Here is a 144,179-nt window from a genome sequence, read left to right as displayed (position 1 = left end):
TCCACTGTACAAAAATTTTTGTACAAGTGTCGAACCTTTCCTTAAATAACTTATTGTGTTCTTTAGAAGTTAAATTAGGAATCGCAGACGAAACTTAACATCATTGATTCCAAATTTAACTTATCTGTTCTTATTGGTTTAGATTTGAATCGCAAGCGGAACTTAACACTATTGATTCAAATCCACCTATGTTATTAATTCCATTAAATATTAATTTTCAAAATTGGCTTCCAGGACTGCATGGCGAGGCACATGGCTTTCTTGAATATGGGAGCAACCACCAGCGCCTAGACAAAGCCTTTTAAGGAAAGCTGATATTTAATTTCCTTAAATAACTCTAGGTTAACCAAAAAGAACAATCGAATCACAAATTTGAAAAACAAAGAAAACACAAACTCGAGGATAAACAGATTCTTTCTAAACTTAGTAAAGACAATTTCTGAAAATCCATATTTTATTTCTATCTGAGGATAAACATGTCACACTGTAACAGCTGCTACTTTTGCAGTAGTGCCCATGTAGACGATGTTTTCCTTTTCATATAGCTGTCGGGTTTCCTGGAACCCTGCAATGAATTGCAGACATGATTAGTGACATTTGTATCTACACTCCAGGTACTGGTAGATAACACCACTAAACATGTTTCAACAACTAATGAATTAAATACACCTATATTGTTCTCAGTTCTAAGAAGACAGTCTACCTTAATGTCCAAGTCCTATTTCCAATCATTATAATTGAGATTACTAAATCTATTCTATAGTATAACAACTAGGGAATTACTAAACATCCTAAGAATCACAAAAATATTTGATCAAGACCAACACCTTAAAATCTCCATAAATTTTGTATGCCACGATAGTGTGGACGTATACAAAATCAAAGAGGAGATTTTATCCATTTTATTATCTCATCAACATAACTTTATGACGAATAAAATTAATAGTTGGTCTATCTTTGATCAAATATTTAGTCAAAACTTTTGAATTTAAAATAACATTGATTCCTCAAACAATATTATTTAAATTCACCAACACCTCAAACACCAGGAATTTTGCATGCCACGATAGTGTGGATGTATACAAATTCGAACATTTGTAAGAGGAGGGTTTTACCCATTAATTATCTTGCCAATAAATCTTTATGACAAATAAAATTACCTCAAACACCGTGAATTTTGTATGCCACGATAGTGTGGACGTATACAAAACCAAACATTTGTAAGAGGAGTTTTTCCCATTAATTTTATTTTCATGTCAACCTAACAAATAAAATTACCTCATACATCGTGAATTTTGTATGCCACGATAGTGTGGACGTATACAAAAACTCGACATTTATAAGAGGGGGTTTTAATTTTATTATCTTGTCAACTTATCTTTTTGACAAATTAATAGTTGGTTTTCCTTTGGTCACACAAATAATAGCAGTGACTCCGATGGGGAGGATAATATTAGACGAGCCTAAGTGTATACCATTACTTGACACTAAGTCCATTAATAAGATTGTACCCCTTCTAATGGGGAAGATCACACGCTCTTAATTAATTTCCTATAGTCATCCTAAATGGAAGTTTGATCTAGTGATCCGCAAACAAATTCATCCGATATGGAGGAAGGCACTCAGAGCCAACGCGCAAGTTTGTTTGCATCACTTACAAACCAGTAATGGAGACCGTGGAATTTATTAAAATAAATCCCTCTTCCACTTAGTTATTTAAAGTGAGGAATTTTAAACTATCCTAGCATACATCACATGCATACATACACATCACAGTAAATAAAAATAATAAATATGGAAATTATTTTTCCAACTATTATGACATTTTCCATCACTGTCCTCCGTGTGCTCCAACCCTAGCTACTGCCATCTTTAGCCACCGCCATCGGATCTAGTCGTCGCATCCATCTTGCTTCTTATTCCGCTGTGCCTCTGGTGCTCCAAAAGTACCATGTCTCGCAAGCATCCGATCCGCGACAAAAATAGAATTTTACATATATCGATCCTATATTCCTCGAGGGAATGTACATGTAATCTAGATCAAAAATAAAATTCTAAAATCCTAGGGATAATACAGCTCCTGCTGTATAAGTTACATACAATCATGCACACACAAAATAATGCCCTTGACATGTCCAAGGGTCCAATCACACACAACATCTATAAGCCATAATAGTTGGAGACTGCAACTAAAGAGTTAGCACATCCTACTATTATCCTGCCTAAATTATGTATGACATGTGCATAACCTATTTGAATTCTAAACACACAGAGGCAAACCCTAGCTCCGATACCAATTGTTGGTTAGTCCTAGAAAAATCGTACCGATTCTGTAGGTGTAGCGGAGGCCGGCAAGAGGGGGGGTGAATTGCTGATAACAAAAATAAAACTACCCTCCTTGGATTTCAACTCAGAAAAGCAATAGTAAAATTAAAACAAGCAAGGAAATAGAAATTAAGTAGTAGACAGGATTTAACCTGGTTACAACCAAGGAGGTTGTTAATTCAGGGCAGTAGAAAAAGCTCAGTAGAAAAATCTCCTTTGCTGAAGGCGGAGAAGCTTTTTACACTTTGGAAGCTTAGAACTATTGCTAGGAATGGCTACACAATGATTGCTTGAGTTGTTATTCAATTCCTAGCTCCAGGGGCCTTTAAATAACCTCTGGAAATCTGATCTCGAAGCTCCAAGGCGCCTCTAAGCGAGTGATCGGATAGAACTCTATCCGAAGGCAAACGGTCGGATTGACTGGGTTGAAGGCGCCTTCAACCTGGCTGAAGGCGCCTTCAAGCTGGAGGTGCCTTCAACCTGGCTGAAGGCGCCTTCAAGCTGGAGGCACCTTCAACCTGGCTGAAGGCGCCTTCAAGCTGGCAGCTCAGCTTCTTGACTTTATTTCCAGCTTGCTTTGACTTACAACGCTCATATCTTTTGGGTGATTGCGGCCAACCGGAATAGGGCTCACCCGAACCCAATTCTCGGCCTTCTCCTCGAGCAGCCTTCCGTCCCGGCTTAACGTCCCTCGAACGCCGCGCACGCTCTTCACGCCCACCGGAGTACTCTTCCGCAGCTCTCTCGTCCTTCGGACGCACCGAGCCCGTCGACTCCCTTCCCGTGTCGTCCTTCTTGCTAGCTGCGTCTTCCGCTCGACTTCCTATGCTCCTACACACTCAGACACATGGATCAAACACAAAGCAGGATCTAACCAACTTGGTTGATCACATCAAAACACCCACGAGGACCAACAGGTTCCACTATACAAAAATTTTTGTACAAGTGTCGAACCTTTCCTTAAATAACCTATTGTGTTCTTTAGAAGTTAAATTAGGAATCGTAGACGGAACTTAACATCATTGATTCCAAATTTAACTTATCTGTTCTTATTGGTTTCAATTTGAATTGCAAGCGGAACTTAACACTATTGATTCAAATCCACCTATGTTATTAATTCCATTAAATATTAATTTCCAAAATTGGCTTCCAGAACTGCATGGCGAGGCACATGACCTTCTTGGATATGGGAGCAACCACCACCGCCTAGACAAAGCCTTTTAAGGAAAGCTGATATTTAATTTCCTTAAATAACTCTAGGTTAACCAAAAAGAACAATCGAATCACAAATTCGAAAAACAAAGAAAATATAAACTCGAAAAATAAATTCGAAAAACTAGATCTAATGTCTCTTGTGTTTGGAATTCATACAAAGAAAAATAAACTAGCATGATGCAGAAAATAAATACTAGTAATACCTTTCTTTGTGAACTTTAATGACCTCTTAATCTTCTACTGTATTCCTCTTCTAACCTCGGATGTTGTGTGGGCAACGATCTTCCGAGATGAGAACCACCAAGCACCTTCTTCTTCCTTCTAGGTTTCGGCCACCAAGAGTCCTTCTTGATGGATAGGTTTAGCCACCACCAATGCCCAAGGGATGATAGAGACTAGGCTTCCTTTCTCTCCTTCTTTTCCTTGCTTGATTCGGCCACCAAAGCAACTACACCAATGAAGAGGTTTCGGCCACAAGAAAAGGAAGAGAGAAAGAGGAGGGGCCGGCCATACCCAAGGAGAAAAAGAGAGGAGAAAAATAGAATAGAAGTTATCACCCATGAAGGCACCTCTTCCCCTTCTTTTATATTCCTTGGTCTTGAAAAATAAGGACATTTTAATAAAAACTTCCTTAATTCCTTTGCCATGAAAAAGAAAATTTAATTGATTTAAAAATTAATTTCCTTTTCTCAAACTATATGGCCGACCACTATTCTAATCTCAATCAAGGAAAATTTAATTCACGCAAGAATTAAAACTTCCTAATTTGTTTCCGGAAATTTATAAAAAATTTCTCCAATAATTTTTCCCTTCATGGTGGTTTGTAAAAAGGAAATTTTATAAATTAAAATCTTTCTTTTAAACATCTGGATGATTTCCAAAAAGGAAAGTTATCTCTAAAAATTAAAATCTCCTTTTAATCTACAAATAAGGAAAGATATCAAATCTTTTCTTAATCTTTTGTACAAACTAATAAAAGAGAATATTTAATTTTTAAACTCTCTTTTAAATCATGAACATGGTTAAAAAGAGAAAGTTTTCTCAAAATTAAAATCTACCTTTCAATCTACAAATAAGAAAATATTTCAAATCTTTTCTTAATCTTTTGTAGAAAGATATAAAAGGAAGGATTTAAATTTTTAAACTCTCTTTTAAAACCATGGAATTCACATAAGAAAAATTTTTAAAAATAAAATTACTTTTTATTTTAATAGGGTCGACCACCTAAGCTTGGGTTCAAGCTAGGGTCGGCCACCTCATGAACCCATGAACCATGCCTTTGGCCGGCCCTAACTTGGACTCCAAGCTAGCTTGGTCGGCCTCTATAGGATGGGTAAGAAGGTGGGTATAGGTGGGTATAATACTCTATAATTAAGAGGCCACGATAGGGACCGAGAGGAGGAATTGGTTTTGATCTCTCAATGAAATTAAGCATCCCGTGTTTGCCCTGAACACATAACTTAATTTCATCAATAATAATTCATTCCGCTAAAGAACTATTATTGAACTACCGCACCAATCCCAAATTACATTTTTGGCTCATTCTTATTATGAGTGTGTTAGTCTCCCTGTGTTTAAGATATCAAATGTCCATTAATTCAAATGAGTTACTGACAACTCACTTAATTAATATCTAGTTCCAAGAGTAGTACAACTCAACTTTATCGTCATGACGGACTAAGTCCACCTGCAGGGTTTAACATGACAATCCTTATGAGCTCCTCTTGGGGACATCATCAACCTAACTCTCTAGGACACAGTTTCCTTCTATAATCAACAACACACACTATAAGTAATATTATTTCCCAATTTATCAGGCCTATTGATTTATCGAACTAAATCTCACCCATTGATAAATTAAAGAAATAAATATTAAATATATGTGCTTGTTATTATATTAGGATTAAGAACACACACTTCCATAATAACTAAGGTCTAGTTCTTTTACTAAGTCAGTACAAAATTTTTTTTACCTAAATGGTCCTACTCAATACACTTGGAGTGTATCAGTGTAATTTATTAGTTAAGATAAACTAATACTTAATTACACTACGACTACTTCAACAGTTTGTTCCTTTCCATCTTAATCGCAAGCAATTGTTTATAATTTATAAAGAACCGACAACATGATCTTTTGTGTGTGACACCACACACCATGTTGTCTACTATATAAATTAATTGAACAAATTACATTTAACAAATAAATGTAGATATTGACCACTGTGATTCTTTATTTCTAAATAAATGTTTATACAAAAGCTAGGCTTTTACTATACACTCTAACAGTGTATGGATCCTTGGATTAGTCACCTCTTCTTAAGGTGCATACCAAGTAAATCCTAGGTGTTAGCATTGTGAGTGTTTGTCTTCGAGTATTCCACTGCACAATAATAAGACGAAGCAAACCGACGCAAGCGCGACGAAACGCTATTCACCCCCCTCTAGCGGGCACATCGGTCCCAACATTACGTTGCCAAGACTACATGCTTGGACTTACACCGCCAAGACTCATCCTTAGACTTTCCTCCTTTGCCAAGATCACCCTTGGACTTTCCTTGTTGTACCTGTATCCTGCACACTCACAATGCATATCAAATGCAACAATAAATCTAACTTAAACCTTTGCCCAAACATCAAAACCTAGGGTACCCAGATTGCTCCAACAAGGAGCACATTGTATGTTTCTTGTGTAGCCAAAAGGGGCATTACTGGAGTCAATACCCATGGGGGAGAAAATACTAAGGTCAAAAGGAGAAGCTCAACTCAAGGGGGAGCTCCTAAGAGTAAATCCAATGTATCATTTGTTGAAGTGATTCCTTTAAATCATGATAAAAAGTATGCTAAATCAAATTTATATCATTTTAATATTATTTATCATGAAAATAGAAAGCATGATAGGATTAAGGAAAAACATATAACGTATCATGCTAGGACTATCTTACCTAAGGATAGAAAGGTAGAGGATAATTTAGGCAAGAACTCTAAGGGTCTTAGATATAGGCCTAGAAATATAAATACCTAAGGAAATCTAGAAAAATCCACATCCAAGGATTTAAGAATAGAAAAATAAACCTTGAGGTCAAGGCTTGATAAATTAAAAAATGTTCTAAAAAGAATGGAAAATATTTTTAAAGGGTCTAAGAACAAAAACCTAGAAATAGATAAGGAAGAGTCATTTAATGGCTATAGAAGTTTGAGATACAAACCTAAAACCAAGAAGAATGTACATTCATATCATAGAGTTCCATATAGTTATGGAACTAACTCAAAGTCTAGGAATTAAGTCAAGGTAACAAGGGAGACCATCCCTAGAGTTAATATTGAAAAGACCAATGTGACTAAGGCTTTCAAGAAGCCTAAGAAAGTCACTAAGAATGTTACAAGGGAAGTTATCCCTAGAGTTGACCTAGAGGAGTCTAGTATGATCAAGGCTTCTAAGAAGTTTAGAAAAGTCATTAAGAAGGTATCAAGGGAAGTCATCCCTAGTGAATAACTAGAACACACAAGGAGCACCAATCAATTTTGGGTTCTTAGGAGTGTATTCTCTACACCCTAGATGAGTTTAGCGAGTGTCAACTTTAATTGGAAGGGTAGTTAACCTAACCTTGAAGAACTTGACACTTGGAGGACATTTTCAAGATAGTTATATTCCTTAAAAATGAGAAGATCTAATTGTTTACACTTTGAAAGAGTAAAATGTGTCAAAATTTAAAGATTTGAGCTTAATTAAATTAACATAATAAGGATAAAGGCAAAACAAATGTCAAGTTGAGATTTTGACATTTTTTTGGGTGATGAGGGCAACCTAGGATTAGGTTTAACTTAGCAAAAATAGATTAAGGACAAAACTTAGATGCAAATCTAGGTATTTTGTTTATATTAAATTGTCATAATTGTTTGTCCATCATATGTTATGACATCATACTTTACATTCATATCATTATGAAAAATATTATGTGATGTCATACATATATCATATAGCTATAATATGTCTTATTTTGAAATATACTCACTTTGATGTATGCTATAAATCATGTATTATTTTAATTTCTTGTAAAGTAAGGACAATGACATTAATCAACAAGTGACATCATATATGGATGATCAATTTTAAAATGCCTAGATAGAAATGCATGATCCCTTAGTTTAGAACAACATCAAAATTTACATCTCACAAAGACTAAGTTGGCTTGTATGTGTTTTAATGCACATTAAATATAAGTGAGATGTCAGGAGGATGAATATAACTCAAAATGTTAATTTAGTATATCTTTTTTAATTTTAATTTCATCAAAACACATACATTATATGTTATTTAATTATGGGGAAAGCAAATGTATAAGTCATGTGCATTTAGCCCAAAGATCATTGTTGAAAATTTAGTTTTGAAAATGATTTCAAAAATATTTTGAAAAATCTTGGTGAAGACTATTTGTTGATAGTAATCACTATTGGAAAGTTAAACACAAACTTGAAAGAAACATTAAAGTTTTCAAGAGTTTCCAACTTTGTGCCAATCTTTAAAAATAAGATATATTTTTTTAGAAAACTATTTTTTCATTATAGCATACGACATAAATAATATCTACATGAATTTTCATGATTTTAAAATTTTTGTAAAGTTACTTATTTATTTCTGAACTTCAGTTGAAATCGATTTCAGAAATTCAGGTATGGGAATTGATTAGGGCAATCGATTAACACACCTTAATCGATTAGGTTAATCAATTAAGGTGAATTCCCGTAAGCACAATAGCTCACAGAATCGATCAATGTGATCGATTAAGGAGTCTAATCGATTATATCAATCGATTAACACTCAATAATCAATTAAATCTCAACTTTAATCAATTAAGAGAGACTGTAATCGACTAGTAGCTGATACCAATCGATTAAGATTGTTGATTTTGGTTAAATAGTCTGATTTTAGTCCATTAAACTATGTTTAATCGTGATAACTATTCCTAACCCTAGGAAGTGCTTAGATAAGCATTTAAGAGTAGTTTTCTTGTTGAAACAAGAAAGGAATGGAATGGTTAAAAAGGACTAAGTTGGAGTTTAGGATGAGGTTTAGTTTTAAAGTTAAATTTTGAATATCAAAACATTAAATTTTGAGTTTTTTAAAGGTTTAGAAACTCAAAGTTATTGTTGATACAATGGCAGAAGGTTGGAGCAGGTTTTGAGGGGAAGCTACTCCTTAAAGACACGCCATAGATTTTTTTTCAACTAAATAATTGAAGGTTTGAAACCTTCATGGTTACGAATGCTCTAGGATGAGCATATGATTAATGCTCAAGGGTGAGCATTGGGCACAATGAAGGGTATAAGACTTTCATTGTGGTGTTGTAAACAACAAGTGAGGTTGTAAATAACATGAGATAACTCTTTAAGGAGAAGAGTTTTCTATGTGTGCCAAAAGGAAGAATGTAGGGTTTAAGTTAGGAAATTCTCCATATTCGTAGGGGGAGATTGTGAAACTCTTATGTTAAGGGGGAGGCATTCATGCTTTGGCATGAAGAAGTTGGGGCTCGTGGATGAGACTAACTTAAATATATTGTCAAACATCAAAAAATGGAAGATTGTTGGTGTAATTTTCCTAGGTCAAGGTTGATTAGTTTGACTAAGCTTGAGTTGCCTCAAGTTTGAATCTTGATATTTGAGTTTTGATGTTTGACAATATATGGAGATTGCAAGTGCAATTGTCCGTTTGGAGAGATTGTTGATGTAATTCCCTTCTAGTCAAAGTTTGACCAATTTGATGTGAAGAAGAGTCAAGTAGGTCAAGGTTGACCGGAGACTTGACTAGGAAGTCCTAACTGGAGGTTAGGTAAGGGCAAGACCAACAGAAAGGTTGACAGAAGAAGAAAATCTAAGTAGATCGATATTAACCAGACACTTGGTGTGAAAGTCCTGGTGAGTGAAGTCAGACGGTTGAAAAGTCCTAGTAAATGAAGCTAGCCAAATGAAAAATCTTGATGAGTGAAACCAGGTGAAAACCCCTAGTGAGTGAAGCTGAGCAGATAAAAAATCTTAGTAAGTGAAGCCATGTGAAAAGTCTTAGTGAGTAAGCTAGGCAGATAGAAAATCATGGTGAGTGAAGCCAGATGAAAAGTTATAGTAAGTGAAGCTAGACATATGGAAATCCTAGTGAGTAAAGTTAGGTAATAAAAAGTCCTGGTGAGTGAAGTTGGATGAAAAGCCCTAGTGAGTGAAACTAAGCAGTGAGGAAGTTCTGGTGAGTGAAACCAGACAATTGAAAATCTAGGTGGGTCAAAGGTTGAATGGACACCTAATGATTGGAAATTCAAGTGGGTCAAGGCTAATCGGACACTTGGCACGAGATGATAAGTCCAAGTGGGTCAAGGTTGACCTTACACTTGGCACCAAGAGAAAAGTCCAAGTGGATCAAAAGATTGACCGGACACTTGGTGAAGAAGTCCTAGGAGATCATGTTTGACCAGAAGTTAGGCAATGAGGAGTCCCAACAAGTCACGGTTGATCGAATGTTAGGCAAGGAACTCTAGGACTCAAGTTCAGGAACTAGGGTTGTTGAATCGCTTAGGGTAAGAGATTCAGAAGGCCTTAAGCGATCAAGGTGATTGCTTAAGGACCTCTTTGCAAGAAAACAGAAAGGGTCGTAATCGATTACATATGTTTAATCGATTACAGTAATCGATTAAGTCAGTGTTCATGAGTGTACAGAGAGGTGCCTAATCGATCATCCTAATCGATTAGACACATCTTAAGCGATTAGGACAATCGATTAAGAAGTTTTCTGTTTGAAACATAAGTTGCGATAAGTGATTAAGCAGTGAAACTTAATCACTTACGCCCCTCTCATGATCGAACAGAAGGGTTCTTAATTGATTTGGCTAATCGATTAAGAACACTTAAGCGATTAGAGTAATCACTTAAGCTTGAAAATATAGTCGTTTGAAGCAGGTTGCTAACGTGGTAAGCGATTAAGAAGAGGCTTAATCGATTAAGATGCCAACGGTAATCTTAGAAAAGGGTTTACTCGACACTATTTCAAACAAGTTCTTGCTCAAAATTTACATGACTTCACACCAGTTCTTGGAGGCTTAAAGTAAAGTGTTGCTGCACTTTCAAGTTCATCAAAAGGTATTTACAAGAAAGAAGAAAAAAACTAGGATTTCATTTTCTATAAATCTTGTAAGATTTTTTTTATTGTATTAGCTTCTTCTTGTTCTTATTCTAGTATTTCTGTGTGTGAGCTTGTACGAGGCTTCTCTGCCTCCGGATTATTTCCGAGGAGCTCTTACATAGTGGGTGTGTGGGAGAGGGGTGGATTCTTGAATTAGTCACCTTATTTAAGGTAGATACTAAGTAAATCCTATTTGTTATCATTGGAGGAGCTTAGCTTTGAGTATTCCGCGCAAATCATCATCATCGAAGAGAAGCGAGCTATCCCCCCCCCCCCCCCCCCTCTAACTTCGAAGTGCCCCAACAAAAAGGATATCGTTGTCTTGACCCACTCATAAAATGTAGTTATACCTGTGCTGATGTTACATTTTTTGAGTCTCAACCATACTTTTCTCCCCGTCTGGATTAGATACATGATACATTAACATCTCTTCCATTACCTATCTCATTATCCATGCCTCCCATTATAGAGGCTCCATCTACTAGACCATTGCTTGTCTACACACGACGTGCTCGACCAAAATCAGATTCATGTCTCTCACCTCCTCTTCTTACAACTCCTGATGCTCCTCGCTCCTCCGATATTGATCTGCCTATTGTTCTTTGTAAAGTTATTCAGTCTTGCACTACCCATCTTTTGTCTAATCATATCTCGTTTGATTATCTTGGTCTTATGTTCCATGCTTTTGATGTTTCTCTATCATTTACAGAAGTTTCAACTTCCTACTCTAAAGCCTATCAACACTCGGCTTGGCGAACTGCAATAGAGGAGGAAATGTCAGCCCTTATCTCTCATAGTGTGTAGGAGCTGGTAGTTGCACCATCTTCTGTTGAGATTGTTGTCTGTTATTAGATGTTTACTTTGAAATTTAAAGCTAACGGTACTATTGATCGATACAAAGTTCGTCTGGTGGCCAAAGGATTTACACAAACTTATGGAGTTGACTATTTTGAGATATCCTCTCTTACTGCTCGCCTAAATTCTATTAGAGTCCTGTTCTCCTTGGCTGTCAATCAATCTTGGCCAATATATTAGCTAGATGTGAAGAATGTCTTCCTTTATGACGATTTGCACGAGACTATTTTTATAAAGTAACCTCCAAGGTATGTTGCTCAGGGGGAGAATATTACTATTGGTCTATAAACTTAAAAAAGCTATTTATGGTCTTAAATAAAGGCTCAAAGTCTCGTTTGATAAATTCAATAATATAATCGAAGTTGTTGGCTTCAAACAGTACAAATCTGACCATTCTGTATTTGTATGACAAAGCATGAATGAGATTATTATTCTTATTGTATATGTTGATGACATCCTAATATCCGGGAGTGATGTACGTGGGATAGACGAAACTAAGAAATATTTATAGCAACACTTTGTGATGAGGGATATATGACGTCAATTTATTGGGAATTGAAATTGCTCACAACAAACCTAGAGTTTTATTATGCCAACTGAAGTATGCTATAGATTTACTAAAAAAAAATGGATTGCTTGGAATGAAGCTGGTTGATACACCTATGAATATCAATTCAAGTGTTTGGAATGATATTGGAGAGTTATTTAAGGATAAGGTAAAATATAAATGGCTTGTTGGGAAACTCATCTACTTAACAATAACAATACCCGACATCTCTTTTGCAGTTGGAATAGTCAGTCATTTTATGGATAGATCAAAGTAAGTTAATTGAGATATTGCTATCAGAATTCTTAAATATATTAAGAAATCTCCCAGAAAAGGGTTGCCATTTAAGAGAAATAGGCACCTAAAGATCAAAGTTTATTCTGATGCCGACTATGTTTAATCTAAGACCGACAGACAATCTACTTCTGGGTATTGTATTTATCTAGTAACATGACGAAGTAAGAAACAAATTGTTGTTGTTAGGTCAACTGTCGAACCTGAGTACAAAACCATGGCTTACATTGTAACCGAAATGTTATGGCTAAAAAATTTACTTAAAAAATTAGGATTCATCTACAATGAACCACCAATGTATTGTGATAATCAAGTAACTATTCATATTACAGGTAACTCAATTTTCTATGAGAGAACTAAAGCATATCAACTGTCACTTTATTCGTGAGTATATAATGAGCTAAAAAATTACTACTTCATTTACATCATCATCCAACTAAGTCGCTGATATCTTTACTAAAGCATTAGACGGAAAATGATTCTCAAAACTTTATAACAAGCTAGATTGACATATATATGTTCCAATTTGAGGAGTGTTGAATATTTCTAAAGATTCATTTAATTATAGAGATTATGATTAATTTTAATTTTCTTAATGGTAGGAATTGAGATTGACTTTAGTTATATTTTCTTGATGATAGGGATTAAGATTTTTTTTTTTCCTTCATATCATATGCATATAAATACCTATGTATGAACGATGAATACAGATTTTTTTTTTCCTTGTCTTATGCGCAAACATCAAGTCAAATAGGTCTAATGCTTTTGAATAGAGTCGTTGAGCTCCACAGACTCAACCGCAGTTACGTATTAGGTGATTGATTGACTAAAGAGAACATTCTTGAGGAGATCTGATCACACCACGGGTGTCAGAAGAGGCTTGTTCATCACGTGTGCCTCCAGGTTTTGCAGGACCAAATCTGCCATTGCATCCCGAGTCTCGTTGGTGGCACTCCCGATATGAGGCACCAGCACCACGTTATCCATGCCAAAGAGCTCCTCTGGCACATGCGGCTCGTGCTCATACACGTCAAGGGCAGCCCCACCAAGGCGACCCTCACGCAGTGCTGCCACCAGCTCCGGCTCATCTACATGTGGACCTCGCCCGATGTTCACAAGCACGCCTTTGGGTCCTAGCGCATCAAGGACATCACGGTTGACGATGTGGCGTGTCTCATCGGTCAGTGGGCAAGCCACAATGAGGACATGACAATTGGAAGCTAAATCAAGAAGGTTAGAGTAGTATTTGTATCCTGTGTTTGGCTTCTCTGACCTTGAGTAGTAGCTTATAGGACAGCCAAAGGCTTCTGCTCTCTTGGCAACAGACATGCCAATCCTGCCAAGTCCAATGATACCGATTGTTTTGCCATTGAACTGCATACAGACGATTATTCTTGATCTCAATAACAGAAACTTTTCACATAAACAAATGCTTATTAGAGAATGTAAATATTATAGGTGATGGATGAACAGATTCAGACCAATATTTCTGTAGGTAAACATATTTGAAATAAATGAAGACATCAAGGAACCTACAGTACAAATTCTTTCAACTGGAATTCACCCAAGTAGTTTGTAATTGAAATTCAACACTGTGATAGGCCATAACTGCCATAGGCAGATCATTAATCGATAACAATCATAATATATGAGGATGTTTTCTGCAGGGTACTTAGACAAGTAATTCTGATGTGATAATACGACCATAAAGAGCACAATATAGGAAGAAAGCCTTTTCACGAGCATTCATATCCATACTATAAATTGACTAGTTCAAGAGTACACATATGCAGAATGACATCGTATCAAAGTTTCCTAAGATGTCCTATGACATAAAAAGAAGAAAAAAAATACAATGTTCAAGTAATCTGGCCTATGACCGATAGAAACGATGAATAACTCAAGAGAGCTAAGAAAATCTGCTTGACATATATAAAGCTATCATAATCCATGGCCAATGTTCAGGTGGGCATGCAACTCATCATCTCATTATTACAAATTCTAACAAACTCAGACGTTGAACCATGGTGGTGGAAAGGTACAACAAATCATACAATTTAAATCATATTACACAAGAGCAGATGTTAAATTCCAGTAAACCATGAACACAATTGTTTTGTATTTTGCAAGTAATCATAATGAAAAACTATTACGGTCATGAATTAGAGAAGGAGCAGATATCTCCCAAATGATTACTCCATCAGTAGCTTTGACAAATGCAAACAGAAAAAGCAGAAAGATTGATCATTGACGAAAGTTCCAAAAGGGAGTTGCTCAAGGCATAAGCGTAACAGTTTATAACTGCTGAGTATGAAACCTTGAAGTTCAATCATCAATTACATCCAACAATAGCACATACAAATACCCATATGTGAGATCTAGCTGTCTCATCACCTAGCAAGTACCAACAACCAACATTCTTAAAGACACTAGGTGTCAATAGGCAGCAAAAGTTGGAAGGCATGAGCGCAATGCAAGCATGAGCTAGGGCAAATTTAATATTGCCATATAACATACAAAACTGTACTACATAAATATCAACCATGCCAGCAAAGTTTCAAATACTATTATTCCCTGCCAATAAAACATCATATAATATAATTACTTCAAAAGCATCAGTAGCAACATGATTAATTATATGAAACCAGAAATTTGAACTATTAAGAGGATGTATCACATTTCCTTCTTTTCCAACTAGTAGTAGTATATCTTGCTATGTGATTTCTCGCATTAATAAAACTGCATGTCCTTATTATGAGACTTCACCTTGGAGGTTGATGTGCATCTCTAGTACACCTTTTTTCGAGTTACCGCTCTTGCCACTAAACCTAGTGGGGTTTCCAGTCTACTTTCCATGCTCACCTTAATCAACACAAAATTGGCATGCTCCAAATCGAATACATAATCAAATCATTGTCATATGACAAGTTTAGTGGTGTAACGGAGAAGAGGTAGATCAAACTTTGGGTACCCTACGATTGAGATACCAATCTTTAAGGGCAGCGAGCAGAGATTTGCTTTGGTTATTTATCTGTTAGGAACCCAAAGTGCCACTAATCTGTCCAATTTAGGCAGCAGAGAAATAACAATGTCAAACACAAAAAACACATAAAAGATATACAAATGCACAAAGACTTGCGTTGAGCAAATATGATGCATCTAATGGGGGAAACCAGAAACCTAAAACACTAAAGGTTACTTCATCAAACAGCAGGTGCTATGAGAGCCACTCACATGCCTTAGCAGGTGTTTACACTTCTAACCTGATCTGAGAAAGGCCAACCAGGGGCTCTGTGATTTTTCCCTTCAATTATTTTGTTAACTTAATATGGCCAACCCCTGAGCACTGGCAACATAGTAGACCGCCTCGATCATTGTTTCCTTCAAAAATAAAATTGCTGGTCCAAACTCAACATGAGCTATTAAGGGATGATACATAAAAATTTGCCCGAGCATATGTTCAACATACACTTCAACACCCTAAAACACTCATGGTGTCTTTATGGATAGACATGCCTAGTGAGATGTGATATCATTGGTTGAACAATGTCTAGGGATACAATCTTTAGATTATTGTATAATGTAATTGGATCGTAAGGCTCTTACCATAGAAATTGTAGCATGTTAAGCAACACAAATCATTAGAGACTCTGTAGAAAGATCATCCATAATGGTACTCTAACATCTAATCAAGCCACACACTGAATAAAATCGGCTGTCATGAACTATTACCAAGAATTCCTAAGATTCTAACTCCAACTGTAATGTTTTGGATTCAAGTGGGAAACAAATTTAATTGGATGTTAATTCATTATATTTGGAATCACTTGCTATGAATGTAATTGGTATTATATTATAGCGTTATTTGGTCTCATGATTCATGAATCCTCGAAAGATAACAAACACAAATCGGGATAACTTTAATTGGATTTCCAAATCCCAAATTTTCGAGATAACATAATTTCTTTTGACAACCAAGCACCTAAATGTATGATTCCAAACAAGATATTAACATAGTGAAATCAGAACACAAGCAAAGGTGAAGAGGAGCAGATGAATCTCACCCTAGTGGTTAGTCTGTAGTCCCCTTGGGTCGCCCAGGCTCCGCTGCGGACAAAGCGGTCCGTCACGCAGATGCGACGCAGCAAGGCGATAGTAAGGCCGATGGCAAGATCGGCTACGTCCTCGGTGAGTACATCGGGAGTATTTGTGACCCGGATACCCCGCTCCCGGCACTTGTCGAGGTCGACCTTGTCGAGGCCGACGCTAAAGGAGGAGACGATCTCGAGCTTGGGGAGTGCGTCTATGGTGTCAGCGTCGGCACCAGCATGGCTGTTTCCTACGATCGCCCGGATAGCCGCAGCGTTGGAGCGGATAAATTCCTGGCGGCGCTCGGGCGGAGTCTCCCACAGGCGAAAGAGCTTGCAGCGGCGTGCGAGCTCAGATTCGAGGTACGCGTTCATGGGGAAGGTGAGGAGGACGCCAAGGGACTCCATCGCCGACGCCTATGAGCCGATCGACTGACGAGAGGCGACGGAGAGGACAAGGACTCTACCCCAGATGACGACAAGAGTAGCAGGTTCCGAAAATGCCAGAATTGTAGAGAGAGATTTATATAGAAATGCATTTTTTTTTTATTTTGCTCCACTAATTTATCCACTTTTAATTATACCCCTAAATGTTCGATATATTTTATTTCCCTAAAATTTCCATATCACTCAACTGATTTACTCAGATTTAGATATCCAATAATATTTAATAATTAATATAAAAATAATTGGAAAATTTTAAAAAGATATTATCTTAAATTAAAAAATATATATGATCCTGTCCGAATCGCTGAACCAACGGATGCTGGGCACGTGGCGCTCTCCTAGTCGATGACGTAGGCCTCCGTCTGGTCGTACGAATCTCCGGCGAGCCTGCATAAAAGTCGGGCCGAGAATGGGTTCCCGGCGACGACCCTCCAACGCTCAAGTCAGGCAAGCAAGCAGTGAAAAAGTGGCTCCCAAAAATATTAGAACGTGTACCTCCGGCGAAGGATGAGGGCCTTTATATATGGCAGCGGAGAAGCGAGTGTACACATACCGAGGTGTACACGTGTCCGTGGCCCATACCCCCGTAAGGGCTTGTCAGTGAGCTTACCTGACCCATACTGCTACAGTCCAAGCATGTCCTCGATGGGACAGCGGAACCTCCTGTCATAAGATTTGGAGTATGGCCTACATGTGGAACATACCCGCTGTCAGAAAAAGATGTCACTTGTCCTTTTGCCCTTACTCCCTGGAGGGCGTCCGGCCGGCCAGCTTCCGCGACATCCGGCCAGACGTATACGGTGGTTTACTTAGGGAGATTCTCAATCACATGCTTTGTGGAGACTATTAGCAGTATGCTACCTGATGGCTTTGGCCGAGCGTGCAGTCCGATCGGCCCTGCGATCTTGTCCGCTGAGCGCCAGAACCCTGACTTTCGACAAGGCGCCTTTAACCATCAACTAGACACCGGCCGGCCGCCCGGCCGGTCAAACCCACCCCTCTCCAGCCGGCCACCTGCCACTTTGACTTCCACGTGGCGTTGACTCCACCGGACGGGGACCCCCTGTTCTTACAACCGGATCACTTGCCTCCCCTTCAAGTCTAGTCGAAGGAGGCGATTAGTCCGACTGACTGGACTGTTAGCCTAGCCGGGTGGCGCCTTCAGGCACACCTAATCCGCTCGGCTTTTCACAGGGATGGCCTTAAGGTTAGTCAACAGCAACCTTCCTCGGATCTCCTCGTAACTCGTGCCAATCTTCGACATTAAGGCTGAGCATGCGCTCATTAAATGCATCGAATGACCGAACGCCACGTGGCGAACTGTCGTCATCATACGGCGGCGGCGGTGTGGTGCTTTGATGGGATCGAGGCGGTTCGAAATGGACGGTGCGATGTGCACTTTGATTCCCGTGACCTGGATCCAACGGCGGAGGCCGCCCGACCCCCGCTATATAAAATCTTCGCTCTCTCCTATTCCCCTCACTTGCTTTCGCGATTTCTACCTTTGTCTCTGGTGTTTCGGTGCTCCGGCGATTCCATTCCTGCTTTCCGACGCTCTCCGGCGCCTTTTCCTTGATCCTTTTTCCTCGCAGTAAGGCTCTATACCTTTTCTTTCTTGTTTCCGGTGTTTACTCCGTATTTCTCTCCCCAGTTTCAATCCTTGAAACCTCTTTTCGCTTGCTGTTGTTCTTCTCCTGCCTTTTTGCCTTTTTGATTTCTTCCGATCGGCCCATGGCTAGCTCTTCCCATCCCGAAGACCAGTCCCTTGGCCCTTGGTACACTACCATGCAGTCACGATTTGATCAACGTGACTTTAACACTCTAACCGATAATTTTGAAATCCCCGAAGATTTTGAACTTCTTTTAGCCGGTCCTTCCGCCCGACCACACAGGCCGCCGCACGGAGCTTTCTGTGTCTTCCGCAACCAGTTTACCGCCGGTCTGCGTTTCCCTGTACATCCTTTCATCATAGATGTTTGTAATTTTTTCGGTGTTCCGCTCGGCAGTCTGGTACCCAACACCTTTCGTCTCCTCTGTGGTGTTGTTGTTTTGTTCAAGATTCACAACATCCCCCTCCGACCGGAGGTCTTTTTTTATTTCTATTATCCCAAGCAAGCCGAGCTGGGCACCTTCATGTTCCAAGCTCGGCCCGGCTTAGTCTTCTTCAACAAACTACCTTCTTCCAATAAACATTGGAAGGATTATTTTTTCTACATCCGTATGCCCGATCAGGCCAATTTCCCGACCAAGTGGCAGGTCAACCTACCCCCCACTCCCGAGCTGAAGAAATTCAAGACCCGACCGGACTACCTCTATGCTGCAAATATGCTAGCCGGTCTGCGACTTGACATCAATAAGCTTCTTCACGAAAGAGTGATGTACATCTTCGGCCTGAGTCCCATACGGACTCCTCTTCCGACCGGCTTCGGTAAGAATTTTACTTGGGCATTTGCTTTGATTGCTAACTGATTTCTTTTCTTTCCTTTGCAGTGGACATCGTCATGGATTCGGTGATGGCTGACGTTTTGAAGAGAAAGGCGGCAGCGCTAGAAGCCGCGGCGGCCAAAGAAATGGAAGCGCTGGATATCCAGCCGGTCGAATCCCATGAAGGAGAAAGCGGGACTCAGGCTGAGTCAACCGCTCCGGCTTCTCAACAGAACGTGGCCAGCGGAGCCACCCCCACCGGAGAACCAACTGCCCCCGAGGAAGGTTCCGGTCGGGAAGAGGAGCAACCTCTACAAAAGAGGCGCCGAGTGGAGACTCCCCTTCGATCGGCTACCTCCGCGGTCCAACCATCCGAGCGGGTCACTGCGACTGCTCGGGGCAAGGCGCCAGAGGTCGAAGCCATTTCGTCCGACCGGACGCCTTCTGAATGGGACGAGCCGGCTGCTCCAATTGAGGCTACTCCGGTCAACACCCTTCCGCCCGCTCGTCACTCAGTCCAGCGCTCAACCATTCATTCCCAGTTTTCTGCACCGGCTTCTGATCCCCTTCCGACCGCCGGTCGGATGACCCCCGGTCATGGCCGCACGATTCGAGTCACTCTTCATCTCCCGACTGAAGAGCTACTGTCAGAGGCCGATCGATCAACCGCGCCCGAGCACACCATTACCTTGAAAGGGCCCCTAGCTGAGATGTGGGCCGATGCTCGGGCGCGCATCGCGCTGATCCCCCTCTGAAACTTGGCCAATAGCCACATGCAGGAGGCCACGGGGGTAAGTTCGCTTTCTCCGAAGTTTTGTATGCATTCTTTCCGATCGGCCACTAACAACTCTAATTTTCTTTTGCTAGAGATGGGTGGAGGAGATTGCAGTCTCCAACCGCCTAGCCATGGTGGATGAAGAACTGAGACAACTAAAGGCGGCAGTCGGTCCGTCCGGCTCTCAAGGCCCTTCATATTCTGAGCTGCAAAAGGAGCTGAAGAAAGCTCAAGATCTGCTGGCGGCCGAGCAGAAAAAGGCGGCCGACCAGGCTCACGCCCTGGCTGAGTCCGAGCGACAAGTCAAGTCGCTTGACACCAAATTAACCCTGGCCACCACTCGAAAAAATACGGCCATCTCCGATCTGGAGAAAAAGAACGTGGAGGCTTGGGGCCTGGAGCTGAAGGTAAAGGAGCTGATGGAGCAGCTCGACAGGGAGAAGGCGGGCCGCTCGGCCGACGCGGAGAAGCTTCAGAATCTGAATGAGGCCCTTACTGGCTCCCAGGCGGCTTTCAAAGAATATCAAGATGCCGAGCCGAGTCGAGTCGCTGCCTTAAGACAGAGCTACATCCGCTCGCCTGAATTCTCGGAGAAAATCTGCGAGCGGATGTACACAACCTTCGACTTGGCTATGACCGCCACCACCACTTATCTGAAGTCTAAGGGTCTTCTTCCGGAGTCCACTACCATTCCGGCCGGCGATCAAGTGGCGCTCCTGGACAACATCCCCAAGGACCTTTATGATTATATTGAGTAACTTTTGTAATTCGGCCACTCGGCTAGATATGATCCTTTTTGTACTTAGGCCGCCTGACCTAAAGTTTTAATTTTAATGCAGTGTTTTCCTTTTGCGCACTTTGTCATTTTGCTAGTTAATATGTGTGTTGTCCACTCGCCTATTATCACCCTTCTGGCATTCGAAAGGGAGTTTTGCGAAGTACTTGGTGTTGCCCTTCCGCTCGGCTAATTATTTCGAATGCGTAACATTCCGCTTTGATAGCAGAGATCGCTCACTAAAAGCCGACAAGTGCCTTTGGGCTCTGAGCCGAGCAGGATGTAGAGTCGGTCGAACGATATTGATGGCGAGTTTCTCGGACATGTGCAATCCTTTTTTATTTCCTTCTTCCGCTCGGCGGATTTATAGACGCCGGCTCGTCTCTCGATATTTAACGTCGGAGCTCGACGGTCTTCCGCTCGGAGGGTTTATAGACGCCGGCTCGTCTCTCGATATTTAACGTCGGAGCTCAACGGCCTTCCTCTCGGAGGGTTTATAGACGTCGGCTCGTCTCTCGATATTTAACGTCGGAGCTCGACGGTCCTCCGCTCGGAGGGTTTATAGACGCCGGCTCGTCTCTCGATATTTAACGTTGGAGCTCGACGGTCTTCCGCTCGGAGGGTTTATAGACGCCGGCTCGTCTCTCGATATTTAACGTCGGAGCTCGACGGCCTTTCGCTCGGAGGGTTTATAGATGCCGGCTCGTCTCTCGATATTTAACGTCGGAGCTCGACGACCTTCCGCTCGGAGGGTTTATAGACGCCGGCTCGTCTCTCGATATTTAACGTCGGAGCTCGACGGCCTTAAAGGCTAATATTTAACACAGCCGCTCGGCGGACATATTAGCCATCCTTTAAATCATTTTTGCTTCCTGCATTACAAGGACATGGGCGACTAGAATATACACAAAAATGAGTTACATCAGTGCGCCTTTCACCCAGCTCGATAAGGCTGGAGATGATTCGCGCTCCAAGGTCGGTCCAGCTGCCACCCGTCTTCGTCCTCCAAATAGTAAGCGCCCGAGCGGAGCTTTTCGATGATTTTGAAGGGGCCTGCCCAAGGAGCTTCTAGCTTGCCGACGTCGCCGACCGGCTTCACTTTCTTCCAGACAAGATCGCCAACCTGGAATGATCTGGGAATTACGCGCCGGTTGTAATTCTGCTTCATTCTTTGACGATACGCCATCAGCCGGACGGACGCCTTGGCTCTTTCTTCTTCGACCAAATCTAGCTCCATGTTCCTCCGCTCGGTGTTGTCCTCATCATAATTTTGGATCCGAGCGGACTCAACTCCAACTTCGACAGGGATAACCGCTTCGCCATCATACACCAAATGGAAGGGCGTGACGCCAGTTCCTTCCTTCGGGGTCGTTCGGATGGCCCATAAGACGCCGGACACCTCATCCACCCAGCTTCCTCCCATATGGTCGAGCCGAGCACGCAAAATACGAAGAATTTCCCGATTGGCTACTTCGGCTTGACCATTGCTTTGGGGATATGCCACGGACGTGAAATGTTGCTCGATGTCATAGCTTTTGCACCAATCTTTGAGCAACTTTCCTGTGAATTGCCGCCCATTATCAGAGATAAGTCGACGGGGGATGCCGAACCAACAGATGATGTTCTGCCAAATAAATTTCTTGACCATCTGCTCGGTGATCTTGGCTAGCGGCTCGGCCTCCACCCACTTGGAAAAATAATCAACCACCACCAATAAAAATTTCCGCTGTCCGGTCGCCATGGGAAACGGACCCACAATATCCATTCCCCATTGGTCGAACGGACAAGACACAGTAGCGGCCTTCATTTCTTCTGCCGGTCGGTGGGAGAAATTATGATACCTTTGACAAGAAAGGCATGTCGCGACGGTCCGAGCGGCGTCTACTTGTAAAGTTGGCCAGAAGTATCCGGCCAGCAGTATCTTTTTAGCTAGTGATCGCCCGCCCGGATGTCCCCCGCATGACCCTTGATGCACTTCTTGGAGGATGTATGCTGCATCTTCTGAACTCACGCATTTTAGAAGCGGGCGGGAGAAAGCCTTCTTGTATAGTTGATCTCCAATGAGCGTGAACCGACCGACTCTTCTCCTTAGTAGCTGGGCCTCATCTCGATCGGCCGACCCCTCACCCGAGCGGAGAAACTCCATGATGGGTGTCCTCCAGTCGCTTGGAAACGTGAGACCCTCCATACGATCGACGTGCGCCACCAACAATACTTGTTCAATCGGCTGCTGAATGACGACCGGCATTATTGAGCTCGCGAGTTTAGCTAACTCATCGGCCGCTTGATTTTCCGCTCTGGGTATCTTCTGGACAATGACTTCTCTAAAATTGGCTTTAAGCTTCTCAAAGGCTTCAGCGTAGAGCTTAAGCCGAGCACTGTTGATTTCAAAGGTCCCAGAGAGCTGCTGAGCGGCCAACTGCGAATCCGAATGAAGCGTTACCCGACCGGCTCCCACATGCCGTGCTGCCTGCAAGCCGGCTATGAGGGCCTCATACTCTGCTTCATTGTTTGTAGCTTTATAATCCAGCCGGACGGATAAGTGCATCTTTTCTTCTTGAGGGGAGAGCAACAGTATTCCAATCCCGCTTCCGAGCCGAGTGGATGATCCGTCCACAAATATTTTCCACATAGCTTCTGGCTCTGAATTCTGCACCTCAGTCACGAAATCTGCCAAGGACTGCGCTTTGATTGCCGAGCGGGGCTGGTATTGGATGTCGAATTCACTTAACTCCATCGTCCATTTGATGAGCCGGCCGGACGCTTCTAGATTCAGTAATACTCGCCCGAGCGGGCTATTGGTTTTGACAATGATGGTATGCGCCAGGAAGTATGGACGAAGGCGCCAAGCGGCGAGGACCAGAGCGAAGGCCAGCTTCTCGAGCCCAGTGTAGCGAGATTCAGCATCTTTTAAAATATGACTAAGAAAATACACAGGCTCTTCTCCGCTCACCCTCACTAGCGCCGAGCCGATTGCTTGCTCGGTTGAAGACAAGTAGATACAAAGTCGCTCACCCGTAGTCGGCTTGACTAATACCGGGAGAGAGTTCAGATATGCCTTCAGATCTTCGAACGCCCGATCGCATTCTTCGTCCCAGTGAAACTTAGTGGCCTTGCACAAGATTTTGAAAAAAGGAAGGCTCCGGTCGGCAATTTTGGAGATGAACCTGGACAGAGCAATTATCCGACCGATCAAACGCTGCACTTCCCTCATATTTCTTGGAGGCGGCATGTCTTGTAGGGCCTTCACCTTACTGGGATTTGCTTCGATACCCCGCTCGGTCACTATGTAACCTAAGAAACGTCCTCCTTTTGCTCCAAACAGACACTTCTGGGGATTTAGCTTGACTCCATATTTCCGTAGCGTTCGGAAGGTTTCCTCCATGTCTTTGAAGAGATCGGCCGCTCGGACAGACTTGATAAGAATGTCGTCCACATAAACTTCCAGATTCCGCCCGATCTGCTCCTTAAACACTTTGTTCATTAAGCATTGATAAGTGGCTCCCGCATTCTTCAATCCGAACGACATCACATTATAGCAGTAGGTGTCGTCGGCCGTCACGAAGCTAACTTTTTCTTGATCTTGCCGGGCGAGCGGCACTTGATGATATCCTTGATAGGCGTCGAGCATGCATATCAACTCGCAGCCGGCCGTAGAATCCACCAGTTGATCGATTCGGGGCAAGGGGTAAAAGTCCTTTGGGCACGCCTTGTTAAGGTCCTAGAAATCGATGCACACTCTCCACTTGTTGTCGGGCTTGGAAACTAGCACCACATTCGCCAGCCAGCTCGGGAACTGAACCTTGCGTATATGGCCGGCCTCCAAGAGTTTCTCAACTTCCGCCCTGATGATGACATTCTGCTCGGCGCTGAAGTCCCTTTTTCTTTGCTTTACTGGCCGAGCGTCCGGACGGACATGGAGCTCATGCTGCGCTATACTTGGTGAAATCCCGGGCAGCTCATGCGTCGACCATACGAAGACATCATGATTTCTTCGGAGGCATTGGATCACTTCCTCCTTCTGACTCGCTTCCAGATCGGACGCGACGAATGTCGTGGCCTCCGATCGAGTCGGGTGTATCTGCACTTCCTCTTTTTCTTCATAAACTAAAGAGGGAGGCTTTTCGGTTATAGCATTCACCTCGATCCGTGGCGACTTCTGAGCGGAATTTGCTTCTGCTCGGACCATCTCGACGTAGCATCGCCGAGCTGCCAGTTGATCTCCCCGTACTTCTCCCACTTTGTCTTCAACGGGGAACTTGATCTTCTGGTGGAAGGTAGAGACGGCCGCCCGGAACTCGCTGAGCGCCGGTCGTCCCAAAATGACGTTGTATGATGAGGGAGAGTCGACCACCACGAAGTTTGCTGTCCGCGTCCTCCTGAGCGGCTCTTCTCCCAGTGAGATAGCCAGCCGTATTTGTCGACCGGCAGGACTTCATTGCACGTGAACCCGTAGAGGGGGGTTGTCATGGGCAGCAGCTCGGCGCGGTCAATTTGTAGTTGATCGAAGGCCTTTTTGAATATTATATTGACCGAGCTTCCTGTGTCAATAAAAACGCGGTGAATAGTGTAGTTGGCTATTACCGCTTTGATGAGGAGAGCATCGTCGTGAGGAACTTCAATTCCTGCTAAGTCCCTGGGTCCGAAGCTGATGTCGGGTCCGCTCGCCTGCTCTTGGCTACAGCCGACTGCATGGATCTGAAGCTGCCGGACGCTCGCCTTTCTTGCTCGATTGGAGTCTCCTTCGGTCGGGCCACCAGCTATGATGTTGATCTCGCCCCGGGAAGTGTTGTTTCTATTCTCTTCCTCCCGGGCGGACGGTCTAGGCCGCTCCCTAGACATCCGGCGATTCTCCCGCCTCGGAGAGCGATGCCGCTCGGGAGTTTGTTGTCGTCGTCTGTTGGCTACCGTCCGCTCGGCTACACTAGGCTTCTGTCGTCTGTCGGCTGATGGCGAACGACGACCGCCACCTCTGGGAACGGGGTGGGCGATTAGTGGAAGACTACGGCAATCCTTGGTGTTATGTGTGTCCGTCCGGTGGAAGGAGCAGAACATCGGGGTCCATCTCTTCTTTGGTCTGGGCCGCGCGGTAGCTACCTCTTGCACGTGGGACCTAGCATGGGGGGAGCGGATTGCTTCGGCCCTTGGTCCTCTGGGTGGCTGATGAGCAGCGTGCGGCTTTCGGTCGGCAGGAGGAGCCCGCTCGGCTGGAGCTTCTTTTTTCTGGGCCGCTTGCGCTTCTTCCAGGTTGATGTATTCGTTGGCCGGTGCAGCATGTGGTCGTAGTCTCGGGCCGGCTTCCGAATGAGTGACTGGAAAAAATCCCCATCCACGAGGCCTTGTGTAAAGGCATTCATCATGGTCTCCGAGGTGGCCGTTGGAATGTCCATGGCCACTTTGTTGAACCGCTGGATATAAGCTCGGAGCGATTCGCGGGCTTCCTGTTTGATGGCAAACAGACTAACGCTGGTTTTTTGATAGCGCCGACTGCTTGCAAAATGATGGAGGAAGGCCGTTCGGAAGTCCTTGAAGCTTGTGATGGATCCGTCCGGCAGCCTCCGAAACCATCGTTGAGCCGACCCAGAGAGGGTGGTGAGGAAAACCCGACACTTCACCCCATCTGTGTATTGATGCAGAGTTGCCGTGTTATCGAATTTACCTAAATGATCATCCGGGTCGCTGGTTCCATTGTACTCGCCGATCGTCGGAGGCACATAGTGCTTGGGCAGAGGGTCTCTTAGAATAGCCTCTGAAAATTGGCGGTTGATCCGCTCAGGCGATGCGTCCGCTCGGGGGGCTTTTCCTTTTCTGTCGTCTCGTCTAGGTATTTCATCCGAAGAATATCCCCGATCTCTATTAGTTGCTGCGGCTTCGGGGGTGCGGAATAGGGCCCGATGAAATGCAACGGTGGCCTGTGGTGTTTCCGCTCGGCCACCAGACGCTGACGTTGCCTGCTGCTCCGGTCGCTCGGCTGTTGCTTTCTGTTTTTGCTCCACAAGCTTGGCGGCCCTCAACTCGATCAGAGCGTCGAGTTCCTCCGTGGAAAGCGTCACCGTGTGTTGTCGTCCAGCCTCGTCCATTGTTTCCGTTCGGATGCAGGAGCGTTCCCACAGACGGCGCCAAATTGATCCTGTCCGAATCGCTGAACCAACGGACGCTGGGCACGTGGCGCTCTCCTAGTCGATGGCGTAGGCCTCCGTCTGGTCGCACGAATCTCCGGCGAACCTGCATAAAAGTCGGGCCGGGAAGGGGTTCCCGGGGACGACCCTCCAACACTCAAGTCAGGCAAGCAAGCAGTGAAAAAGTGGCTCCCAAAGATATTAGAACACGTACCTCCGGCGAAGGATGAGGGCCTTTATATATGGCAGCGGAGAAGCGAGTGTACACATACCGAGGTGTACACGTGTCCGTGGCCCATACCCCCGTAAGGGCTTGTCAGTGAGCTTATCTGACCCATACTGCTACAGTCCAAGCATGTCCTCGATGGGACAGCGGAACCCCCTGTCATAAGATTTGGAGTATGGCCTACATGTGGAACATACCCGCTGTCAGAAAAAGATGTCACTTGTCCTTTTGCCCTTACTCCCTGGAGGGCGTCCGGCCGGCCAACTTCCGCGACATCCGGCCAGACGTATACGATGGTTTACTTAGGGAGATTCTCAATCACATGCTTTGTGGAGACTATTAGCAGTATGCTACCTGATGGCTTTGGCCGAGCGTGCAGTCCGATCGGCCCTGCGATCTTGTCCACTGAGTGCCGGAACCCTGACTTTCGACAGGGCGCCTTTAACCATCAACTAGACACCGGCCGGCTGTCCGGCCGGTCGAACCCACCCCTCTCTGGCCGACCACCTGCCACTTTGACTTCCACGTGGCGTTGACTCCACCGGACGGGGGGCCCCTGTTCTTACAACCGGATCAATATATATCAAAAAAATCTCTCATCTTAATGTTTCCTTCAAAATTACTTAAATATAGTTTTAATTAAATTTAGTATAATATGAATCTAAGTAATTGCGATTAAGAATACTTTAATATTAATTAAAATTATTTTATATCATAGTAGTTTTCATTAAGATTAGTCTAATAATGTTAGAGTAGTTTTAATTGATTTTGAAGTAATTTTGATTAATATAATAATAATAATAGTTAAAATTAATATTTTAAAATGAAAAATTAGATTGAAATATTTTTTAATATGAAATATTTTTTTAATGCTGCTGCTGCTGCTAATAAGAGGTACAATTTAAAGTTTTTTCTAAAAACAATTTGCTCAAAATAATCAACTCTCAATTCTATAATATTATCGTGGAATAGGCATATTAAACAATTCTAAGTGAATGTTATTTTCACTTGATTAAAGTTGATACAGTTAGGAAGAGGGCCCTCAGAGATAGGTCAAGATAAAAAGGTAAAAAAGAGCAATTAATATAAAAGTCAAAGTTAAGAAAGGTAAAGAACACTGGCCACAGGTCAGTCGAACGATTCAGTTATGGTTGGACAAACAACATGTCTAAACGGGCAAATAAGATTAAGCAGATAGCATAAAGTTAAGAGACAAATGGACATTACCTCTCCAGGTCGCCTCTCGGTCGAGTGAGTGGTGTGTCCGTTCGAGAGAAAGACAGCCCTCCGACTACGAAAAAGATAAGCGAAGGAAGATTGTACTGCTCAGCACAACCAAGTGGAGATGTCCCGATCAATTGGACACCGGTCTACCTATAGCGATATCCACCCACATATCTCCTTATACTCTTTTGTAGGTTTGTGTTACTAACAACATAACATGATTCACAGACAATTGTACGATGAAAACTTTTAGTTTGTCACATCATAAATTTGTATACTTGCTTAAAGAAATATGTCAGAGATACTTTTTTACTTGTCTTTTCCTGAGACACTTTTGAAAACGTGTGCGCACCTTGAGATATGTGCACAGATATTACAGTGACACTATAAAAGAGATTCTCACCTATAGGCATAGGTATGCGCAAATTCGTTATTTTACATGCTCTTAGCTACAATTTTTCATTATTCTCTACTTGTCGGGAATTGACTTGAGTGTCAGAGGGCCAATGTCAGGAACCTCATCCCAGCCCAGCACTAATGTCTTTCGTGTTGTAGGACTACATGGAGTCTTCACCTCATCAATCTTCTAATCACATTCCCAACTTACCATCGTTTCTACTTTTAAACAAGATCAAACGTATATTTATTTATTTATTTTGTCATCTCCCGTCTCCCGTCTCCCGTCAAAAAAAAAAAAAAAAAAACTCCTAAATGATTAAAGCTTGCTCCACCTTACTTTTTAATACCCTTCAATCCTTCAATTCTCATTGTTATTTTTTACCTGCATATTCCATCTTAATCTCCCACATAAATTTTGAATAGGTCGGGCTCATTGTAATAACTATAAATATTAGGTAAGTAAATCAATCTATTTTCGAGTAGTTATAAAACCATATTTATTATACTATAATAATTATAAATTTCATACTTATTACAACATGACTGATAGATAAATATGATTAAATTTGAATTGTAGTAATTATAAAATTAGATTCGATCATAGTTCAGAAATATTGATTCACAGTTCAGAATCGTCAATTCACAGTTCATCATAATTTATCACTATTCAATATTATTATATTAAAATAATTAAAATTATAAATTCATAAAATTATTCATCCGATACTATTGGGCCATAATTATCAAAAATAATTATATAATAAAAAATATTAATTAATTATTAAATAATTAAGTAACATATGAAATAATTAGTAAATGATTATAAATTAACAAGTAAATAAGTCTCTCTCACCTTTTTTCCCCTTTTTCCATTATTAATAATAATAATATAATAAAAAAATTATTAAATAATTAATTAATACGGGAGAATATAATAATTATAATTTAGTTTGCTGGAATATTTGGTTCTTATTGGAAGACTTGGAGTCAGTACCGCACTAATAAATTTATTTTTAAACGATTAATCATTTGCTGACAAATAATCCTCCCGTACTCTTCTTCCAATTATTAATAATACCGATAATATATAATAATAATAAAAATTATTGATTAGCTGCCGGTTCTGAAATTCGTACCCCATGAACTGAATATACATATGCTCATCTTCATCTATTATTAAAAACAAAGTCATTTAAAATATTAGTAAAAGGTCCGTACAGATCTAGTGCACTGTCTTTTTCGATCGACAGGATCAAGATCTCCTAATGCTTTTTTCTGAGAAATCAAGATTCCAGCCCCGTACTAATAAAATTTTGTTTTTTAAACGATTAAACAGTGACAAAGGGTGTTCTTGTAATTATAATTACAACAACAACAATCAATTTTTTTCACATATGAAATCGACTGCATAAATCATTTTACGCCATTAAACTCTATCTCCTATTATATCATCATTTATATTTAAATAAATTTTATCTTATTTTATTATTACTAATCAAGTCTTTTTTGGTCTTCCTTTTCTTATTTGATATGCATGTTTATCATGGTTTCACATCGCCTAACTGGAACATTTATTAGTCGTCTAAATACATGTCCATACCATCTTAAACTTGTCTCTCGGAGTTTTTCCTCAATAGATGCAACTCCGACTTTCTCTCTAATGCTCTCATTTCTTATTTTGTCCATCTTTGTATGTCCACATATCCATCTTAACATCCTTATCTCTGCAACTCTCATCTTCTGCTCATGTGCTCAAGTCATAGCCCAACATTCAACTCCATATAATATAGTAGGTCTAACTGCGATTTTATAGAACTTATCTTTAAGTTTAAGAAGTATTTTACGGTTACATAAAACACTCGACGCTCCCCTCCATTTCACTCATCCTGCTTGTATTCTATGTAAGACATCTCTCTCAATCTCTCCATCATTTTTGTAAAAATGATCCTAAATATTTAAATCTCTTGGTTCTGGACAACTCGTTCTCTCCTATCTTAACAATTGTGTCATTACTTCTAATATTGTTAAACTTAAATTTCATATATTTTGTCTTTGATTTACTAAGCTTAAAACTTTTCCCTTCTAATGTTTACCTCCAAGATTCTAGCTTAGCATTTACTCTTTCACGTATCTCATCTACCAAAATAATATCATCTGTAAACAACATGCATCACGGTACTGTGTCTTGAATGTGCGCAGTGAGTTCGTCCATAATTAGTGTAAAAAGATAGGGACTTAGAGCTGATCCTTGATGTAACCCTATCTTTATTGGAAATGCTTCAGTTACTCCGTCTGAAGTCTTTACTCTAGTCGTTACATCCTCATACATATCCTTAATTAGTTCAATATATGTTATGCTAACACCTCTTTTTTCTAAAATTCTCCATATAATTTCTCTTGGGACTCTATCATAAGCTTTTTCTAAGTCAATGAATACCATGTGTAGATCTTGTTTTTGCTCCCGATATTTTTCAATTAATTGTCTAAGAAGATGTATAGCTTCTATTGTCGACCTTCTAAGCATGAACTCAAATTGATTTTTCTGTCACTGTAGTCTCCTTCCTTAATCTTTTTTTTCTATTACTTTTTTCTAAAGTTTCATAATATAACTCATTAGTTTAATACCCCTATAGTTTGTACAATTTTGTATGTCTCCCTTATTTTTATATAAAAGAACTAGAGTACTTATCGTCCATTAATCAGACATTTTTTTTCATTTTCAATGTCATATTAAATAATTTTGTAAGTCATTCAATACCTTGTTTCCCTAAGCACTTCCATACCTCTATCGGAATATCATCTGGTCCAACGGTTTTTCAATTGTGCATCTCATTTAAAGTTTGTTTTACTTCTGAAGTTTGAATTCTAAGATAAAAATTAAAATTTCTATGCTCATTTGACCTAATTAAATTACATAAGTTAAGTTGGTCACCTAAACCTTCATTAAAAAGTTGATGAAAATACCTCTTCCACCATTCTTTTATTTATCCATCGTTTACTAATACCCTATTACATTTATCTTTAATATATTTTATTTGGCTAAGATCTCTTGTTTTTCTTTCTCTTACTTTAGCTATTCTATAAATATCTCTTTCCCCTCTTTTATATCCAATTTTTGATATAACCGTTCAAAAGTTTCATTTTTTTGCTTCATTCACTACTTTCTTAGCTTCTTTATTGGCTATTGTATATTTTTTTTTTAAGTTTTCCTCGTTCTTACAAATATATAATTCCTTATAAACTATTCGTTTTTCCTTCACTTTCTCTTGTACTTTCTCATTCCACCACAAAGATTCTTTACTTAGTGGTGCATGTCTCTTTGACTCATCGAGTACACTTTTAGCTACTATTTTTAACTTTGATACCATTTTATCCTATGTTGTATTAGAGTAATCGTATATTTCACCTAATGTTTGTACTTCTACCTTCTCCTTAAATATATATTGCTTCCCATCCTTTAGATCTACCACTTAATTCTAGCAATTGTATATATTTTCTTTCTATTGATACTATGTTTGAGGCATATATCCTTACTATATTCTTGTAATTGTAATTAAAGAAAAAAAATACTTTAAACCCCTCTATTTTCTATCCAATTATATTTTACCCTTTATATTTAAAAATAAAATTAACTCCTTTGACTAAGGTCATCCGTAAAAAATTTTATAAAAAATAATTATGTTCTTATTTGTGATATATTTTTTTTTTTTTGATAATATTAAGAAAAAATGAATTGATGTGGAAAATAGTTATATATATTTTTTTAAGGTCGGCTCTTGGAGTATTGAGTAGTTGGATTGATAATGTATATAGGGGAAAAATATATATAAAAGGATAAAAAAAATTATAGAAGCATCCAGTCATGTAGCTTTTCATCACTTGCTCAGATATGTGGTTAATGTCAGTTTATCGACGTATCTGCTCTCGGTGTCTTACAAAACAAAGCTTGTTAGTTGAGGGTTAACATTGTTGGTGTTACCCTCTTTGACGGTCAAGTTAATGATGAACTGAAATGTGAGGCTCCCGTGCATGTATGAGAAAGCAAAAGAGCTCGAAGAAGACAAAGAAAATTTACCTTCATGTAAGAAAAAATATATACCTTCACCTATTTTGGAACCTTATATAATCGTAGTGACGGATCTAAAATTTTAAATTTATAGAGAAGTAAAGAAAATAATTAATTATTATATATTATATTAGAAGTTTGTGCAACTGGGAAGACAAAAAAAAATAATTTTAAACTACTTAATTTTATTTTATTCATATAATAAATATTAATCTTTATATATTGTTAGAGATTAAATTAATTTTAATTAGTAAATTATTAACCATGCACATGTTGAAAATATCAATTAGAAATTTTGAATTATCTAAAATTAATTTAGATATCAATTGATCTGGTGGTAAGAATCGGGGACCCACAGAGGAAGGGGTCAATGACACGGGAGAGTCAAAGGTCCGGCCGAACAGGGAGGGAGTCTCCTAGCCGACCGGCCTGAGTAGACCCCAGGCCGGCACGAAGACAGCTCGACCTCGGGTTGAGCTTCCGACGCTCACAAACTCCTTTATAGAGAAACCGCTATGCCGAGTAGCTGAGCTGCTCGGCCGAACTGCAGAATAACTAGTCAATGTCCCACCCGAGTATGTGACCGAGCGGCAGTCTCGCCTGGTCCGAGGTGCGTGTATACTCGGGAGCCCGGGAAGCCAAGCGAGCAGCCCGACTGACCCAATTAGAGACAAGGGGATTAGAAGAGGACAAAAGGGGCAGCTAGTGATATCATTCTCGAGACGTCTACCGCTGACAAGCAGCATAGTCAGTGGTCGGGCCGTACCAAGGATCGTACGGAGGAAGCTTCCGCTGCCATGACAAAAATATGTTTGGACAATTGCGGTATGGTGTCAGGCATGCTTTTCTGACACAGTCATTCCAAGGTATGCCTTGAGGAACGTGCACGCCTTGGGAAGCATGCACGCACCTCTCTGGGGTCCTATATAAAGATCCCTGGACTTCGACGGAAGTATGATTTTGTCTCCTTATCTACTGTAGCCACAGTGACTATTCTGCCTCTATCTCTTCTTGCCACCGCCTGACTTGAGCGTCGGAGGGTCGTCGCTGGGAACCCATTCCCAGCCCGACTTCGTTGCAGGTTCATCGGAGGCTACGTCATTGCGAAGATCACCAGGGAGCAGCAGAGAGCGCCACGTCCCCAGTTTCCATCGACTCAGTGCGCGGACATGATCAAATTGGCGTCGTCTGTGGGAACACACCTGAATCCGAGCCGAGAAGATGGAAGAAGCTGGACTCCAACTCATGGTAACGCTCTCTCCCGAGGAGCTAGAGGCACTCATTCAGGCACGAGCCGCAAAGATGGTGGAGCAACAGCAGAAGGCCCAAGTTGAGAGGATAACGCAGCAGGCTGCCTCGGTTTCTGGAGGCCAAGCGGTAATGGAGGACCGACCGGAACAATATTCTACCTGGGCTCAGAACAAGGGGCAGACCGGCACACCGGGAGATGCGTCGACCACCCCTATTCTATTCCATCGGGCACTGTTCTAGACTCCGTCGGACCTGGCCCTAGCCAACTAGGGATTGTGCGATGAAGCACCCGTGCGGGACGCCAGAAAGGGGAAAGCACCGCACGCAGAATCATCCCTCGAGCGGGTTAATTGCCAGTTCTCTGAGGCGATCTTGCAAGACCCTCTCCCAAAGCATTATGCTCCAATATCGATCGGGGGAGTATAGTGGTGTAACCGATCCGGACGACCATCTCGGTAAGTTCGATAACGCTGCCACTCTTCACCAATACACCGACGGAGTCAAATGCAAGGTCTTTCTTACTACATTGTCCGGTTCGGCTCAATGCTGGTTCTGGAGGTTGTCGGACGGATCAATTAAAAGCTTCAGAGATTTCCGAACGGCATTCCTCCATCACTTCGCCAGCAGCCGACGCTATCAGAAGACTAGTGTCAGTCTCTTTTCCATGAAGCAAGGGCTAAGAGAAACTCTCCGAGCCTACATCCAGCGCTTCAACTAAGCAGCAATGGACATCCCTTCGGTCTCGTCTGAGACCATGATGCATGCCTTTACACAAAGCTTAGTCGATGGGGACTTTTTTCGCTCGCTCATCAGGAAGCCGCCTCGCGACTACGACCACATGCTGAAAAAGACAAGTGAGTATATTAATGTGGAGGAAGCGCAAGCAGCCCGAAAGAAAGAAGCGTCGGGCGAGCCGCCAGCCCAAACCGAACGGAGAGCACACATTAACTGTGTCGAGGGGGTGAGGGGGTGAGGCCACCTCAAGATCCCAGGTCGCCGGTCCTTCAGCACATTGCGGCCGAGCGGCCTTGGCAAAAAGGCAAGGTATGGACGCCCATGTTTTACAAAATCCATCAATCAACCACCCATAACACTCGAGACTGTCGAAGTCTCCCCCCGATCAGCCAACCTGAGCCGAGGATCTACCGTCGCCGGTCACCTTCACCGGACAGGCGAACTCATCATCTGCACGCCGAGCGGCGAATAATTCGACGTTCACCCGAGCGACACCATCATCAACAGCAACAGCGCCAGCCAAGGGCCAGCCCCCGAGTCATCCACGAGCAAGCCAGATCGTCTGCTCGGGAGGAAGAAAATAGAAGTAATTCCGTGCGGGGGAAAATCAATATCATCGTCGGTGGGCCAACAAGTGGGGACTCCAACCGAGCCCGCAAGTCGTACACCCGACGATTGGAAATACATGCTGTGGGATGCAGTCAAGAGAAGGCAAGCGGGCCGGCGATCAGCTTTGTTCCTGGCGACCTTGAGGGAGTCGAAGTGCCGCTTGATGACACCCTCATCATTCGAGCGGTAATAGCAAACTACACTATTCACCGCATCTTTATTGACAGAGGGAGTTTGGTCAACATAATCTTCAAGAAGGCGTTCGACTAGCTCCAAATCGACAGGGCGGAGCTACCACCGATGACCACGCCCTTGTTCAGATTCACGAGGAACGAGGTTCAGCTAGTTGGTCAGATTAAGTTGGCCATTTCGCTCAGGGAAGAGCCACTCAGAAGGACGCGGACTGCTAACTTCATCGTTGTGGACGCTCCCTCAACGTACAACGTCATTTTGGGTCGACCGGCCCTCAACGAGTTTCGGACAGTCGTCTCAAATTTCCACCAGAAGATCAAATTCCTCGTGGAAGCCCGAGTAGGAGAAGTTAAAGGCAATCAGTTGGCAGCGCGGCGTTGCTATGTGGAGATGGTATGAGCAGAGGCGAGATCGGCTCGGAAGGCCCCCCGCATCGAGGTAAATACTATAACTGAGAAGCTGCCTACTTTTGTTGATGAAGAAAAGGAGGAGGTACAGATTAATCTGGCTCGATCAGAGGCCATGACGTTCATAGCCTCCGACTTGGAGGCAAGCCATAAGGAGGAGCTGATCAGATGTCTCCAACAAAACCACAATGTCTTTATGTGGTCGACACACGAGCTGCCAGGAATCTCGCCGAATGTCGCGCAGCACGAGCTACATGTCCAGCCGGACGCTCGACCTGTCAAGCAGAGGAAGCGGGATTATAGTGTCGAGCAGAACCTCATAATACGGGCGAAAGTTGAGAAGCTTCTAGAAGCGGGCCACATACGCGAGGTGCAGTTCCCGAGATGGATCGCAAATGTGGTGCTAGTCTCCAAGACCGGCAACAAATGGAGAGTCTGCATCGACTTCCGTGACCTGAACAGGGCGTGTCCGAAGGATTTTTACCCACTGCCCCGGATCGACCAAATGGTGGATTCAACCACCGGGTGCGAACTGATATGCATGCTGGATGCATATCAGGGTTATCACCAGGTGCCACTCGCCCGAGGGATCAAGAGAAGGTCAGTTTCATCACGGCGGACGGCACTTATTGCTACAACGTCATGGCGTTCAGACTGAAGAACGCAGGGGCTACTTACCAGCGACTCATGAACAGGGTGTTCTGGAAGCAGATCGGGCGAAATCTAGAGGTATATGTTGATGATATACTCATTAAATCATTCCGAGCGTCCGACTTCTATGTAGATATAGAGGAAACTTTCCAGACATTACGAGCGTATGTGATCAAGTTGAACCCGCAGAAGTGCATGTTCGGAGCAAAAAGTGGTTGTTTCCTAGGCTATATAGTCATCGAGCGGGGTATTGAGGCCAACCCTATCAAGGTCAAAGCGCTACAGGATATGTCGCCGCCCAGAAACTTGAAGGAAGTCCAGCGCCTTACGGGCCGCATAACAGCGCTATCCCGGTTCATCTCCCGAACGACCGATCGAAGCATGCCCTTCTTCAAGATCCTGCGCTGGGCAGCCAAATTCCAATGGGACAAGGAGTGTGATCGAGCGTTTGAAGAATTGAAGACCTACCTAAACTCATTACCTGTATTAGCTAAGCCATCTGTCGGCGAGCCTCTCCGCATTTATTTGTCTTCAATCGAGCACGCTGTTGGCTTAGCGCTGGTCTGGTAGAACGACGAAGAACAGACGGTGTATTTCCTTAGTCACATTCTAAAGGATGCTGAGTCCTGCTACACTGGTCTTGAGAAGCTTGCCTTCGTACTTGTTCTAGCCGCTCGAAGGCTCCGACCCTATTTCCTGGGGCATACAATCATTGTCATGATGAATAGCCCCTTAAGCCCAGTTCTACTGAACCCTGAGGCGTCCGGGCGACTGATCAAATGGACCACAGAACTTAGCGAGTTTGACATACAGTATCAGCCCCAGACGGCAATCAAGGCATAGTCGTTGGCAGAATTTATCACTGAGGTACAAAATCCCGAGCCCGAGGCCACTTGGAAGGTGTATGTAGATGGATCGTCCACTCGGCAGGGAAGTAGAGTAGGCGTGCTGCCGGTCTCCCCTCACGGAGAACTGATGCATCTATCCGTGCGGCTAGACTACAAAGCAACCAACAATGAAGCGGAGTATGAGGCGCTTAGAGCAGGTCTGCAAGCTGCTCGGCATGTGGGAGCTAGCAATGTTTTAATTCATTCGGACTCACAGTTGGCCACTCAGCAATTTTCGGGAGCATTTGAGATAAGCAACATTAGGCTAAAGCTTTATGCGGAAGCCTTCGCCAAACTAAGGGTCGATTTCCGAGAGGTGGTGGTACAGAAGATCCCTCTCTCGGTCAATCAAGCTGCAGATGAACTGGCCAAGCTGGCCAGTTCGATATCACCAATCGTCATTGAACAACCAGTCGAGCAAGTGTCCTTGGTAGCCCACATCGATAAAATAGAGGGACTCACATTCCCAAATGACTGGCGAACGGCTATAACTGAGCTTCTGAAGTCCGGAACAATGTCGTCCGATCGGTCGGAGGCACATCTGCTCAGAAGAAGAGCTGGTCATTTCGTCCTCATTGGCGTCCAGCTCTACAAAAAGGCATTCTCTAGGCCTCTGCTTAAATGCGTCGGCCCGGAGGATGTAGACTACATTTTGCAAGAAGTACACCAAGGTTCATGCGGCGGGCATCCGGGCGGTCGTTCATTGGCAAGGAAGATTCTTTTGGTCGGCTACTTTTGGCCGACTTTATAGGAGGACGCCGCCCGGACAGTCTCCACATGCTTATCTTGCCAACGATACCACAGTTTCTCACATCGTCCTGCGGAAGAATTAAAAACTTCCACGGTGTCCTGCCCGTTCGATCAATGGGGCATGGACATTGTGGGGTCATTTCCAATGGCGACCGGACAGTGAAAGTTCTTGCTAGTAGCAGTGGACTATTTTTTCAAGTGGATTGAAGCCGAGCCACTAGCTAAGATAACCGAGGAAATGGTCAAGAAATTTATATGGTAGCATATCATTTGTCAGTTCGGCATCCCTCGGTGGCTCATCTCCGATAATGGGAGGCAGTTCTTTGGTCAGCAGCTCAAAGAATGGTGCGAGGGGTACGACATTCAGCAAGCCTTCACCTCTGTAGCATATCCCCAAAGTAACAGGCAAGCCGAAGTCGCCAATCGGGAGATCTTACGAGTTCTCCGGGCTCGGCTCGACCATGAAGGTGGCAGTTGGGTAGACGAGCTGCCCAGGGTATTATGGGCGCTCCGAATGACGCCCAAGGAGGGAACAGGAGCGACCCCCTTTCACCTGGTGTACGGTGGAGAAGCCATCGTCCCAGTAGAAGTCGGGATAGAATCCGACCGGATCAAAGTCTACGATGAGAATAATGCTAAGCGGAGGCATTTGGAGCTGGACTTGGCGAACGAGACGAGAGCTAAAGTCGCCGTTCGGCTGATGGTGTATCGGCAAAGGATGAAGCAAAACTACAACAGACGGGTAATTCTCAGATCTTTTCAGGTCCGCGATCTCATCTGGAAGAAAGTTAAGCCGGTCGGCGACGTGACCAAGCTGGGAGCTCCTTGGGCCGGGCCATTCAAGATTGTAGAAAAGCTCCGTTTGGGCGCCTATTACCTCGAGGATGAAGATGGACGGAAGCTAGAGCGACCGTGGAGCGCAAATCACCTCCAGCCGTATCGAGCTGGGTGAAATGTGTGCCATTGTAACTCATAATGTTCAATCCTGTTGTATCTTTTGACCGTAGGAGTAAAGTCAAAGGAACAATTAATACCGAATGAAGACCGTTGAGCGGCGACGTTAAATCCCTGAGTCGGGCCGACGACTATAAAAACCCCGGCTTGAAGACCGTCGAGCGACGACGTTAAATCCCAGAGTCGGACCGACGACTATAAAAACTCCGGCTTGAAGACCGTCGAGCGGCGACGTTAAATCCCTGAGTCGGACCGGCGACTATAAAAACCCCGGCTTGAAGACCGTCGAGCGGCGACATTAAATCCCTGAGTCGGACCAGCGACTATAAAGACCCCGACTTGAAGACCGTCGAACGGCGATGTTAAATCCCAGAGTTGGGCCGGTGACTATAAATCCCCCGACCTGAAGACCGTCGAGCGGCGACGTTAAATTCCAGAGTCGGACCGGCAACTATAAAAACCCCGGCTTGAAGACCGTCGAGCGGCGACGTTAAATCCCTAAGTCGGACCGGTGACTATAAAAACCCTGGCTTGAAGACCGTCGAGCGGCGACATTAAATCCTAGAGTCGGACCGGCGACTATAAACCCCCCGGCCCGAAGACCGTCGAGCGGTGACGTTAAATCCCTGAGTCGGACCGGCGACTATAAAAACCCCGGGCTGAAGACCGTCGAGCGGCGACGTTAAATCCCAGAGTCGGACCGGTGACTATAAACCCCCCGGCCTGAAGATCGTCGAGCGGCGACGTTAAATCCCAGAGTCGGACCAGCAACTATAAATCCCCCGGCCCGAAGACCGTCAAGCGGTCACGTTAAATCCCAGAGTCGGACCGGCGACTATAAAACCCCCGCCCGAAGACCGTCAAGTGGCGACGTTAAATCCCATAGTCGGACCGACGACTATAAACCCCCCGGCCCAAAAACCGTCGAGTGGCGACGTTAAATCCCAAAGTCGGTCCGGCGACTATAAACCCCCCGGCCCGAAGACCGTCGAGCGGCGACGTTAAATCCCTGAGTCGGACCGGCGACTATAAATCCCCCGGCCCGAAGACCGTCGAGCGGCGACGTTAAATCCCAGAGTCGGACCGACGACTATAAACCCCCCGGTCCGAAGATTAAGGAATGTCACTCTGGTAGAATGCAGGCGAAGAAGTACCATTAGTAGAGTCGGAATTTTATATTGACTCGTATAAAAATAACACAGTCAAGTAGGCTGAAAGACATATTAAAGCGGATAATTTTAAATTGCCAAACGGCAAGCATACAGATGAAACTTCAAAAACATAGAAACAAAGACAAGCTAAAAATGCTCCTCACTCCAGGATATCAAAGATGGGCTCGGGGATGGTTTCTAGCAGTCCGACCAAGTCTTTGGGAGGGATAGAGGCCGTCTCCGGAAGTTGGCCCTTAGCCTTCAGATAAACAGTTGTCGTCCAGATGGCCTCCTCAAAGGCCAAGACTAGCCGATCGCTAAACTTCTCGCCAAATTCATCCGAGCGGAAATAATTCTGCTTCATCACCACGAAGCGGCCTGATTCACCCTCTTGATATTCCTTTAGTGCATCTCGGGAAGCATCAAGAGTGTCTTAGAGATCCTTCTTATCTCCTTGAAGTTTAGCTTCAGCAGTCGATTGGCTTTCTCGCTCGGCGAATAGCAGGTCAGCCAATTCTTTGACGCGTTGCTCCAGCGCTCGCGCCCGCACATTCTTTGCTTCTAAATCGGCGACGACCCTATTCTTTCTGTTAGTGGCCAGCTTGATCTCCTGGTCGTGGGATTTAACCTGGGCTTCGAGCCCAGCTACCCTGGTTTCCAAGCCAGAGGACTTGTGCCGCTCGGCCGCAAGCAGTTTCTCTGCTTTGGTCAGCTCGGACCGAAGCGTGGCATACAAAGGCCCTTGAGCCGGCGCCCCTCCAGAAATTTGGAGCTTCTTCAACTCTTCCTCCAGCGCGGCCAGGCGGTTGTTGACCGCGATGTTCTCTACCCAGTTCTGCGCTCAGATGAAATAATATCAAGAACCAAGGTAAATAGTCATGTAGTGTGTTAAGAAGCATACCCCGGTAGCTTGTTGCAAATGGCTGTCTCCGAGTTGACCAGGAGTCATCAGGGCAACGCGGGCCCTCGCGTTCTCCCATATCCTGGTGAGCGGTCCGCGGATAGTGATCTGATGCTCCGGAGCAACTGGCCTATCAGCCGCTAGAAGAAATTCTTCTGTTGGGAGATGGATGATGGCTTTAACCACTCGCGCTCAGATGAATCGCCGAGCGGGGTAGAGATTATACCAGAGCGCCTAAGCCGAAGATGAGCGCGTGGCTGGGAACTGGCGGGCTGCGCTCGAAGGGAAACTACAAGCAGGTCCAGCTGGGAGGGAGTGTGGTCCAAAGATATGGCCTCGACTAAAGCGGGGGTCGGGGTGATTGCGGCAGAGGGGGCGCCGGCCTGCTCAGTCACCGGTTCCACAGATGTAGCTGATTGGGTGTGGAGATCCGTCCGGCGCCGTTTGCGTATTATCAATGGTGAGTCTTTGGCCGAGTGCCCCGCTTCTTCCGACGCTGGTTGTCCGGCAGACAAGATAGCATCACCGACCGGTGCAGTTGCGGGGATCCGAACGGCCGACTCTCCGACCGCAGGTGGGGCTTCTCCGCTGTCACCTTCGTGTGAGTCGACCGATTCGATGCCCAGATCGGCCATCTCCTTAGCGGCCGGCGCCTCCACCTCGGCAACTTTCAACCTCATCCGATCAGTAGCCTTGGCACGCCACATGATATCGGCTGCATAAAAGAAGAATAAATCAGTTAGATCAAAAGGAAGGGGGACGAGGAAAACGCTTACCCATGCTGCTCGGAAGCTTTGTTCGGATCGGGCTCAATCTGAATATGTACAACACCCCCTCATAGAGTAGCTTGTGAATGTTGAATCTTTGCCCGGTAAGCAGATTGGCTGCGTGGAGGTAATCTGGCTGGCTCTTGTATTTACCAAGGTCCGGCGGGCTCGGCACAATGGTCTGCCATTTAGTGCGGAAAGATGGCCGCTTGGGAAAGCGAAAGTAGAAGTAGTTTTCCTTCCAATGTTTGTTCGAGGTCGGCATCTTGTCGAAGAAAACAAGACCGATTCGCGACTGGAAGAGAAAAGTGCCTCACTCGGACTGTTTGGGATAGTAAAAATAGTGGAAAGTCCTGGGGACTAAGGGAATGCCGTGCAACCTAAAGAGGACAACTACCCCGGACAACAACCTAAAGGAGTTAGGGACGAGTTGGCCGAGCGGGAGACGGAAGTAGTTGCACACCTCAAGGATGAACGGATGAATAGGAAAGCATAGACCAGCCACAAACTAGTCTCGAAAAAAGCAAACAGTGCCGGTCGGAGGGTCGTGTGGCCGATCGGAGGGTGTGGCTAGTATTAGTTTGTGGTCAGATGGAAGTTCGAAGGTTCGGGTGAGGCTCAGCGCATCACTCTCATCGAACTAGCTCTCTGTGGTGGTATACCAGAGGTCGGAGGCGAGGTCGGACTGGCGAGAGGAATTGACCATTAGTGATAAGGGTCGAAGCAAGAGATGACAAAGGTTAAGGAGAAGAATGGCCGGAACAGTGTCTAAGGGGGGCACGAATGCGGCAAAAGCGCAAAGAAAAACACAAAAGAACCAGAAGGAGAGGGGCGAGGGAGCCTTACAGAAGATATGACCAAAGGAGGAAGCGAGGGATCACCGGAGCGCCGAGAAACGAGTTCGTCAAAGCACTGAACGAGAGTAAGCGAAAGCCCTTGGATGTGCACACACGATAACACGAAGCGGCTGGGGAAGAGGAGATGCCCTTATAAACGTTGGGCTCGATCGACCGGAGCCGTCTGATCCAGGTCACAAGATTCGAGGAGCGAATCCGACCGTCGAATTTGAAAAGCCAAAGGTCACATCAGCCCTGACAACTCGAGCGAGCGGTGACGGCTGCACGACCATGTGGCGCCTGCTCACATGTCGCATTTAATGAGCACCATTATGTGGGCATGGTCGCGTGCTCAGCCTTAATGGCGTGGATTTGCACAAATCTTGAGGAGTTTCTAGGGATACTAGCATTGACCACCACCGAAACGACATGACAACCACTGGCAAACAAAATTGGCCAAGTGCTAACCGATGACGTGTCGATCGGCATCACCCATTCACGTAGTCCTCGATCGGATAGACAATAACATCGACAGCTGTGTGGCAGAGACACCACCAAGCCAACGGTCCAGTCAGTCGGACTTGCCGCCTCCTTCGACTAGACTTGAAGGGAAGGCATGTGATCCGGTGGTAAGAATCGAGGACCCACAGAGGAAGGGATCAATGACATGGGAGAGTCAAAGGTCCGGCCGAGCAGGGAGGGAGTCTCCTGGCCAACTGGCCTGAGTAGACCCCGGGCCGGCACGAAGACAGCTCGACCTTGGGTTGAGCTTCCAACGCTCACAAGCTCTTTTATAGAGAAACCGCTATGCCGAGTAGCTGAGCTACTCGGCCGAACTGCAAATAACTAGTCGATGTCCCACCCGAGTATGTGACCGAGCGACAGTCTCGCCTGGTCCGAGGTGCGTGTATACCCGGGAGCCCGGGAAGCCAAGCGAGCAGCCCGACTGGCCCAATTAGAGACAAGGGGCTTAGAAGAAGACAAAAGGGGCAGCTAGTGATATCATTCTCGAGACGTCTGCCGCCGACAAGCAGCATGGTCAGTGGCCGGTGTTAGTTAGAGCCCTAGAGCCAATCATTTGATGATTGTATTATGGACTTATTGTATCATATTCTTATATAAATAAAGACATTTGTTTTTGGTTATTATACTTACTTGTATTGGTGCCAAATAAACTAAGTATAATAGCGTCCTTGAGTAGAAGGTTCTTACATATATCAATCGGTTAGTTGAACCGATAGTGAGATGATATAGGGAACACTACTCTTAATCATTCCTAATCGAGTGTTAACATTCAGGGACAATGTTAATGCAATAAGACTAGCATGTAGGTCAACTCGATGACTTGATCTCACAAGTCATGGATATAGAGATATCAAGTTGACACATGGGTATGCATTGGAGAATGTATACTGAATGACCCGCCATGAGAAAGTATCATGGATCGTTATATGAGTGTCATATACTTTCTCATGTGGCTATTAGTATGACTACTAGTCCTTAGACCTGAAGTCACCATGGTTCCCTACATAAGGAGTTATGTACTTTGGTTTCGTCAAACGTCACCCGTAACTGGGTGGACTATTAAAGCGATTACTGAGTATGTAATGAATTATGCAGAGAGATGTGAGTGATGTAGATGGGATCTATCCCTCCTATATGACGGGAGCGACATCGATATTCTTGATAGAGTGAGACCACGAAGTGCATGACCATGCCCAAATGAGTCAATATGAGATATTGAGCCATTTGATTTAGTGAGTCTACTTGGAGTTCAAGATTTAGATTGATTAGAGGATGACACGGTCCATGCCTCACATTGATCAATCTAGATGTCTTGGATAGAAGGACACTTGTCATATATTGTGAGGAGTCATAATTAGTAGTCACAAGGTGATGTTGGATCTCAACATTCTTGTAACTTGGGTAGTAATGATGTGTTGCTAGATACCGCTCATTACTTATGCTCCTAAATGGGTTTAGGGGCATTGCCAACGTTACAAGAACCTATAGGATCACACACTAAGGACAATTAGATGGAGATTAGGTTCATATGATGAACCAAGAGGATTAGATTCATTTGATGAATCAAATTGGATTAAGAGTAATCCTAATTGGGCTAATTGAGTTGGACTCAAGTTGATTCATGTGTTCAATGAGTCTAATTTAGATTATGACTCATTGAATCAATTTAATTAAATGAATTAGATTCATTATATTAAATTGGCTTGAATTAAATGGTTGGATTAGATCAACCATGGAGAGATTAAATCAAGTTTGACTTGACTTGAGAGGAAGATAAAGAGTCAAGTTTGACTTGACTTTATGCTACCTCATTGGTGAGTTGGCATTGAGTGGGTCAATGATGATGCTCCACATCATCATGGTTGCTTAAGTGGGATGCCACCTCATGGGAGTTACCAAAAGTTGTGACTCTTGGCATTCCATGGAGGTTACTACATCTCTTAATGTGGCCGGCCACATCAATGGATGAATGAATTTCATTTTGTGAGTAATTCTCATTGATTCCTTCATCTTCTTCCTTGCTCCAATTCTTCTCTCCCTCTCCTCCTTTCTTGGCCGAACACTCTAGGTGCTAGCACACCTTTGTTTGGCTTCTCCACCTATTGTGTTCGTGTGGATACGCATAGAGAGTTGTCTACCTTGACAACTTGAGATTCGACACCTTGGACGAGCGGGATTCGCGAAAGGCATGCATCAAGGTAAAAATCTCTTAACATATAGTTCTACTGTAGATCTATAGGTTGGTAAACTCGTACTCATAATTTTGTTTTTGAAAGTTTTTACTTCGCACGGATCCGTGGCTGGGGGTTTCGGGGTTTCCGCGACACGAAAAGCGATTTTCGCGGCCCGAAAAACCCAACAGTGGTATCAGAGCCACGTGCGAAGACTTGTACGAGTTTAGTTTGATTTTTTATGAAAAATATAGCTTCTGTGATTTTCTGTAAATTTAAGTTTTTTATGGTTTTTATGAGTAATTTTCTCGTAGAAGCGAAGCACAAGTGTTTATACACTTGTAGGCTTCGACTACTGAGAAGATTTTTCCGAAACGACAATGTTTCGCCCCAAAATTTTTTGGGACAGTGGGCTAAGGCGTTGTAGGATCGCTTAGGGATACTCGCGATGGTTAGATCGCGGGTAGGGGCGCTGCCCCTGGCCCCGCAAGGGGATTCGTTCCGCGATTGCGCCTGAAAATCGCTAAACGGGACCGCCGAAAAATTTTACTCGTAAAAATTATAAAAATTAGTATTAAAATTATAAAAAATTTTGGAAATTACATAATTTAGAATTATGTATAATTTGTGATAGTCATGGTCCAAAAAGACCCAATCTGATTGGATTTGTGTTGTAATTCATATTACGGCCTGTGCGCCGTCATTTGTGTTGTACATTTGATTCGCGACTTGCGCGTCGTGCCTTTCTCTATTTTATATTCTTGTTGTAAATTAGTTTATCACTACAAGAAAAAGCCTCATAGACATCGGTGGAACAACAACAGTTTTAAGCAAAAACCGATGTCTTTGAGTATTTTACACCGGTTTTTCCAAAAACCGGTGTCTATAAGCGCAGATTTTCGCTCATAGACATCGGTTTTTTAGCCGATGTCTATGAGCGCCTTTTTTTTTGTTAATAGACATCGGTTTTAACAGCGGTTTTTAAAACCCGATGTTAATGAACCAAAAAAAAATAATTTAATTTTTCCACCAGCCAAAATTTATAACACTTCACAAAGTTCCCTCCAAACCTAAACCAATATCGCGCCCCTTCTCTCAGCCTAAACCTAAACCTAAACCTCCGACCATCTCTCTCAGCCTCATCTCCCTCTTCCCTTTCCTGGATCTCTTCCCCTTCCTGGATCGACGCCCCTTAGGATCAAAACCACCTGCTTCGATCCTAAGCAAAATCACAGTATAAATCGTTCCATTCTGCCTCCTCGTCCGATCCTCTCTTCCTCCTCCGCCTCCTTCCTCTCTTCGCTCTTCCCGGCTAAGGTAGGGGCCGACAAGATCCGAACAGCTAAGGACGCCCACGGCCACCATGGCACGGTTGGTCGGCAACATGAGGGAATCCGAAGGAAGAGAGAACAACACCGAGATCTCTGATCTTGTGTAAAGGGGTCTCCTTCTTCTGAAGCAGAGAGATCGAGTGCAGTACAAGAATAACGAAGTATGTTTGCCTGTTAAACCCCTAAAATTGCAGGCATAAAGGCTCTCCGTGCTTCATTTTCTCCTTCTCGGCCTCTTCGCTCACTGGGTACACGGTCAAAACCTCTCGTTTCCTCTTTTCATTCTTCTTAATCGTCTGATTGCTAAAGGTTGAGGATGGGGTTTGGGGTTAACCTCTCTATAAAGCGCCGAAGCCTTTTCTTTTCCCCCGACTTTCTCCTTCTCGCGACTTCGGACTTCACGCGACCGAGACCGGCGATTTCTTCTTCTCTCGGTGGCACCGGCGAAGAGCGGACCTTGGAGCGTTGAGAGGAAGAGAGGTTAGTTAAAGCCGAACCTTCTTTCTCCCCGATCCCTTCCTCCCTTCTCTGATCTCGGTGAACAACGGCGACGGATCTCGATCGGTGGATTTCGCCGGCTGTCGGGAGGGAACCAAGTGCATCGGCGTTGGATCAGGCCAGCATCGATTGTTTGGAGGAGGTAACAACCATTGTTCCTTCCCGATCTCTGTCCCTGTTCGTCGACAAGAACAAGTCGTTGCCCTAACTTCGATCTTGGAGGTAAGGGTTTGGTTTTGGTTGTGAATTCGAACCTTGATCCTTTCTAGTGTTGATTCAGGTGGTTCTTTCTGGGAAGCAGAGACTGGTATTTTGGTCCCGGCCACCACAGCTCTGTTGGATCGATCTCTTCTTCGTATCAGTGATCATCTCCGGTGATTGAAGGGTGCAGAGGTAATGAGGTCGATCTGTTGTTGTTGTTAACAGGTTGTTTTGATGACTTCTTGTTATTCTTTCTTCTTGATCCGGCTAGTGAAGATGCACTATGTAATGTTCTGTTTGTAGGGGATTGAGGTACGGTTTAGTTCTTGTTCCTTACCCTTGTGCGATCATTAGTTGCAATAGATGTTACCTAATGAATCCTGTGTGTTTTGAGCTGGATCCACGGCAGAGTCAATAAGAATTTGTTTGTTCTGGTGTTGGAGGTTAAGGGTATGATGTGTTACTAGTTAACAAGGATAAGAGTTGTTATATTGGGTAATTGAATGTTGTAAATAAAGATTAACCTGAATCTGAAATGGTTTCAGTGACATTTAGGTTTCATGTTAGGTGATTATGGAAGATTGTAACCTTGAAGATCTAATGGGAATTTAGATATTGGATGGTTTAGGTTAGAATATAAATTTAATATGGTTATGTTAAAAGAAGGGAGCCGTACCTATGGTTAGCGTTTCTTTTGTATGTTCATTTCCTCCAGGTTTTTGTAATTTAATTTCCACCCTCTAGGGTTTTTTTTTAATTCAGTTTTCGATGCCTAATTCCACCCTGCTTCTTTCTGACATACATTTACACATTGTTTCAGAGGATGCGATGTGCTTATTTTAGATACTGGATTGGGAAGTGCAGAGAATCAAGCAAGGGTCAAGGAGTTGCTTCATGTGGAGGAATCAAAACTAGAGGAGGATGAGGGTAAGTGTTTTTACTCATAATATTATTTTAGTTTATGTTCAGATCAGTTGGCACTCGATTCTGTGCTTTAGGAAATACCACTCCAGCAGTGAGATGGGTTCGAGATGATAAATATGATTGCATCCGATTAAAGCATTGCAAGGTGAGCTATATTCATTGTGTATCCCCCCTTCAGAGTACATATGTATCTGTATAGTAATTAATTTCAATATAGGCACATCAAATTACCTTAATTGTTTCTAGACATAGACTTAATCCTTTGGATTACTTTATTTTAATTGGTAGAGTATTTGCCACTACCTTTCTATTATTCATTCTTTTGCTTTGCAGGTTGTGACAAAAATTGATTGGCATCGGAAAGGAGACTATTTCACTACTGTCGTTCCTAGTGATATCCTAATTATGAATTTTAGTTGTACTTATTTTTAGTCATTCCTAGTGCCTATTTTATATCTCAGTTTTGTTTCTTTCTTTTTTCTAATACACACTGACAAATTGGAAATATATAAAAATCATGACATTATACCTAGTTACCTAACCTTTGAGGCTGGAATCAGGATGAAACCTAAAGTGCCCTGAAAAGTTTAGGCATACCAAATTCTCTCAGTTTAATGACAGAGGTCAGTTGTGTTGCAAACTTTGTTGTTTTCCTTGTTTTTCATTTACCGCGTCTAGATTAAGAAACTATGGCTTTCTAACTCAAATAAAAATTGCAATTCCTGCCTATCTTAGACCTAACATTAACTTATTAATTGAACAGGTGTTTTAGATTGTAAATTTCATCCGAGGCAGCCATGGCTATTCACAGCTGGAGCAGATTCTGTCATTAAACTGTATTGCCACTAATGATAGATTCTCCAGGAAACTTTGAAGAATCTCCTCGAGTCAAGATACGTGAGTACTTGCTGATCCTACATGAATACGGTAGCAAGTTCATGTTCTTTGCTTGATAATTTATTCTTTTTTGACCAATTCATTTCCGCAAACCCCTTACCTGTAAGCACCAACTAGTATCCTTATTGTCAAGAATTAATTTTATCAACGACTTATAAGTTTGGTATGCATATTTCTTATGATGTTGAACCTTGACTTTGAGACACATGATGGCTTTGTTTTATTTTTTTTGTTGAATTTTCTATCCTGTAAGTTTCAACTCCACTAGTATCATGTTTCCATAGATGATGCTGTCTTAGATGTTGGAGTCGTGACTCATTCTTTATACTGATGTTTCTGTGTGGAATTTTCCCAGTTGTCCTGTTCATTGTTTGATGTTTCTGTGTGTGTTGTAGCTGAATTTGGTTGTAGCTTCTGCAAGCTTTCTTCACTTTCTTCCCTCCACTATCTGTTAACAAGTTTGATCTTTACAATTCAGTTATAAGAACAAACAATATGACCAAAGGTTGACAGCTTTGCTTCATCCTTTTTACATTTCAGTATGTGGATGAAAGCAAATATGTACTGATGTACCTAAATGGATTTACAAAAATATCTTTGAAATGTTTTGTCATACAGATATGGCATCTAGTATAATTTTTTCCAACTTGATTGTTGCATTATCATATAATGAGATTAGGTGCACAGCTTGCAGTCAGTTTATTGTTTTTGCTAAAGATCATTGCTAGTAGGCCGACAAAAGACAGGTCTAAAATGAAGCCTAAGAAAACATGCTTAAGATGATATTTTAAGATTTTCTAAACATTGGATCATTGCGGAAGGTTGTGATTGGCACGACAAGTGTTCTTAAATGAAGCCAAAGAAAATGGGGGAGAAAATAAGGTTCGGCTTGAGGAATTTATGCAATAAAGCAGTTTTATATTTGATTCCTTCTTTAATTATATTGCGTGTGTTCCTAAGCTGCAACCTATTAATAATTTTAGTTTTATAATATTCTTTGCCACTACCTTTCTATTATTCATTCTTTTGCTTTGCAGGTTGTGACAAAAATTGATTGGCATCGGAAAGGAGACTATTTCACTACTGTCGTTCCTAGTGATATCCTAATTATGAATTTTAGTTGTACTTATTTTTAGTCATTCCTAGTGCCTATTTTATTCCTAGTCACCTTATTTCAATGACAAGAACAAGGGTTCTCATGGCCAATATGTGTCTATTAATGGGATTTTCAATGTCTTGCTTACCACACTAATCCTACTTCTGATTGGATTTGCAGCTTCAAGATATCAAACTCTACACCTTTTATATGGAGCTAGATTTGCAAAAGCCATATCTAACTCGAGGAAGTGACTTATTGACATGGGAGGTAGGTGTACCTCTTTAGTTCCGCTTTTAACCAAATATCCATATAAAGATTCATTTGTGTGCTCTTAACATATATATTCCTACAACGTTGTTATCTAGGATTAGCATTTATTTTGTTAAATGTGATTTATGCACCTATAATTATTCTGGTGAAGTTAGCATTCTATTAAACTAGATTATGACCTTTGCAGAGAACTTATTGGTAACCAAGGACTTTGTGAAGATAGCAAATTTTGGCCTTGCTCGTGAAGTTCATTCGAAGCCACCATTCACAGAATAGGTTTCAACACGCTGGTAAGCATGTTTATGACAAGCACTTGTGATCTTATATTTTTTATTTGATACATGTACACATTTGTTTTAGTTATTTGACATATGGTGGATTTATGTGTTTTTACAGTTTACAAATCTCAAGTACTCCAGAGTTGAAATTGATGAGTGGGCTGAATGCATGCCAGATTACATTTGAAGTGCGGTTCTACCTTGATGTGTTAAAAGAATGTTCTACCTTGATTTTGATATCTATTAGCTAGCTTTTGATGTAAAAAGAATGTTTGGGTATTTTATGGATATTGTTATAAGAAGATTATTTATATAATTTGTGAATATTTGTGTATTTTATGGATATTATTGAATGAAGAATATTTGTACAATTTGTGAATATTTGTGTATTTTTTTTGTTATTATCGGTTTTAAAATCAAATCTGTGCTGTTAAAAAATATACATATTACATCGGTTTTCCACCTATGTAAAACCGGTGTTATAAAGTAATATTACATCGGTCATTTACCGCTGCCAAAACTGGTGTTATTAACATACAATATTACATCGGTTTTACACCATTGATTAAACGGTGTCGTTAAGTGATACTACACCGGTTAATAATCGATTCGAAAACCGGTGTCGTTAAGTGATACTACACCGGTTTTAACCCGATGTCTAAAATGGCAGACTTTTAACATCGGCTTCATAGACATCGGTCGAAAATCAAATAGACACCGGTGGAAAACCGATGTCTATGAAGGTTTTTGTTGTAGTGTATACTCGAATGTAACTCGAGTTTCAAAATTGTAATGTACAAAATTGGAGTCGTGGAAGGTCCACTCGAGACGGAGTTATGAGGAAGGCGCGAGCAACACAAGGTGGTCAAAGGAAGGAGCTTGAGAAGTTGTTGACCTTAGGTTGACCATCCGATCTTCTCATTGGCTTGAGAAGATCGTAGTAGGGTCATGACTAATCATAAATAAATTTAATTAATTACTTGTGTATATGTGATGCATGATTAAGTAATTAATTAGTGCCTAACGATTAGATTAGATTTAAGTCGTGCACATGATGCACCCTTTCGATTAGATTAGATCTATCGAGTATATGATACGCATCATCGTTTAGATTAGATCTAAATCACGTCAACTCTAATGTCTACCGTGCCGTGATACCTATCACTACTTCGATCACATGTGTTGTTGAATCTGCCAAAGCAGAGCAATACATATTATCTTGGTAGGGTACGGAGGGACAATCTTGGTCCCGCTTATCAACGCATGGGCGAATACAAACTCAATTAGATTGAGTATTCCTAGTTAACTTGGTTGGATCGAGTACAACTATAGGCATTCTTCCAATGGTTGGAAAGATAGGACATAAATCACATTTATATTAATTCTTGGGCGTATTAGCCAAAGCTAACTCAAGTTTTAATATAACTGCGGATAATGATCCTATAAACAAGAGTTGCATAGAGATGTAATTGGTAAATCGTTACCTACCAATCATACTAAATCTTGGGCGTATTAGTCAAAGCTAACTCAAGGGTTAGTATGATGTGGATCTTGTCCCACATGAATTATAGAATTCAGTGGGAGCATCATTTAGTTAAAGGCGTAATTAAGTGATTTAAAAGAATATGATATTTATTTTCTACATTTTTCTGTTGTAGATAACCATGACATCGAATACGAACTCCTCCCTGCGTTCAGTCCTTGAGAAGGACAAGCTCAACGGAGCAAATTTCCTGGACTGGTACAGGAACTTGAGAATAGTTCTCACCCAGGAACGTAAACTGTACGTTCTGGAGCAGCCCATTCTGGAGGCTCCTCCTGCCAATGCCACGCGAGCAGATAAAGATGCTTACAAGAAGCATCAAGATGACGCATTAGATGTGTCCTGTCTAATGCTCGCGACCATGAACTCTGAGCTTCAGAAACAACACGAGTTAATGGGCGCTTACGATATGGTTGAACATCTTCGTCAACTGTATCAAGGACAAGCGAGGCATGAGAGATTTGAGATCTCAAGGGCATTGTTTCAGTGCAAGATGTCAGATGGGGCTCCCGTAGGACCATATGTACTCAAAATGATTGGGTACATAGAAAACCTACAGAGGTTGGGATTCCTGCTTGGCCAAGGCCGCAACGACCGATCTTGCAATCCTTGCGGATAGCTATAGTCGATTCGTTCTAAACTACAATATGAGCGAAATTGACAAGTCACTACCGAGCTGCTTAGCATGTTATAAGCCGAACCTTAAGAAGGCAAAGCCCCACTGCTTCGATGGTTCAAACACAAGGGCAGGGCAAGCCCAAAGGCAAAGGAAAGTCCCAAGCCAAGGGCAAAGGCAAGGCTCTGCCTAAAGGAGGGGTCGCCAGGATGCTACCTGCTTCCGCGGTCGGCCGGGCATTGGAAGAGGAACTGCAAGGTGTACGGAAGATCTTAAGAAGAAGCAAAGTGAGACTTCCACTTCAGGTATATATTATAGAAGTCAATCTATCTATTTCTTCATCATGGGTATTAGATACCTGGGATGTGCATCTCACATTTGTACTAATGTGCGGGCATTGAGCAGGGCATTGGCGAAGGCGAGGTGGACCTACTGTAGGCAATAGAGCACGGGCTGTCACGGGGACTTATTTTCTATCTACGCCCTCCGGCTTGTATTAGAGTTGGATGATTCTTGTTATGTGCCTGCATTAACTAAGAACATAATTTCTGTTTCTTGTTTGGACAAGAAAGGTTTCTCTTTTATAATTAAGGACAAATGTTGTTTTGTTTATTTAAAAGATATGTTCTATTGTAGTGCACATCTGATGAACGGACTCTACATTCTAGACCTAGAAAGCCCAATCTATAACATAAATACCAAGAGGTTCAAGTCAAATGACCTGAACCAAACCTATCTCTGGCACTGTCGCTTAGGTCATATAAATGACAAGCGCTTATCCTAGCTCCATAAGGATGGTTTGCTGGACTCATTTGATTTTGAATCTTATGAGACGTGCGAGTCATGCCTACTAGGCAAGATGACCAAGACTCCCTTTAGTGGGCACAGTGAGAGAGCGACTGACTTGTTAGGTCTTATACATAGTAATGTATGTAGCCCTTTCAATGTCGCTGCTAGAGGCGGTTATAGGTATTTCATCACATTTACTGATGACTTCAGTAGATATGGTTATGTGTACTTGATGACACATAAGTCTGAATCCTTTGAAAAGTTCAAAGAATTCAAGAATGAAGTACAGAACCAGCTTGGCAAGAGTATTAAGATACTTTGATCAGATCGAGGTGGAGAATACCTTAGCCATGAGTTTCATGACTATTTAGCTGAGTGTGGGATTCTATCCCAACTCACTCCTCCTGGAACACCACAGTGGATGGTGTATCCGAAAGGAGGAATCGTACCATATTAGATATGGTACGATCTATGATGAGTTACACAGATCTTCCGACATTCCTTTGGGGCTATGCTCTAGATACGACAACTTTTATACTCAACCGAGTTACATCCAAGGCCGTGATAAAGACACCATATAGGATATAGACTGGGAGAGATGCCCAGGTGTCTTTCATGAGGATTTGGGGTTGTGAGGCTTACGTTAGACGTCAAGTCTCAGACAAACTAGGACCCAAATCCGACAAGTGCTACTTTATTGGATATCCCAAGGAAACTAAGGGATATTACTTCTACATTCCCAGTCAGCACAAGGTAGTTGTGGCAAAGACTGGAGTCTTTCTAGAAAGGGACTTTGTTTCTAGAAAGACTAGTGGGAGTACGTTCGATCTTGAAGAAGTTCAAGATGCGGACCATAACACTGAAGCCTCGATGGAAGTTGAACTGGAACCATAAAGTTTTGTGGATGATGTTGTTCCACAAAGAGTTGAGGAACAACAACCAGTTCAAGTAGACATACCTCTTCGCAGGTCTGATAGGGTACGTCGTTAGCCGGAGAGATATTCATTTCTCTTGTCTGACCATGATGACGTTGTGCTTATAGAGGATGAGCCTACCACCTATCAGGAAGCTGTGATGAGACCAGATTCCGAGAAATGGCTAGAGGCCATGAGATCCGAGATGGAATCCATGTACACCAACCAAGTTTGGACTTTGGTTGATCCACCTGAAGGGGTAAAACCCATTGGGTGTAAGTGGGTCTTTAAGAGAAAGACTGACATGGATGTACTTGTCTATAAGGGTCGCTTGGTAGCTAAAGGTTTCAAGCAGATTCATGGTATTGACTATGATGAAACCTTTTCTCCAGTAATGATGTTTAAGTCCATTCGAATCATGCTTGCTATTGTAGCATATCATGACTATAAGATATGGCAGATGGATGTCAAAACCGTGTTTCTGAATGGAAACCTACTCGAGGATATGTACATGACACAACCTGAGGGTTTTGTAGATCCACAGCATACTAGCAGAGTATGCAAGCTGCATAGGTCCATTTATGGACTAAAGCAAGCTTCTCGGAGCTGGAATCTTCGATTCGATGATGCAATCAAACAGTTTGGTTTCATCAAGAACGATGATGAGCCTTGTGTCTACAAGAAGATTGTAGGGGATATAGTTGTCTTCCTCATATTGTATGTGGATGACATACTACTCATTGGGAATGACATCCCTTTGCTTCAATCTGTCAAGACCTGGCTAGGGAGTTGCTTCTCAATGAAGGACTTAGGTGAGGCATCCCGCATTCTAGGGATACAGATCTATAGAGATAGATCTAAGAGATTGCTTGGCCTAAGTCAGAGTACATATATTGACAAGGTACTCATTCGGTTTGCCATGCAGAACTTCAAGAAGGGATTTCTGCCGATGTCACATAGCGTGAGTCTTTCGAAGACTCAAGGTCCCTCTTCTAGAGAAGAGAGAGACCGCATGGATCAGATCCCTTATGCCTCATCCATAGCATCTATCATGTACGCCATGCTATGTACTCGACCTGATGTCTCGTATGCTTTGAGCATGACGAGTAGATACAAGTCAGATCCAGGTGAAAGTCACTGGATAGCGGTCAAGAATATTCTTAAGTACTTAAGAAGGACTAAAGAATATTTCTTGATATATGGAGGCAATGATGAGCTAGCTGTAAAGGGTTACAGTGATGCTAGCTTCCAGACCGACCAGGATGATTATCGATCACAGTCAGGGTTCGTATTTTGCATTAATGGTGGTGCGGTGAGCTGGAAGAGTTCGAAGCAGGACACAGTAGCTGATTCTACGACAAAGGCCGAGTACATTGCTGCATCAGAGGTAGCAAAGGAGGCAGTTTGGATCTGCAAGTTCATCACTGAACTTGGGGAGGTTCCCAGTATCGCTGACCCTATTGAGCTCTATTGTGACAACAATAGAGCTATAGCACAGGCGAAGGAACCTCGCTCACACCAGCGGACCAAACACATACTAAGGCGCTTCCATCTCATTCGAGAGATTATCGAGAGAGGAGATGTGAAGATATGCAGAATACCTACGGAGGCTAACATCACAAATCCCTTGACCAAGGCTTTGGCACAGAGGAACCATGATGGTCACACTAGGTCATTGGGGCTTAGAGTCTACACTGATTGGCACTAGTGCTATTGGGAGATTGTTAGTTAGAGCCCTAGAGCCAATCATTTGATGATTGTATTATGGACTTATTGTATCATATTCTTATATAAATAAAGGCACACTACAACAAAATTGTTAAAAGACAACACCATAAAGACAACGGTTTTAAAAGAAACTGTTGTTAATTTGGTTAAAGACAACGGTTTTTGATAAAACCGTTGTCTTTGAGCACCTGAAAAAAATAAAAGACAATAGTTTGTAAAAACCGTTGTTGTTGAGCGATTTTTTGTAAAATCAACAACACCTTTTACAACAGTTTTCTAAAACTGTTGTCTTTAAGCGCTTTTTTAGGGGTCAAAGACAACAGTTTTAATAAACCGTTGTCTTTGACTTTATTCTTTCGCCGTTTTTCTCCTTCGTTGTTTTTGTTGTAGCAGTGATTTGCTTCCCTCTCTCAGAAAATTTTTTGGCGCTCTATTTTCCCCCCTTAACCTACTCGAACCCTAAACCTCTCCCCTCATACGATCTTTCTCCTCATACGGCTGCGCGACATGGCGCTGAAACCAAACCTTGATCCCTTCGGGGACTTCATCAACAATCTGCGACTCCTTTCGCCGCCATCTGCTTCCCTCGATCAACCCCCTCCCCTACTCCGTTGCCGGCGTCATCAAGGACCAGCTTCGTGAGTCTCCTTCTTCTTTCCCTCTTGTAGATCTGAGGTTTTAGGTATGGATGGCGGTAAAACTCAGATCTGAAAGAAAGATCTAGTTTTCCCTTTTTGATCGAGTTGCCCCTCGCTCATGAAGATTGACGCCCTTCTCTCTCTTGGCTACGTTCTCAGCTCCGTGACCAATTAGGAGCCCCCTCGATCGCCGAGATGGACCGTGGATCGGCAGCCCAAAACTCCCGCCTGGTGGAGGAGGTGTTCCGCGACATCAAGGGTCGGCGAGCCGCCATCATCAGGGCGCTCACCACCAGTAACTCCACTCTGCTTCTTTCTTCTTTTCCTTTCTCAACGATGTTATCGTCATTGACCTTCTGTTGTTTCCTGGTTATTCGCCTGTGCAGATTTCGAGGACTTCTATCAACAATGCGATCCCGGTTAGTAATTCCACAATCTTAGCTGCTGGTAGTCAACTTGGTTTTTGAATTTCAAGTACTTGGGAGTTTTATCTCAAATGGGGTACGGTGTGTTGGGAGGTGCTTATGGTGCTCTAGCTTCAAGGTTTCAGCAGGTATAAAGTACAACATGCTTCTTTAAGGAAAATGCGAAAGGCTCATTGTTTTACTGCATTATTTGTCTTACCTTTTGTTTCTCATATTTCTGTTCAGAGGGTTTTGCATATCTCATTTCGCCTACTTTGCAGTCTATGGCTTATGGAAGGGGACAGATCCCTACTGGCATGACAATGGTGCCCATGGTCTTACCCGATGGACGACTTGGATATGTGTTGTAAGTGAGCTAACAATTGTTTCAACAGATAAACATTCTCGTGGTGTAACAAAAGCTCTTTGTTTTTTGTCTTCCATATGTTTTTTTGTCTTGTTTTGCAACTAAGATTGTTAAATCATCAATACATTCTCCATTTATCTTAGGCAACAGCCTGAAGCACCTGTCTCAAGACCGCAACATGGGGGAAAATATGGTGGCAGCTCAAGTGGAGGTCGGAACAATGACAGTGGACATGGACGCAGATATAAGCCATACTAAGTCATTTTGGTTCTCTCTTCTAATTCCTGGATTTCAAGCTGTATTGATTGGATCCCTATGAGTTCAACGTTAATTTAAGTAGCTTACTTTTGTTACCTACTGTGTTTTCACGTTTTGAGTCAGTTTCGCCTACACAGTTGGAAGAGCATGGTTTTGAAAGCACGACTATCCGGGATGTTCTTACAGCTAAGGGGAAGAATGTTGATGGTTCCTAGCTGTGGTGCACAACTGATGACACTGTTTATGATGCTATCAAATCTGTAAATGGCCATTGTGTCAATCTTGTTTGGGATTACCATCCAGCTTTAAATAGTTTTAACTGATGGCTTATGCTCTACTATTTCTAGATGACACAACACAATGTTGGAGCTTTAGTGGTGGTGAGACCCGGAGAAGAGAAGACAATTACTGGAATTGTTACTGAGAGAGGTAATTGGTTGTCCATGTTTGTTTTTGTTGGTTGTGAAATGGTATTAAATGTGCTCATGGGTGCACGGATAAAGCTAAACATTTATGTGAAATCATAAGATATTTTCCAATTAGTTGGTAAATTTCTCAATTCTATGGCAGCTCCAGTAGATTCAACTGGGTAGATGATTTTCAGATGTTCTTCGGCAGCTTCAATTTTTATGGCAATCTTTTTACAACTGAGTGTATGCCAATGTGAAGTTTTAAATTTCAATTAAGTTAAAAATTATCTAATTATCCTGAAAGTTATTTTCATGACATTTTGATAATCACATTGTCTCAAACACAATCATTTACTTGATGCAAATCAATTGTGTGATGGTCCAATGTGTGTGCCAGTTCTCTCTAAGCAGCAGATTTGTTCTTCACCTCTTCAAGACATTAGGGAAATAAGTTTAAGACAATTTTAACATCCTACAAGAGCAGTTGATTAGCAGATAAATTTGGTCTTCACCTCTGTTCAATATCTTTTTTGAAAACTAAGAACCAGTTTTGATAATGGTTCTTTTATGCAATTATACTTGTCGTGCACATTATTTGTGTTCTTAACGATTCCTTCTTCTTCAGATTATCTCTGGAAAATGATTGTACAGGGAAGATCTTCCAAGTCAACTAAAGTTGGTGACATCATGACTGAAGAGGTAAATTTCAATCTCAAGTTGTACAGACAATGTCTGAAAATTTTGAATTGAGTAGAAGTATTATTTCAAGATTTTGTTATTTTTCTTCCAATCTGATGTCGATTCTTTTCCTATATCCAGAATAAATTAATCACAGTGACTCCAGATACCAAGGTTCTGTAGGCAATGCAACTGATGATAGGTCTCTTTAGCAAGATTTTGTCGACAGATTGTCTAAATCAATTCAACTAGTTAATCTCTCAACATGTATTAAACTGCTGGTTTCATGCGTTTCAGTACAACTTTGTTGGCTGTTTACTAGGACCACGTGGGAACTCCTTAAAAAGAGTTGAAGCTTCAACTCAATGCAGGGTTTATATATGAGGTCGAGGTTCAGTGAAGGATTCTATAATGGTATGTGGATATCATGTAATATTTATCTTAATGAAAAATAAGTATATTCCAATCTCCCAAACCTTGATGTATTATCCTCACTATTAACTTTTTAAGGCCTACCTACATAAAAAATAGATCTTTGTCTTTATGTTTGAAGGTAAAATAATCCATGTTTTTGAATGTGATATGGGTTTCTCTTCTCTTGTTTCTGCTAGAGTATGCTGTTCTTTGTACAAGTTACATCGACATTAAGTTAACCGTGCATTTTAGAACTTATGTAATTTTCGATATTAGCATCGTATAATATGTCCTAATTAATGGATTGTTATTATCAACTCAAAAGCTAAGGTGCATTATTTCTTGTCTTAATACTCAAGTTTTCTCTCCTTTTTTTGAACAGGAAGAAAGCTTATGGGATAAATCTGGATATGAACACTTAAACGAACCACTGCACATACTATTGGAGGCAGAATTTACACCAGACATAATTGATGCTCGCTTAAACTAAGCTGTTGCCACCCTTGAAGATCTTCTGAAACTTGTGGCAACAAAAACTTTCACCTAGGTTGCATCCTCCTCATTGTTCTACAAGATGTCGACGCGAATGTTATTATCGAAACATAGTCACAATTCAAACTCCAAATCTTGCAGGACGAGTCAATGGACTACTATAAGAAGCAACAGCTCAGGGAGTTGGCCATACTCAACGACACGTTGAGGGAAGAGAGTCCACAAATGAGCCCACAAACGTTCAGGGAGTTGCCCCACAGGAAGCAGTTGTAGATGGAGTTTATTTGTTTATTTGTATTGGGATAAATTTTATTTGAATATGAGACATGGTTCTTCTTTTATGATTATAATTCTTGTATAAGTAACATTTTGAATGACATTGATATGGGGAATATTCTTTCTTTTGTGATTATAAGCTTTTATTATATATTTATATTGAAATATGATATATTGGTATTAAAAGACAATAGTTTAAAAGACAACGATTTAAAATTGTTATTATTGTTGTCTATCACCCTAAAAGACAACGGTTAAAAACCGTTGTCGTAGCCCCAAAAACTGTTGTAATTGATAGCAGCGTTATTAAAAGTGCTCTAAACAACAACGGTTTTAAACCGTTGCAAAACTGTTGTCGTTTCATTCTACGACAACGGTTTAAAATCGTTGTCGTAACCCCCACTTTTAACAACACTGCCAGTTACAACGGTTTTAAAAGGCCTACGACAACGGTTTTTAACCGTTGTCTTTTAATGTTTTTGTTGTAGTGGCATTTGTTTTTGGTTATTATACTTTACTTGTATTGGTGCCAAATAAACTAAGTATAATAGCGTCCTTGAGTAGAAGGTTCTTACCTATATCAATCGGTTAGTTGAACCGATAGTGAGATGATATAGGGAACACTACTCTTAATCATTCCTAGTCGAGTGTTAACATTCAGGGACAATGTTAATGCAATAAAACTAGCATGTAGGTCAACTCGATGACTTGATCTCACAAGTCATGGATATAGAGATATCAAGTTGACACATGGGTATGCATTAGAGAATGTATACTGAATAACCCGCCATGAGAAAGTATCATGGATCGTTATATGAGTGTCATATACTTTCTCATGTGGCTATTAGTATGACTACTAGTCCTTAGACCTGAAGACACCATGGTTCCCTACATAAGGAGTTATGTACTTTGGTTTCGTCAAACGTCACCCGTAATTGGGTGGACTATAAAGGCGATTACTAGGTATGTAACGAATTATGCAGAGGGATGTGAGTGATGTAAATGAGACTATCCCTCCTATATGACGGGAGCGACATCGATATTCTTGATAGAGTGAGACCATGAAGTGCATGACCATGCCCAAATGAGTCAATATGAGATATTGAGCTCATTTGATTTAGTGAGTCTACTTGGAGTTCAAGATTTAGATTGATTAGAGGATGACACGGTCTATGCCTCACATTGATCAATCTAGATGTCTTGGATAGAAGGACACTTGTCATATATTGTGAGGAGTCACAATTAGTAGTCACAAGGTGATGTTGGATCTCAACATTAGTAATGATGTGTTGCTAAATACCGCTCATTACTTATGCTCCTAAATGGGTTTAGGGGCATTGCCAATGTTACAAGAACCTATAGGGTCACACACTAAGGACAATTAGATGGAGATTAGGTTCATATGATGAACTAAGAGGATTAGATTCATTTGATGAATCAAATTGGATTAAGATTAATCCTAATTGGGCTAATTGAGTTGGACTCAAGTTGATTCATGTGTTCAATGAGTCTAATTTAGATTATGACTCATTAAATCAATTTAATTAAATGAATTAGATTCATTATATTAAATTGGCTTGAATTAAATGATTGGATTAGATCAACCATGAGAGAGATTAAGTCAAGTTTGACTTGACTTGAGAGGAAGATAAAGAGTCAAGTTTGACTTGACTTTATGCCACCTCATTGGTGAGTTGGCATTGAGTGGGCCAATGATGATGCTCCACATCATCATGGTTGCTTAAGTGGGATGCCACCTCATGGGGGTTACCAAGAGTTGTGACTCTTGGCATTCCATGGAGGTTACTACATCTCTTAATGTGGCCGGCCACATCAATGGATGAATGAATTTCATTTTGTGAGTAATTCTCATTGATTCCTTCATCTTCTTCCTTGCTCCAATTCTTCTCTCCCTCTCCTCCTTTCTTGGCCGAACACTCTAGGTGCTAGCACACCTTTGTTTGGCTTCTCCACCTATTGTGTTCATGTGGATACGCATAGAGAGTTGTCTACCTTGACAACTTGAGATCCGACACCTTGGACGAGCGGGATTCGCGAAAGGCACGCATCAAGGGTAAAAATCTCTTAACATATAGTTCTAGTGTAGATCTATAGGTTGGTAAACTCTACTCGTAATTTTGTTTTCGAAAGTTTTACTTTGCACGGATCCCGAAAAACCCAACAGTCGGGCCGTACCAAGGATCGTACGGAGGAAGCTTCCGCTGCCAAGACAGAGATATGTTCGGACAATTGTGGTATGGTGTCAGACATGCTTTTCTGACACAGTCATTCCAAGGTATGCTTTGAGGAATGTGCACGCCTTGAGAAGCATGCACGTGCCTCTCCGGGGTCCTATATAAGACCCCCGGACTTCGACGGAGGTATGTGTTGATTGCTACTCGGAAAAACCTAATAGTTCCACTGTACAAAAATTTTGTACAATGGTCTGAACCTTTTTCCTAGCTACCATGTGTTCTTTTAAATTAAACTTGGATCGCCTGCGGAACTTAACATGTTTGATCCAAAGTTTAATTTATTTGTTCTTTTAGGTTTAGACTTGGATCTCCTGCGGAACTTAACACTTTCGATCCAAATCACTTAGGTTATTAATTCTATTAAATATTAATTTCCAAAATTAGCTTCCAGTACTGACGTGGTGAGGCACATGACCTTCTTGGATATGGGAGCAACCACCACCGACTAGACAAAGCCTTTTAAGGAAAACTAATATTTAATTTCCTTAAATAACTTTAGGTCAACCGAAAAGAACAATCAAATCACAAGGAAAAAGAAAAATAAAAGAACACAACATCAAAAATAAATTCTAAATACTAGAATCGCATGCCTCTTGTATTTGGTATTATTTCCAAAAATAACTAGTATGATGCGTAAAGGAAAAATGATAGAACCTTGAGTATGGCTAGAGGGGGTGAATAGCCTTTCTTGATTTTTCACCTACAATTTGTTAGCGGAAGCACAAAACGAACATGCAAATGAAAAACAATAAGAGAACACGGCTAACTCTTCGATTTACTTGGTCTCCACCTCCTTGAGGTGACTAATCCAAGGCACACACACACCCAAGCAAGCTCCACAAAAATCTTCTCCTTTTCAATCCAAGAGTGATGGTGGAGAAACCTTTACAAGATGATCTCCTCCTTTTACAAGGTTTTTGATGAGCTTAGGGAGGAGAGAATTGTAACGCCCGCCCTCCCTGCTACCCTAAGGGACGGGGCTACGATACTCTACGTATAAATTTTTCTTTTTAAAACAGCGGAAGACTTAAAATAATTTTCATAGTTTTAATAAAACTTTTCTTTTAAATTTCTTTTGAACTATACTATCACATGGCATCAAAAATCATAACATCAAATCCAGTGGAACCATAATGTCAAGCCACACATGTTTAGGTATCACAAGTCATAAAATACCAATGCATAGTTCTTTAAAGAAACTTTAAGCAGGTTCTTATTTATTTGGTTGCCTAGCCACCGCCACACACATCTTCGTTGCCCCTCCTGCTGCTCCTCTAACTCATCCAGCTTTTTCCTTTATCTGTGGTACAAGGAAAGTAAGCTATGAGCACTCATGGCTCAGTAAGTTCCTTTCCTACTCACTAAAACTAACAATCAGTACATGATCAAGAATGTATCAACAAGTCATAATCTAAACTAATCATGGCATAACATAGCATTCTATTCAAGCATATCATGCATCATAATATAATCTCAACTAGTCATAGCATATCAAGCATCACCATGGCCGAAACATATACATAGTGCATTGCATAAAACATAGCTAGACATGGCATAACAACAAGTATCATGGTATATCAAAGCATGGCCGAAACATGTATATCAAAGCATCATACTATGGCCGAACATGTACATCAAGGCATCATCATATCCATGGCCGAAATCTATATATCAAGCATCAACAACTCAATGGCCGAAACATGTCTATAAGGTATAGCATGAACATAACGTAATCATACCTTATCATGGCATATCATAATCAAGAGCATAACATGAAACATAGCATAATCATAAGGTGTATGCAATATGATTTTGGAAAACATGTATCCGCAAAACATATGTATGTCTCATGATCCTTTAAACCATTTTCTTTTACATATATACTTGAAAATAATATCAACATATTTAGGGCCCCGGCTTGTACCATACATACATAACATAGATGCGCGCGTCCTAAGTATATCCAAGGTAGCAAGTCTTGAATCATACTAGGAACTAGGTCAAGATCACAAAGCATGGCCTAGGGGCGTATTTAAAGAGTCCATCCCTTATTAGCCCAGATCACAAAGCAAGGCTTAGCCTAGATCACACAGCAAGGCTTAGGGGTGTACTAAGGAGTCCATCCCTTATTAGCCCAGATCACAAAGCAAGGCTTGGCCTATATCACAAAGCAAGGCCTAGGGACTGATTAGGAGTCCACCCTTGGTACAAGCCACTCACATATAAAGTAAAATACATGTCATACATATCATGTATCATAAAAGCATGCATCACTTAGGCACACATCATATCATAAAAGTATGCATCACTTAGGCATACATCATGTCATAAAAGTATGCATCACTTAGGCATACATCATATCATAAAGGTATGCATCACTTAGGCATACATCATGTCATAAAGGTATGCATCACTTAGGCATACATCATATCATAAAGGTATGCATCACTTAGGCATACATCATGTCATATCAATATGCATCACTTAGGCATAGATCATAAAAGCATGCATGTCTTAAGCATAAAGCATATCATCAAGCATGCATGATTTAACCACATATCATATCATGAAAGCATGCATATTTTAAGCACTAAACATAGCATCAAGCATGCATAATTTAACCACATATCATAACATAAGCATGCATAATTTAAGCACAAAGCATATCATATCATAAAAGCATGCATATCATATCATAAGTCATAAATCACAAGCATACATATTAAGCATAAGGGTGTATCTTGTGATTATCCTATCATAGGAAACATGGTATCATATTTATCTTGGTTTTAAGCTTCCTAAACCCTTGTGGCCGAAACCCTTTAAAGCTCAATTTAGGTTAAACACAACATCCAAGCATGTGGCACCTAAATTATCATCATAGCATTTTCATAGGAAGCATTATAAACATGATTAACTTAGTTTCTAAGTTCCTCAAGTCCCTAATTTCATATGGCTGAAACCTTAAGGTGTGGAACAAGGTTCCATATGACATAAAAGCATGGACAACTTTAAATCATATTTATAACATTTTTACCAAGGAACAAGGTAAACACATTTGACACATTTGAATTAGTTCCTAAGTTCTTTAAGCCCTTAACATATGTCATGGCCGAAATTTAACAAGTTCTCATTAGGGCTACCAACAAGCATACAAGCATGTGAACTTGGACTAACATTATGTATAAATTCATACAAGGCATTATCCAATAGTTATGGCCGAAACAATCCCTAGCATCATTTTAGGTCATAAAACAACATATAGCATTTGAACATTGGCTTTCTACTTATCATATTTCATGTAAAGTGACATGAGCATATTTAATTTAGGTCCTAGGGTTTCTAGGGCATCTAAATCTTCATGGCCGAGACTTACAATGGTCCATTTAGGTCATGGAAAAATCATACAAGCATGTGACACAATCAATAGGTTATCATATTTTCATAAGAAGTATTTTAACACCTTTGGTTTAAATTCTAGGGCCTCTAGGTCATTTAAATCCTTTTTGGCAGAAACTCATCAGTGTTTAAACTTGCTTCAAGTAACATAAAAACATATGAAGTCATACAAGTTTCATAGCATGTGTAAAGACAAACATAATGAGCATACATATGAATTGTGTCTTAGGCTTTCTAGGTTTCTTTTTCTCTTTTTCTTTTATTTTTTTCTCATGGCCGAAACCTACCATTCTTTAGCTAGGTTTTTAAGTGGCCTAAAGCATGAAAAACCTAAGTAAATTTCATGGTAAAATTTACTAAGAAACATATATATATATTTGGTTCATGAACAAACTTGGACTCTTGTGATCATACATGTCATATGTCATATAACCAATTTTTCTACACCCTAATCAAGCATGAGGGCATTAGACAAATTTCATATCTAAACATCACAGAGGTATTGAGCATATTAAAGTTTTGTTTAAGTTTTTCTAAGCTATTCATCTCATCATGGCCGAAAACCCTAAGAAAGAGTTCATGAAGTTCTAGCAATATTCAAACCTACAACTCTTTTAAGATATTTGTATTCTATCACATGAGCATGTTTATTTAAATTTAAGGGTCTTCCTAACCCTAAACCCTTTCTTGGCCGAAACATATGAGTGAGTTTTCTTTTAGTTCAAATATCTTCTAAGCAAGAAAACTAATACATGATCCTTAATATTTCATAGGAAGAACCTTGTACTAGTTGGGTAAAACAATAAATTTCCCTAGCCTCTTAAAAATATTTTTGGCCGAAATTCTAGGGTTAAGTACTTCTCTGATCAAGCATCATATAGGTATAAAAACATGAAGAAGAACCCTTTTCCATGGCATAGAAAATCTATCATGTAGTGAAGACTAGTTAAACATCACTAGATTTTTTGAAAGCTCTTCTTAGCCGAATTTTCTCAAACTTGTTTCTAGGTTTTAAAATCTTCATAAAATCCGAAAAACACATAAAAGTCTTGTACCACAGGTGAGGGGAATCTTACATCCTTTTTCGCTTGTGGACCTAAGGTATGGTGAAGAAGAAGTAGCCTCTTCTTCTAGTTCCTTTCCCTTGATTCCCTTGCTAAGTCCTCCTTGTATCTTAGGTTTTCTTAGGAGAAAACCTTGGCTTGGGGCCGAAAATGGAGGAGAGGGGAACTGAGGTTTCGGTGAGGGAGAGGAGAGAATGAGAAAAATGAGAGAAAATAGAATTTTCCCTTTACATATTCTCTTTTATGTTAAGGGGGAAGAGGTAGCAAACTTAGTTTTTGCTTTCCTTCTCCCTTAGCCTTTTTTTTCTATTTTATTTTTATTTTTATTTATTTATTTATCCCCATCATTCATGGTGAAATAAGGGGGAATGAATCCCCTTAATGGTCTCTTTTATTTTCGGCAAGAGAAGAGAGAAAGAGGGAGAGGAAGGGAGGAAGGCAAATTGTCTTTCTCTTGTTCTTTACTTGTTTTCTTTTGGCTATCTTTTATTCTCACCTTTATCATGAGTTTCCCTCCTTTGCTATCAATATCTTCTCTCTATCCCAACTGGTTATTACCCATTAACTCTATGAAATATAATATAAGAGGTTCAAGGTTCAATCCTTGACCATTACTTCTTTTTATTTCATTTTATTTCTTTTTACTTCAACTCACTTCTTATTATTTTTCTAAGGCAAAATTCATCATTCTCATATTTATTCTTAAAAGCTTAGTGGGTGTTACAAGAATAAGAGTAGTAAGACTGAGAGAGCACTTGGAAAGCTTAAACAGTAATTTCAATCAGTTAAGTTTTTCTTTCCAAGCTCTCAACTTTATATACAGTGTGCTGGAATTCCCGACATCAGTCGACTGATGAAACATGCAGTCGACTGGTATCACACAACGGCTACTGTTTCAATCAAATCTGCGGAGATCCTGTGCGTCATCATCCCAACGGCATTCTACCAGTCGACTGCTGAAACATGCAGTCGACTGCACCAGTCGACTGCATGTTTCATCAGTCGACTGGTGACTGTGGACCGAGTGAACAGAATGTCTCTGTTCGCTCACAGTCGACTACATCAGTCGACTGGTGTCCGGAGTTGCTCTTGAAGTCTTTCTCCTCAGCATTTGTCCCTCAGATGCACTCAAGACTGCAGCTAATCTTCGTGTCATCCTTCACATTGCCTTGAGATTCACTTCCCTTCACTCCGTTTGCTTTTTGTCCGTAGTCCATCGGATGCACCATCCTTCACCAATCTTCAAGAACATGAGCCATGAAACTTTCCAAGCTTGTGCAGTCTACCAAGTCCTGCACAATCTTAAGTACATATTAGAACCAATGCAAAGTCTAACTTAAACCCTTTGACACACACATCAAAAACAAAGATCACCTATTTAATTCCTAGGTCGATTGTATCAACAATCTCCCCCTTTTTTGATGTGTGATAATATGTTTAAGTTAGACATAAAACCAACTTTGAAAGTTACAATCATAATATAGACATGAAACATAACTTTGATATTTGTTTTTATGAAACATAAACTCATGAAGAATATAAACTCATATCTTTGAAGATTGTAAGCATGATTTAAATCATGAACCATAAGGCATAACGAGATCCACACACACTCCCCCTTAACATATACTATATTAAAACATTATAATCTAAAACTCCCCCTTAACATATGCTCTATCAAGAGTATTTTTAACTTAAACTTGTGGTATCCTCCCCCTTTGACATACATCAAAAAAATAAGAAGAAACAACAATTTCATCAAACCATGACAATAGTAAACCGAAGCATATGTGTACATGAATAGTGACAAAATAAAAACACACACTCAGAAATTAATAATAATACGAGAAATTAATAATAATACCAAAAACATAACTAGCATTCATAGATAGAAAAATAAAAGTTCTCAAGCAACATAGGAAAGAGAGTGAATAATATCCAACAACATCAGCATCAATAGTGTTCGCGGTGAGAAAAGATAGGTACTACAAAGCCAAAAAGTCACCCGACACCATAGCAACACAACAAACTCCTATGCCGACGCATCATCATGGGAAGGTGGAGGAGGAGGGGGGCCCTGGTAGGCAAGATCCCAGCGCCGCATCATATCAAACATCACTGTCTGCTGCTGGCGAACGCTCCGAAACTCCTCCCGAGCAAATTCCTCCAAGTGGTAGACACGCTCCCGCAGTGAGGCACGTGCTGGCTCTACAGCAGGAACAGGTACATCCTCTGCATCCTCATCAGAATCAGAATCATCCGGGCCAGGGCGACGACGCCACACCATAACACCGTCATGTGGCTCAATCTGGGCTAAAGACATCTGGCGAGGTCCTAACTGATCAAAGTCCTTAGACAACTGATGCGAGGCACCCCTAGTGACATCTATCCCTTTATGCACGAAAAATGATGTTAAGACATGGCAGAAAGGCATGTATAGCTTCCCCTGGACTGGTCTAGAAAAGTGGATGATAGACTCATAGACCTGAAGAGCAATATCAATGTCAAGACGCTGCTCTAGGGCATACATCAGAACTAGATGAGGAAGACGGATTTTGGCTTGCCCTTTGATCACGATGGGCAGGAGACATGCAATGACAACCTTATATAGAACGTAACTGGGGGCTGACATGCGGGTGGCATCAAAAATACATTTAAGTGGAGGCCTAGGAACATGGAAATAATGCTGATGAATCAGATCAACAGAGACATGAGAGAGTGTATCAGATAGAGGCTCCTTAACCTGAGGAAAGCATGTAAAGGTACTAGTAGACCGCCTACATCCTAAGAATGACCTCAATATTTCATGGGTGAAGCTAATGGATGTCCCGCTTACCATAGTGACATATGCATGACCCTCAATACAAGATGGACTCAGATTATTATAGAATTCCTTACATAGGTCTAAATTGACAGTAGTTGTGCAATGAAATAACTTTTCTAAACCATAATGCACATTGATGTCAATGATTTCAGGGGCAAGTCTAGTGAAATATGGACGATTGAGATAGCGACAACTCATCATTTTGAAGTCAGTGTTCTCAAAACGAGTACGGCAAGCCGCAGAGGGAAACTGCCCTCCAGAAGACGCCGGAGGGGGCTGCCGAGAGGTACCCGCTTCACTTGGACGCTTTTGCCTAACTCTAAACCATGCATATGTAATAACCATGCCAAGTACCAGTCAATCGTGAAGGGAAACAACAAGGAAAGAATACATAGAAGACTTTAGGTAAGAATCAACCCTAAAATACCAAAACAAATAAGGAAGAAAGTATTACCGATGCTCCATTGTGTCGGGGAATCGTCAAACGACAGAGAAATGACAGGAACCGCAACCAAACCTCGAAGGGGTGGCTAAACCTTGTTCCAAGCGGCAAATGAGAGAAGGAACGGGAGGGAGAGCGGATCCGAAGGTTTGGAAGAGTTTGTGGAGCCACAAACCGGCGGAAGACGTCGGGAAGAAGGTGTAGGAGTCGAGAAATAGCAGGCGGCGGCGAAAAGCTAGGGTTTCTGCCGCCGCCCAAATCTGGCGGCTTATATAAAATCGAGGGCATCAGTCGACTACTAAAATATGCAGTCGACTGATGCAGTCGACTGCATGTTTTATCAGTCGACTGCTCCCCAGAATAAAAACATACAGAACCATTCTGTATGGTCGAATAGTGCTACCAGTCGACTGCATCAGTCGATTGACCCAGTCGACTGATGCAATGATAGGGGACTGACACGCAGATGGAAGAATCAGGAAGTGAGTTTTGAAAAATCACTAGATATTCTCTAGACCTTTAAAAATGCCCAAAATTTGTGGAGTGATCTGTTATGTGAATATTTACTTGGGAAAAATAGATATCCAATTGGATACAAGCCACCCTACAAAATAGATACAAACTTGATAACCATTAAGATTACAAAGATAGAACCTTGAGCCAAAGTACTAGTTTGAGTTTTTCCTTAGAAGTATTTACCTAGCCAAATCTGAGTACATTTCAAGAAGTCATTTATATGATAATTTTGTAACGAATTTATAAATTGATGTCCTCATGGCCATATTTGTTTCAAGAATTTCCAATCATATTCTAGGAGCAAAGAGCACATTGATTGTGCACAAGCCTTCCCAATGATTGGTCCAATGAAGGATTGATATCTCTAGATGTCATGTTGGCTCACAATGATGCATCATAACTAACATGAGGAGCCAAATGCATCTTCCTAATATCTCACATCATGTTTAAATACATTCAAGTCATCCTAGGTCGTTGTGAGATGCATTCAAGTATGTATTTAGCTTTTGAATTTATGTAATCATGAAAAGCTAAATCTATTATTCTACAAGGCACAAACCAAGCTCTCTTCTAATAGAGATAAATTCCGCTTCGGGTAATGGTTTGGTAAAAATATCAGCAAGATTAGATTTGGATTCAACATAAAGTAGTTCAATGTCTCCTCTTGCCACATGATCTCTAATGAAGTGGTGTTTTACCTCAATGTGCTTTGTTCTAGAGTGATGTACCGGATTTTTGGTTAAATTAATGGTACTCACATTATCACATAAGACCTTGACTTTGGAATAATGGAGCTCATAATCCTCTAAGGTATGTATCATCCAAAGCAATTGAGCTACACAACCACTCATTGCCACATACTCGGCCTCGGTTGTGGACAATGCCACACAAGGTTGTTTTCGACTACTCCAACTTACAAGAGAAGGTCCAAGAAATTGACATCCACCGCTAGTACTCTTTCTATCCAATTTGCAACCCGCATAATCAGAATCGGTATACCCAATTAAGTCAAAATTTCTAGTTCTAGGGTACTAAAGTCCCACATTAAGAGTGTTCTTGATGTATCTCAAAATTCTTTTTACCGCTACTAAATGTGACTCTTTAGCACATGATTGATATCTTGCACACATTCCTACTGCGAATAATATATCCGGTATACTAGCGGTTAAATATAGCAAACTACCAATCATGCTCCTATATTGCTTTGGATCCACTAACTTTCCTTCTTGATCACTATCTATCTTGGTGTTTGTCCCCATAGGGATAGTTGCTCCTTTCGCATTTTCCAATCCAAATTTCTTGATAAGTTCTTTAGCAAACTTGGATTGGTACACATAGGTTCCCTCATTAGTTTGTTTTACTTGTAACCCCAAAAAGAAACTTAATTCTCCAACTAGACTCATTTCAAACTCGCTTTCCATGTGTTGAATAAAATCATGAAGAAGATCATTATTTGTTGAGCCAAAGATGATGTCATCAACATAGACTTGGGCAATGAAAATGTCTCCATCTTTAGACTTTAAAAACAATTTTGGATCAATTGTTCCCCTCCTAAAGCCCTTAGAGATTAAAAAAGATGAAAGTCTCTCATACCAAGCCCGGGGAGCTTGTTTTAAACCATATAATGCCTTTTTAAGTTTATAAACATGGTTCAGATAATCCATATTCTCAAATCCTGGTGGTTGTTCTACATAAACTTCTTCCTTAATGAACCCATTTAGAAAAGCCGATTTTACATCCATTTGGTGAAATTTGAACCCCATATAGGCGGCATATCCTAATAGTATCTGAATGGATTCTAATCGTGCTACCGGAGCATATGTTTCATCATAATCAAGTCCTTCTACTTGATTAAAACCCCTAGCTACCAACCTAGCCTTATTCTTAGTGACTCTCCCTTGATCATCCAACTTGTTTCTAAAGACCCATTTAGTTGTGACAATTGTACTATCATTTGGTCTTGGAACCAACTCCCATACATCACTTCTTTCAAATTGATTCAACTCTTCTTGCATTGCTAGAATCCAATCCGTATCAAGCAAAGCGTCATCAATTGTTTTTGGTTCAAGTTGTGATATTAGAGCAATTTGACTAGTGTGATCCCTAAAGTATGACCTAGTCCTTGCTCCTTGTGCAACATCTCCAACTACTTGATTAATAGGATGATCTTGATGATGCCTTAAGATCCTTGAGGTTATAGAATCATCATTTTTTGAAGGATCATTGTTTACATTGTTTCGTTCATCATCCGAACCATCTCTTCCTCCCCCTTGATCAATACCACCTAAATGTAGATTTTGCAATCCTCGAGTAACGTCTTGATTTGGTTCACTTATATCCTTATCAATAGGGGATTTCCTAGGGTAAGTACTAGTGGATTCATCAAACTCAACATTGGATGATTCCTCAATTGTTTGAGTCCTTTTGTTGTATACTCTATATCCTCGACTAGTAGATGAGTACCCAACTAAAATTCCCTCATTGGACATGGCCTCAAATTTTCCTAAGTCATCTTTAGTATTAAGAATATAAACCTTACAACCAAAGACTTTAAAATAGTGAATTGTAGGGATTTTTCCATTCTATAATTCAAAAGGTGTTTTACCTAAAAACTTATGAATCAAGACACGATTTTGAATATAACATGCAGTATTAACCGCTTTGGCCCACAAGTAACTAGGTAAGGAGTATGCATTAAGCATGGTCCTAGCCGCCTCTTGTAAGGCCCTATTTTTCCTCTCCACTACACCATTTTGTTGAGGTGTTCTTGGACAAGAAAGTTCGTGCTTATAGCCATTTTCCGAGCAAAATTTAGAAAAGTTCAAGTTTTCAAATTCTCCACCATGATCACTTCGAATTCTATCAATCTTGAGATTCTTTTCGTTTTCTACCCTCTTGGTAAACCCGATAATTGTTTCTAAAGTTTCCCCCTTTTGTTTCAAGAAATAAACCCAAGTATATCTAGAATAATCATCTACTATCACCAAACAATATTTGTTACCTACCAAAGAGGGTGTTCTATGACAATCAAAAAGATCCAAATGTAATAACTCTAATGGCAATGAAGTGCTAGTTAAAGTTTTACCTTTGTGTGATGACCTTGATTACTTACCCTCTTGACATGCATCACACAATTTGTCCTTGATGTACTTGATCTTTGGTAGTCTCTTTACTAGCTCCATCTTGGCTACCTTGGCTATGTTTCTCATGTTGATATGTCCAAGTCTTCTATGTCATAACCATCTTTCCTCTTCTTTTGATATTAAACACTTAATAGGAGGATTAGAAGCATATGAAATATCAATATAATAAAGATTTGCTTTTCTAAATCCGTGTAGCACAACATTCTCAAAATTTTTGTGCTTAACTAAACATTTATCGGGATGAAACTCAACATTATATCCGGCATCACATAATTGGCTAACACTAAGCAAATTAAACTCCATACTTTTAACCAATAGGACTTTATGAATAGTAATTTTAGATGATACCTCAATTGTACCTTTACCTATAATCTTGAGCTTTCCACTATTCCCAAATGATACCGTTCCCTTCTTTATATAATTTATTGTGGAGAACTTGCTCACATCACCGGTCATATGTCTTGAGCAACCGCTATCCACAATCCACATACTTGCATCCTTCTTCTCTACCTAAGAAACATAAAACACACAACTCTTTGGTACCCATGCACTAGATTCAGAAATATCATTCAAATATTTCTTAGGCACCCAAGCTTGTTTTACCTTTCCTTTAAGATTTTTCGTAACTTTGTTCCTAAGTGCATCATTCCTAGTACCATTGATTAGAGACATATAAGCAACTTCCTTTTCCTTAGGTCTATATCCTATTCCGGCTTTGTTATAAACGGCTCTTTGATCTCTAATGATCATATCTAGATACTTGGATCCATTTGTGAATTTTTCTAAACACGCTCTTAATTCAATCACATCATTCTTCAATTTCTCATTTTCTTCCTTGAGCATATTTGACTCACTAGACATGCATGCATCAACTTTAATGGTCCTAAGTTTTCCCTTCAAGGTTTTTACCTTAGATTGTGATTTAACAAAAACATTTTTTAGATGAGCAATAGTTTTATAGAGAAATTCTACTTTGGGAGATTCTTTTACCTCATCATCAGCACTTGATGAAGATTCCTCACTTGATGACTCTCCATTTGATGAATCATCTTCACTTGACACTTCTTCTTGACTTGACTCTTCTTTATCATCTTCACAAGCCATAAATGCCATATGTCGAGTAACATGGCATAGCTCATCTTCATCCGATGAGTCAATGCTTGGTGTATCCCATGTAGCTTGAGCCACCATGGCTTCCTTCTTCTTTTTCTCCTTTTTCTTCTTCTCCTTTTCTTCTTTCTTCTTTAGTTCCGGGCAATTTGGCTTAATGTGTCCTTTCTTGTTACATCCATAACAAGTCACATTAGTGTTAAAACTTGAACTTTGACTACTTTTACCTTTTGAGGGTTGAAACATTTTCTTCACATCCTTTCTTGTGAATTTTCTTGATCTTCCTATCATCTTTTTGACATAGTGAGCCACTTCACTCGCCGACATTTCATCATCACTATCCGATGATTCTTGTTCGGATTCGAATGATGAGGATTCTATCTTCTTTTCTTTCTTCTTTTTCTTTTCCTTCTTTTCTACAATAAGAGTCATACCTTTCTCTTTTGAAACCATATTAGCTTGTTCATGAAGTTCAAATTCACAAAATAATTCATCAAGCTTAACTAAGGAAAGATCTCTAGAAACCTTATACACATCAACCATTGATGCTCATAAGGTAGTTCTAGGAAAGGATTGTAAAACATACCTTACTAAATCTCGATTGTCAATTTTCTCACCTATTACATGAAGACCATTCACTATCTCCTTGAATCTACCATGCATTTGACTCACGGTCTTATTTGTCTTCATAGTGAAAGTTTGAAGTTGTCCCAACAAGAGATCTCTCTTGGCTCTCCTTGATTCGCTTGATCCTTCATTCAACTCAATGAGTTTTTCCCAAAGCTCTTTGGCGGAGTTGAATGGTCTTACTTTGCTTAGTTGCTCCTTTGAGAGTCCACATTGTAGGGTTGTCGTAGCCTTTGCATTTGCTTGAGCCTTCTTTGCCATCTCTTTTGTCCAATCCTTGGTTGAAAGAGGAGCTCCCGACCCATCCTTTGGCATCTCGAATCCATTTACAACACTAAACCAATTTTCAATGTCATTCATTAAATAATACTCCATCCTACCTTTCCAATATGCAAAGACGTTCCCATCGAAGAAGGGTGGCCTTGTGGTGCTATATCCCTCTTGAAATTCCATTTTGATGCTTCGGTTGACGGTGAGGTCTTCCGATGCGAACCTTGCTCTGATACCAATTGATAGAACCTTGAGTATGGCTAGAGAATAGCCTTTCTTGATTTTTCACCTACAATTTATTAGCGGAAGCACAAAACGAACATGCAAATGAAAAACAATAAGAGAACACGGCTAACTCTTCGATTTACTTGGTCTCCACCTCCTTGAGGTGACTAATCCAAGGCACACACGCACCCAAGCAAGCTCCACTAAGATCTTCTCCTTTTCAATCCAAGAGTGATGATGGAGAAACCTTTACAAGATGATCTCCTCCTTTTACAAGGTTTTTGATGAGCTTAGGGAGGAGAGAATAAGAGTAGTAAGACTAAGAGAGCACTTGGAAAGCTTAAACAGTAATTTCAATCAGTTAAGTTTTTCTTTCCAAGCTCTCAACTTTATATACAGTGTGCTGGAATTTTCGACATCAGTCAACTGATGAAACATGCAGTCGACTGGTATCACACAACGGCTACTGTTTCAATCAAATCTGCGGAGATCCTGTGCGTCATCATCCCAACGGCATTCTACCAGTCGACTGCTGAAACATGCAGTCGACTGCACCAGTCGACTGCATGTTTCATCAGTCGACTGGTGACTGTGGACCGAGTGAACAGAATGTCTCTGTTCGCTCACAGTCGACTGCATCAGTCGACTGGTGTCCGGAGTTGCTCTTGAAGTCTTTCTCCTCATCCTTTGTCCCTCAGATGCACTCAAGCCTGCAACTAATCTTCGTGCCATCCTTCACATTGCCTTGAGATTCACTTCCCTTCACTCCGTTTGCTTTTTGTCCGTGGTCCATCGGATGCACCATCCTTCACCAATCTTCAAGAACATGAGCCATGAAACTTTCCAAGCTTGTGCAGTCTACCAAGTCCTGCACAATCTTAAGTACATATTAGAACCAATGCAAAGTCTAACTTAAACCCCTTGACACATACATCAAAAACAAAGATCACCTATTTAATTCCTAGGTCGATTGTATCAACAAAAAATACTAGTTATACCTTTTAGAAAGACCTCTTGATCTTCTACAGTATTCCTCTTCTAGCCTAGGATGTTGTGTGGGCAACGATCTTCCGAGATGAGAACCACCTTTCCACCTTCCTTCTTTCTTCTAGATTTTGGCCACAATAAATTTCTTCAAGGATGAAGAATTTCGACCACCACCAATGCTCCAAGGGATACTAGAGACGAGACTTGTTTTCTCTTCTTCTTCTCTTTCCTTGATCCGGCCACAAACAAGAGCTCTACCAAGAAGATAGGTTTCGGCCAACAAGAGGAGAGGAGAGAAATAGGATCAGCCACCAAAACCAAGGAAGAGAGGGAGGAAAAGAATAGAGGTTGTTCACCCATGAAGGCTCTTCCACCTCCTCTTTTATAATCCTTGGTCTTAGCAAATAAAGAAATTTTAATAAAAAGTTCCTTAATTCTTTTGCCATAAAAAGAAAATTTTATTTAATTAAAAATAATTTTTTTTCTCATTATTATAATGGCCGGCCAAACCAAATCTCCAAGCAAATAAAAATTTAAACACAAATTAAAATTTCCTTATTTGCTTCCGGAAATTTTATAAAAAAATTCTCCAATAATTTTAATCCATTCATGATTGGTTAAAAGGAAATTTTATAAATTAAATCTTTCTTTAAATATGTGGATAATTTCCGGAAAGTTATCTAAAAATTAAAATCTCCTTTCAATCTACAAATAAGAAAAGATATCAAATCTTTTCTTAATCTTTTGTAGAAACTAATAAAAGAGAATTATTAATTTTTTAAACTTTTAAATCATGAACATGGTTAAAAGGAAAGTTTTCACCAAAATTAAAATCAACCTTTTAATCTACAAATAAGGAAAGAGATTTAGCTCTTCTCTTAATCTTTTGTAGAATCTTATAAAAGGAAAGATTTAAAATTTTAAACTCTCTTTTAAATCATGTTATCCACATAAGAAAATTTTAAAAATAAAAATCCTTTTATTTTAATTTGGGCCGGCCACACTAAGCTTGAACCCAAGCTATGGCCGGCCACCTTGAAGCACCCATGAACCAAACTTTGGCCGACCCTAGCTTGGTCTCCAAACTAGCTTGGCCGGCCCCTATGGGATGGGTAAGAAGGTGGGTATAGGTGGGTATAGTACTCTATAATTAAGAGGCTACGATAGGGACCGAGAGGAGGAATTGGTTTTGGTCTCCCGATAAAATTAAGCATCCCGTGTTCGCCCCGAACACACAACTTAATTTTATCAATAATAATTCATTCCACTAGAGAACTATTATTGAACTAACGCACCAATCCCAAATTATATTTTGGGCTCCTTCTTATTATGAGTGTGTTAGTCTCCCTGTGTTTAAGATAACAAATGCCCACTAATTAAGTTACTGATAACTCACTTAATTAATATCTAGCTCCAAGAGTAGTACCACTCAACTTCATCGTCATGTCGGACTAAGTCCACCTGCAGGGTTTAACATGACAATCCTTATGAGCTCCTCTTGGGGACATTCTCAACCTAGATCACTAGGACACAGTTTCCTTCTATAATCAACAACACACACTATAAATGATATCATTTCCCAACTTATCGGACTTATTGATTTATCGAACTAAATCTCGTCCATTGATAAATTAAAGAAATAAATATCAAATATATGTGCTTGTTATTATATTAGGATTAAGAGCACACACTTCCATAATAATTGAGATCTTTGTTCCTTTATAAAGTTAGTATAAAAGAAACGACCTCAAATTGTCCTACTCAATACACTCTAAGTGTACTAGTGTAATTATATAGTTAAGATAAACTAATACCTAATTACACTACGACCTTCCAATGGTTTATTCCTTTCCATCTTGGTCGTGAGCTATTGTTTATAATTTATAAGGAACCGATAACATGATCTTCTGTGTGTGACACCACACACCATGTTATCTACAATATAAATTAATTGAACAATTACATTTATCATAAATGTAGATATTTGACCAATGTGATTCTTATTTCTAGATAAATGTTTATACCAAAAGCTAGGCTTTTAGTATACATCCTAACAATCTCCCACTTATACTAAAAGACTAAGCTGCTATATCTGCTGCCATACATCTGATTCCCAACTCTTCAACATGCTCATCAAAAGCTCTTGCCTTAAAGGCCTTAGTGAAAAGATCTATAGGTCATCATCTAATGTAATCTAGGCAGCAACAACTTCTCCTTGTTTATACGATTTCTCGTATTGGGTGGTACTTGCGCTCTATTGTGTTTACCTGCCTTATAGACTTATGGTTTCTTCGAGTTTGTTACTGCACCAATATCATTACAATAAATTGTAATAATCTTTGGACAAACCAGAAATCATATCTAAGTCTATCTTGAGGTTATTGAGTCATTCAGCTTTTATGGCTGCCTCAGAGGCTTGCCATATACTAAACTTCTATGGTAGAGTCCAGAAAAACACCTATGCTTATCACTCTTCCATAGTTATGACTTTACCTCCTAAAGTAAACACAAAACCCCGAGGTTGACTTACTATTGTCCCTTTCCGATTGGATGTTAAAATCCATGCAACCCACAGGGAACAAATTATCTGCCTTATAAGCTAGCATATAATCTCTAGTGCCTCTAAGGTACTTCAATATATGCTTTATCGCAGATCAATGTCCTTGTCCAGAGTTGCTTTGATATCTACTAACTATGCCCACGGCAAAATAGATATCCAGTCTCGTACACAGCATTGCATACATTAGGCTTCCCACGGCCGAAGCATAAGGAACTGCCTTCATGTCCTTTATCTCCTTTGATGTCTACGGAGACATTTCTTTAGATAAAGTTACTCCATGCTAAAAAGGTAAGAAACCTTTCTTGGAGTTTTGCATGCTTAAAACGAGCAAGGATTTTTTTTTCGATATATGAAGCTTGGGATAATTAAAATATTCTTTTCTTACGATCCCTTATTACTTTGATCCCAAGAATATATTCATTCTCCCAAGTCCTTCATATCGAATTGTTTGGACAACCATACCCTTACTTCTGACAACATTTTAATATTGTTTCCAACTACCAAAAATGTTATCTACGTATAGTACAAGAAATATCACCACGTTTCCATCACACCTTTTGTATACACAAGACTTATCCGGTTACTAAATAAATCCATAGGTCTGGATTCCTTTGATAAACCGGATGTTCCAAGACCTTGAAGCTTTGCCTCAGTCCATAGATTGATTGAGCTTGCACACCAAATGCTTTTTGCCCTTTGCAATGAACCCTTCTGGTTGCTTTGTATGGATGTTTTTTTCAAGACTTCCATTAAGGAATGCTGTCTTGACATCCACTTGCTAAATAGATAAAAGAATCCAGATAGACTTAAGCATGACTACCAGTGAAAAAGTTTCTTTTTCATCAAGCCTTGCTTTGAAAATTTTCACCTTCCTGTCTATCCATCTTTTCCTATTGTAGACATATTTTCACCCAATGGCTTTTACACCATCTGGTGGTTCTACAAGCTTCCAGATTTGATTAGAATACATATATTCTAATTCTGTATTCATTGCTCTTTGCCAAGATGCTGCATCTTTATTTTGGAGTGTTTCATCATATTTCCGGGATCAGACTCATGTTCATTTGGGATCAAGTCCAAAAACTCTCCCAAAACATGAATCCTTTTGGTTGTTTGACAACCCTCCCACTACGATGATGTACTGTCTATAATTGTGTATCAATTATGATACGTGTTGCAGTTTCTTGTGATATTTCATCTTGTACAGTTGGTACTAGATTAGACATGTCCTTTATAATTTCTTTAAGAACAAATTTACTTATGGGCTTGTGGTTTATTACATAGTCCTTTTCTAAAAATCGATCATTGATGCTAATAATGACCTTCTGATTTTTAAGACTATAAACCTACTTTCATTTCTCTAGGATAACTTACAAACAAGTGAATTTATGTTCAACTTATCATTATCTCTCTTCAGTATATGTGCTGGACTACCCGAATCCGAATATGCTTCAAAATAGGCTTATGCCTATTTAGCAATTCTATATGAGTAGAGAGTTCTGACTTTGGAAAGTACTATGTTCACTTCCGTTTCCAAAGTATATCCTTAAAATGAATTTGGTAATTTTCCAAATAACTCATCACCAATCTACTTATTTCCATAAGAGTCCTATACCTTCCTTTTTCTACACCATTCTGTAGGGATGTACCAGGTGCAATGAGTTGGGATTGAATCCCTACTTTTGATAAGTGAGTCCTAAATTCTCCCAAGAGGTACTTGCCACTACGATCTCACCGTAGTGTCTTGATACTTGTACTTTGACGTTTCTCCGTAACAGCCTTGTACTCTTTGAACTAATCAAAGCACTTAGTCTTGCGGCACATTAAGTAAATGTATTTGTATCTTGAATAGTTGTCTATAAAATAGATGAAATATTCGATACTACCTCTTGTCTGGATAGTCATAGGATCACACAAATCAGAATGAAACAATTCCAACATATCTTTGGCTCCATACCCCTTAGACTTAAAAGCTTCTTGGTTATTTTTCCTTCCAAGTAAGACTCGCAGGTTGGAAAGATTTCCACTACCAATGAACCCAAAAGTTCATCAGCTACCAATGAATCCTACTCAAGTTAATATAACCTAGCCTTAGATGCCAAAGATATAATTGGTTCATTTCCGAAGGTTACTTTCTCTTAAAGTTAGAAGATGTGTTATAATTTCCATTTATTGCATCGTGGGAGTTATTGGATTATAAATTGTCAACCAACATACCAGAATAGATAACTTCTCTATTTTTCTTGATAACAACTTTGTTATCAAAATAGACACAATATCTATTCTATAATAGTTTAGAAACTGAAATCAGATTCTTTCTAAACTTAGTACGTAAAGACAATTTCTAATAATTCATATTTTATTCCTATTAAAAGATAAACATCTTCCACTGCAACAGCTGCCACTTTTACAGCAGTGCTCATATGGACGGTGTTTTTATTTTCATTTAGTTGTCGGGTTTCCTGGAACCCTTCAATGAATTGTGGGCATGATTAATGGCATCTGTATCTACACTCTAGGTTCTGGTAGATAACACCACTAAACATGTTTCAACTAATGAATTAAATACACCTATATTGTTCTTTAGTTCTAAAAAGACAGACTACCTTAATGTCCAAGTCCCATTTCCAATTTTTACAATCGGGACTACTAAGTCTTTTCTATAGTATAACAACTAGGGAATTGACAAACATTTTAAATCCTAAGAATCACAAAAATATTTGGTCAAGATCAATTCCTTAAAATCCCCATGAATTTTGTATGTCACGATAGTGTGGACGTATACAAAATCAAAGAAGAGATTTTATCCATTAATTTTATTATCTCGTCAACTTTACTTTATGACGAATAAAATTAATAGTTGATCTTTCTTTGATCAAATATTTGGTCAAAACTTTTGAATTTAAAATAACATTGATTCCTCAAACAATATTATTTAATTTCACTAACACCTCAAACACCGTGAATTTTACATGCCACGATAGTGTGGACGTATACAAAATTAAACATTTGTAAGAGGAGGGGTTTACCCATTAATTATCTTGTCAATAAATCTTTATGACAAATAAAATTATCTCAAAAATCGTGAATTTTGTATGTCACGATAGTGTGGACGTATACAAAATCAAACATTTGTAAGAGGGGTTTTTAATTTTATTATCTTGTCAACTTATTTATTTGACAAATCAATAGTTGATTTTCTTCGGTCACACAAATAATAGCAGTGACTCCGATGGGGAGGATACTATTAGACGTGTCTAAGTGTATACCATTACTTGACACTAAGTCCGTTAATAAGATTGTTTCCCTTCCGATGGGGAAGATCACACGCTCTTAATTAACTTCCTATAGTCATCCAAAATGAAAGTTTAAGCTAGTGATCCGCAAACAAGCTCATCCGATATGGAGGAAGGCACTCAGAGCCAACGCGCTGCATCACTTATAAACCAGTAATGGAGACTGTGGAATTTATTTAAAAATAAATCCCTCTCCCACTTAGTTATTTAAAGTGAGGAATTTTGACTATGCTAGCCTACTTAGCATGCATACTAACAAGCACACACAACACAGCATAAAAAGTAATAAATAGAAAAACTAATTTTCAACTATTATGGCTTTTATCTATTGTTGTCCTCCGTGTGTCGTCAACCCTAGCTGCTGCCATCTTTGGCCACCGCCACCGGGTCTAGTTGTCGCATCCATCTTGCTCCTTGTTCCGCTGCGCCTCTGATCCTCAAAAGGTTCCACGCCTTGCAAGATTCGATCCGCGACATAAATAGAATTTTACATTTTTCGATCCTATATTCCTCGAAGGAATGTACATGTAAACTAGATCGAACATAAAATAAAATTTACATCCATCGATCCTATATTCCATAAAAGGAATGTACATGTAACTAGATCAAAAAATAAAATCCTAATAAAACTAAATACAGCTCCTGCTGTATTTTATAATACAATCATGCACACACAATAAAATGCCCTTGACATGTCCAAGGGTCCAATCACACACATAATAACTATAAGCCATAATAGTTGGATCCTGTATCCACAAAGTTAGCACATCCTACTATTAACCTGCCTAAATTATGTATGACATGTGCATAATTAAACTAATACCAAATACACAGAGGCAAAACCCTAGCTCTGATACCAATTGTTGGTTGCTACTCGGAAAAACCTAATAGTTCCACTGTACAAAAATTTTGTACAAAGGTCTGAACCTTTTTCCTAGCTAACATGTGTTCTTTTAAATTAAACTTGGATCACCTGCGGAACTTAACACATTTGATCCAAAGTTTAATTTATTTGTTCTTTTAGGTTTAGACTTGGATCTCCTGCGGAACTTAACACTTTCGATCCAAATCACCTAGGTTATTAATTCTATTAAATATTAATTTCCAAAATTAGCTTCCAGTACTGACGTGGCGAGGCACATGGCCTTCTTGGATATGGGAGCAACCACCACCGACTAGACAAAGCCTTTTAAGGAAAACTAATATTTAATTTCCTTAAATAACTTTAGGTCAACCGAAAAGAACAATCAAATCACAAGGAAAAAGAAAAACAAAAGAACACAACATCGAAAATAAATTCGAAATACTAGAATCGCATGCCTCTTGTATTTGGTATTATTTCCAAAAATAACTAGTATGATGCGGAAAGGAAAAATACTAGTTATACCTTTTAGAAAGACCTCTTGATCTTCTACCGTATTCCTCTTTTAACCTCGGACGTTGTGTGGGCAACGATCTTCCGAGATGAGAACCACCTTTCCACCTTCCTTCTTTCTTCTAGATTTCGGCCACAATAAATTTCTTCAAGGATGAAGAATTTCGGTCACCACCAATGCTCCAAGGGATGCTAGAGACGAGACTTGCTTTCTCTTCTTCTTCTCCTTCCTTGATCTGGCCACAAACAAGAGCTCCACCAAGAAGATAGGTTTCGGCCAACAAGAGGAGAGGAGAGAAATAAGGTCGGCCACCAAAACCAAGGAAGAGAGGGGGGAAAAGAATAGAGGTTGTTCACCCATGAAAGTTCTTCCACCTCCTCTTTTATAATCCTTGGTCTTGGCAAATAAGGAAATTTTAATAAAAACTTCCTTAATTCTTTTGCCATGAAAAGGAAAAATTTATTTAATTAAAAATAATTTTTCTTCTCATTATTATAATGGTCGGCCAAACCAAATCTCCAAGCAAATAAAAATTTAAACACAAATTAAAATTTCCTTATTTGCTTCCGAAAATTTTATAAAAAAATTCTCCAATAATTTTAATCCCTTCATGATTGGTTAAAAGGAAATTTTATAAATTAAATCTTTCTTTAAACATGTGGATAATTTCCGGAAAGTTATCTAAAAATTAAAATCTCCTTTCAATCTACAAATAAGGAAAGATATCAAATCTTTTGTAGAAACTAATAAAAGAGAATTATTAATTTTTTTAAACTTTTAAATCATGAACATGGTTAAAAGGAAAGTTTTCACCAAAATTAAAATCAACCTTTTAATTTACAAATAAGGAAAGAGATTTAGCTCTTCTCTTAATCTTTTGTAGAATCTTATAAAAGGAAAGATTTAAATTTTTAAACTCTCTTTTAAATCATGTTATCCACATAAGAAAATTTTAAAAATAAAAATCCTTTTATTTTAATTTGGGCCGGCCACACCAAGCTTGAACCCAAGCTATGGTCGGCCACCTTGAAGCACCCATGAACCAAAGTTTGGCCGGCCCTAGCTTGGTCTCCAAACTAGCTTGGTCGACCCCTATGGGATGGGTAAGAAGGTGAGTATAGGTGGGTATAGTACTCTATAATTAAGAGGCTACGATATGGACCGAGAGGAGAAATTGGTTTTGGTCTCCCGATAAAATTAAACATCCCGTGTTCGCTCCGAACACACAACTTAATTTTATCAATAATAATTCATTCCACTAGAGAACTATTATTGAACTACCGCACCAATCCCAAATTACATTTTGAACTCCTTCTTATTATGAGTGTGTTAGTCTCCCTGTGTTTAATATAATAAATGTCCACTAATTAAGTAAGTTACTGACAACTCACTTAATTAATACCTAGCTCCAAGAGTAGTACCACTCAACTTCATCGTCATGTCGGATTAAGTCCACCTGCAGGGTTTAACATGACAATCCTTATGAGCTCCTCTTGGGGGCATTCTCAACCTAGATCACTAGGACACAGTTTCCTTCTATAATCAACAACACACACTATAAATGATATCATTTCCCAACTTATCGGGCTTATTGATTTATCGAACTAAATCTCATCCATTGATAAATTAAAAAAATAAATATCAAATATATGTGCTTGTTATTATATTAGGATTAAGAGCACACACTTCCATAATAACTGAGATCTTTGTTCCTTTATAAAGTTAGTATAAAAGAAACGACCTCAAATGGTCCTACTCAATACACTCTAAGTGTACTAGTGTAATTATATAGTTAAGATAAACTAATACCTAATTACACTACGACCTTCTAATGGTTTGTTCCTTTCCATCTTGGTCGTGAGCTACTGTTTATAATTTATAAGGAACCGATAACATGATCTTCTGTGTGTGACACTACACACCATATTATCTACAATATAAATTAATTGAACAATTACACTTATCATAAATGTAGACATTTGACCAATGTGATTCTTATTTCTAGATAAATGTTTATACCAAAAGCTAGGCTTTTAGTATACATCCTAACAGTATGATTTTTTCTTCTTATCTACTATAGTCACAGTGACTATTCTGCCTCTATCTCTTCTTGCCACCGCCTGACTTGAGCGTCGGAGGGTCGTCGCTGGGAACCCCTTCCTGGCCCGACTTCGTTGCAGGTTCATCGGAGGCTACGTCGTTGCGAAGATCACTGGGGAGCAGCAGAGAGCGCCACATCTCCAGTTTTCACTACAAGAAAAAAGTTGATAGACAACACTTTAAAAGCGTTGTCTATGTACCTGAAAAAGCGTTGTTAAAAGTACTGTTGTTAAAAGTGTGCTCAACGACAACGTTTTTAAAGCGTTGTCATTTGTATCAATGACAACGCTTTTGCAACGCTTTAAAAGTGTTGTTGTTTTTTTTTCAAAAACAACATTATTGCAACGCTTTAAAAGCGTTGTTGTTTTTGCAAAAAATAATACTTTTACAACGCTTTAAAAGTGTTGTCTTTTTAAAATAGAAAAAAATCTATTTACAAAATTATTATTTTTATATTTACAAAACTATTATTTTTCTTTTACCACAATAGTAAATTCGAATGTTTACAAAAACTATAATATTTACAAAAAAAATTCTATTTACACAATCACAGCCTACATAAGATTATGAACTCCTCTACCCAACAACAAAGCTCCCAAGTTAGTATATGCAGCAACTAAGGCCCATAGAGCATCCTTACAAGGCTTAATTACAGACTTTTGCATTCTTTCAAACACGTTGACAGCTTCCAAGAACTCACCATTCTGAATAAGGCCCCACATCATGATGCTCCATATGGTGCTGCTCTTCACTTGGCATTCATCATGCAACATGACTGATGATTTCAATTCACCACATTTAGTATAGAAATCGACGAGAGTGGCACGCAAAACTAAGTCAATCTGTTTAGTTTTGATGGCATTGCAATGTACCTCTCTTCCACCAAGGAGATGCTCACACTTGGCGAATGCAGAGATGGGTAAAGTTAAGAGTCTCATTGTTAGGAGTCACTCATCTTCCTTTGGCGCTTGACTAATTTATTAATGGCTTGTTTCTTGTTTAAAAAATGACAACAGCACCATAAGGTAGTTCTTCTTGTAGTAAAATTTAGGGCTAAAAAAATACATCTCAGACACCTGAAAGTTTGGAATGTTCAACTTGGAATATCTCGAAGCTAAAGATGAGATAAAATTGTGATTTTCACAAAGTAATCTACACTGCGAAAAGATGATATAGAATCTACTACAAACTAATTTGCAAGTGAGCTGAAGATAAAATTTAGGGTTAGACGATATATTTTTCAAGCCTTGGAAGTTTAAAATATTCAACTCGGGATTTCAAAGCTAATATGAAGTAAATGTGTGATTTTCACAACATAAACTGCTTGGGGCTTCTGGTTGAAAAAATTTCACAACAGAAATTTAATCAATTATAGGGAGGTGTTACAATCTAGTTGATACAAAAAAGAATGAGTGATTTAAAATAAGCACTGAAGAAATCAGTATTTAGCAGATCTTTACTAACCAGTTCTAGAGCTTTATCAGCAGATTTTGCAACTGAAAAACAGGGGGAAATTTTAGACGACTACTAGTGCAGTTATTATGAGAAAGTCACATCAGATTATTCTTAATGGTAATGAAGCCTCACATGACTGAAAATTCTTATGGAAGTTGTCAGATTCCTTGAAGAGTTGTTCAAAGTGAGGCTTGCAATACAAAACACCTTCCATGGATGAATATGTACTTAGCTGAGAAGAAAAAGAAAGGGATTAGAAAAAAACTACTATTTTCCCGACTTAATTTTATCATTGTCATCAAAAACTTTATAATGTTCAAATAAATTAAATGAATTTTTATCATATTAACTAATGCTTTTAGAACAAAAGGTGAAGAGCAAAGAAGCTTTCCTTTTCTTTTCTATATGGTAAAAAGTTATTTCTACAATTCCCTTCTGCTTTCAATAGAAAAGAAGGATGAATAGTTACTTCTCATTGTTTAACATAGAAAGCCCCATCTCAAACAACATGATTAACCCAAACATGTAAAATTCTTAAATTGAGAGTGGTCAATTATCATTCCCAGTATGATACTATCAAAAATTAAGGACATTGAAAGTTGAGACCCAATGGAGCTATAACTTTGCGGGCCTTCCCATCACCAACACCTCAACATTCAAGCGGTTGTAGATGATGCAATCATGCTACAATTTCTTCCTACTAGTGCAATAAACTAGAAACAGGTTTCTGAGAAAAAGCTCGCCTTTTGTCCTTGGGGTTCTAAACTATGCAAGAATTTATCCTGATGGTAAAGATTCAAAGTGCAGGCTTTGTGCTCTCAGTTCAATAATAATCTTGCTAACTAGATACCATCAATCAATAAATCGCTCCCCACTTATTTTGTCTTGTGGTTCGTGATTAGCCTTACCAAATAAACAATAGACAAACCAACATTTTAAAGCAGCAGATTTAGAAAGGAATCGACTATTGGATTGCATGACCTCGAGTAATTGATGGAGGCAAAATCGCTATGCTTTTAACATGATCTGAAAATAGCATATTGAATAGTTGCTATGCAGGAGTAACTCGAATATCAACTCTACAGCATCGACCATTGACCTGGAATCCTAATCTTCCAAATCATTCAATACAATGAAGTACCCATCTTGATCAAACTCTCTACTTTGAGTATTATAAAAAAAATGAAGTTGAAACCCCCAAAACAGCAAAAAAAAAAAAAAAAATCTACACATGGAGGCGAACAACGATACCGTGAGGGTTCCTTTGCAATGATTGCACTTAAGCAGGACTTATGGAAGACGATTTCGTCGGCGGTGAGCTGATCCACGAGGTAGACAGTCTTGTCACAGGCCTTGCATTTTGTTGCGTGCCGGTGCATTTGTCCACCACGATGTGCTTCAGTGTCTCCACCATGAAGAAGGCGGTGGTGTTGTCGAGCCCGGTGGTGGGCTCGTCGAGGAAGAGGGCGTGAGATGAGGTTTGTTCGGCGAAGAGGAGTTCGGAGGAGAGGTTCGCGGAGGGGTTCGTCGAAGAGGATTTGGATGGAGAGGGCGTGAGATGAGGTTTGTGTGAGAGGGGTTCTGGAGGAGATTGAAGATCGTGTTCGGGAGGTATTCGGGAGATAAGTGGGTGTCGAGTGAAATCTAGGGTTTTTCTACTTCTTATCCAACGGTTCATATCATCCCAAATTTAGATGAGAACTTACAATAGATAATACTTTTTAAAAATTATTATCGTACATACTAAAAAAATGTTAATAGACAATGCTTTAAAAAAAATGTTGTCTTTAACTTACAAAAATCAGTAATAGACAATCGTTTTTTAAAAAACATTGTCTATTAGTAAAAAAAATAAAGAGATAGACAATATTTTTCATTAAAAGCGTTGTAAAAAGAAAAAGGACAATGCTTTTTAAAAAAAAAAAACGTTGTCTTTCAAGTGTTGTTAAATCCCAATTTTCTTGTAGTGTTTCATCGACTCAGTGAGTGGACAGGATCATCAATAAAGAAAATAGAAATGTATGTAAATTATTAATAAATTTAATATAATGTTTTCTCTTAATATTATAAAAAAATATTAAAGATATTAGATAGAAAATAGAGGGAGTTAAGAGTATTTTTTACCTTATTAAAAAAAACATAAAGTGGGGTACTTATGAAAAAAAAAAGACGACTTCTGAATTTTGACCATGAAAAATAAAAATTAAAAATTAAAAATTAAAAATAAAAGTTACAGACATAAAATCCTGCGCATTGCAAGGCACTTAAGCAGCCGGACTTCATCTACTATTTCTTCCCTCCTCTCGTTCGCTTCTTCTTCCTTCCTATTTTCATACTTCAATCCATATTCAACGTGCACCGTCCCCTTATAAGGCAACAAAATGCTCTTCTCCTTCACTTTTCTGCAATCCTCAGCCAAACGGAGCTAACTATAACGGTTGCATGGCAGCCTAGTTAACTTCCTCACCTTCCTTTCTCCTTTTCAGGAAATCGGCCCTCGTTTTTCTATGTCCTTCCATACATAAACCAAGCTCAGTTCTTGCTAATATCATTCACTGAGAGAAAAAATTTCAGCTTATTTGCAAACTCAAAATTTTCAGTTCTGTGAAAGGAGACAGGTGATGGTTCGGTTTCTCAAGCGGGGACACAGCCTTCGCAAGCAGGAGCAGGGCGTGGCCGTGTGGAGGTTGTTGATATTCACCAATGGATTGGTCGCCTGACATTACCCCAACGTCCCGTAGCAAAGAAACCGGCTGCCGAGACAGACTACCTTCAGGTGATCGGTATTAGGAAAAAAAATCGAATCCCATGATTGTTGTTCTAATTATGTTAGGGAAGTAGATGATATTTAATGATTCTTGTGATAAAAATGATAACTATATATCATATGAGATTTTACTGAATTATAGGAGAGAAAGATATGTACACTTTATATATATTACGTTTTGTTAATGAGAAAAGTAGAATAAATTATTATTTTCTTTTTCTATTTTTACATGATATCATAGCAGTGATGATCTACTCTATTTTTACTTGGATTCTAACAATTCTTATTCTCTACATCCTTCGGATCATCCCGGAATGATTCTTGTTTCTAAATCTCTTGATGGTGATAACTATTCAACTTGGCGCAGAGCAATGACCATCTCTTTAAATGCAAAATTCAAATTTTGCTTTGTTGATGGAACCCTCGAGGCGCCATCTGCGCAAAACAAACCAGAGGACTACGCGACGTGGAAAAAATGCAATGATATGGTATTATCCTGGATTCTTAATTCTTTGATACTTATATTGTAGATAGCGTCATTTTTTATGACACTGCTCATGAAGTTTGGGAAGATCTTCAAAATCACTTTTCTCAAAGCAACGCACCACTAATTTTCCAGATCGAGAAAGAGATTGCTTGTCTTGCTCAAGATCAGATGATAGTTACGTCTTATTATACAAAGTTAAAAAAATTACGAGATGAGTTAGGATCCTACAATGATGCTACTTGCACTTGTGGTGTAAACAATAAAAGGCGTAAGTTGATGCAATTCTTCATGGGATTGAATTAGTCTTTTAATGCTATTCGTGGTCAACTCCTTCTCATGAACTCATTGTCTGATGTTTTACAGGCTTATTCTTCCATTATTCAAGAAGAAAAGCAACGAAATTTAGTTGCAAGATGGGAGATAATAGAAGCTTCTGCCATGGTCGTTCAAAAAAGTGAACCAGTAGCCCTTGCTGTTCGACACAAATCTAGTTCCTCCTTTCGCCCTAATTCCAATAACCGCAAGCCGTTGCATTGTTCTTATTGTGATAGAGATCATTATGTGAGAGAGACATATTGGAAACTACATGGTTATCCACCTGGATATCCCAAGCATTCAACAGCTAAAAATAATCATTTCAAGCACAATGATAGCAATCAATCTTCAATTCATAATATCAGAGAGACTCCAGCGATGCAACAACTTCAACCAATTATGATTGGATTGACTGAATTACAACTACAACAACTTTTATCCATTATACAAAACAATGGAACATCTCAAACAGCTACTCCCAAGGCAAATAATGTCACTACTTCTTCAGGTTTGTCCTCACCTGAACTGATAATCGATAGTGATGTAACAAATCCCATTACTTCTTCTTCGGCTTTGCTTGTCAACAGTAATGAGAACATTTTTTTACCACCAGTTGTTATGCTAAATGGAGACCAGGCTCTAATTATCTCTATTGGAAATTTACCTTTGAGTCCTATTATTTATTTAAAGAATGTTCTTGTCGTGCCATCTTGTAAGGTGGATTTGATGTCGGTCAGTCAGGTCACAAGATATTTTAATTGCTCAATAACATTCTTTCCTTATTGGTGTATTTTGCAAGATTTGATGACCGGGAAGATGATTGGTTTGGGTAAACAACGAGATGAACTATATTACTTGATTGCAATATCAGAAAATAAGTCACGCCATCCTATTCAATCTATCCACACCATCAAATCTTCCTCTTCTCAAAACACTACTATGTTGTGGCATCGACGTCTAGGACACTTATCCTCTTCTAGATTAGACTTATGTCTAAAACCTTGTTACATTTCCCTTTGGAACCACATAATAATTGTGATGTTTGTGCGTCTATAAAACAAACAAGGCTTCCTTTTTCAACTAGTTCTATTTCTTACGTTAAACCATTTGAATTAATCCATTGTGATATTTGGGGCCCCTTCAAAGTTCCTTCTTTTTCTGGTGTTAAATATTTTTTTGACTATTGTGGATGATTTTTCTCGCTTTACTTGGGTTTTTTTTATGCATCATAAAAATGAGATGAAAAATCTCCTAATTATTTTTTTCTCTTTTGTGAAAACCCAATTCAATACTCCTATATCAAAAATTAGGGTTGACAATGGAGGAGAGTTTTTTTCTATGCGATATTTTTTTAAACAACAAGGCACTACTTACCAGCATACTTGCGCTTACACACCTCAACAAAATGGGGTGGTCGAGCGCAAACATAGACATATCCTTACATCAGCTAGAGCCTTTCGTTTTCAAGCTCATCTCTCTTTACATTTTGGGGCAGAATGTGTCTCTATTATTGTTCATATAATTAATAGGCTGCCCAAGCCTATACTTTCTCACCAAACTCCATTTGAGAAACTCTATGGAAAAGTTGCTACTTATTCCCATCTTAGAGTTTTTGGTTGTCTAGCTTATGGCACTAATGTTCATCTTTCACATAAGCTTGCTCCTAGTGCCACAAAATATGTTTTTCTTAGGTATCTTGTTGGTCAAAAAGCTTACAAATTATATGATATTGAAACTCATCAAGCCTTCACTAGTCGTGATGTTATTTTTCCTGAAGATATTTTTCCTTATGAGTTCATATCCGTTGAGCCTCAATCAAATTCTATCATACCTGTTGCAATCCCAGATTCCTCTTCCATTCAACCAACACCTACAGAATACATCCCTGTCGATTCTACTACTTCACCAATAGCCCCCTTACGTCGTTCTCAACGATCTCATGTTCCCCTTGTAGCCTTGCGTGACTATTTTTGTAATCAAGTAAATTCACCTAAATCATTGTCATCCTCGTCATCTTTTCCAAGTAAAGGTACATGTTATTCTCTCAGTAATTTTATCTCTTATGGTCGTTACTCACCACAACAAAGGTCTTTTATTGCTACTATTACTAATGATGTTGAGCCTACATGTTATGACCAAGCTGCCTCCCAATCTCATTGGCAAACAGCAATGCAATCAGAATTGGCTGCTTTAGAGGCCAACAATACATGGTCTCTTACACCCCTTCCTCCTGAAAAATAAGCTATCAGTTGTCGTTGGGTATACAAAATGTGTAAATCAGATGGTTCCCTTGAACACTATAAAGCAAGGCTCGTAGCAAAAGGTTACATGGAACTTAAAGGTGTTGATTATCATGACACTTTTTCACCTACTGCTAAAATGGTTACAGTACGCTGTTTATTAGCTTTGGCAGCTGCTCAAAATTGGTTTCTTTCTTAACTTGATGTCCATAATACTTTTCTTCATGGAGATATTTCAAAGGAAATTTATATGTCTCTTCCTCCTAGTTTTCAGCGATAGGGGGAGAATCTTGTGTGTCGCCTAAACAAGTCCATATATGGATTAAAACAAGTCTCTCGTCAATGGTTTGTGAAATTTTCTACAGCTATTCAAGATGCTAGTTTTGTTCAATCCAAAGCAGATTACTCTCTGTTTACATGTAAGAAAGGCAAATCATTTACTGTCTTATTGATATATGTTGATGATATCCTCATAACCGGCAAAGATCCAATTGCTATAACTATTCTTAAACAATTTTTATATAATCATTTTCGAATTAAAAATTTGGATGACTTAAAGTATTTTTTCGGTATGGAAGTCTCTCATTCAAAGAAAGGTATTTTCATTTCACAGAGAAAATACACTTTGGAAATTCAAAAAGATGGAGGATATTTTGGAGCCAAACCTGTGGATTTTCCCATGGAGCAAAATTCAAAATTATCGGATGAAGGAGAATTGTTAAAAGATCCTTCTCTATATAAGCGGCTTGTCGGACGCCTGATTTATTTAACCATTACTTGTCCGGATATCACCTACGCAGTGCACATATTAAGCAGATTCATTCATGCTCCACGTAAACCTCATATGGAAGCTGCCATGCGTGTATTGCGGTATCTAAAGAACAACTCGGGTCAAGGTTTATTTTTTCCTTCCCAAAATATTTTATCTTTGCACGCTTTTTGTGATTCAGATATGGGATGTTGCCCAATATTTAGAAAATCAACTACAGGATATTATATTTTTTGGGGATCGATCTTCTCTAATTTCCTGATGAACAAAGAGACAAAAAACAATTTCTCTATCCTCAGTGGAGGCTGAATATAGAGTTATGACTGGCACATGTTGTGAGTTATCTTGGCTATAATTATTGTTGAAAGATATGCAAATATTACACTCAAAACCAACATTATTGTACTGTGACAACCAAGCAGCACTTCATATTGCAACCAACCCAATATTTCATGAAAGAACCTGACATATAGAAATAGATTGTCACTTTATCCGTGACAAGACTACTAAATAAATCCCTTCAGAAAAACAATTTGCAGATGTGTTTACTAAATCATTGGGAAAGGAAGTTTTTTTTCTACAATGAAGCGCAAGTTGAGAGTTCTTGACATTCACTCTCCAACTTGAGGGGGAGTGATAGGAAAGAAAATCGTATCCCATGATTATTGTTCTAAATATGTTAGGGAAGTAAATGATATTTAATGATTTTTGCTATAAATATGATAACTATCCTCAGAATTACTGAATTATAGGAGAGGAAGATATGTATATTTATATATAGTACGTCTTGTTAATCAACATATTATTATTTTCTTCTTTTATTTTTACACAGGTGATCGACAGAATGACTTAAAGAAATTGTGTATTAGAATTACTTCGTGATACGTGCGATTGAGATAGATGTTGAGGTTAGACAGTTCCTGTGGCAAGGTGCTTTGGATCGTTTCTCAATATGCCTAACGAGTGTTTGTTTCTATTCGATGGGTGAGATGCGGATGTGCATTTGATGAAGGAGAAGTTTGCGAAACTTCTTCTGGGAGAAGACATGTCAGGTGGGGGTAAAGGAGTGCCATCATCCCTTGCTCTATCCAATGCCATCACTAATCTTGCTGGTACCTTCCATCTCCCTTATTTCATGGGCAATATCAAATGTTAAATAAAAAAAAGTAATCTTTAATTTCTGGTTCTCAATTAGTTTGACATATGTCACTTGAAAGAACTTTTCAGAAAATGTAGCTTGATACTAAATTTGCAATTTATTTTCATTCCAAGCAAAGATTTGCCTACCTCATAATGTAGAAGAAGATCTAACTTCAAAGTGCCTTTTTCCATTGTATATCTACTGTGATTTTTAGTGCTTGGGCCTAAATGATGGTTGAATATATTGAATGCTCTGCACATCGATTGAGTCATTTTTTTCTCTGATGGACAGAAACCGAATCCTTCCTAAATTCATGTTGTTTGATTGGTACAGCTTCTGTGTTCAGTGAGCAGCGTCGCCTCGAACCTATGTCTGCTGAAACAAGAGCAAGGTGGAGAAGAAATTGATTGGCTTTTATCTGTCACTGATCATGTTGTAGAACTTGTTTCTTCTCGATCAATGGATGGATCCAACATGGAGGTTGTATAGCATTTGTCCCCATCTTGTTGTATTATTGTAGATTTTTTCTTCTTCTTAATTGTTAATAATTATGCAGATTATGGTAACTCACCAGAGACGAGATCTTCAAGCGAACATCCCTACACTGAGAAAGCTGGATGCTATGCTCCTAGTAAGTTGTACCACAATGCTTTCAGAAACAATCTAAACCCAAAAGTTCCTACGATGATTGAAAGTTTTCCTCTTATGTGAATTCTAGACTTATCTTGATAACTTCAAGGACCAAAATGAGTTTTGGTATGTTTCAAAAGATGCTGATGAGTTTGAGAAGGGAAACACAGAGAGAAATGATGATAAATGGTGGCTTCCTGTTGTCAAAGTTCCTCCGAATGGACTTACCGAAGTGTCAAGGAAATGGCTGCAATTTCAGAAAGAGTGTGTTAACCAAGTTCTCAAGGCAGCTATGGCCATCAATGCTCATGTTCTAACGGAAATGGAGGTCCCTGAGGAATACATTGAATCCTTGCCAAAGGTAATACTGAATCTCCACTAATTTCACCATACTTTCAGAATGTGTATGACATCTTTTCTGTTACTAGATTTTTGAATTTGCCATTTATCATGAAATTTTACTCTTTCTTGCAATATACTCTATTCTTCAACTTCCTTGAAGTTTTTTGCCCACTTATGTCCCTAGAATTTTCAGTTACAGAGAGAGAGGGTGCATTCTTAACATCACTCAAGGTCACTTTGATTAGCTATTTTGAAAGAATCAACTGTGTAGTGTGACAATTCTCTTCCTTTCAACTTTTAAGGCTTAGAGGATCTGGATTTTGTGGGGGAAAGTTCGGTCAAAGAAACTTTTCATGTTGTTCTGAAAAGAGATGCAACTTATTGCAAATCTGATAATGATCGATATCTACTACCATCAACATGTTCAATTTATGTATGGTATCTGAGTTAAAATTTTCCAAATGCATCACAGAATGGGAGAGCAATTCTTTTGGGCATGCAATTTACAAGAGCATAACGGACGACGTCTTCAAGCCCGAAGAATTCCTTGAATCTGTAGACTTGTCAGCAGAATACAAGATCCTTGATCTGAAAAATCGAATCGAGGCATCAGCCATCATTTGGATGAGAAAGATGCACAATAAGGATAGCAAGTCATCTTGGGGCTCAGCAGTGAGCATGGATAAGAGGGAGCAGTTTGAGGGGAGAGCCGAGACCATCTTACATTCCCTGGAATTCCTCAATCATCTCTCGATACCAGCAAGATTCAATACAACAATGTAACTAACAAAATAGTACTATATGTAACTTTTCTTATCAGAAACCAACAAAGCCTTGGTATTTTTTTTCCTCAATAATTTCTGCAGGATGTCGGACAGTCTATTCTAGAGAGCTACTCGAGGGTTTTTGAAAGCTTGTCCTTCACTGTGATCTCTCAAATTGATGATGTTCTTTATGCTGACTCTGTAGCTCAGGACCCATCCAACCAGAACTCTACAAGAAGACGATCACTGACCGACTCAGAGATGAGACCAGTGAAGAAACTGGACCCGAAAGAAGAGATGGAGAAGTTGAATGAGGCACTGAACTCAATGACTATCCGATTTCATGGGTTGGCATTTTGATCCTGACTCTGAGGAGAAAGATGTGAAGACGAACAAGCTTCCTAATATTGTGACTAATAAGAAGCTCTCATTCTTAGAGAAGCTTGAGAATTTAAAAGGTTCGAGAAGCCCTTCGGCTCGGCATTAAAGATGTACAATAGGAAGTTAGGGAGGCTCTTGGTTTCTTTTTAGAAGTGTAAATACTTGCAGAGGCATGTTAGATGCTTAATAGCTTCTGAATTTTAGATGATCTTCATTCATTCTTCCTCCTTTGTAGATGAGGTAGAGCAAACTCTCAATGTTCATGCTCTCTAACTTTTCTGAATTGTTGATCCCAACTAAATACATGGTGACCATTTTTGCCAACTGCATAAACCTCGAAGAGGAATTTCGAGTAACTGATAAAAGTTTCACCATTGGATGTAGACCCGTGTGGAGTTGTCTAACTCAGCTGATACAGCGATTGAGGTGGGACCTCCGAGTCGGGTCAAAGTCAAGAAGGTTAGATGACATGATGGTCAAGGTTAAAGAGGTCAACCTTTGAAGCTAGCGTAGTTATTACTTCAATTGACAGATTGCCGACCGGACCGGCAGTTGATCGGATTGAGGGGCCGGTCGGATACTGATCCACGCGACATTGATGAAACTTTGAGCCAAGTTAGTATTCCGGAGAGCCAGTCTTATCCTTGGTATAACAACAACACAGTTAACTAGCTCGACATAGTGATCGAGCTGATCAAGCCATGCATTCGATCGGACCAACTAGATACTCGGTCCAGCCAATCAATCATGCGTCTGATCGGACCAATTGGATACTCGGTTTGTTCGAGTTCTCTGACCCAACAAAGAGATTGAGCGAAGGCTGAGTCTTCAACTACAGTTCTCTAATCCGACTGGGTGGTACCTATGAGTGAGGCCGATCGGGGGAGGCTCGGTCAGATCATCAGCTAAACATATAGTGGGCTCCTCAATCCAATGACCTTGTATTACCTTTTTGGTATTTTGTACCATCGAGGACAGAGCATATTCTTCATTCAAGCTGTATATTCGAAGTTTCCTCTCTTGCATTTTTTAGAAAAGGTGTCAGAATATCTTTATGATCGGTTCTTTTTTGGAAACACTTTGAGATTAGTGCCTAAACAATGACTCTATAAAAAGGAATCTTCATTTACAGGCGGAGGTACGTGATGCTACACCAATTTACGCACTACTAGCTATTGTTCATCGACCTGGTCACTGATTTGAGTATCATAATACCAACGTCAAGAACCCCTTCCCTGGCCTGACAACCAACACTCTTTTTGAGATGTAGGAGCACTTCAGAGGCATCTTGGGATATCGAGGAGTTTTCATTTGATCAATAGTAGAACCATCGTTTTCAACCAGCCATCTTCTCCGCTTTTGTATAAGATCATCAACAAAGAAAAACTTTGATGAATGAACATGAACTTTATATAGTTAACAAAAAGTTTCGGTGGGAAACTTCGGTGGAGTTGGACCGGGCCGGTCGCCATAGATTTGATGTTATCTGACCTTAATTAATTATATATTTTTTTTGAGTTATATTCTCACAATTGTTCATTGTGTTATTCTAAGATATGAGTGTTGCGATCCTACAAGCTAAAACTATAGTGCACTATGAAAATTATAGCCGATCTTTTCCTTTTCTAAGAGAACACAAAGAGACGAGTGTGACTCTCATTGCAAAGTTTTGGTTGTCACTTGAGGATAAAACTAGAACCGATATAAATATAAATATCATTTTAATATTTTTCTTGTCGATCACTTTTGCCTTCATGTACCTTGGAATTTTATTGTGATATTCTAACAAACAACATATTTAGTCGTTACAACTAAATTAAAACTTCAATTCACTTTAACTAATCCTTTTTGTTTAGAAGTTCAAAATATAGAATTATATAGCAATTTTGATGTTAATTTTAAAAAGAGATTACTCTTTCCTGAATCTATTAAATTAATTTACCTTTTGAATTTATCTACATAACATATCTTCAATTTTCACAAAATCATACAATACAATGTTTATCAATAAAGAGTAATTCGGTGTATGAAATTCTTGTCAATATGGATATATAGGATCTATATTTACAATCGTATCAATAATATTTCCAATGTTATGATACACTTTTGTGGTTGACCATAATCTTAATTTAGAACAATGTAAATTTGACAAATAAGATGGCAAAATACAATAATTTTGCAAAAACAAAAAAAAAAGGACGAATCAGTTATTTGTAATATTATAAATAATTCATTTTGTTATTCATTTGAATGAAGGAATTCAAATTATTTATAGAAGAAAGTGTATCTTTAGGCATTCAATATCGGCGTAGTAGTTTTTTTTTAGGGAAAGAGAAGGCAATGGAGAGAAGGTTGAGGGAAACGATAACCTTTTGGGAAGGTACTCTTTCTCCTTCTCCCGCCCCTCGCTTTCCTCGGTTTCGATCGCTCGGCGGGAGGGTGCCTAGATTCGCCTGAATTCCGATTGGTCGCCTTCATGGCGGGTGCGCTGGTGGATCGAGCCACGAGTGACATGCTGATCGGCCCCGACTGGGCAATGAATCTCGAGATCTGTAGTATCCTTAACCATGATCCGGGGTGGGTAACCTTTCTACTGCATTTTTTTTCCCTGTTCGATTGCCCGCCGTAACGTTTTTTTGTTGATTAATTTTGATTTCTGTACCTGCTTTGTTATTTCAACATTGTCTTGGTATATGATCTTCCCTGCATTGAGCTCGATCGCATTATTGGTGAAAATGTTAACGATCATTGCTCTTTGAATTTTTCTCAATCAGATAAGTAAGAAGCTGGTGATACGTGTTTCTTGTCACGGTTGGCAAGGTAGGGGCTTTGGATGACGCAGTTTGCGCAATCTTTTAATTAGGTATTTTTGGATCGTTGTGATGAAGGAAACCATTAGTAGCACGCAATTAGATTAGAATGAGGAAGCAGATGGCTTAGACATTTAAGAGAACACTGATATGTAGGTAATTATTCTTGTATCCCCACTGTATAGCTTTTCATTTATCCTTAAGGTCTCTAATTGTAGCATCCTATATTAATCTCGCATAAGAGTTGTGAGCTAATTAGGGAATTTGATAAGTCTTAGTCAAGCAAACTGTCGTTAACTTGAGCTTAAGTATTTCCTGCTGGTGCTTCAGATTTATCAAGTTAATCTAATGGGTGATTTATTATTATTATTATTATTATTATTATTATTATTTTATCAGAGTAGAGCATGTCTAGTTCTAGGTGAGATGTTTCAATTTGAAGGAACCTATAAAGGCAGAGAGCCTCCTATTGGATTGGGTCTCACATACCATTGACTAGGGAGTTATGATGGCAACATCAGTCTTAATTAGGGTTGATTATGGCAACCCAATTGAGTTCCCAGATAGAAAACGTATTTAATCATGTAAGCTGATTACTGAAATTTAATCATGTAAGCTGAAAATAAAGGACTGTCACATTCCAACCTCATATTTATTCATAACTTCCTCTAATACACTTTCATGTCCTAATATGTTTAAATATTGAATTAATTTCCTTATTTGGACTTGGGTTACTAGGCAAGCTAAAGATGCAGTAAAGATCATCAGGAAACGTATTGGGAGTAAGAATCTGAAGGTTCAATGTCTTGCGCTGACAGTAAGTGCTCATAGTTTTTCCTATATATGTCTACTTGCTATTGGTTTTGGGACTTCTTGATCCAGTAATTTGGTTTAACATGATTGCTCAATGCATTTCTTTCTTTATTTGTTGGACATGGTAACTTTTATAGTGTTGTAGCTGTAAATTTGTAATCTTACCAGATCTTGTTTCTACCAATAGTCTCCTTTTCTGAATAATTTTAAAATATTTAAGTACATATAGTTTCCATGTGATAGTGTGTTCCATTATAATGGGAAATTGCAACTATTGAATTACTTACTAGCAATGAACTACTTATGAACTTACGATTATATATTGAATTTGGTGATGACTACAATTTGTCATAAAAGGAGATAACAAGTTGAGGAGCCTAGGCCCATTGATTTAAACTATCTTGATTATGAATCTAATTTGGAAGTAAAGGAAGATGCATATGCTCTACTAATCAATGCAAAAGATTGAAAGAAGTCAGTTCCTTGTTAAGCAATAGAAACCCATGTCTCCTTGGATCCGATAGAATCAGATTTTTTTTCTCCTTCCATGTTTATCCAGGTGCACTGCATTTTCAAAACTATCCTATCAAATTGGTTTTGGGCATCTTAGGCATGGGAAGTGACCAAAACCCCACTGCCCTAAACAATATTAGGCATTAAGGACTAGTCTAGCAATGGACCGGCAAATCACATTTTCTCATCTTGCGAAGTGGGAGGTTCCTTTGTTGTTTTAAATTTGACATTGAACATGACTTAAGTCTACGTTCTCTTTGTGCTGTGCAATTCAGAATTGACCAATGGTAACAATACCTTATTGCATATAAGCATAATAACAAGTGTCACTGTGTCTTAGGTCTCTATGACACAATGTTGGATAGTAATTAGCAACTTTTTGTTCACACATCGTAATTTATGTCTCTCCATTCTTTGTGGATAATTAGCATCTCTGCTTTGTCTTAACTTGTTTTCACCATTCCTTGTACCCTGAAATTACTATCTAATTTGCATGGTACAGCTATTAGAAACAGTGATGAAGAATTGTGGCGACATAGTTTATATGTATGTCGCTGAGAAAGATTTGTTACACAAGATGGTCAAGATTGTAACTAAGAAGGTTTATTCCACTTTTAAATATTTCTCAATTAATGCACATTACTTTCTTGCCGCTGGATTAATTCCTGATATCTTCATACAGCACCCTGATCATCGTGTAAAGGAAAAGATACTTGCATTGATAGATACTTGGCAAGAAGCTCTTGGTGGTCCACAAGCAAGATATCCTCAGTACTATGCAGCATATCAGGAACTCTTGGTATGTTTTTTTTGCTACTATGTTGCATGTTTCTCGTAGACAAATATTTGATTGATAACTTATCAATTCTAACTATTCATGATTTTGGACAAGTTCATGCCAAGTTTAGCTTAATATTTTACGTGATCTAAGATGAATTTTTTCTTCAACAGAGAGCCGGAGCAGTTTTTCCCAAAAGATCTGAGAGGTCTGTTCCTGCATATACTCCACAGACGTCCCCTTTGCAACCCTATCCTCCATCAGCTCGAGGTCATGGTTATCAGAATGATGCACCTGGATCTTCAGTTAAACCTACATTTGATTTTCCTGTCTTGAGGTACTTTACCTGTTTTTCCTCAAGCCCTTAGTGTGTGTGTGTGTGTGTGTGTTAGTAACAAATTTACTGTTTGTGAAGTGTGATTATGGCTCTTGTCTTCATTATGATGTTCGTGTTTGTCTATTTTCCTTCCACCATGATGCAGTTTATGTTGTGGCTAAGTGCCATATTTGTTGGTACTACATGAACCTTGAACTTGCTAATCATAATTATGATAAACCCGTTATTTGAAGATGATATTTTGTTATTACTGATAGTAGGTGAATTAACCCTGATTTTTGAATTGTTTTGAAAAAATTAGCAACTAAATAAATAAATAAAAGTAAAATTGAACATATGGAATGTGATTTCAGTGATAAGACAAGGATTTGTATGTATTTTATCTTGAACTAATTATTGAACAAGGAATAGTGTTGAAGAACAGAGAGTGGGTAGTTGAAATGCAAAGAAGCTTCTGGAGTCTTATGTGATCTTTGTGTGCTCCTTTGGTTAAGAGGAAAATGTTATAATACCGTTGTATGATTCATCATACTTTATGGATAGAAGTTTGCATTACTAGTAAAATTAATATAGCAAAGACAAGGGTGCGTAAATGGATATGTGAGATTATTAGAAAGTTAATAAAAATTATTATTTCTAAGAGCAATAAGATGTAGGTCTAATAGAGGATAAAGCGAGAGAAGATAGATTAACATGGTTTGAACATGCTCAAATACATCAGGATATTCTATAGTTAGTAGAAGGAATGGATTAGAGTAGAAGGTTTACAAGATAAAGGGAAAGACCAACCAAGATTTAGTTAATATAATGAAAAATGACTTAGTTAATTTAAGATGTGGTTTTGCATATAGTTGATGAGGATGACTCAATATGTAAACAACAGACAGTCTGCAGTATAGAAATCTAAAGTTTCTAATTTATCATTATAGCCATATGCTCCTCTTTGGTTGTCACTGCTTCATGTATTTGAGCTTGCAGCATTTTAATTAACTAGAAATATTTATCTGCCCTTCAATTGGGCTTATGTCAAATTTCCTTTTATTTTTCTCTTTCAAGCTAGCTTGTCCAGGCATGTACCAATAAGTATGCAATTTGACCTGGCGTCCTTTCCTCATTCTTATAGAAACTCTTATCTGTTCAATTCTATTATTTGGACATTACTGCAATTTTTCTCATTGAGGATTATGATCACCGTTTCTGGTCATGTAATTTTGGACTAAAAGACTAATGTTCTTCTCAGCCTTTCAGAAATTCAAAATGCTCGCAGTATCATGGATGTTCTTGCAGATATGTTGAACGCCTTTGATCCTGGAAACAAAGAGGTATAGTTCATTTTTATATTTTTCTGAAGATATTTGTGGTCAAGCTGCCTCCCAAAACAATGATTTTAAGATTGACAACTAAATTTGAAGACGGTAAAATCTTGGTTGTAACCTTATGTTTAGGAGGTCACGGTAGCTATACATGAATGAGCAAGTGTTACTCTTCACATTTTGATGTCTTTAAGCTCGTTTCTTGCTGAACTCTCTTTAAGCAGGGCAGTTGCAATTTATCGTTGATAATGATCTATGTGTTTGTTCTATCTTTAGGTTTGGGAATTTTTTATGTTGATTTGCAGAGCTGCTACATTATTAACTTCTAGAAGATGTCTATGATCCAGGGCCTTAAACAGGAGGTAATAGTTGATCTTGTCAGTCAATGCCGTGCTTACAGACAAAGAGTTGTGCATCTTGTGAACACGACTTCGTAAGCCCTCTCATCTATGCTATCCATGTTTGGTGAATCTGTCAAAGACAAATAGAAAGATGCTCAATTATATTTCTGTCCAAAACATGTGATAGTTGCATTATTTTCCTCTTAACTCTACCTTTCTTATGAGTACGCTAAGATGAGAGTGTATATTTGTTTCACTTTATTGTATCATTTTTTCTTATGCGTTGCATGCTTTCTGTTATCTTTTAAGCATTGTACTTAAAAAAAAGCAACTATATATTGTGAGATGTGACATTCGTGCATAATGGCTCTACATTACATGCACACAATTCTGATCTTGAGGATCAAACAACAACCCACTGTTGGATTAAGTGTATTACAATTGACTTTTGTTTCTTGATTTTGCTGTTTTAAATTCATAGTTAGTTGTATGTATGTTCAATTGATCATCCATAGATGTAATCATGAAATATTCAAATTTCATGTGCTAACTTGATCCTAGTTACTGAGGTTTCAGAATGCTTGTGCTACTCAACCATGATCACATTAATTCTTGATTCTTAGCAGAGATGAGGAGCTGCTTAGCCAAGGACTTGCTTTGAATGATGATTTGCAGAAGGTACTTTCAAAGCATGATGCTCTTGCTGCAGGACTTGCTGTTCATGAGGAGAAACACAAGTCTCCTCAAGCACTTGTTGATATTGATGATCCTTCAGCTAGCAAAGAGACAGATCAAAGGTATTCAAGTTGCTTTTTAATGATCTGTCATCTTCCTACTTGCACTGTAGTTGTTTCTACATGAACAGTTGGGAGAAATTGTCATGACAAGGTATTCTGAAGTGAGTATTGGCATCATCGTTCTGTATGGAGTGCATTTCTATGGTAGGTTGTAGGTGTTAGTTTTATTATTATTATAATATCTTCACAAATTTCACCCTTTTATTCATCAACACTGTTGTCAGACCATGTTTACTCTGTGATTGGAGTCTGAAGAACATCCACATTTTTTGATATTTGGCACTACTTTCTTTTTCTTTCCATTAACTAAATATAACTAATAACATAGGTCACCAACTACAAACACAAATTCAAGTAGCCAGTCCCCGGTTCAACTGTCCCTGCCTATTCCTTCTTCATCCAATGGTTCAGTTTCCTCTTCAGCTGATCTCATGGATCTTCTCAGTGGCGAAAACTTCAACAAACCTGCAACAGAGAATATGCTAGCTCTTGTTCCTGCCAGCGAACCTGTTAATAATTCATCTCCAGACCTGAAAGCCTTGGCACTTGCAGACATGTTTTCTTCTGGTAACACACACCTTAATAACAATGAGGTAGCAAACTGTTTCCAAACCATTTCTTCATTTACGGCACCGCCATGTGTATCTGCTGAATCCAACCTTTGCCTCATGTTCAGCAGCCACAGCATGCACAGTTTACTGATGGAGATAGCCTAAACTCAGAAACAAGTCAAGTTGTGCAGACAAGTGATGGCCAAAGAGTCCAGCTAAGCCTTGGTTGGAATGGCCAACTAGCAGGATATAATCCACAGGAGCAGGCACTTGGTTATGGTAAGACCTTTGTGCCTTATCCGAATTTTTTTTATGTTGCTTTTCTTCATCTAATTAAATCTGACTTGACAACATGAGTATTGTCCTTACTGAATCTTCAGAAAATCCAAAAAAAAAACGCATTGTTTATCCTGGAATTGGTATTAAACTTCTCCAGTTTCTGAATTACAGTGGCATATGTTTGAGGGGCTATACCGTATTAACTGATTCCCTAAAAAAAATATGGAACCGTCACATCAACGATCCCCCTAGAGCTGATCCTACAGATATGAAGGGAGGTAAATACGGGTACACAGCTGAAAGCGCATGGCCGGGATGCTAACTCCAGGTAATGACATCCGAGGATCGAACCCTGGACCTCTCGGCCATAAAACCACGCACCCCCAGCTGTGCTATGCCCTGGGGACTTGTATTAACCACTTCCCTAATTGGACTTGAGATGGATCTTGCAGAATGCTCATGGACACGTACATTGTAGTTGTGTCAATGCATTGACTTGAAAGAGATGACTTGAGGGCATAATAATCTCTCCTATTGAGATTGTATTTATAATAATTTACAACATAATTATAGCTCAATGATTTACAGCAATTAAGAATAATTAAATCTAATTAAAGCTAATTAATGCTAATTAAAGCTAATTAAAGCTTGCTAAAAATAATCAAGACAGCTAGCTAGCATAATTTACACCTCAGAGCTTTCCTAAATAATCTATATTCTCGACACTCCCCCTCAAGCTAGTTTAAAGATATCTTCCATACCCAGCTTGCTTACTAAACATTCAAACTGTCTCTTGTGTAGCCCTTTTGTAAGTAGATCAACAACCTGTTCAATGGTGGGAATATAGTCCACACTAATCACATGATTGTCTATTTTTTCTTTGATGAAGTGCTTGTCGACTTCCACATGCTTTGTGCGATCATGAAGTACTGGATTGTGTGCAATTGAAATTGCTGCTCTGTTGTCACAGTGCATCTTTATTGGTGCCAACTCTGATATCTTCAATTCCAATAATAGTCTCTTGATCCACAAAACTTCACATATTCCATGAGCTAAGGCTCTAAACTCAGCCTCTGCGCTGCTTCGAGCTACCACATTTTGTTTCTTGCTACGCCAAGTGACCAAATTACCACCCACAAACGAGCAATATCCCGAAGTAGACCTTCTATCAGTTAGACTTCCTGCCCAGTCAGCGTCAGTGTAAGCTTCAACTTGTAGATGTCCCCTGGTTTTAAACAGAAGTCCTTTACCGGGTGTTCTCTTTAGATACCTTAGGATCCGATACACAGCATCGAAGTGTTCAGACCCAGGCGAGTGCATGAATTGGCTAACTACACTTACTGGAAATGCTATATCAGGCCGAGTGTGTGATAGATAAATCAGTCTCCCGACAAGTCTTTGATAGCGCTCCATTTCCTTTACTGATTCTGTCGCTGCTGGTTGTAGTTTGATGTAAGGCTCCATAGGCGTCTCAGCTGGCTTACATCCCAGCATACCAATTTCGGTCAGCAAGTCAAGGACATATTTTCGTTGGTTGACAAATATACCTTCTTTGGACCTTGCAAACTCCATGCCAAGAAAGTATTTTAACACTCCCAAGTCCTTGATTTCAAATTCTTTTGCAAGCTTTCCTTTAAGTTCTTCAAGTTCCTTGTAGTCACTCCCTGTTAGGATAATATCATCAACATATACAATAAGCACAGCTGTTTTACCTTCCTTTGAGTGTTTGTAAAATATGGTGTGATCAGCTTGACTTTGAACATAACCAAGTCGCTTCATAGCTTTGACAAAGCGTTCAAACCATGCCCTTGGGGATTGCTTTAGACCATACAAGGCCTTCTTCAGTTTACACACCTTTCCGACTCCGAACTTTCTTTCAAAACCTGGAGGGAGGCTCATAAGTACTTCTTCATCTAGATCTCCATTTAGGAAGACATTTTTAACATCCAGCTGATATAAGGGCCATTTGAGATTGACCGCAAGTGACAGAAGAACTCGAATTGAGTTAATTTTTGCGACAGGAGCAAATGTTTCCTGGTAATCTATTCCATATGTCCGCGTAAAGCCTTTTGCTACAAGCCTTGCCTTATATCTCTCTACACTCCCATCTGATTTACTCTTTATAGTGAAGAGCCATCTGCACCCTACTATCTTTTGATCCTTAGGTGCTTCAACAATTTCCCAAGTACCATTTTTCTGTAAGGCATTCATTTCTTTAAACACTGCTAATCTCCAATTCTTGTCCTCCAGTGCTTCCTGAATGTTTCTAGGTACAACAAGTTTTGAAATATTAATAGTAAATGCCTTATGTGATTCGGATAAATGGTCATGGGTTATGTATCTGGCAATGGGATGTTTGGTACAGGTTCGGGTACCTTTTCGAAAAGCAATGGGGAGGTCAAGGTTGTCAGGGTCATTTTCTTGCGGAACAATTGAGGTTGGACTAGTAGACTCAAGAATAATAGGTAAAGTGGAGTTTTCATGTGAGTTAGGGGAAAAAGAGGTACCTGGAGTATTCAGTGTTCCTTCGCCCGGGGCTTCCAATGAGGCTTGTGCTGGAATGGCTAATTCATCTCTACTTCTTCCAAGGACATTTCTCCTAGAATAAACCAAAGGTTCAAGGATATTTCGATTTTTTTCCATTCGAAGTATTTCCTTTTCTGATAGACCAATTTCATGGTTGACAATTATGGGTTCGGACTCCCCATTATTTTCATTTTGAGATTTTTGAGGTTGGTCAATAACCAAATTTGGAAGAGTTTTAGTTATCTCCCAAAAATTTGGTTCCCTTAGATTCTCCCCCTGAATCAAATTTTTGGTAAAATATGGTTTAGTTTCCATGAAAGTGGCATCCATTGTTACAAAGAACCATTTTTTTAGAGGACAAAAAAATTTGTAGCCTTTCCGATTTGCAGCATAGCCTATAAAAACACATTTTTCTGCCCTAGGATCTAATTTTGACCGTGATCTCTTAGGTTTGTGTACATAAGCGGTGCAACCAAATACTTTAAGGGGTAAATCAGAATTGATGCGAGATTCAGGGAAGTATTTTTTCAGACATTGCAACGGCGTGATGTAGTTTAAAACTCTAGTAGGCATCCTATTAATTAAATAAGTTGCTGTTAGAATTGCATCTCCCCACAATTACTTTGGAATATTCATGTAAAACATTATGGCCCTAGCAACTTCAAGTAAGTGCCTATTTTTTCTTTCAGAGACTCCATTTTGTTCTGGAGTATCAGGACAGGTTGATTGATGTAAGATGCCTTTTGTCCTCAAAAAAATTTCTACAGATTGATTGAAATATTCTGTACCATTATCTGTTCTCAAAATACTTATTTTTGTTTGAAATTGGTTTTCAATCAAATTGTAGAATTCTTTAAAAATTTTCTCAACCTCATTCTTGTTTCTCATCAAAAATACCCAACAGAGTCGAGTATGGTCATCGGTAAAGCTTACAAACCATTTTTGTCCTGATGATGTAGTTACCTTTGAGGGTCCCCACACATCACTGTGGAATAAGTAAAAAGGTTTTGATTCAAGGTAAGGTCTAGAGACATATGTTTTACGAGGACTTTTTGCAGGAATACAACTTTCGCATTGAAAATCTAAGGGGTTCATATTTTTAAACAAATCAGGGAATAAATGTCTCATATATGAAAAACTAGGGTGACCTAAACGGCAATGCCAAACCATTATTTGATCATAAACAGAAAGAGAACTAATACTACTAAGTCCTTGCACAATTTCCTTACTAGGTAAAATGTCCTCAAAGTAGTAAAGACCATTCACCATTTTAGCACGGCCAATCGTCTTCCCCCGAGCTCCGGTCCTGAAGAGAGTCACAAAAAACTACACGACAGTTAGAGTCTTTGGATAATTTACTGACTGAAAGAAGATTGCATGTAAGTTTAGGTACATAGAGAACAGACTTAAGATCTATATTCTCAGAAATTTGGACTGAACCTTTTCCGGCAATAGGTGAAAAACTTTCATCTGCAATCTTAACCTTTTTATTTTCAGGACAGGGTGAGTATAATTTTAACAATTTCAAGGAATTGGTCATATGATCAGATGCTCTAGAATCAATTATCCATGGAGCAGAAATTCCGAAACCACATGGAAAGGCAATTATTTCGTTACCTGTATGCGCCACAGAAACATTAGGAGTACTGGATGATGGGTTTGAAGTTAACAGTGCTAGAAGTTGCTCCAGATGCTCTTTTGTGATGGTGCTGGCAGTAGTCATTGCCTCATTCGCAGTGGGAAAGATACGCCCATTTTTCTCACCTGATTTGCTTTTAAAGTTGGCAGGTTTGCCATGAATTTTCCAGCAGGTTTCTCGGGTGTAACGTGACTTGTTGCAAAAGTCGCACCACAGAACTGACTTTTCTTCTGGTTTACGTAGATTGGCAGTGCCTCTGCGTATGTTTGAGCCTGTAGAGGTAAGGGCTGAACCTTCAATGATAGTCGTAGGTCCTTTTTTGCCAAGCATAACATTCCTACGGCTCTCCTCCCTTCTAACTTCGGAGAAGACTTCACCGAGGGATGGTAGTGGTCTCCTACCAATGATTCTTCCTCTTACCTCATCGAACTCAACATTGAGGCCAGCCAAAAATTTGAAGATACGACTGTCTTCCACTGTTTTCTTGTGGTACTGTCCATCTTCAACATTCTTCCACTCATATGCATCAAAAAGATCAAGGTCCTGCCAGATCCTCTTCAAGGAGTTGAAATACTTGGTGACTGATTCTTCTCCTTGCCGCAATTCACCAAGTTTGAGAGTCAACTCAAAGATTTGGGACTGATTCCCCAAATCAGAGTACATCTGATTTATGTTTTCCCATAATTCATATGTCGTAGGGAAACACATATAATTTGCGCCAATCTCTTCTTCCATGGAATTTACGAGCCATGTCATTACCATGGAATTTTCGGCATCCCATGTAGCATACATTGGGTCTTTTTCCGATGGAGTTTTCTTTTCACCCGTTAAATAGCCCATCATTCCTCGGCCCCGAATATACATCTTCACTGATTGCGGCCATCGTAAGAAGTTGTCGCCGTTCAGCTTGATGGTGGTTATCTGGGCGGGATGTGAGGAGGACTGAGGAATGGTGGTGGATTCGCTGGAGTGTTCAGACATGGCTTTGGCTTAAGAAATTTCTGGACAGGGAAGGATGGCTCTGATACCAACTTGAAAGAGATGACTTGAGGGCATAATAATCTCTCCTATTGAAATTGTATTTATAATAATTTACAACATAATTACAGCTCAATGATTTACAACAATTAAGAATAATTAATGCTAATTAAAGCTTGCTAAAAATAATCAAGACAGCTAGCTAGCATAATTTATACCTCAGAGCTTTCCTAAATAATTTATATTCTCGACATATTGACTTTCCTCCATTGTAAGATTTGGGGTTTTAGGGCAATGCATTGACTTCCCTTATCAACCAGGTCACCTAGGGAGATGCTTTATCATTACTGCAACGTTATATATGAATGCATGCATCTTGCTGAATATTCTATCTTCACAATTCACACAATTAGAAATTTATACATAAGATATCGTAAATCTGCTTGCATAATTACTGTGTTCCAAGGTGTATCCTGAACCTGCTCTTTTTGGGTATATCACACTCTCAAAATCTTACATGTAAAGCTTTCTTTTGCCATTGAGTCTGGCAATTTGAAATTAAAATTGTAAATTGTTCCAATCTGTTTAGTTGTTCTACCAAAAACTCTCGGACAGAATTCTCTATCTACTAGCTTGATTATTAACCTTATTTGATTTTTTTACAGGTGCTGATGACCAAGATGGAGCTTTCCCCCCACCGCCATGGGAAAAACAACCTTCCCAGTGTGATTTGCCTGATATGCACCATCAATCTCCTCAACCCGGCCAGCCTGGTGGTGTGCTGCCCCAGTTCACAGGGATGCAACCTCAGATCGAACAAGGCAACCATTATGCAGGCATGTATCCTCCACTGCAGAACAGCCAGATGACAGCCATGTATCCGCAGCAAATGCTTGGAGGTCACGGTGCTGGAGCCATGTCAGGCTATGCATATGGGCAACAACAAGACACTCAATTTTACGACCCAACGAGATCCTCATATCCTTATTCAACTCCAAATGAACTCTCCTACAGAATGCACGGGCTTTCTGTCCAAGACCATAGTGCATACGCAAGTAACACCTCATCCTACCAAGTGCCAGCATCCTCATCTTATCTGCAGCATTCAAGCAAGCCATCCCGTCCCGAGGATAAGCTTTTTGGTGATCTTGTTACCATGGCTAAAACAAAGCAAAATAAGCCTACTCATGGATAAGGTGGGTATATATATATATATATATATATATATATATATATATATTGTTTGTTTGTTGCTGCCATTTCTTGCATTTTTCCCCAGATGAATTTTGCATATATTCTTTGTTTTTTCTCATGCTATTTCTTGTAAACAGTGCCATTGTCTTCTAGTATCTGTCATTGTGTTTCGAACAAGTTTTACTGGTTCTGAACGATATATATATATATTCTACTCTACTGTGCTAATGTACTTTGACCATGCGACAACAGAACCGTTACAAAACACAAGATAAGTTATGACAGTTGAAGTTTCTACTGGCTACCAGAGTAATATCACGTAAAACAACTTTCATAACACACAAAAAGAAGGTAAAATCACTAGCACACTTTTAGATAGTAGCACCAGTCACTTCTTCATACTGATAGACACGCATTCTAAGTCTCTTGGGAACCAAGCATTCACCGCCAAACCGTTGTTGCAGGTATACGATCGAAGCCAACAGCAATCCTTCGCAAGGAATGATGATGTCCCACGCCGTGGAGTAAAAGTCCCATTCTTCACTTCCGTAAATGTTGGTCGAATGTATAGCAACGTAGCTTCGAGATCGGTATACATCATACAAGTGAGGCAATGCTCGAGTCACCACGATCCCCACGTAGAAGAATGGCGTAAGGACTTTCCCTTTGGACTGCTGAGCCATGTTGAAGACGATTTGAGGAAGCAAGAATCCATCGAGCACAAAACCAAAGTAAGATATCAAAACCGCCCACTCGGACGACAGAAGCCACGCGAGCAGCGCCCCTGCAGCGTACAGAGGCAAGCACCATTTGAGCGCACGCCTCTCTTGAACCCATAGTTTTCTGTTGTCTTCTGCTGCTGCTGATCTCGATGACCATGCCATCTGAGCCAAGCTCAAGGACAAGAACAAAGCTATTATCGATATCATCCTCACGATCACTTCATGAGCAGAAATCCACCAGTTCCTCGTCCACAGAAGCATAGCTGACCCGCTCGTCTGGTTCGTGAACAACAGAGGGATTGTGTAGCCCAGGACAAGCACAAGCAGCATTGTGATGGACACGGAGGGAAGAATGTGCGGCTGCTTCTTGACATGGAAGATCTGCAGCGCAATACAAATGCAAGAAAACGTTAGAGTGATGATAACCACGATGAGTTCCACATCCATTCTCCAAACAGATCGATCTATTTCGATTCCTCCCATATTGTTAATTGATGAAATATTTATGGTATCGAAATAGAGAGGCTGGGACTGAATCCTCGTGCTATTGATCGTTCCATCGAGGCGGACCTCATCATCTTCATCAATCGGAGCCAACTGGATACTGATCAATATTTCACAGTCGATGGACTCATAATCCAGGGTGCCATTCTGGCCTAGCTGCTTCGGGTATCGACATCCTTTCATGCATATTCTTCCAGTTGCAGAGTCGTACACACCTTCAGCTGCAAGCTCGTTTATTTCGAAGTCGTCGTCATCAAAAGGATTCCATCTGTTGGTTATTTCAAAACCCACGTTCCGGATACTTGTGTCAGCGGCACCCGAGCTTCTGATGCCTGGCGTCCTTCTGTAATCATATTCAAAAACAGAGTCTCCTACTGACAAGAAATTGGCTTCCCTCCACGTCCGTTTTCCTTTAGAATCCCTCATGTTTATGTGTAATCTCACGCCACCCAATGATTTTGGACCTGGATATACTTGATGACCGGACTTAGAGGAGGTTGTTATCCCATTACTACAAGAATTTCGAACCGAATCCACTTCGGTGTAATTGTACTTCAGACCATGGATCCTGTTCCGGCCATCGTTCAGACTATGGATGGAGGCCATGTCAAAGTACTCCGCATCTTTCTTGTCCTTGTTGCTCCAGATGCGACCCACGACGCTGCTTCTTTCTTTCAGTGTCATGACCGTCGGGAACCACAGAGTTAGTCCGACGTCGCAGGCACCCACATGGGGATGCTCCGGCAAATCTGCGTTGATCACACGACAAGCTAGCAAACAGAACTGCTTCCTCTGGCGATCCCAGTACGCTTCACCAACCAAGGACCTTTCAGGTCCTATAGGCATATCGTATGAATAGCTACTGGAGTTGGAGAAGTCAAGGTAGAAATTTCTGGAACCATTCTCTAGGCAAAAGACCGGGTTCAAAGAAAGGAATCGAAGGGTGAATCCCAGGCTTTTGCCTAACGGTCTACAACTGCCCTCCGGGCAGTCAGCGCTTTTCTTGTAGTCTATTCTGAACACCCGAGCGGAGAGGAAAGCGCAAGCTATGGCAGGTTCGATTTCTAATGAGTCTTCCTGATCAATTTTGACAGTGGAACATGAACTGGTGGCTTGTGGGAAGATGGTGAAGTGATAGGGGTTTGGGGCGTAATAAGCTAAAACCTTGATGGAACTGAAGTTGCTGGGCGCACCGACGCGGTTCAAAATCTCTACTTCGCCGTCAATCAAGCTGGTGTTCAAGTTGGAAACCGTGGGAAAATTCAGGATCAGGACAGCGGAGAGAAGAAGGGATTTGCCTTTGGCGTCGCTGTAGACACCACGGCCGACCATGCAAACTTTGCCGGTGGATTCGGACCAGAAGCCGGCGAGGTCGTCGAAGGTGGCTTCTTCCACGACTGCGTGGGGCGAGCGATGGGAACGCCTCCTGCGCAGGCTGCGCTGCGTCCGGTTCTGGGAGGCGCCGATGAGCGTCATGGCTGCCTGGATCCGGAAGGTGCCATTCTTCTTGGTCTTGTGCAGGGACTTGGTCCGGAAGTTGACGGAGGGCGGGGCGAACACCGCGGAGGTGTCTACCTGGCTAAAGAGGCCGGCGCCGCCAGAGAAATACCCATTACGGAAGGAGATGTGGTCGAAGTGCTTGACGACGAGGGCGGTAGCTTCTGATTCCGGGACGGTGTCCCCGCAGTGCTCGGCGTAGGAGATCTCGCCATGACTAGCCGCCGAAGCAGAGGAAACGGTGCAGAAAGCCAGGATGAGGAAGAGAATCCTCAGGTGATGCATGGCAGTGAGCAACGAGTACGTCTTGTTGACACCAACGAAGTATGCTTGGATTGTTTATACAAACTATGACATACGAAGAAGCAGAATAAAATTTATTATTTATAGAGAATATAATATACTTGTGGATGAAGATGGAAGAAGTACAACAAAATTTGTGAATCATGTTGCTCCAAGAGGGATGAGATTGGGCAATAGTTTAATGATCTTTGCTGAATGCATGATAGTCCAAGTCGAGGAAAATATAACAAACATAGTTATCAGTTAGAAAAGGAAAGGGTAGAAATAAACAACTCACGCTGTTATTGTATGTGCTGCTCGAGTCAATGGAAGTATATGTAACTTCTTCAGGGTGTCATCTCCACTAGGTAGAAGACACCGTGCTTACAGGGTCTTATGAATACGACAACTGAAAATTTAAAATTTTTTATATATTTAATTATTCATCTTTTAGTAGGATCCGATCATGATTTAAAATTGTTGTTTTGACGATTTGAAACAGAAGGATTTACCTTAGGTCCATCCTGAGCTATAGGTCAGCCCAAAAAAAAAAAATAAAATAAAATAAAATCATGCCTATGAAATCATCTACTTCAAATCCTGCACCAAACAAAGCCTGCCATCTAAAAAAATATTGCATTCATTTACCCCTTGTCAGATAATACATGAGAAAATTCTTGCATTAATTATCCCTACCATAATAAGTTATCAATCATAATCATAAATATATTTGATCTTATCTTAAACGAGAAAGATAGTATATTGGACCATGTGAAAACTTTGAGCTAGAAGAAAGACAACTTCATGTGACCCTACGTGTCAAATAATAAGAAGTAGAGGGAAGAAAAAATTTCAGCAACCTGGTTAGGGAGGGATCTCCGATGCAGACACTCCGACGCTTAAGTCAAATGAGTGATCGAGAGAAAAAACGATGAGTAGTAGTAATGAACAGTGCATGAACTTGCGTAACGTAGTATTGCGTACCTGCACGTGTAGGTGGAACTCCCTTATATAGTGTCACTTTTTCTTTGTGCATGAATCTTGAGGTATTTTTAAAAAAATACTGGCCCTTTTGACATTGATAACTTTTCAAAAATGGGTCCACCACTTCTGTGTTTTGTAGGGTAGAAACTTCCTCACACAAACGACCCAAGTAATATTCCCCTGACTCTACAATTGTTATATAAAATACCAAAAAGACATATTAAGTCGTCGAGTTGGTGGACTATTTATATGTTTAGAGGATAGGTTGACCAGGTGCCTTTTTCTGTTTGATCATACCTTATTCACGAACGGGGTCGGGTCGGCTAAGGAATGAGGATCCTCTTGAGAACTTAGCCTCCGCTCTGCGTCATCACTTGGCTAAAGAGTCTAGTCGGACCGTATGCTTAGCATATTCGACCGGACCATATGTCCGAACAGCTAGACCACTCGGTTGAAATATGTGACCGTGCTAGCTTCGCCTCGAGTGACCAAGCAGACTCGGCTTTCCCTCATCACTCGGCTAAAGAGTCCAGTCGGATCATATGCCTAGCATATCTGATCGGACTATAGGTCCAAGCAACTAGACCACTAGGCCGAAATATGTGATTGTGCTAGCTCCACCCCGAGTGTCCAAGCGAACTTTGCTCAACATGGCACGGATACAGCTTCGGGTTTCATCAATCTTGAGGAACTAGGAATCCGATCGAACCAGAGGTCTGATTAGCTAGGTCACCTGGCCCAAACAAATAATCGTGTTATCTCCGAGCATTGATCTTTCCTTAACTTTGACCACCACCTCATATGGCTTCCTTGACTTTGAATCCTACCTCAAGGGCCCCCATTATTCGCCGTATCAATATTATTTAAATTTAATCAAATATTTTTAATGTTTTTTATTTTTATTTCAAGTATCTTATGTAATTATTATTATTTTTAATTTAAAACAATTTTTTCTTATTATATTAATGGAAACTTTTCTTTTCAGAAATCCTAACATATTGATCCTAACATATTGATCCTGTCTAGAAATAGTAAAGATGACAAGTTGAGAATGTGGATTTGAAGTTGACGCGGTGAAGACTTCACGTAGCTCTACAACACAAAATGTCAGTGTCAGACCGGAAAGGGGTTCTCGGCGTTGATCCTTCGACACTCAAGTTAGTCTCTGGTGATATCAAGAAATGGAGAACTGTAACTACAGGATGTAGAAAGACGAAGTTGTGTATACATTTCCCTATAGAGGGGAACCCCCTTTTATAGTGTCACTGTAGTGCTCATGCACGCATCCCAAAGCATAGACACATTTTCCTAAGTATCCTAGGAAAAGACAAGTCAAAAAATATCCTTGACATCATTCCTTAAGCAGTCATGCAATTTTCTAATGTGATAGTCTAGAAGTTTCTAAAGTACGATTATCTATTGGGCATGCCCTGCTGTCAGCGGCACAAACTCCCAAAAAGATACAAAAATATATTTTAGCAAGGTCATGTGAAATTGACCGGAGTTGCTCGGCTGGGTTGCCTCCGCTCGGTAGTGTCCTTAGGACTTGCCGACTCATTTCTTTCCTTACTTCTTAATAGTCGTCGGTCCTCCCGTTTTGACTGGGCATGGTACTCGGTCTATAACACCAGTTGTTGCTTACCTTTATTTGTGGTCGAAGGGCAATTTTACCCGGTAGGGGGGAGTCCGACTTAATTGTCTCTTACGCTGGTACCATTCGCTCGGTCATACCCAATCTGCTCGGCTGTAGCCGGTCCACTCGGGCGTGCTCGGTCCACTCAGCCGACTTAGATACCTTGCTTGACTCTGTCTTCCACGTCAGCCGGTCTTCCTTATTTTAACCTATCCCTAGTGGGACTTCTCATTATTACCAGATCACAAGCCTCCCCTTTAAGTCTAGTCGAAGGAGACTGTAACTACGATTGACTGGACCATTAATATGTTCTTGAGCCTCTCTTTCCGATCAAGCACTCTACCACTTAGGGCTGCTCATAGACTTTGATGATGTCCTCCCATGATTTTATAGCCACTGTTCGACTGCTGTTGGTGAAAATACTCGATTTTAAAGCCTCTGTTCGACTGTTGATGATGAAGACACTCGGTTTTATAACCATTGTTTGGCTGTTAGTGGCAAAGATAGTCGATTTTTAGCCACCGTTCAATTGTTGATGGTGAAGACACTCGATTTTATAGCCACCATTCGGCTACTGATGGCGAAGACCCTCGAGTTTATAGTCGTCGTCTGGTTGCTGATTGTGAAGACACTCAGTTTTATAGCTGTCGTTCAGCTGTTGATGGAGAAGACCCTCAGATTTATAGTTGTCGTTTGGCTACTGATGGCGAAGACACTCGGTTTATAGTCACCGTTCGTCTACAGATTGTAAAGATCATCGGTTTTATAGTTGTCGTTCGGCTATTGATGGTGAAGACCCTCGATTTTATAGCCGTCATTCGGTTGCTGATTACGAAGATACTCGGATTATAGTCGTCGTTTGACTGTTGATGGTGAAGACCCTCGATTTTATAGTTGTCGTTCGATTGTTGATGGCGAAGACACTCAGTTTTATAGTCGTCATTTAGTAGGGATGTAAATGAGCCGAACCGAACCGAACATTATTAAGCTTGAGCTCGGCTCATTTTAGTTATATTCAGGCTCGAGCTCAGCTCATTTTGGAATTACTAAGCTCGCGAACAGTTCGAGCTCGGCTCATTATTAGCTCGATTATCATAGTTAACGAGCCTCACTTGTTAGAGCTCATTTTCAGGCTTATTTTAGATCTTGTTTTTGAGCTCGTTTTAAGGCTCGTTTTATAGGCTCATTTTATAAGCTTGTTAAGCGAGCTTGAAAAATTATTTGAATAAATATTCAACAAACCTAACAACTAAAATAATATAAACTCAACACATTATTGAACATCTCAAACTACTACATTAAACTTCCAAACTTAACACACCATTGAACATGCTCGCGAGCCCTTTAATCGAGCAGAGCTCGAGCCCAAGTTCACGAGCTTATAAATGTGTTCTTGAGCCCTTTAAACGAGCTAAGCTCGAGCTCGAGTTCACGATCTTATAAACAAACATATTCTCGAGCCCTTTAAACGAGTCAAACTCAAGCCCTTTAAATGAGCTGGGCTCGAGCCCTTTAAACGAGCCAAGCTCGAGCCCAAGCTCATAAGCATATAAATGAACATATTCGTGAGCTCAAGAGTAGAATATCCTTAAGCTCGAGCTCGGCTCGATAAAACTGTTGAGCTCAAAATCGAGCTCGAGCTCGGCTCAATAAGCTAAATAAACGAACTCAAACGAGCTTTTTACTGAAATGAGCTTCGAATAGCTCGCAAACCATTTGGTTCATTTACATCCCTACTGATCCCGTCCGGAAGCTGAGTCGGACGAAGGCCGGTCGCGGTGGACTGGACGTTGACGGAAAGTCGCGGGCGGCGCAGGCTCCCCACGGGTGGCTGATGCGGCTGCAGGACCCTGCACACACTCAGACGATCTCCCCCTTCCACGTTAGAGACCGAAACCCAGGGAAAAAGTCCCCGGATCAGGCCCTCCGACGCTCAAGTCAGGTCCTTTTTCCCCAGAAAGAACAGAGAGAAGCAGAAAGGAAAAACAGTTGTGGAAAAAGGTGACGAGAGAGTGTGTGCGCGTACCTGCGTACGAGGGATTTCTCCCCTTTTATCCGTCCTCCTGCTAGAACCTGCCCTCCTGTCAGAAAACGTTGGACGCCCGGCTTTGTCCTCTAGTCATGGACACCTGTCGCGCTCCTATTTGTTGTGAAAGCATCTTTCTGTTTAGGAACCTCCGCCTTCGCACTTGGGTTTTGTCCTGTAGTGAGAGACAGCTGGCAGGCTACTACTGGCTACGAGGACATCTTTTCGTTTCAGGAACCTTCGCCTTCGCTCGCATTGTTGGTATGTAATGATTACCCCTGACGGACCGTTGAGATTCTCCGCTCCCGTATTACTTAGCTCCCCCGATTCATTGTGCCCCCGCGCCAGCCTGCACCTGTGGTTCGCATTTCCAGGCCTCCCACTCGCAGACCTGCAGCCCTAACTGTCTAGACATAGCTACGCTGATCTTCAACCTGCATCTTGCGCTTTGTACTTCGGGCTACTTCTGATCAGCTCTGCCGCCTCCGACCCATTGGCCTATACTTCCGGTTCTTGGCCTCGCTTAGCTCTGCCGGCCCGTCTGCACTTTGTACTTCCGGCCCTCAACCGCAGTGGTTCGGCCGCTCGATCACGCGCTGACCCATTGGCCTATACTTCAGCTCTTGGCCTCGCTTAGCTCGCTGACACCGACTTGCATCCCACTTTGTACTTCCGGCCCTCAACCGCAGTGTGTGGTTCGGCCGCCGATCAGCCGCTTGACCCATTGGCATATACTTCCAGTTCTTGGCCTCGCTTAGCTCTGCCGATACCGACTTGCATCCTGCACTTTGTACTTCCTGGCCCTCAACCGCAGGTCTGTGGTTCGGGCTGACTCTGCTCAGCCCGCAGATCTATGGCTCGGGCTGACTCCTCTCAGCTCTGCCGACCTCGACCTGCTTCTGCCTATGCTGAGCCCTGACTGCCCTGTCAGCCTGCCTTTTTGACCGCCAAGTCGCCATGACTATTGACCGCCACCTCCTCGTGACTTTTGACCGCCACATAGCCTGGACTTTTCTAATCCTTTCCTCTTGGGCCCCTCCATCACTAACCGTATCACAAGCCTCCCCCACAAGTCTAGTCGAAGGAGGACGACAGTCTGACTGACTAGACCTCTGCACATTTCTGTGACTTCGGCCTATCTTTGTGACTTCAGCAGATCTCTGTGTATCTACCTCAGCGTATCTCTATGATCTCAGCATATCTCTGCGCACCTTGCTTCCTGCGTCACGCATAAGCTTTTGTGTCACGTTGCTTGGGATATCATGCCTCCTTTACTGTGTCGCCAGCCGCTTGGGGCGCCGCGCCCACTTAGTTGCTTGGATTCAGCTGCCATTCCTCTTTATAAGGAGCCTTAAGGTTGCTTCTCCGTGCTATCGCTTCTTTTTTACGCTGTCTTTCCTGCGTTCCGCCAACCGCTCCTCCACACGATGCATTCTCCTCCTCCTTCTCAGGAAGTTGACCAACCACCCTCCCGAGTGATGGTAAACGAACTCACCACGCTACTTGTCTCAAAAGAGCGTGAGCTGAATCGCGTGTCTCAGGATCGAGATCGCCAGGTAGCTGCTCTACGTTCCATGGAAGACCAGTACCGCCTTGCGAAGTACTGCGTGGATGTGGAGAGGACGAGGAAGGAGCAGTGCCAGGCTAGCCTGCAGCGTCAACTCGGTATCCAGGAACTGTTGCGTCAAGAGCATGAACAAGCGCTCTCCCTCCTCCGCGCAGGCCTTGAGGATAAGCAACGTACTATCACTCAGCAGCAAGCGGTCATCAGATCTTTGCGCGCAGAGCTGGCTCAAGCTGTGAACGCTCCCGAATCCCCCAACAGGTCTTCCCGCGGAAGTGTTCATTCCCCCGGGCCAATTCTTTCCACGAGTAAAAGCTGGCCTGGGGAATAGTTGTCTCAGTGGCTCCTTTGCCAAATGGCGCTTCTGCTTGTGGCCTAGGCTGTATCCCTCCCTTGCTGAACGGCGTTGCTATGCTCGTCGATCCGTCCCCTTTTGGCCCAGCTTCTCCTGCTCAATTCTCATCTAACAAACATATTTTTAGAAATTGGCCCTTGGGTAAGAGCCTAGAGTCGCTTCATGATTTCTTTTCATGCATGTATTTCAGATAATAAAGTCAATGTAGTGCTTGAAAACTGCAACTGAGATGAACGTGTAAAACCTGATTTTGTAGTTAATATTGGCGCTGTAGGAGAAGGGTAGATGGCCTTTCACACCCCTTGCCCTGCGTGTTTGCTGCATATTTGCAATTTTCATAAAATAAATCCAAATATAGCTGACCTGATTATGGAAAACGCTCTGCTCAAGGTGAGGCACATCTCTCGGAAAGGTAGTTAGGCATATGCACCGAGTTCGCTTATGATTTTCGCAGAGGGGCTGATTTTTGATTCCCGCATGGGAGCCGACCTAAAAAGGTCGTTGGGCGTGAGGACAGAGCTCACTTATAACTCACACTGGGGCGAGAGTCTGGGACTACCGACCTAAAAGGTCGTTGGGCGTGAGCGCGGGGCTCACTTTTAATTCTTGCATGGTTGCCGACCTAAGAAGGTCGTTGGGCGTGAGGACAGAGCTCACTTATAACTCGCACTGGGGCGAGAGTCTGGGACTACCGACCTAAAAGGTTGGGCGCGGGGCTCACTTTTAATTCTCGCATGGGAGCCGACCTAAGAAGGTCGTTGGGCGTGAGGACAGAGCTCACTTATAACTCACACTGGGGCGAGAGTCTGGGACTACCGACCTAAAAGGTCGTTGGGCGTGAGCGCGGGGCTCACTTTTAATTCTCGCATGGGAGCCGACCTAAGAAGGTCGTTGGGCGTGAGGGCAGAGCTCACTTATAACTCGCACTGGGGCGAGAGTCTGGGACTACCGACCTAAAAGGTCGTTGGGCGTGAGCGCACTTTCGCATGGGAGCCGACCTAAGAAGGTCGTTGGGCGTGAGGACAGAGCTCACTTATAACTCGCACTGGGGCGAGAGTCTGGGACTACCGACCTAAAAGGTCGTTGGGCGTGAGCGCAGGGATCACTTTTAATTCTCGCATGGGAGCCGACCTAAGAAGGTCGTTGGACGTGAGGACAGAGCTCACTTATAACTCGCACCGGGGCGAGAGTCTGGGTTACTCCGGTCCGAGACCGGTGGCGATGGCGCTGGTCCGAGACCAGTAATGATACTCCGGTCCGAGACCGGTGGCGATGGCGCTGGTCCGAAACCAGTAATGATACTCCGGTCCGAGACCGGTGGCGATGGCGCTGGTCCGAGACCTGCTGGACCCTCCTCGCTAGTAGCACAAATGTGATGCTCTCTTCAGCCTCCATATGCCTCATCTGCACCGCCTTAATTACTTCTACCGGGCTGGGCGTTATTCGCCAGTTTTGCGCTCGTTCTGCCGCATCCCTCGTCTTCCTGCAAGCATATCATGCATAGTATAGGATGTGGGCGAAAGAGAGGGAACCTGAACCTTATTCGGCCCCGGGCACGCAACGCTCTTCTAGCTTGTGGGAGCTTCGCGTGCCTTTGCATGCTGGTGTGGTTAACGAACCGGCCTGGGGGCTGTCTCCACCTAGATGCTTGCCTAGCTATTCCGAGTAAGCAGCTCCCCTGGCCGCCCACCCGTGCCTTCCTAACCTCCGCTGATCAGCCCTGTTTCTTGCGCAATCCCTACTGAATCGCCTGGCCTTTGCAGCTCTGTAAAATCTCCCGCTTGACCTTACCGAGGGATGCCTCTTTTTTAGAGCCACACCTTGTCATGATTACCCCGCCGCGCCTATCTTTAATAGGTTTATTCTTATGCTGACACCTGTCCGTTGCATTTATGGCCCACGCTTCCTGACGTCAGTTTCCATACCTTTTTCGTACGCCTCCGTGCTTACTTCCCTTTAGACGGTGCGAGGCGGGTTACCCAAAAAGATACTCGGCCCGATTCTCGATGCTTCCTAGGCCTGAATGGGCTTTATAAACCCTAAAGGTCATCTGCCGCTTCCTTTCCAACGCTTCGTTCTCCTCCTCTCCTCCTCCGTGCTCGTCCTTGTCATTGCAACTTGCCATCTTCCGGCCTGAGCTCGCGACCCCTCTGCCCTTCTGATCGTTCCTGGCCTGTGATCCTTCTCGCCTCAACCCTTCTTGCTTGCTTCTTCCCCGCGACTATGGATGGTAAGGACCTCCCCTGGTATTCATGCTATCTTTCGGATTTGGACCATCATGACCTGTCGGTATTACAATCCCTTCTGCAATTGGATTCCTCCTATGAGCTTCGACTCCCATCACCTAATGAACATCCTTCGTCCCCTCCTGAAGGCTGTATTACTGTCTTTAGAGATCAGATTATGGGCGGTCTTCGCTTTCCTTTGCACCCCTTTATTTCAGACTTGTGCCAATATTGCGGCATCGGCGTCTCCCAGTTTGCTCCCAATGTATTTCAGGCTATCTGTGGAACCGTCATCTTATGCCGTATCTATCGAATTTCCTTGACGCCTCACCTATTCTAGCACTTCTATTCTTTCCGGCGAGCCGAGGCGGGGATATTCAACGTTCAGGCCAAGCCAGGCTTTAAGTTCTTTGACGGCCTACCTTCTTCCAATAAGGGCTGGAGGTCCCGCTTTTTCTTTCTTAAACCGCCTTCCCCCTTAGCCGGGTCTTCTCAGTGGCGCCCCCTCCCGGCTTCGGCTTTTCCCCCACATGTTCATGAATCTGCCTGCTTTGCAGCTGCGGACAAGTTGACCGGTGTTATTGTTCGCTTGTCTGTATTGATGCTGGAAGGCGTTTTATACACCTTCGGACTTAGTCCCGTCCCTGCAGAAATCGGAGCTCCCTTTGGTAAGTTGTCTATTCTTGCACGTCGTTCTTCGCTAACTGAGGTGCCTTTTCTTTTTTATTCTTGTAGCGACCGCTATCCTCCGTTCCTTCGCCTGCCAAGAGACGCCCACAGTTGCTGTCCTTGAAGCCCTGCATCAGGAGCTGACACCAGGCCTACCCTCTGATCCAGCTGCTGCCCTCGGTCCTCAACTTCCAGCGCCCCCGACCTCTGATGTTGTGATTGCCCCGCCGCTCTCAGTGCTACCTTCCCCCAGTGCTGCAGATCCAGCATTGTATCACACCTCCGATCAACCGGCGACTGCTTCCTCACCCACTAGACAGGCTCCTCCTCTCCGTCCTACTCTACGGCTGCGTGTGACGTGCAATAGCAAACGGACGGTCCCGGTCACCGCCACTTCTCCTCCACCTTCACAGCGCCAACGCGTGGTGATTCTTTCTTCCCCCTCCAAGTCTTCGGGCACGAGCTCGGCTCAGGAGACAAGTTTGGGCCAGGAACAGGCCTATGACCTGGAGGTGGCAAGCCCGCCGTTAGACCGACTTACCACGGCGCCACTCCAGAGCGTGCTACCCGCCCCGCCTTCATCTTCTAGTGGCCAACCCTTGGATTCGTTGACTCCTCCAGCCTCCTCCCCTCTGATGCCAACGAGCTCGGCCGTGCCTATTTCGGAACCGCCCTCCTAGGACTGGGCCTTTAGGTCCCTCTGGAGGCTTCCTTCGGAGACTGACCCGGCCAACGTGCCGGCTGCCAACCCCTCCCCTTTTTTCGGCAGGGTCGACTTCCACGGGGCCTTGGCCAACTCTTGGCAATCGGCTAATCGGCAGTTCTGGGAAAGCGACTGCCCTCTGGAAGAGTTCGATCAGATTGCTTGTTCTCTGGTCGCGGTGAGTCTCTTCTTTCCTTTTTTCCTTCTTCTGGGCATGCGTGTGTTTCCATAACCTCATTTCCCTTCCTATGGGCACTTGCAGACCTGCTCGACGAGTTTGAGTGTAGTTCAGCGAGCGGCCGAGCTAGAGCGGGAGAATGCGGCACTCAAGGCCCGTCTCCGGGAACTGGAACCCCCTTCATCTTTCACAGCTCCTTCTGAGCCCTCCCTGGGAGGCCTGGACTCCTGTCTGCCTACCGCCGGGGAATCAGCGGCCTCTGCCCGGGCCCTTTCTGACGCCGCATCCAACAAACTGCGGGCATTGGAGGCGGCCTTAAAGGCGAGTGAGTCCTCTCTGGCCTCTGAAGTGGAACGCCGTCAGGCGGCGACCTTTGAACTGAAAAACCGAGAGGCAGAGCTGCTTGCCCAGTCCAGGGAATTGGCTCTGCTGAAGCAAGGTCGGGAGCTCCTACAGAGGGGGCTGGCTGAAGCCCAAACCGTGTCCAGTGCTGCTGTGGGTCGGGAAACCACCCTGCGAGCTCAGTGGGAAGCCTGCCAGGCCCAGCTTCAATCTTTGCAGACGGAGCTTTCGCGGGCCCAGGAGGCAGTGTCTCAGGGTCAGAGTGACCTGGCTGCAGCTCGCGCGGAGGCTACCCAGGACAAAGATGCCATGGCAGAGTACCTGGCGGGAGAGCTCGGGCGGTTGAAGGCCTACCGCTTGGCCTATGTTCGTTCTTCCTTCTTCCTTCAGAAGCTGGGGCGCTGGATGGTCCTGCTGCTGAGTTACGGGGCTGCTGGCGGGGTGAGACAAGCCTTCGAGCAAGGTTATTTGCGTGCAGCGCCCCCCGCCACTTTCTTGGACACTGCTCGCCTGGCCCGGGAATTGCCGCAGGACACGTTCCCCTCCTTCGAGGCGGATGATGGGCTCTTCTTCCAGGCTGCTCCTCCTCCTGCGGCCGATCCAACCCCCATAGAGGTGTCTCCCCAGGATCTTCCTGTCGCCGTCCCCGAAGCTTCTGATGCCCTTGCCCCTCCTCCTGCTGAGCCGGCCGACCCGGCACCCCCTCTGTCGGCTTTTGATGACCCATCTCCTCCTTCTCCGAATATAGTGTAATTTGAACTATGTTATGCTGCTTACTTTTTAATGCGTTGATACCGGCTTTTCTTCGGTGGTATTTGTGTAATGGTACTGACCTCGGCCCGTTTGTCTTCGATTTCCCCTGCAATCCTACAACTGTGCCGCGTCCCCTTCGTGTACTTATAGCTTGCTTTCTTCGGCAAGTTGCTCGTTGGTTTCGGCCGAGCTCCGATGATCAGATTTCCCTTATCTACTTTCCTTCGCTACATAGCCTTTCCTCCCATCGCCGCCCTTCTAATGAGCTTGCCTGGGCTAAAGGTTACCTCGCGTGTCCGTGCAGTCCGCTGATTTGACTTATACACCTTCTGGTGACCCCTCCGTACACTTCTGTCCTGTTTGGAACAACTTCCTAGGGAGGCGCTTCGTATATCGAGCCCTTGTCGTTCCCTTAATACCCCCTGGTTACCTTCTCGAAGCTCATCACAGAGCATTCCTCGTCTACTCCAAACCCTGCATCTTCCGTCCGTTGCTAACTTACGAAAATGTCCTGCACCCACCATACCTATAAGTATCATCTGACTCTTTCTTTCATCATCACAGTAGAGCACTCAAACGTCGCCGCCGCCGACTAATTTCCTCCGAGACCTTGCCGTGATCCATCCCTTCTCCTTTGGCGTTCCTTTGCGATTGTCCTTTCCACCCTCTAAGGTGTTATCTTCCTCCATGGCCTCTCCTTCCTGGGCCTCTCTGTTGGCGGAGCATTTCCCAGGCGTTTCGAACTTCGCCGAGTTAGATTGGGATGACCTACGGTACACTTATGAGATCCCTACTAGCTTCCGCCCTATCATCCCTACTAGTGCAAACCTTTACTTCGATCCTCCGCCGGGTTCGTGTACTTTTTTCACTTAGCAATTTGTGTCTGGCCTTCGTCTACCTCCACATCCTTTCCTATCTGGAGTGTGCCGCTACTTCCACATCCCCTTGGGTCAGTTAACTCCCAACTCCATAAAGATTTTATGTGGCTTCATGATACTCTGTGAGGTTTGCGAAGTTTCCTGGTCTGCACCTCTCTTTCACTGCTTTTTCGCTCTCGCTCTGCGTGCCGATGGTCTTTTTGACTTTCAAGCTCGCAGTCAAACTGTCTTTTTCTCCCGTCTTCCTCCTCCTCACGCCAACTAGGGGAAAAAATTCTTTTTTCTCCGGTTTCCTGAAGAGACAGGCTGGCCTATGCATTGGCAACCTGAACTTCCTCCGCCTCCGGCGTTGGAAGAGTTTCACATGGACCTCTCCTATGCTGCAGCCGCGAAAAGAATGGAGCATTGGCGCCTGGATCTGATGAGACTGTTATCTGAAGACATGCTTTCTATCTTCCGGCTGAATCCCTCCTTCTCCGAGGCTCCGCACTCCTTAGGTAAATCCACGCTTAGCTCTCCTCTCCTGCTTAAGCTTGTTTTCTCTGTAAGGGTAACCTTCCGTGTCGACGCCTACAGCGAAGGCCTTGCATCGTGCCTCAGAAGTTCTGCCCCTGCCCTTAGATGATCTGGAAATAATGCGACGTGGTCGAGTAATCTTGGAGAGGAGGCTGCTCACTCATCCCGGCCCCGTTTCCTTTGGGGCGGCAGTTCAACCCGTTTCCGACCCCACTGCGCATGAAGCTCCTCCTCCACCAGTCGCCCCAAGCGGGGATCGGGGTCACGCTCAGACTAGCCATCGAGCTAGGCGGGTCTTCCGAGGAGCCCCCCGGGCCTCCTGAAGGGGTCGCGCGGCTCTTCATCGCACGGGTCGAAACTTGTCTGGTCAAGGCGCTGCGGGTGGCAATGCCACGGCCCCCTCCTAGGGTCTGCCTAATTCTGACGATTCTGGCTCTGATGGTCAGCCCCAACTTCAAAGACGGTGCCGAAAACCAGGTCTGACTTCTCGCGGACTCGACACTGTTCCCTTATCGCCGCAGTGTTTCCTGCCATCATCATGGCTGGTTCTAACATCATTTCCCCTTATTGTTGCGTTATTTCCATGGCAGCCTCCCCCAACCCCTACAGGGGTAGACCCTCTGCATCTCGTTCTACCCCCATTCCTCAGGAGGAGGACAGCCCCGGTGAGCGACGTGGCCCGGCATCAGGCGAGCCCACTCCCGAGTCGCCTCCTGCTCCCCCTGGCTCGGACACAGGCCCTTCTCAACCCGCCGACCCTTCTCAACCTGCCCGCCATTGTTATAGGACCACTATCCCCTCTGAAGCAGCTCAGGCTCGACGACATGATGTCTCTACTAGCGTCTTGGCAATGAAGGGCTGCCTTGGCAGCTTGTGGGCAGAGAGCATGAATCAAATGGGTAGCTTGTCGCCCTTAGCTCAAATGGATAGGTTCTCGAAGTCTTGGGCTAAAGTAAGTACCTTGTTCCTTCTCCTGAATGCGAGTTTGTTTTAACTGAGGGCTGTTATTCTTGCTCCAGACTCACGCAGAGTCCCTGGTGCTGAACCAATCCTTCCACACCCTCCATCATGAAAGCAAAGACCTCCGGGACAAAGTCTCTGAACTAGAGCTACAACTGAATGATCCCGATCAAGCCAGCCACGCTTTGCGAGCCGAGATTCGAGCTTTAACCAACCAGACTGAGCGACAAAAAAGGTCTCTGACGCAGGTCAGAGATGAGCTCCGAGCTGTGCGTGAAGAAAGTGCTGCACAAGAGGCGGGACATCAGCAACAGCGCGCCCATCGAGTTGGGGAGACTCAGTCCAGTTAGCAGCCCAGGAAGTAGAGCTGCAGGCCTTGAGGGAGGAACTGTCACAGTCTCGGGCGGCTCTGACGGGAGTGTCTACAGCCTTGTCAGCCTATCAAGAGGGAGAAGAAGCTCGTTGCCTGCGAAGCCGAATGTCGTATCTGACTTCCCCCGAATTTCTATCCCAGGCTGGGGCACGCTTTGCTATGACCGTGCCATATACGGCGGCGGGAGTTATCAGGCAACTAAACGCGCAGGGCTTCTTGAGCTCCATCCCCGCAGCAGACTTCTTGAATCACAACCTAATCATTCAAGGCTTTCCGGATGAGATTTTTGCTCCTTTCAAATGATCTGTACTAGCCACTTAAACTGGGAAATCGTTACATGTACATATGTCTTTTCGAGTTTTCACTTAACTATCCTACTGCTTCCACGCCCCTCGTCTGATCCAGCCTACGTCCACAGAGCCAACCCCCTCAAACTCGATAGGGCCACAGGTAGTTGGCACTCCAAGGTCGATCCAACTTCCTTCCTTGAGCGTCTTGTAAATAGTAGGCTCCCGATGCCAATCTCTTGATAACCTTGTACGGTCCATCCCATTGAGGAGCTAACTTCGTCACTTCCCCTAAGGGCTTTATCTGCTTCCAGACCAGGTCACCTTCTCCGAAGAACCGAGGGATCACCTTCCTATTATAGTTCTGTCTCATCCTCTGTCTGTAGGCTTCCAACCTGGCAGCTGTTTGCTCACGAATTTCGCTGATGAAATCCAGTTCAGCCAGCCGCCGCTCGGTGTTCTCTTCGTCGTACATCATCCTTCTTACAGAAGGTATCCCGACCTCCAGAGGAACCACCGCTTCATTACCATAGACCAGATGGAAGGGTGTCAGACCTGTGCTCTCTCGGGGCGTCGTTCGGTAGGCCCACAAAATGCCTGGGAGCTCGTCCACCCAGCTGCCTCCCATGTGATCCAGCTTGACTTTAAGCCCGCGTACTATCTCCCGATTGACCACCTCGGTCTGACCATTACTTTGAGGATGAGCCACTGAGGTGAAGGCCTGAGTTATGCCGAACCCCTTGCACCAATCCTGTATCCTGTGCCCCTGGAATTGTCTGCCATTGTCCGACACTAACTTATGGGGTAAGCCGAATCTGCAAAAGATATTTTTCCATAGGAACTGGATCACCGCATCTTCAGTGATTCTGGCTAGGGCTTCTGCTTCTACCCACTTGGAGAAGTAGTCTACGGCTACCAACAAGAAGCGCCTCTGCCCGGTAGCCATCGGGAAAGGCCCCACGATATCCATACCCCATTGGTCGAAAGGGCAGGATACTGTAGAAGTTCTCAGCAGCTCTGTAGGTCTGTGCGTCAGGCTCTGGTACTTCTGGCATGATAGATAAGTATTCACCAACCTCTGTGCGTCCTTCTGCAAGGTAGGCCAGAAATAACCAGCTAGCAATACCTTCCGAGCCAGCGTTCTTCCCCCAGCGTGATTACCACAGCACCCCGAATGTAACTCTCGCAAGGCCTGGTCCGCTTCCTCCATATTCAGGCACTTGAGTAGAGGTCTGGAGAAAGACCTTTTGTACAACTGATCCCCAATCATTGCATAAGAGTGGGCTTGCCTCCTGATCATACGCGCTTCCTCGGGGTTGGTGGATATGGTTCCTTGCTGAAGAAAGCTCATTATGGGCGCTCTCCAATCAATTACCTCTCCCGCGTTATTCTGTAAATCTATCTGGGCTACAAGGAAGGTCTGCGCTATAGATCGGTCGAGCGTCCATGTACTCAGGGAACTAGCCATTTTAGCCAACTCATCCGCTCTTTCATTTTCAGCTCTAGGAATCTTCGTGACTGTGACCTCCTTGAATTCTCCCTTCATCTTTTCATAAGCCTCCTTATAAACTTGCATCCTCTCGCTATTCACCCCAAATTGCCCGGTTGTCTGCTGCGTTACCAGCTGGGAATCGGAATATATGATGACTCGGCTCGCCCCCACATGCCGAGCTGCTTGCAGGCCTGTTAGTAGAGCTTCATATTCTGCCTCATTGTTGGTGGCTCTGAAATTTAACCGCACGACCAACTGCATGATATCTCCCTGTGGGGATATGAGCAGTGCTCCTATGCCACTCCCCCGATGGGTAGCCGATCCGTCCACGTAGATTTTCCAGACCTCTTCTGAGTCCACGGGGTATATTTCTGTCAGGAAATCTGCCAGAGCCTGTGCTTTGATTGCGGTTCGAGGCTGATATTGTATGTCATACTCCCCTAGCTCAGTTGCCCACTTGATAAGCCGACCCGCCACTTCCACCTTGGTGAGAGCTCGGCCCATTGTACTGTTCGTCAAGACGGTAATGGGGTGCGCTAAGAAATACGGTCGGAGACGCCGAGCCATGAGAACAAGTCCATAGACCAACTTTTCCAGGGCCGTATACCGAGACTCGGCCCCCTTCAATAAATGACTGAAAAAATACACCGGCCATTGTACATTATCCTGCTCCTTAACTAGCACGGCCCCCACGGCCTCGGGGGTGGCTGACAAATAGACCCAAAGGGGCTCTCCCACAACAGGCTTGAACAGTGATGGCAAAGACTCCAGGTACTGCTTCAGCTCTTCAAAGGCCTGTGTGCATTCTTTCGTCCACTGAAACTTAGCCGCTTTTCTGAGCACTTTGAAGAAGGGCGCTGCTCTATCTGCAGATTTGGAGATAAATGGGGACAAGGCTGTTATCCTGCCGACCAGCTTCTGCGTCTCCTTCAGATTCTGAGGGATCTGCATGTTCCGAAGTGCTTGCACCTTCTCAGGGTTGGCCTCTATCCCTCGTTCGGTCACCAGATAGCCCAGAAACTTCCCTCCTTTGGCCCCGAACAGACATTTCAAGGGATTCAGCTTCACCCCATATTGCCTCAGAGTCCCACAGGTTTCTTCTACATCTTTTATCAGACTGGACACCAGAGGGGACTTGATCAGGATGTCATCAACATAAACCTCTACGTTCCGCCCGATCTGAGCCCGAAAGACTTTGTCCATCATCCTTTGGTAGGTACCTCCAGCGTTCCTGAGTCCGAATGGCATGACGGTATAGCAAAAAGTACCGTCAGCCGTTATGAAGCTGACCTTCTCCTGGTCTTCCTGGGCTAAGGGTATTTGATGATATCCCTGATAAGTGTCCATCATGCATATCCTTTCACAACCAGCCGTTGAGTCCACCACCTGATCGATACGCGGGAGAGGATAACAGTCTTTGGGAGTGGCTTTGTTGAGGTCGCGAAAGTCTATGCACACCCTCCACTTGTTGTTTGGCTTCTTTACCAACACGACGTTAGAGAGCCAAGACGGGAATTGCACCTCTCGGACGTGTCCAGCCTTCAGGAGCTGCTCTACTTCAGCTCGGATAAGTTTATTCTGCTCGGCAGGGAAGTTTCTCTTCTTCTGCTTGACTGGCTTAGCCTCGGGTATAATATGCAATTTGTGTTCGGCCACTTCTGGTCTGACCCCGGGCAACTCCTCTGGCGACCAAGCAAAGACGTTTTGGTTGCGGCTCAGACACTGTATCAGCTTCGCTTTAAGCTCCGGAGGTAAATCACTGGCGATGCGAGTGATGCTCTCTGATCTGTCGGGGTGTAGCTGGACCTCCTCCCAAGAGATCGATTCTTCAATAATAGAGAGCGGTTCCTCTTGGATAGCGAGTACTCCCCCATCTTGCGTCCTCCGGCTTTTGCGCGCCTCTACTCGGACCATGTCTATGTAGCAGCTACGAGACGCTTTTTGCTCCCCCTTGACCTCTCCGACCTGCTCGCCGACCGGGAACTTGATCTTCTGGTGAAAGGTGGAAACGACAACCTGGAACTCATGCAGGGCTGGCCTTCCCAGGATAACGTTGTAGGAGGAAGGCGAATCCACCACAATGAAAGTGCTCCTCCGCGTGCGCACCAATGGCTCAGTGCCCATGGAAATGGCTAGCTTGATCTGACCCATGGGCTTGACTTCATTACCTGTAAATCCGTACAAGGAAGTGGTTACAGGTTGTAACTCAGCGGCGTCGATCTGCATCTCCTCAAACGCAGCCCTGAATAAAATGTTAACTGAGCTCCCGGTATCCACAAAGACCCGAGCCACTCGGCTATTAGCAATAACGGCCCTGATTATGAGGGCATCATCGTGGGGCAGCTCTAAACCCTCCAAGTCTTGGGGCCCGAAGCTGAGGACAGGGCCAGATGCCTGCTCGTAGCTGCATCCCACGGCCCCCACATATAGTCGCCGGCTATGTGCTTTACGTGCCCGGCCTGAGTCTCCGTCAGTGGGCCCTCCTGAAATCATACCAATCTCTCGCACAGCCACGTTGCCCCGATTATCGAGTTCTCCGGCGTCTCTTCGGTCTTCGCCGGGGCCAGCTTGGTTAGGTGGGCCAGCTAGGTCGGGCCGGGCCTGCGCGCCAGCGCCGGAGGGGGCAAGCCTTGCTCCGCAGCTCGCCTGGAATCCCGGGCGAATTGGAAGCAGTTGCTGAGATCGTGTGTCCTGGACCGATGATATGTGCAATATGGTGCTCCCCTTGGTCCAGGCCTGGGCGCTTGTATGGCGGCGACTCGCGGAGCTGGCCTGGCTCCCTGAGCGGGCTGGGGGGCAGGCCTGGGTTGAATGCGCTGGAAGGGCTGGGCTGGCTGTGGTGCTCTTCTTTCAGGTCGGTTGCCTGGTGCCACCGTCTTCTCGGCTTTCCGCCTGGCGGCCTGCGCTTCTTCCACTTTGATGTAGCACGAAGCTTTCTCTACCATATCGTCAAAACTCCGGGCGGGGTTTTTGATGAGATCCCTGAAGAATTCCCCTTCTCGCAATCCGTGGGAGAAGGCGCTCATCAGTATCTCAGAGGTGGCAAAGGGGACGTCGTTGGCTACTTGACTGAATCGATTGATGTAGCTTCGCAGGGGCTCCGTTGACTCCTGCTTGAGGGCAAAAAGACAGTGGTCGGTTTTTTGGTACTTACGACTGCTGGCGAAACGGCGCAGGAAGGCCGTTTTGAACTCCCTGAAGCGGCTGATGGATTCTGGGGGCAATCCATCGAACCACTTTTGCGCCGATCCAGACAGAGTGTGCAGGAAGACTCGGCATTTGACGGCATCGCTATATTGATACAATATAGCCGCGTTCTTGAACTTTCTCAAGTGCTCTTCTGGGTCCTTGCTCCCATCATATTCTCCAATGTTTGGGGCTCGGTAACCTCGCGACAGGCTTTCTTTCAAGATCTGGGCAGAGAAAGGTACCTTATCGTCAGGATCTTCGAGCAGATCTTCAGCCATGATCACGGCCTTCCCCTTTCCTGAATCCCGAGGCAGGTGTAGAGAGCTTTCCGCCACTGAGGCTGGCGGCTCCTCCTTCTTTGGACTACGCCCGCGAGATCCGGCCCGATGATAATCGCGGCGAGGCTCTCGGAATGAAGCACGCGGAAGTTCTTCCGGCTGCTTCCTCTTTGAGCTCCTGTCGGAAGCGGGAGCTAGTCCTTTGGATACCTCGAGGGTTGGGCGAGGTCGTGAAACTGTGCCTTGTCTTTCGGAGGCGGCCTGCTTCCTAACCTCCTTGAAAAGCTCGTACTCCCCCGCAGTCATAGTTACGTTGATCCTCCGGCTAGAGCTTCTACCGGAGTCCTCCATCTTCACGCTCCGGAACAGGTTGTTGTGTTCCCACAGACGGCGCCAAATTTGATCCCGTCCGGAAGCTGAGTCGGACGAAGGCCGGTCGCGGTGGACTGGACGTTGACGGAAAGTCGCGGGCGGCGCAGGCTCCCCACGGGTGGCTGATGCGGCTGCAGGACCCTGCACACACTCAGACGATCTCCCCCTTCCACGTTAGAGACCGAAACCCAGGGAAAAAGTCCCCGGATCAGGCCCTCCGACGCTCAAGTCAGGTCCTTTTTCCCCAGAAAGAACAGAGAGAAGCAGAAAGGAAAAACAGTTGTGGAAAAAGGTGACGAGAGAGTGTGTTCGCGTACCTGCGTACGAGGGATTTCTCCCCTTTTATCCGTCCTCCTGCTAGAACCTGCCCTCCTGTCAGAAAACGTTGGACGCCCGGCTTTGTCCTCTAGTCATGGACACCTGTCGCGCTCCTATTTGTTGTGAAAACATCTTTCTGTTTAGGAACCTCCGCCTTCGCACTTGGGTTTTGTCCTGTAGTGAGAGACAGCTACGAGGGCATCTTTTCGTTTCAGGAACCTTCGCCTTCGCTCGCATTGTTGGTATGTAATGATTACCCCTGACGGACCGTTGAGATTCTCTGCTCCCGTATTACTTAGCTCCCCCGATTCATTGTGCCCCCGCGCCAGCCTGCACCTGTGGTTCGCATTTCCAGGCCTCCCACTCGCAGACCTGCATCCCTAACTGTCTAGACATAGCTACGCTGATCTTCAACCTGCATCCTGCGCTTTGTACTTCCTGGCCCTCAACCGCAGGTCTGTAGCTCGGGCTGCTTCTGATCAGCTCTGCCGCTTCCGACTCATTGGCCTATACTTCCAGTTCTTGGCCTCTGCTTAGCTCTGCCGATACCGCCTTGCGTCCTGCACTTTGTACTTCCTGGCCCTCAACCGCAGGTCTGTGGTTCGGGCTGCTTCTGATCAGCTCTGCCGCTTCCGACCCATTGGCCTATACTTCCAGTTCTTGGCCTCTGCTTAGCTCTGCCGATACCGACTTGCATCCTGCACTTTGTACTTCCTGGCCCTCAACCGCAGGTCTGTGGTTCGGGCTGCTTCTGATCAGCTCTTCCGCTTCCGACCCATTGGCCTATACTTCCAGTTCTTGGCCTCTGCTTAGCACTGCCGATACCGACTTGCATCCTGCACTTTGTACTTCCTGGCCCTCAACCGCAGGTCTGTGGTTCGGGCTGAACTCCGCTCAGCTCTGCCGACCCGGACCGGCCTATGTGCTCTGTGTTTCCGGGCCCTCTACTGCAGGCCTGTGGATCGAGCTGACTCCTCTCGGCTTTGCCGCTCCCAGCCCGCTTCTGCCTATACTGAGCCCTGACTGCCCTGTCAGCCTGCCTTTTTGACCGCCAAGTCGCCATGACTATTGACCGCCACCTCCTCGTGACTTTTGACCGCCACATAGCCTGGACTTTTCTAATCCTTTCCTCTTGGGCCCCTCCATCACTAACCGTATCACCTACCATTCAGCTTTGTTGTGTGCGACACTTAGACAATTTTCTGATTTCTCACTACGCTCTACTCCCGCCGGTAATGCTTTTTAATTGTCACTAATGTCACCCTTTGTTGGTATAATTTGCACTAACGACCTAACTCAGATTTTGATGAATGACAAGTAAGTTAAGTTAGGTTCTGTTGTGATCTAACCACATGATTAAGTGTGCAGTACAAAGTCTAGATAGGTCAACGGGCCAACCAGATATCTGGCAGGAAACCTAGCTAGGTAAACAGGCCGATCTGATAGCCGGTACAAAGTCTAGATAGGTCGATGGGTTGACCGGATATCTGGCAAGAAATCCAGCTAGGTCAACGGGTCGACCGGATAGCTGGCGTGAAGTCCAGATAGGTCGACGGGCTGACCAGATGTCTGGCAAGTTGGTAAGTTAAGGTAAATCACTGGAGGAGAGTGATCTTGTGAGGACGCGTCTTAGTTTGAGGGACAGTAGGTGTTAGTCCAGTTTAGGTCCATTTGGGATCCCTAAACTGAGACCTTGACTAGTTCCTAGTCCTGGGAGGATTGAAACTAATTACTACTCTTTATTATTAAATTATTATTGTCCTAATACTTGTTTTACAGGTTATTTGGACTAACATTATTTTGCAGGACAAAAGGAGAAAAGTTACTTTTGGATGAACAGTGTTCGAAGGCCCCTTTAAGTAGTGAAGGCGTCTTCGTACTGTTCATAGAAGGTGTCTTCCATGGCTATGGAAGGCGCCTTCTATAGGATAAATTTTGGCTGAAGTCATGGATAAGTATCGGGTTGTTCGGGATCGAATTTGCCTCATTGGAGGCGCCTTCCATGGTTATGGAAGGTGCCTTCCATGCCTTTTATAAGACTGTCTCGAGAAGGCATTGAGACAACACTGACATATGAGCTTCTGTGCATCCTTTTGAGCTTCCGACTGCTCTAGGCTTCTGCTATGACTCTGCTCCAAAGCTACTGCGCTTGATGACTGTTCCGAGGACTTCCATCATGGTCGGTAGATTGACAATGACACACGAACTTTCCCATGCTTGATCCTACGTGTCGGTAACAAGTTTTATTTGTGTACTTATTTACTGCAAAAGAACAAGTACAGTGTGTTGCACTTGTTCTAATCTTCTTGTGCTCGATTCCCTCTTCTGGAGGTACTGGAAGAGATTTTTAGTGGATTACCCATCGATAGGTCCGCATGACCTGACTCTTGGAGTAGGAGTCACCGAAGGCTCCGAACCAAGTAAAACCGCTTGTGTTCTCTGGTGTTTGTCTGTTTTCTTATTCTTTTCCGTTGTGTACTCGTAATTTTAAAAATCGATAAAACGAGTTTTTTTAAAACCACGTGATTCACCCCCCCTTTCAACTGCGACCAATTCAACAAGTGGTATCAGAGCAGGTTGTGCTCTGATTTGGTGCAACCACCAATCAAGCTGGGGGAATTGCTTTCAGATTTCTTTGCATTCCATCTGAATTGGTAAAACTTTTCAGATAATTTTTTCGTTTGGTTTTAATTCGAGATTAGTGTAACATCTCTCAATTTTTTCTATATATTTTTTATTTATATCTCAAACTCTGCTAATCCAAGACCAAGTCTTGGTACCTTCTTTAGTTTATCTTTTCAGCACTCAAATGGCACAACTTGAAGGGTACAACACCATTCGTCTTCCCCTATTCAATGGTAACGACTTCTCATACTAGAAGAAGCGGATGAAGGTATACCTGAAGACCGACTTCGACTAGTAGTTCAACATCACCAGAGGCTACAAGGCTCCCGTCGACACCGCTGGAATTCCAATAGACCCACAACAGTGGAATCTGGAAATAAAGAATAAAGCTCAAATCGACTTCAAGGCTCTCAACACACTCTAGTGCGGGCTAACAAAGGAAGAACTGAACCACGTTGGCCCACACGAAAATGTGAAGGAGATGTGGGATAAACTTATCGAATTGCATGAGGGAACCAACGATGCGAAGGTAACAAAAAGGGATCTTTATTTAAATAAATTATTTAACGTAAAAATGTAGGAAGGAGAATCTACGAATCAACTACATGCGAGGATAAAATGTTGGGACCTTGATGCCCGCCACAGGGGGGTGAATAGCGTCTCACACAAAATGTCGCTTCCTATAATAGTTAGTGTGCACAGCGGAAATACAAGACAAACACTAACAAAAGAAAGCAAACCTAACACGTTGTTTAACGTGGTTCAGAGATGAAGCTCCTACTCCATGGCTGTCCATAAGGTGGGCGATCCCGATCCGTCGATGGATGACTCCCCGGAAAACCTCTGGCTAGCTCGAGTAGCTCCTTGTGGGTAGAGAAACCTCGCCACAAACTCGCACAAGCTCTTGATCACTCAAGAAGACCTTGGAGACTCTAATAGGAGTTAACCACCTCTATTTTCATCAACCTTAACCAAACTTCCAATGCTTGGTTATATAGGCCACAAGTTGGAAAACTCCGTATACCAGTCGACTGTCAAAACCATCAGTCGACTGCCCTCTGTGGAGATTCGACCGTTACAATCCAACGTCTCGATACCAGTCGACGAATACTTCCATCAGACGACTGATCCACACTAACCGAATGAACAGAAAAATTCTGTTCGCTCCCAGTCGACTGTCCGGTCGACCGCACCAGTCGACTGATGAAAACATCAGTCGACTGCTACATTAACGCTACAGTAAACCCCTAATCCTAAGATTTAACCCCCGAGTACATTCACTCAGCACTCGTCCTCGCCGGACCAACCTAGACCTAGCCTTCTAGCCTTCTCCATTAGTCTTGCGTCCCTCAGATGTCTCCCCATCCTTCATGTCTTGCCTTCTGGAGCTTCCATTGGCCTTGTCATTATTGTCGAGTCTTCCTTTGTCAAGAGGTTACGTCTCCGGGACTTCATCCATTGTCAAATCACACTTGGACTTATGTTACCAAGACTACATGCTTAGACTTACACCGCCAAGACTCATCCTTGGACTTTCCTTCTTTGCCAAGATCACCCTTGGACTTTCCTTGTTGTACCTATATCATGCACACTCACAATGCATATCAAATACAACAATAAACCTAACTTAAACCTTTGCCCAAACATCAAAACCTAACTTAAACCATGTTCCTATAGATTTAGGACTTGAGCATCTCACCAACACATTAGGGCTACCTTGTTTGTGTATTGTCAAAGTTAGAAAGGGGTGAGATGCATAGGCAGCTTGTTTGAACTTAAAATGCTTATATCAGTGCATCAACATAAATTTGGGTATTAAATACTAAATTTATAGTGATCAGGTTAAGTAATCTAGGTTAGTCAAACACTAACTGGATAAAAAACTTAACTTGACTAACCAAGTGAACGCTGCTATCTTCTTATAGTCAGTTAGTAACTAACAGCTAAACAGTTAAGGATAATTTATTATTGATTAGATTATTTTGAAATAATGTCAGGTTCAGGGGGAAGATTAATATCTCTAAAAATTGTCTTGAAATTCGATAAATTTTAAAAACATTCCTTATACCTTTCAAAATCCCACTTTTGAAAACGTTTATCACATGTTTGCAAAATTCTGATCAAATCACATGTTTTGAAAAATTGTTTTGAAAACTATTTCAATTTTTCTAGAGTACCTTAAACCAAAATGTTTTTGAAAATCTTTACAGCACTTAATATTTTAAAATGCTTTTTAAAAGTTTTGTTGTAAAACCTAGCATTTTCAAAATTTTCTAGAAAATTTATGTTTTTCTTAACAATTCTTTCAAGCATTCTCAAGGTAAAAGGTAAGTAGATTTTGAAAATTATTTCAACTTTATCAAATTATGAAAATTCTGATATAAAGTATTTTCAAATTTATTTTAAGCATACATTGAAAGATATTTTTAAATCACCTTGTAAATTTTTGAACAAGGCTTTTTCATATTTTCTAACTCCCCCAAGTAATCTTGAGAATTATCCAGTTATCAAAGTTTTTTTCTAATTACTTTACTTAGCCCATTTTTTGCTTAGTTGTCTATTCATGTTTTTGATAAATGACAAACGGGGAGTTAGGGATTAAGTTAGCAAACACTAAAATTTTGAAACATCAAAATTCAAATAACTTAAATATCATTTGTCTATTTATGCTTGTATTTTTTTCCTAACTTAATCGAGGTTGTCATTGCATCAAAAAGGGGAAGATTGTTGGTGTAGTTTGTACTAACGGTCTAACTCGAATTTTGATGAATGGCAAGTAAGTTAAGTTAGGTCTTGTTGTGATCTAACCACATGATTAAGTGTGCAGTACAAAGTCTAGATAGGTCGACGGGCCGACCGGATATCTGACAGAAAACCCAGCAAAGTCAACAGGCTGACCTTATAGCTGGTACGAAGTCTAGATAGGTCGACGAGCTAACCAGATATGTGGTAAGAAATCCAACTAGGTCAATTGGCCAACCGGATAGCTGGTGTGAAGTCCAGACAGATCGACGGGCTGACCGAATGTCTGGCAAGTGTGAGATATATGAACTTATTAACAAGGGTTATCGGGGAATAACCTTACGAAAGTTTAGGAATTTTTAGAAATTTTTTAGGATTTAAACGGAGTCCGTATGACTCATTTTGAGGGGTAAATCGGTGGGGCTAGTTGGATGCCAGTTTGGAATACCCAAATATAAGTGGGAGTTGATTAAGGAGTGGATTAAGGTTAATGTGCCCTAGCTTTTAACGCCATAACCTCTCTTCCCCCCCCCCCCCCTTGACTCCTTCTTCTTCTCCTCTGTTCTTCGTGTTGTCGTTTCCACACCACCGGCGATCTTTCTCTCTTCCTCTCGGCATCGCCGACACAGAGCTGATTCTTGAGCAGGGGAAACTAGCTACAACCGATCCTCTTTTCTTTATCTCTCCCTCTTTCTCTCCCTCGCAGATGACCCAACGCAACTGACGCCGACGGAGGTGACATCTTCCTCGATGATCTCGTTCTTCGCGAGTCACCTGAGGAACGTCGTCGGGTCTCGACAATATTGACGCATCCAGGCCATCTCTGGTGGAACATGTTGGGACCGAAAAGTAGCTAGAGGGGGGTGGGTGAATAGCTCGTCGCGTGCTCGTGTGCTTCGTTGCTTGTTTTTTTAAGGATGTGCAGCAGAAATACAAAGAAACAAAAGCATACAACGCTAACACATGGATTTTACTTGGTATCCACCTCACAAGAGGTGACTAGTCCAAGAATCCACGCACACACATACTCTCCACTATGAATAACACTCCTTTATGGTAACTACCAAAGGAGGATAAGCCATACAACACTCTCAATACAAGAAGAAGGAAAGGGAAACAAAATACAAGCAAAAGCTTACAAGTTATGCGGCAAAAACCCTAACCCTAATTTCTTGTTGTTGCCCGCCTCTTAATCTTGGATCACTAGCAACCTTGCTCCAAGAACCCTTCAAGAACTGGCGGTGGAGTGGAGAAGAAGTGTGGAGAGCTGCTGGAGAGGATCGGAGATGAATCGTAAAATCACTGCCGAAGGAATCGAACGCCTGCGGCTTTTATCGACGCTAACGGTCGGATCCCGATCGATTGGATTGCTCCCAATCGATCGGGGACGCTTTGGATCAATCGGCTGATCGATTTAGAGCGTCTCTGTGCTCTCGGTAAATTTCCTGGATCGATCGACTGATCGATCCAGGGCTTATCGTGCGAAATCGTAGCTCCCAATCGATCCACTGATCGATTGGGGTACCTGGATCGATCGACCGATCGATCCAGCGTTGTTCTATGCAATCGTGCACTTGTCCCAATCGATCCACTGATCGATTGGGAGGAGATTGTCGTGAAGACTCGCCCAATCGATCGGCCGATCGATTGGGCATGAGCCAATCGATCGGCTGATCGATCCAGCTCATGATTTCTCCCTAAAATCAAGTCTAAAGTCTGCTAAACCAACATCTGGTCAACCATGACCTGTTGGTTCATCGTGCCTAGCATCCGGTCACCCTTAACCTGCTAGAACTCGCTCACCAAGTGTCCGGTCAATCCCTTTGACCCACTTGGACTTTTCTTCGTCATGCCAAGTATCCGGTCACTCCCTTGACCTACTTGGACTTTCACCAGATGTCTGGTCAACCTTGACCCATCTGGATTTCCCCATGCCTGGCTTCACTCACCAGGATTTCCTTCTGCCTAGCTTCACTCACTAGGACTTCCACCTGGCTTCACTCACCAGGATTTTCCTCTCTGCCTAACATCCCAGTTAGGACTTCCGAGTCAAGTATCTGGTCAATCTTGACCTACTTGACTCTTCTTCAACCAAACTGATCAAGCCCCGATCAGTGGAGAATGGCACCAACAATCTCCCCACATGAACAACTGCACCTGCATTGTTCATGTGTCATCCGCATGTATTGACAAACATCGAAACCATGACCAAGACTCAAGCTTGGTCAACTAGGTCAACCTTGACCTAAGGGATATTGCTCCAACAATCTCTCCCTTTTTGATGTTTGACAATACCTTTAAGTTAGGCTAGTTCTATAGCCTCAACTTCTTTCTCATGCCACTAGGTAATGAGAGCGTAAGTTACAACCTTCATTCTCCCTCTAAGAAGCTACATTTCTCCCCTATTGGCGCACATCAACAAATTCACTTGTTGAAAAACACTTCTTGTTGAAAACTCTCCCCTTTGAGACTCTCCCCCTGAAGAGTTGCTCATCGTTGTTCACAACTTCATTCGTTGTGATCAACACGATAATGAAGGTCTCATACCCTTCATTTATCCTTAACCCTACATTCTCCCCCAATGTAGACAAATGCCCAACCT

At 41.9% G+C, this 144,179-nt stretch overlaps 4 protein-coding genes, 3 long non-coding RNA genes and 2 pseudogenes across 11 annotated transcripts; 6 read left to right on the top strand and 3 right to left on the bottom strand.

Annotated features, from left to right (window-relative positions):
* Window positions 1–13,095: 13,095 nt before the first annotated feature.
* LOC122010230 (hydroxyphenylpyruvate reductase-like) lies at window positions 13,096–16,979 on the bottom strand. Its single transcript, XM_042566693.1, has 2 exons — window positions 16,466–16,979; window positions 13,096–13,775 (listed from the first exon to the last, which is right to left on the bottom strand). The coding sequence occupies exons 1-2, from the start codon at window positions 16,895–16,897 to the stop codon at window positions 13,257–13,259; spliced, it is 951 nt and encodes a 316-aa protein (XP_042422627.1). The 5' UTR covers window positions 16,898–16,979; the 3' UTR covers window positions 13,096–13,256.
* Window positions 16,980–47,558: 30,579 nt separating this feature from the next.
* LOC122010229 (ribosome biogenesis protein BOP1 homolog) lies at window positions 47,559–51,385 on the top strand. 4 transcript variants are annotated; one of them, XR_006119814.1, is made up of 9 exons: window positions 47,559–47,702; window positions 47,841–47,953; window positions 48,582–48,688; window positions 48,760–48,830; window positions 49,019–49,308; window positions 49,449–49,582; window positions 50,859–50,948; window positions 51,139–51,241; window positions 51,348–51,385. XR_006119814.1 is itself a non-coding variant. In XM_042566692.1 (5 exons), the coding sequence occupies exons 1-4, from the start codon at window positions 47,957–47,959 to the stop codon at window positions 49,115–49,117; spliced, it is 282 nt and encodes a 93-aa protein (XP_042422626.1). In that variant the 5' UTR covers window positions 47,765–47,956; the 3' UTR covers window positions 49,118–49,308; window positions 49,449–49,787. The 4 variants fall into 4 exon arrangements, 1 of the variants encoding a protein (XP_042422626.1); XR_006119816.1 differs by lacking the exons at window positions 50,859–50,948; window positions 51,139–51,241; window positions 51,348–51,385 and adding an exon at window positions 50,620–50,755; XR_006119815.1 differs by lacking the exons at window positions 50,859–50,948; window positions 51,139–51,241; window positions 51,348–51,385 and having other exon boundaries at window positions 47,830–47,953; window positions 49,449–49,787.
* Window positions 51,386–57,434: 6,049 nt separating this feature from the next.
* LOC122008675 lies at window positions 57,435–57,876 on the top strand. Its single transcript, XR_006119344.1, has 3 exons — window positions 57,435–57,457; window positions 57,633–57,752; window positions 57,844–57,876. It is a non-coding gene; the product is annotated as an uncharacterized LOC122008675 (long non-coding RNA).
* A 1,837-nt stretch (window positions 57,877–59,713) lies between these two features.
* LOC122008741 lies at window positions 59,714–59,988 on the top strand. Its single transcript, XR_006119358.1, has 2 exons — window positions 59,714–59,776; window positions 59,872–59,988. It is a non-coding gene; the product is annotated as an uncharacterized LOC122008741 (long non-coding RNA).
* Window positions 59,989–87,452: 27,464 nt separating this feature from the next.
* Window positions 87,453–90,027, bottom strand: LOC122010228. Of its 2 annotated transcripts, XR_006119813.1 has the most exons (4): window positions 89,657–90,027; window positions 88,538–88,637; window positions 87,823–88,446; window positions 87,453–87,725 (listed from the first exon to the last, which is right to left on the bottom strand). It is a non-coding gene; the product is annotated as an uncharacterized LOC122010228 (long non-coding RNA). The 2 variants fall into 2 exon arrangements; XR_006119812.1 differs by having other exon boundaries at window positions 87,453–88,446.
* Window positions 90,028–91,486: 1,459 nt separating this feature from the next.
* LOC122011252 lies at window positions 91,487–95,497 on the top strand (annotated as a pseudogene).
* A 483-nt stretch (window positions 95,498–95,980) lies between these two features.
* LOC122012852 lies at window positions 95,981–98,347 on the top strand (annotated as a pseudogene).
* A 2,216-nt stretch (window positions 98,348–100,563) lies between these two features.
* On the top strand, window positions 100,564–113,111 carry LOC122011251 (TOM1-like protein 9). Its single transcript, XM_042567645.1, has 11 exons — window positions 100,564–100,818; window positions 101,790–101,868; window positions 102,880–102,978; window positions 103,060–103,176; window positions 103,329–103,492; window positions 104,733–104,814; window positions 105,153–105,238; window positions 105,773–105,943; window positions 106,272–106,536; window positions 106,620–106,773; window positions 112,582–113,111. Exons 1-11 carry the CDS (start codon window positions 100,718–100,720, stop codon window positions 113,109–113,111), a joined length of 1,848 nt encoding a protein of 615 aa, XP_042423579.1. The 5' UTR covers window positions 100,564–100,717.
* Window positions 113,112–113,481: 370 nt separating this feature from the next.
* LOC122011250 lies at window positions 113,482–116,118 on the bottom strand. The gene has a single exon (XM_042567644.1). It carries the CDS (start codon window positions 116,116–116,118, stop codon window positions 113,482–113,484), a length of 2,637 nt encoding a protein of 878 aa, XP_042423578.1.
* Window positions 116,119–144,179: the final 28,061 nt, after the last annotated feature.

The sequence above is a fragment of the Zingiber officinale genome, chromosome 8A (assembly GCF_018446385.1).
Source record: "Zingiber officinale cultivar Zhangliang chromosome 8A, Zo_v1.1, whole genome shotgun sequence".
NCBI classification, from domain to species: Eukaryota; Viridiplantae; Streptophyta; class Magnoliopsida; order Zingiberales; family Zingiberaceae; genus Zingiber; species Zingiber officinale.
The sequence above is the reverse complement of the archived record's forward strand: the minus strand, read 5'-3'. Positions and strand labels throughout refer to the sequence as shown.

Excerpts from the sequence above, each read along its gene's own strand:
- LOC122010229 (XM_042566692.1), top strand. Across the intron at positions 48,689-48,759 it reads AAAACTAGAGGAGGATGAGG|GAAATACCACTCCAGCAGTG; the intron begins GTAAGTGTTTTT and ends TCTGTGCTTTAG. Across the intron at positions 48,831-49,018 it reads TCCGATTAAAGCATTGCAAG|GTTGTGACAAAAATTGATTG; the intron begins GTGAGCTATATT and ends TTTGCTTTGCAG.
- LOC122010230 (XM_042566693.1), bottom strand. The coding sequence starts at position 16,897 with ATGGAGTCCCTTGGCGTCCTCCTCACCTTCCCCATGAACGCGTACCTC. Across the intron at positions 13,776-16,465 it reads ACTACAGACTAACCACTAGG|TTCAATGGCAAAACAATCGG; the intron begins GTGAGATTCATC and ends GTCTGTATGCAG.
- LOC122011251 (XM_042567645.1), top strand. The coding sequence starts at position 100,718 with ATGGCGGGTGCGCTGGTGGATCGAGCCACGAGTGACATGCTGATCGGC. Across the intron at positions 104,815-105,152 it reads TTGATCCTGGAAACAAAGAG|GGCCTTAAACAGGAGGTAAT; the intron begins GTATAGTTCATT and ends TCTATGATCCAG. Across the intron at positions 106,774-112,581 it reads GGAGCAGGCACTTGGTTATG|GTGCTGATGACCAAGATGGA; the intron begins GTAAGACCTTTG and ends ATTTTTTTACAG.
- LOC122011250 (XM_042567644.1), bottom strand. The coding sequence starts at position 116,118 with ATGCATCACCTGAGGATTCTCTTCCTCATCCTGGCTTTCTGCACCGTT.